This window comes from Equus przewalskii, chromosome 27 (assembly GCF_037783145.1).
Source record: "Equus przewalskii isolate Varuska chromosome 27, EquPr2, whole genome shotgun sequence".
In the NCBI taxonomy this organism is placed as follows: Eukaryota; Metazoa; Chordata; class Mammalia; order Perissodactyla; family Equidae; genus Equus; species Equus przewalskii.
The window spans coordinates 26,295,085-26,439,263 of record NC_091857.1 but is presented as its reverse complement, the minus strand read 5'-3'; the positions used below and the strand labels follow the sequence as shown (position 1 = coordinate 26,439,263).

At 40.2% G+C, this 144,179-nt stretch overlaps 2 protein-coding genes and 1 long non-coding RNA gene across 6 annotated transcripts; 2 read left to right on the top strand and 1 right to left on the bottom strand.

The window, feature by feature from the left end:
- Positions 1–70,162: 70,162 nt before the first annotated feature.
- BACH1 (BTB domain and CNC homolog 1) lies at positions 70,163–117,357 on the bottom strand. 3 transcript variants are annotated; one of them, XM_070597263.1, is made up of 6 exons: positions 117,224–117,347; positions 91,676–91,776; positions 90,372–90,665; positions 86,131–87,474; positions 84,301–84,507; positions 70,163–73,980 (listed from the first exon to the last, which is right to left on the bottom strand). In XM_070597263.1, the coding sequence occupies exons 3-6, from the start codon at positions 90,603–90,605 to the stop codon at positions 73,525–73,527; spliced, it is 2,241 nt and encodes a 746-aa protein (XP_070453364.1). In that variant the 5' UTR covers positions 90,606–90,665; positions 91,676–91,776; positions 117,224–117,347; the 3' UTR covers positions 70,163–73,524. The 3 variants fall into 3 exon arrangements, with proteins under 3 accessions (XP_070453364.1, XP_008520791.1, XP_070453363.1); XM_008522569.2 differs by lacking the exon at positions 117,224–117,347 and adding an exon at positions 93,445–100,022; XM_070597262.1 differs by lacking the exon at positions 91,676–91,776 and having other exon boundaries at positions 117,224–117,357.
- On the top strand, positions 94,065–117,462 carry LOC139079807 (proline-rich protein HaeIII subfamily 1-like). Its single transcript, XM_070597231.1, has 2 exons — positions 94,065–94,206; positions 116,831–117,462. Exons 1-2 carry the CDS (start codon positions 94,065–94,067, stop codon positions 117,460–117,462), a joined length of 774 nt encoding a protein of 257 aa, XP_070453332.1.
- Positions 117,463–117,517: 55 nt separating this feature from the next.
- Positions 117,518–137,779, top strand: LOC139079823 (uncharacterized). 2 transcript variants are annotated; one of them, XR_011533760.1, is made up of 6 exons: positions 117,518–117,940; positions 118,205–118,424; positions 119,568–119,718; positions 123,004–123,122; positions 135,943–136,013; positions 137,273–137,779. It is a non-coding gene; the product is annotated as an uncharacterized lncRNA (long non-coding RNA). The 2 variants fall into 2 exon arrangements; XR_011533761.1 differs by lacking the exons at positions 117,518–117,940; positions 118,205–118,424; positions 137,273–137,779 and adding an exon at positions 136,640–137,202 and having other exon boundaries at positions 119,580–119,718.
- The last annotated feature ends 6,400 nt before the right edge of the window (positions 137,780–144,179 follow it).

Sequence of the window (144,179 nt, the reverse complement as noted above, 5' to 3'; positions counted from 1 at the left end):
GTTAGCGGAGTGCTGGAGCCAGCTGGTTTGAGCAGTTATGTGCATCTCTTCCCAACTCTGAGCTCACTGGCATCACACTGGTGGTTTGAAATCAGCCACAGCCATAGGAGGAGTATTTACATCATGGAAATTGGCAAATGCTACAAGTCAGGTTTTTCTTCTCCTGCTAAGAGCTGTTGTTAAACATTTACCAGCACACCACCGGAAAGAACCTCGCATTTGGAGTTCAGATGGGCTGTAGAGAAGTTTTGACCTGAACCATGGGGTGGAACCAGGGATTGGCATGAAAGAACTTGGCATCCTCAAGAATCAAAGCTAAGAGAGGAAATAATAATCTAAAAACAAATCCAAGTATGACAATATTATAAAGACCACCTCACCTTTGGACACACCATTTGGACTAAAAGTCAGTAGAACACATGTATCTATAGCTTAAATATTAGTAAAGGAAAGCCACGAAGAAATACCAGAGGGCAGGAGCAGCACAATCTAGGCACCAACAGCGCCAGACCTGGACCTGAGCTGACTTCTGAGCATCCTGGGTGAGTACCTAGTGAAGACAGGGCTGGTAAAGAAGAATGCTAGCATTAGAAGTAGGAAATATCATGGAAGGAGTCTGGAAAGGAGGCTACCAGAATGTATATGCAGCCCTGTTTACACTTTGTGTATTCTAGAGACAATCACCTTCATATATTTTGAGATTCTTTCTCTGAGATTTGTTACTTTTGTCAATCCTTATGTTTTCCCACAGCCCTGAGCAATATAAATAAGTAACAATAAAAGAGAGTTGTTAAGCTTGCCTCAAATACAGCAGGGCAGGGGAAAGTTGAGGGAAATATACATCGGAGGATCCTGGGGAGAACGCTGGACAGAGGAATGTAAACAATCGCAACTGGGAAAGAAAGAAGCAGGACCAAATATCTTAGGAATGGAGCAGCTAGTCCTCTCGTGGATTTGCTGCCAGGAAGGCTGCAAGACATCATTTCTCTAAAGTCTGGGATCAACATCATTCACAGGAATGGCTTTTCTCAGAAAATACGCACTCCCACATCAGGCATCTCATTAACTTGTAGAATTGCTGAAGATTCCTTTCTCTGCTCTTATGGTAATTTTTGAGCCTCAGAACTTTATCTTATTGTTAGTCATGATTTGATGTGGAATTATGAGCCCCCGTGAAATTATTTAAGTCCCTTAGAAAATACCAAAAGCTGCAGTTTTCTCTGTGATGACATCACCTGAAGATACAATTGTAATTGTCCAGAGTGACTAAACAATCATTTGCTTATGCATAAATAAATCATGACATAATTGATTTTTCAGGGATCAATTCATTGCTAATCATGCTGTCAGAACCACTTTGGTTTTACATTTCCCCAGCAAAGACAAACCATCCAACTTAGATCTTATTTCTCACAGATGTTATATCTTGAACCATGATAACTAGAAGATCCTCATAGAACCACAGTGTTGAAAGATGATCTAATTTAACCAGTCCATTTTATAAGTAACCCAATACTCAGAGAAATTAAGTGACTTATCCAAGATCATACAGCTTAGTAGAATTCCACTGACCTATGCATCAATTAAACATTTAGCACTTGGTTAATGCAGAAGGTGATAAAACTGAGAGGCATTGCATGCTGTAGCAAATGCACCCTATTTTTGTATTCCAGAATTGTCTAATGCTTCTTTGTAATGGCCAACAAAGCCACCCTACTGAGGCACAGATAGTAGATGGTTGCATCTTTATGTGATTTGAGATATAACAGAAAGGGCCCCCAGCTGTTACTATCACCACTCATGTGCCCCACTGCCCAGAAGCCCACAAGGAGCTATTCATTACTGAGGGTTCAATTGTCAGACTGCTAAGTTTTGTTTTAAAAGCCTCAAGATTATGTGATCCTGGGAAACTCACAAAGCTTTTATGAGCCTTGGTTTTATTATCATTTTTTAAAATATTGGAAAATAGACCTTTAAGCTATCTCCCAATTATAAATGTAATGGGAATGAAACACAGGTATGCAAAAAACAAATACTATTCGCCCATTTAGGACACACATTTTTTAACTTATATCTTAATATCTCTGAAATTGGGATGCTTCCTACAATCTGAGGTGTCTTACCATCACTGTCACCACGTGGCAGTTAAGGTGGAGTTGTCACATCCGACCAAGAGAAGTGGCAAGAAGCGTGGAAGAAAGTCCTAAAGACAATAGTGGAACCCGCTTTTAATAAATGCTGCAGACCAGTGCTCTGGCAGCACAGAGAAAGATACTAAAAAGAAAAACATGAACATTGGTAACTCTGAATCAAAAAGGAAATTCTGAAGAGCAAGACTCTAAATGGGAAAAAGCTATTAGAAATATGTTAATGTTGATTTTGCTTATATTTTCCTTTTTACTTATGCACAACAGTAGTCAATTCTATGCCCAGAGAAATCTAGAAAAAATATTTTCATAAGTATAAAATAAAAACGCAAAGGGATATGAAAGCACTACATGACAATTTATTAGCAAATTTTTTTTCTTCCTTGGTGGAACACAAAACGATGCAACATCTTAGAGTCAATGGTGTCTTGGAGTTCATGAAATATAATGTTGCATTCCTCAGTTTTCAGAGAATCAAGTGCATTTCAACTCTGAGCCCCTTGTCTGAGAGCATTATGGCAAACTCAACCTCAGTCATTTTACCATCTCTGGAACACATCTTGGTGTGTGCTAATCTTTGGCAAGGCTGGTAAATCGGGTGCCTGGGGGTCTGCTTCCCTAAACACACACAAACAGCCATTCTGTCTCAGTTCTTATTGTCTTCCAGGAGTGCTGCCAGGAGCTGGGCACAGAGCAACTCTACTTCAGCAACCACAGATCTCTCCTCTCCCCAATCCGGGGGAAACTCGCCAACTTCATTCTTTCTCATGGGAAGATTAGTTCCTCCCCCACAGGAAGGGAGTACAGTAGTTAACACTCTTGGCTATTTTCCTCCCTCTAACCTACTCTGTCCCTAGGGATTGAGAGAGAAACATTCACCTGATTAAAGAACATGATATAAGGAACTGACTTGTGCTTCCGAGTCCCCTCTTCATCCATTCTTCTTGGAGATGGCTGCCCAGAGGGAGCAGACATCTTCCTGTGCTATTCCATGCTGAAGCTCTTACAGAGGTAGCCCTCCTCTGGGAGGATGCCCTGGTCCAACCTAGCCTGAGACTAGGAGGCTAAGCCTGTTTCTTGGATTCAGGATCAGGATACCACTTGCCTACAAATACGCCACATTCTCCAAAGTCAGCTGTATTAGTAATAAAGATGATATTTGGTCTCACTACTTCCTTACCTTCATCCTCAACTTATTTTGAACTTAGGTGGGGAAGAGAAGTACACATTCCCAGGTACACATTCTCTCTGCTCAAACACACTCCTTCCTCTCGTTCTTTTTCAATGGAATTTGGTGGCTCATCAAACTCCATCACAAGCAGCCAAAAAATTAGTTCTCTTTCCCAGGAAATGGAGGAAAATATATGTATTCCATCCTTCCTCTGCAGGAAAGAAGAGGAGAAAAAGAAGTTAAATTTCCATATCAAACCAGGAGGAGCTTGGTATTATAGGCTATGGTCTACCACCAATGAGTGAATTCCACAGTCAGCACAAACATTGTTAGCAGAACAGCTCCCAGAAGTCAGAGAATTGGAAATAGAGTTCTGCAAGTATTATTCACATTATGTTTTAAGAGAAGGAAGTTAGGAAGGAAAAGATCAATGGCAGACCAAAAACCTGAGAGGGAAGACTTGAGAAAGAACTTTGGGTACCCAGAGGTTACCAAAATGGTGCGAGAAGGCTATAATGTAAGGGACCAAGAAGGAGATGATAAAGCAGTGCTGTTTTCCATGACTCTAACCCTGCTGGAGTATTTTCCTTCGTGTGTGCTATAATTCAGAGTTTTCATGTGGACTCTACCTTCCTCAGGTAGCTTTCATCTGAGAGGTGTACTTTATGTAAATAGTGTTGTCTGCTGTCCTTCGATAACAGCATTTATTTACTAACCGGTCAACTCGTGGTGGGCTCTCCTGGTAGATCCTTATTGGACATACCCTTATCCACTCTGGCTGCCATGTATGCCGCAGTAATCTCTGACTCTCTGAGATGGAAATTAAATTGTGCTCCCAATTCTGAAGAGTTGATCTGACATTGCTAAGTGATTGATTCCCTGACAATCATGGATTTTTAAATTAAAGGTGGATCTTTAATTAATAGCCCAGAGAACCTCCCTCAGATGTATGGAAGAGGACTAGAGTCATTTTTAGGACATACTAAAATAAACCATGATCCACCAACTTCGCATCAAACACTCAGACACCAAAGGGCAGACTATCCTTTCCGGGCTCCCCTTCTCGCCTGCTGGTCCAAGGCTGCATTACCAACTCACTGAGATACGAAAGCTTTTGTCTTCAGTATCTCCCCTGCTAGGTTGGTGATAAATTTTGCCATCCAGTGAAAATTGCCATTCACGACAATACTGCAATTCCACTTTGCTAGAGGCAGCTGATTTTCTTTTTAAAGGTGAGCCAGCTCCTATTTCCTGAAAACAACTTTTTCTCCTCACATTCAGCTTTCACACATTTGCAGAAATCATTATTAAGGGTTGTTGTTTTTTTTCTCTCTCTTTCCAAGTCTATTAGGAGACAATTCCTGAATACAGAGCATACCTCAAAACTGAGAAGTGGGGAAGATTTGTATTCTTGGCCCCCCAAACCACCATTTAACCCTTCCTGGCTCTCTCCCTCTCAAGTCAGTCCACACACTCTGTCATGGATCTTTTGGTGTATCAACTTGGCTGAGTGATAGTTCCCAGTTTTTCAATGAAACGCTAATCCAGGTATTTCTGTGAAAAGATTTTGCAGTTTAATTAAAGTCCCTACTCAGTTAACTTTAATTAAGGAGATTGTTTGGGGTAATCTGGTGGGCCTGGTTTAATCAGTTGGAAGGCCTTAGAAAGCAGGACTGAGGCTTCACAGAGAGAAAAAGACATTCCAACTGTGGACAACAGTTTTGGGCTGTGCCAGGAAGCTCCATCCTGTCCATGATCCTCTCTTCCTGCTGGTCCCAATTCTCTGATAGAATTCTAACAGATACACCCTTACACCCTGCCATACCCGTACTCACCTGGCAATATCTTTTGGTGACCCCTGCTATGGACCTCCTTTTATATCTTCCTTTACTCAGATTTTATTTGTATGCCACAGTAATGGTGTCCCTTGGACAAAAAAGCTGGGACTCATGGACAATGTTTTTTATTGTTCTGTGAATGTGCTTAAGTGAAATATCTATAAGAGTATAAATATTGAATTCTGCTTAATTACACATGTAAAGGCCCACATTTATTGAAAGGAATAAAAATTAGTTGAAATTGGTATATCTGTGATAACCAGGACATATGATCACCACACCTATACCCAAACCAGCTCTCTTTTAATTGGAAATGAATATTATCCCATCTATGCTAAGGTGTTAGATATTTGGACATTGGATGTTTATGGCATATAAGCATGAACACTTAAGTGTAATGCATCTTGTGATGTATTTTTATTTTTACAGAATTCTTCCAAAATTGTTACTTCATAAATCAGTGCTTCTGAAAGTGTGGTTCTCTGATCAGCAGCAATAAGCATCGTATGGGAACTTGTTAGAAGTAGAAATAGAAATTCTCATGCCCCCATCCTAGACCTGCTGAGTCAGAACCTCTGCAGGGGAAGAGGGGTCCCAGCTATCTGTATGTTTTGTTTTGTTTTTTTTCTGAGGAAGATTAGCCCTGAGCTAACATCTGCCACCAATCCTCCTCTTTTTGCTGAGGAAGACTGGCCCTGAGCTAACATCTGTGCCCATCTTCCTCTATTTTATATGTGGGATGCCTGCCACAACATGGCTTGATAAGCAGTGCATAGGTCCACGACCGGGATCTGAACCGGCCAACCCAAGGCTGCCAAAGTGAAGGCGCGAACTTAACTGCTGCACCACCTGGTGGGCCCCTATCTGTGTTTTAATAAACCCTCCCAGGGGACTCTGATATGATCTAAGATTTGAGAGCTACTTCCTTGATCCAAGAGAAAGAAGCACAGTACTGGTAGTATGTGGGATATTCTTGAACGGCAAAGTTTGGGGAGTTAATTAGTTAAGGTATAAAAGAAAACAGCCGCAAATTGTTTGTAAAATAACCATCAAGAATGAATTGATCAGGAGAGTACTGGCATATACCACTAACTCCATGAGTTTAGCAGCCAATGCCTGGGATGTAGGGCCAGGCTCTCCAACAGCTTTCACCCCAGTGTTTGTGAAACTTCCTTCTAGAGAACAGCCTGTAGCAACTCAGTTCACATCTTCTTTCAGTTATCATGTCTTAGTTCAAACTACGAAATTCCAGGTGTTCAGGACCAGAAAAGTGCAGCCTGAGGCAGGGGTTCAACCCATACCCAGACTGGGTCAAAGAGAAAGAACACTACCAGGAAAATCTTTCATCCGTGGCTCGAAACCTTCTTAGAGAAAGGAGAAGTTTGTGAACTGATCAGCCACCCTGAGCAACACCCACTTTGATCCATCCCTAAGTCACCTTGATTCTCATACTCCGCATGGACTACAGGCATGGTTACCCTTCCTCAGCATGACACCATATTATGCTACTTGTAGTCATCCTCCATTGCTCATTTCAAATTTTGTCTCCAAGAAACCCTTTATGACCCTTTAAATCAGAATTAGCTGCCATTTCTCGTCCTCTCATAATTCTGGTCCTGAGTCCACCTCAGCTCTTTGCCCTTCACCCTCTGCCTCCAATCTTTTGCCAGACCATTGCACTGGACTCTGCTTTGGAGTTTCTAACAGAGAGAAACACATTTACAATATGGGACTGAAGTTCAGGAAAAGGAGATTATTTCAGTATGTTCAAACTAAAAGCCTTGAGCACATCAGTAAACTCAATAGACAATGGAGTTGTATAAGCTTCCACTGCCCATTTCAATAAAATATTTGGAAAATAGTGTGAAGTTGAGCTCTAAATACATTGACCGTTTTATTCAGAAATTAAGAACACTGTATATATGCTGGGATATATAGTGAAGTATTAACTCATATTCTCCCTACACCTATCTGGTCACACCCCTCCTCATTCAGGCTTCTGGACAAGAGGATTCCAGGGACCATGTTCCGTGCGTGTGTCATCAAAACTTACCCAGAGAACTATGAGGTCACATTTGAAGTTTTAATTTTTTAACAGTTCCTTCTCCCCATCACCAATTGAAGTTTTAATTTTAAAAAATGTTCCTTTTCCCCATCATCATCCCCCACACCCCACCATTTCTCATCCCCAAGAGTAGATGAAAACCTCTCTATCTGGAGGGGAGGGAGAAAAGATGAAAAACCGTTTAAAACATCAATCAACAAAAGAATGAGTTTTAATCATAAGAGACAATTTGAGAGGGATGTGGAGAGTTTTATCCCACAGTTACAAGACAAAGAGAGGAGAGAGAGAAAGAGGAAGGGAGGGAGGAAAGAAGAGGGAGAACAGAAGTAAAGGAGTGAGGAGGACAGACCTTAACCCCCGTGAGGTCCTTGTTTGGGGTCACACACAGCCTCCCGGGAGAGCCCGCCCGTAGACTGCTAACAAACCCAGCAAGAGCAGATGAGCTTTGCAGCAACTCTCCCAGTAAAATGAAAGCTGCTCTTCTTTCCAAACACCCTAGAACACCATGGAAAAGCAACACTGAAAACTGGAGAGACAAGGACCAAATTGGGAAAATTTGTGAGCATGTGTTGACCTCAGAATCGTGACCTCATACTTGAGATTTCTCAGAAGATGACAACAGGAATTTGATTTCCCTCCTTGAGTGGAGGTTATTTCTAGACACCTTTGGGCTGTCTGAAATTTCCAAGTTGTCCATCACTCATTTGTCTGACCCCATCGACTTGGCAAGTTCTCTTTAAAGTGGTGGATCAAATACCATCAGAGTTCTTTAGATCTTTCTCCTTTCCGCCCCACTGCTCCTTTCTCATCTTGTTCCTATTCCTTTCTTCTCTCCCCACATCAACTGTTCTTATCTTCCCTTTTAGTCATAGTTCCTTATTTCAGCCATATCTGGCATATTGACTGTCTGGACCCACCTCTTATTTGGGTAAGAAACAGCTTCACCTGTCATTCTCTCTGCTTTGTACCAATGTTTTAGAACCTGCTATTGGCCAATTTCATTGCTCATTTTTCTGTGCCTTTAGGAAGAATGGAAGCATAGGACCTTTAGAATAAGAATTAAAAGACCTACCTTCCAGCCCCACACTTCTGTTCTCTAATTATCTGGGAAAATAACTTAATTCTTAGCCATTAGTCTTCTCATTGGTATAATGAATGATTTAGGCTAAATTTCCATTAAGATTCCTTCCAATTGTAAAATGCATAATTTTCAGAGAAGAAAGATCTATATCTAAACTCAGGCTATTCAGGGAAAAGGAATTAATTTTGTTCCAGGTACCAGGAAAGATTCTTTCTTTTGAGAAGAATATAATATTATAAAATATAAGAATATAAAATGCTTATACCAAGTTTCGTTCAGAATCGTACAACTGAAAATAGTCTTCCTTATTTTCTTCTGTCTCACTTTCTCACTCTTCTGTAATGTATTAATCCCTCCACTGATGGTTTTTTTTTTTTTTTCACACTTTCTTTCCCCTTCCTGCCTTGCAAAACGGGAAACTGGTCGAGCTTACGTTCAGAACTTGTCCCCTCCACTATACTGCTAGAGTGTCCTGTTCTGCTTCTCTTAAATATCACCTAATGCCACTCACTGTCTTCACCCTCTACTCTCACTCCCTCCTATCCTCATGGCAGAACCACTGTTCAATCATTTGTCTCTGCACTGGTTTCCATGTGAACTTCATATGAGCAAAGCAGTTTCTTATTTGTATTTGTGTCTCTGGTCCCAGCTGGTACCAGACACAGGTATGCCTCTAATAACTAGTGGTCAAATTAATTGATGATAAAAATTGAACTATTAAACTACAAAAAGACATGAGGGAATCTTATATGTGTTTTTGCTGAATAAAAGAACCAGTCTGCAAAGGCTTTATGCTATACGATTTCAACCATATGATATTCTGGAAAAGGCAAACTATGAAGATAGTGAAAAGTTCAGTGGTTACCAGGGGTTGGGAGCAGGGAGGAAAGGAGGAGTAGGAGGAGCACAGGGAAGCTTTAGGGCAATGAAACTGAGTCTGTATGGTACATAGTTGTCACTATTCATTTGACAAAACCCACAGAACCATACAACACAGAGTGAACTCTAAGGTAAGTTATGGGGTTTTAGTTAATAATAATGTATCAATATTGGTTCATCAATTGTAACAAATGAACCACACTGTTAGAAGATGTTAATAATAGGAGAAACTGAAATGTGGAAAGTGGAGGTAGATGGGCTTAATTTTTTTAAAACCGAGAACTGCTCTAAAAAATAAAGACTATTAATTTTTTTAAAAGAGAATAAACCGACTTCCAGCTCCCAGTCCAGCTTATAAGGAGCATGGAAGTTGTCACTCTGTCCTAACAAGCAATAAGCTGAACAAACTGAAAAATCAACAACTCTTCCTGGATCCGTGTGAGAAGTGAGGTCACAGAGCAACCAGTTGCCCCCAAAATGATAGGAGGACAGGCAAATACAGAAAATCACAACTTAACTAGAGCAGAAACCCATGAGCAGACACCTTTGCAGGACCCAGTGCCAGGACAGGAGAACATTAACTGCAACTGAAGAATTGCTGGGGGCTCAGTATGGACAAGTCTGAGAGTCGAAAACTCCAAGAGGACCCAGTCATGGGGGCCCTACACTTTAATGAGGTTTAACTCCAAGAGCTCTGTGAGAACCTCATGGTTCACAGAGAATATAGGAGAAAAATAGTGAATATAGAAGAAAAATCCACTCCTGCTTCCACTGGGGGAGGAGAAAAGTAACCATTTTGAAATACACCAGAGCACTCTGCTCTTCTTCACAAGACCTTGCCCTTAAGAGAAACTATTTTACCAGATTCTAAACTACTGGGATTTTTTGAGACCCTGATCAAACTGGGGAAAGAGAAATACCCAACTCCAGCCTGCTCTAGCCTCTCATGGAGCAAGGGAAATACCCAACTGCAGCCTTTCTGCTCCACCTAAAGGCAGAGACTGAGAAGCACTTGTGAAGTTCACAGTCCAGAGGCACAAACTCACAAAAAGACTGAAACCGAATCATAGCACAATAGAACTCTTCTCCACCTCCACACCTACCACCACGTTACTAAAGCCCTATTTACCCAGATCATTATGTCTGGCTAGCAAAAAAATAATTACAAGGCATACTAAAAGGCAAAACACACAGTTAAGAGAGAAAGAGCAAGCATCAGAACCAGACTCAAATATGGCAGGTTTATTGGAATTATCAGACCAGAAGATTAAAACAACTGTGATTAATATGCTAAGGGCTCTAATGGATAAAGTAGACAGCGTATAAAAACAGATGGGCAATATAAGCAGAGAGATGGAAATTCTAAGAAAGAATCAAAAATAAATACTAGAGATCGAAAACATTGTAATAGTAATGAAGAGTAACTTTGATGAGCTTATTACGAGACTGGATACAGCAGAGGAAAGAATCTCTGAGTTTGAGGATATATCAGTGAAAACTTCCAAAATAAAAAAGCAAAGAGAAAAAAATACAGGAAGAAATGAAATAGAACATTCAAGAACTGTGGGACAACTACAAAAGGTATCACATACGCTTAAGAAATCATGTATCAATGTGGATTCATCAGTTGTGAAAAATGTACCACTCCGATTTGGGAGTTTGACAGCAGGGGGCGTTGTGCATAAGTGGGGCTGGGAGTATATGGGAAATGTCTATGCCTTTCACTCAATTTTGTGATGAGCCTAAAAATACTTAAAAAAATAAAATCTATTTTTAAAAAAGTGAATGAATCCTCATCTGACTCTCCAGGTCACTTGGTTTTGTCCACGTGACATTAAACATGCAGAAGTTAAGACAGCTCGATAGGTTGGCACTGTTCATGCTGGCATCAAAACTAGATTCTAGGCTTCCTACTTTCAGATCTAAGGAGATTTTCCAAAGCTGACTTGCTTTTTCATTCAGGTCTCATTTGCCCTTTCATTGGTTCCTTTATCCGCTAGCTTTTACCTTTTTTTCATAACTTTTCCTGCAACCTGGGCATTGTCTATATCATTTTCTTGTCTGTGTCACTAATTAGCAATTGATTTCTGTAAATTCACCTCATCATCAATAAATGCTGCTACTAAGTAGCCAATTAGAAAGACTGTCTCCTGGGGATTTATGAGGTTATTAAGTCTCAAATCCAGCCTTGGTGAACTCATACATTAAGACCTCATATCCCAGGAGGATTATCTGTGGTGACAGCAGCAAGAGGTGAACCTGCTCGGCCCAGCTGGGGAGTTCAGCATCAGGCTGGTGAATCCGTCTTCCCAGCACCAAATGCTGTCACAGCTGGCAGACTTATGGTCTAATTATGCGCCCCTCTTTTGCAACCTCTACAGTTTAATGGGCATCACATTTTCTACAAGTCTAATGTCCATTTTTAAATTGACCGTCATGCCATTAGCTTTGGGGGACTTGTTTCTTCCTAGGAGGGGAGTTTGGCAAATATATCTATCGACCTGCTATTGCCTCATGCATTAAGGAGAGCTCTTCTTCAACCTTGTCTTCCCATGAATGCAGTAGCACTTTGTTCCCTTAGAGAAACTCTTTTGCTGTAGCTGCATGAATCACCCACATCAACCCACCTCCTTGTGCATCCCTGACCTCATGCTCCTCCCCTCTGAGACCCTCCCCAGTTGGCAATGAAGGGAAATGCAGACAATGTGCTGTGGCCTCTTGAAAGGCAAAGGCGACTCCTCAGCCACGCTCTGATGGATGATTACGAGAATTCACTGTGCAAGGCAGTGAAGAACGTTTATGTTGATACGATAACTGGGATTTAAAATGCCTCCGGATGATATACATCAGGCAAAAATCAACACAATCAACTCACAGCCTGGGTCTGAGCACCAACATCAGATGTATCCATTTTAAATCAGGACATGCTCCAATCTCTCTCTGTCTCTCTGTTTCTCTCTCCCCACCCCAAGTCTGTTAGAGCGTGGGTAAGACAAAGGCAAAATACGAATGATTTATTTTACGTAAAGAAAGAGAACAACCTGTCGGCTCTTTTCCCTGGCCAGTTAATAGCTCAATAAGTGAGTACAGTGAAAATAGAATTGCTGAGAAAAGATCTTTCAACTGATAATAATGGTTATTGGTTATGGCGGTATAGAAAAAAGTTCACCTATGACGGTCTCAAATAAATGCTAGTGGAAGATAACTCCAGCTATTAAAAATCATATTTTACAAGAATATTTATATGACTGTGGTGAGATATCACCACACCCCCATCAGAACAATTAAAATAAAAAATAGTGACAATACCAAATGCCAATTAGGATGTGGAAAAACCGCATCTCCCACACCTTGCTAGTGGGAACGCAAAATGGTACAGCCACTCTTAATACCGTATGACTTGGCAATGTCTTAAACTGATCAGTTTCTTAAAAATAATTTGGTAGTTTCTTTAAAAACAAAATTCAACTAAATGTGTATTTACCACATGACCCAACAATCACACTCCTGGGATTTTTTTTTACCATATTTACCATATGACTCAACAATCACACAAAGAAATGATGACTTAGGATCACAGAAAAACCTGTACACAATTGTTCACGGCAGCATTATTTGTAATAGCAAACAACCAGAAACTACTCAGATGTCCTTCAATAGGTAAATGGTTAAACAAACTGACACATCCATACGTCCATACCACAGAATACTACTCAGCATTAAAAAGGGTGATACAGGGGCTGGGCTGGTGGCTCAGCAGTTAAGTTTGCACGTTCCGCTTTGGAAGCCCAGGTTTCACCAGTTCAGATCCCGGGTGTGGACCTACGCACCACTTGTCAAACCACACTGTGGCAGGCATCCCACATATAAGTAAAGGAAGATGGGCACAGATGTTAGCTCAGGGCCAGCCTTCCTCAGCAAAAAGAGGAGGATTGGTGACAGATGTTAGCTCAGGGCTAATCTTCCTCAAAAAAAGGGATTGATACATGCAACAACTTGGATGAATCTCAAAGGCATTCTGCAGAGTGGGAATAACAGTCAATCCCAAAAGGTCACATGCTGAATGACTACATTTATGTAACCTTCTCAAAATGACAATAATATAGAGATGGAGAACAAATTGGTGATTAGCAGGCATGAGGGATGGAGGGGACAGAGAGACAGGTGTGACTATAAAGAGGTAGCATGAATGAGATCTTTATGGTGATGGAATAGTCTTGCATCTTGATTGTGATGATGGTTACCCGAATCTATACGCGTGATAAAATGACATATACACACTGTCCTGACGTCGATATTCTGGTTTTGACATTGCACTATTGTTATGTAAGATGTAACCATTGGCAGAAACTGCACGAAGGGCGTGTAGGACTTCTCTTTCCCTCTGTGAATAAACAATTATTTCAAAATAAAAATTTTAAAAAGCATATTTAATAACGTAAGAAATTGCTCGTTATAAGCAGGATACCTAACACAGATATGTAGAAAAATCATACATATTTATATACCACCCAAAAAAGTGGCAGAAAAGAAAACACCTCTGTTGGTGCCTGGGTAGCAGAATTTAAATCTATGCTTCTTTTCTGTACTATGCATAGTTTCTACATTAAACACATTCATTTTATAATCAATCCCCAAAATTGTATTTCCTTGCTCTCCACCAGAAAGACAGTCCTTTACGAATGGTTAAGTTATATATGCTCTGCTAAAATTAATGTGCTAGAACTTGTTTCTGGAAGGAAATTCCAGAAATAAGTCTTCCCTCAAGAGGATCAACTAGCTTTCCCAACTGAAAATCAAGCAGAATCCCATAAGGACTCTGTTTGCGTGAGATATTATTTTTAAGTTACTACAGACCCCAAATTAATAAGATAACCAAATACCATGTCTATAACATTGAAACCAGATACACTAATTTTTTTTATTGAGGTAACATTGGTTTGTGACATCATATAAATTTCAGCTGTACATCATTATATTTCGACTTCTGTATGGACTACATCATGTTCACCACCAAAAGTCTAGTTTCCATTCATCACCATACAAACGTGCCCCTTTATTCCTCTTACCCTCCCTCCATCCCCCCTCCCTCAGTAACCACCAATCTGTTCTCTGTGTCCATGTGTTTGTTTGTTGTTGTTGTTTTACTAGAGATACTTTCACACCTATTAAAGCAATGGTGTTGATTTCATTGTGGCATATTTACCTTAACAAGGTAACAGTCAGAAAGCATGTGCTACTCATTATACTTAATATAAGTCATCCATTATGGCCACTAGAAGAAGAGTGACCATGTGGTACCTGGTAAATTAGCCTGGGATAAACATAAATGTTCAGATCTTGATTGAAGTGTCTTATATTCGGTAATTACTATGATGCTGCGTTCCATTTCATAATTCCTTTGTGAGCTTCTTTGGTCCTCTTACAGAATAAATAAATTATTCATAGTCTCTATATTTAAAACTTAATATTTTCTCTTTGAATAATCTACATTTATGAGCTTATTCTTTTGGTGAGTATTTCCAAACTCATCTCCAGGATGAGTTTAATGACAGGAGATAACTGGGGTTTATGATGTTCCCCAGCTATTTATGAAAACAAAGAACAACCTATTTATTATTCAGATGTAAAACGTCTATTCATCAAAAAGGCATTGATTTCACATTTTCAGCTAAAAGAATCGTGAATTATTTTAAGTCATGAAACAAATGCCATCCAAATTGGAATTTCAAGATAGTCTCACTATCTAAAGGGATACAGCATGGAGTTGAAATTCAAATGAATGCTTAGTTTCATCTTATTTTTTTTAACTTGAATAACAGGAATGTGAAAGAGAAAAATACATACATACATACAAATAAAGAAAAATTTCCTTAAACCAACTGACATTCAAAAGAAAATTCTGCCTGCTGTTGTATTGGAAATAGAAACAGACACAATTGTGAGTATCTTAGTTGAAAGAATGAAACAAATATACACATAGATATAGGCAGCGTGGTGAAGAGAAAAAGGACAGACGAACACAGACTGGAGTCCTGCTCCCAGGATGCTCATAGTTAAACAATGATCAAGCTCGGGGCCAGACCAGGAAACCTCTGGATTTCAGGTTACGGTCCCTGTTTACAGCCAACCTCCTCCGATCAGCCTCACCATGCCCTAGTGCAGAGATGCCGTAGCTCTTGGTGCCAATCAGGCCAGTGCTACACTCTTGCCTTCGGAGCTCAACTGAACGTTGCGGAGTTTTCAGAACTCCTGACTCATATCCTTGCCTTCCCCAGATGCCTCCCTCCATCCCTGGAGTGAAGTGATAGACCCTGGGGATGGTGGTCATCTTAAAGGTCTTCTCTTCCCACTCCTTTCTTGAATCCCTTCTAATGTCCTGGCAAAGAGACGTAAGCGATCATCTAGCCTCTGCTGGGGCTCACCACACAGGAAATATTCCATCCTCAGGCAGGTCTACTCACCCCAAATACCACTCCTGCCTTTACCTTCTGGGACCACACAGAAAAAGCTAAATTTCTTTGCATCATCATCATCCTCACTGTTAGTACTATTTCTTGGGCCTTTATTCACATACTGGACACTCTACTAAGAACTTTAAATGTATTCCCTCATTTGATCCATCTAACAACTTTAATCAACAGATATTAATATTTTTTTCCATTTTATAGAGGAGGAAATTGAAAGTCAGAGCAGTTAAGTAACCAGCCTATGACCATAAAGCTAGTGAGTGGCAGGGTCAGAATTTGAACTATTCCCTCTTAATTGTATTTCACCTCCACATAATAGGCAACAGTTTCGTACCATCCCTCAGATGGCTCTTACGCAGATGAAACATTCTTGTTTTCAAAGCAAAGAAATCATAACATTCTATCCAATGTAGTAACCAGTAGGACATTGCCTCAGAGATCCTAGATGGAATGCAAATAGTTTATTAGAATAGCTGGTCAAATTCAGAATATGGTGAAAACAGCATAGAGAGTGGAACAGAAAGGAGTTACATATTTGCAGCATCAGAACTGAAGTGGAAATGGCTACTGTCTAATTACATACAATCTCACTGCCCAAAACACCCCGTGGTGTGCTCATCATTCTTCCTAACATTTCAAGAGTTATGGACGAATCTCAAAGAAGCTTGCAGTGATATATATGACAATAAACCTCTATGGATTATAAACTTCTCAGTTTGTGAACTCTGAGCACAGGGGCAGCATCTTACTTAGCTTTGTATCACATACACATACGTTTTTTGATGAAAGGAAGGGAAAAATCAATAAGCAACAATCTACACAGAATTAAGAAAAACTCAGAAGTGACACTACTACAACCTCACAGCAAAAGTTACGGCAGCCAAAGCACCACTTGTCTTAATTTAGGCTCTCCAAGAAACACGTTCTGAAACAAGGATGATGCACACAGTTTGTTCAGGAGTTAATTCCCGAAAACAGAAGTAAGGGAATAGGAAAAGTAAAACAAGAAGGAAAAAAAGTCAATAAATGATGCATTAGTAAACTGGATAACAAGCGGGCAGCTCGGGCTCAACCTCTCTGGGGACACTCTGGGCAACTGTGTAGAACGCTCTTCAGAGTTGTCACACCAGGATATAGCAAGCTGAGATATTACCCACCTTAGTTGAAGATTGCCTCCTCAAGTGCTAATGCCCCTGAAATTCTAGATCACACCTGGCCAAGGCTACGCAGCCTTCTTCAGCTTTGGGAGAAAGCAATTCAGAAAGAACCCCTGGCACAAGCTTGGTGAAGGACCTGGGCAGCAGTGCATGAGGCAGCTATTGTGAAATCAGGGGCACTGAGGGCATATGGCACAGTACATCACAGTGTCTGCTCTACCATCTTCATCCAGGCCTTCTAAAAGAAACTATGGGATAGAATGTCTCCTGGGGTCTCAGATCTTCAAGTGAAGCTCTGAAGTTTAGGTCAAGAGGCATCCTAAAAAGACAACCAAGAAACTGCCTGACACTTCCCAACTAGTGGAAGTGGGGTGCCTATACAAAATGGAAATGCATACTTATATCAGTTTGCTAGGGCTGCCATAACAAATACCACAGACTGGGTGGTTCAAACAACGGAAATTCACTTTCTCACAGTTGTGGAGTTCTCACAATCAAGATGTCAGCAGCAATGGTTCTTTCTGAGGCCTCTCTCCTTGGCGATCTTCTCCATGTGTCTTCACACGGTCTTCCCTCTATGTGTGTCTGTGTCCTAATCTCTTTTTATGAGGACATCAGTCATATTGGATGAGAGCCCACCCCAATGACCTCATTTTACCTTAACTACCTCATTAAAGACTCTATCAAATATAGACCATTCTGAGGTACTGGGGGTTAAGACTTCAACATTTGAATTTTAGGGGGACAAAATTTAGCCCATAACAAGTTCTCACTCCCCAGCTGAAAGCTTGCTAAGCTGCAGAAATTCTAAGTTCCCTGGAGAAGAATATGGTGGAATTGTTCTCTGGAGAGCCTGACATGGATGAACTAGAGTTTAGGGGCATGTGGGAACATAGAGTCTGATGCAGGTTTCCCGCTGAAGATCATAGAAGTGGGGATGCTGATGGGAGGGAGAAAAGGAACAGCAGAAGCAGCCTGAGTTTGGAATGGCAAGGAGCCATGCATTTCCCATAGGTTCAGTGAGCACTGGAAGGAAGCCAGGCTCGAGCCATCTTGATGGAATGCGAGAGGCTAGGCAGTATAATGCAGAGAAGGAGACGACAGAGGGACAGTGGAAGAAGCCAAATGTTGAGTGCCTCTCCTGCCACGCCATACCGAAACCATGTGGAGCATACAACAAACCCCACAGCACCCCCAAATGAGCCGGAACGTGGAGGCCTACCACACAAACCACCAACAGTCAGAAGAAGCCTATAAATAATATGAGCTAGGTAAGAATGTCTTTCCCTCTTTCACTCTAAGCCCTTCTTTCCTATGCCCCAACCCTGGAGGAGCCCACAGCAGGAGGTATGTGGAGGAACAAAAGAGAAAGGAATAGCAAAAGGAAAGACCACACCCCATTCCTAGATGATAGATCAGACCTGAGCTGAGAGGAGGAGGGAAGCTTGGAATTGGATACGAGACTAAAGTTTTCGTTTAGGCTGGACCGGACTGTTTAATTCCTGACGGTAAAACAGGACTTGTCCAATGAGCAGAAAGGATAAGAAAGCTATGAGATCTTCCCCAGATTTCACACAGGGATAAGGAAAGGGGATTGACAGAGCTTGTTTAAAAACAGTAGATGAAGAAAAATAAAATTGTTTCCCTATTTCTGTCCCTGTTGAGTGCAGCTAAGTCAATAGACCAATAGTATTTCATGTTCTCAGACACAGATTATTGAAAGAAGTATTCTGCACTGGCCTCCTTCCCCGAAATCCTTGAAGTTATTTTTTACCCAAATTCATCTTTAAACACCACTTCTATCCCATTATTCCTCTGTTCAGAAGTCTCCATTGACTCTGTGGTCTAAAGGGGAAAGCCCAGGGTTTTCTACTTGACCCTAAAGGCCTTCCCCACCAATCCTCACCTCCAGACGTCTGAGGATTCCCCTTTCCTGTAAAAAACTACATTCTAGAGGTTGAAAGGGCTACCTCCTTGCTTTCCTGGAGACCCTCCCATTGTGCCCCGGAGACATTCTGAAATGAACATTGTATCTCAATGACGGGTCAGGGACCCCATAAACAGCCAGTGCTGGCTGCCACATTTCAGGACTCTATGGCTCTCACTTGTCCCAGGTCCCTTAAAGAGTCTGAGTTACTACTAAATGGAGTTCCACTATCTTCATATCCGACACTTCGCATTTTGTGGGATTGTACATCAGGGCCAACTCATGAATTCTCTTTCATATATTTGGCCCTTATGCAGGAATCTTAAGCCTAACTTTTTACATTTCTCTTAGTCTTCTTTGGTACTGAGGCAACAAAAGAAGATAATACAGGCCTTCTTAAGGGACCCTGAATTTCTCGAACATATGGTTCCCTCCCACAGTGGGGAAAGGAAAACCTAAATGATTAAACTTGATTATCTCACCCCTGTAGAGATGGGACCACATCAAATATGGATCTCCAAGAATTCAATATGCTTAGGAAACTACTGGGCATGTTTTGAGCCTGAAGTAGAAAAGTCAGTGTAGAGTTTCCTTGAACTTTTACATCTTCTTGCAACAAATGACACATTTAAAGGGCAATGGATGTTATTATTGATCAAGAAAATGCATCTGCAGAATCTAGAATCATATCTAGAGTTAAGATTCGCATTTCTCTTTCTGGTCCTTTTATTTATTTATTTAAACTTGTTTTATTACCACGCAAGCTTGCGCCTGAAATACAGCCTTTAATAAAGCAATGACAGTTTTATTTCTCAGATGCCTCATGACCATATTAACCTCTCCTCAGTCGAGTTATTAATTGCCGGTTCTGCCCACACTCCTTTGGTGTGGCTTCCGTGGAGAGAGAGTCAGAAGGCTTCTTGCGAAGGAAAGAACATGTTTATAGCCAGCCCCGTGGGAGTGTTTGCATAATTACTGGAATGATTAAGGAGGTGTTTTCTAAAATAGACAAGTGTACTAAGTTTTAATATATTTCGTGACAATGCATAAGACGAGTGCGTGTTGCATCTGATATAGGACCCTGCAGGTCGCCAAAATAAATAAGTGTGTGTAGAGGCACTGGAATGAATTCAGTCATGGGTATAAACAGAAGCTTCAAGAGGAGATGAGCTTTGATTCTTGACAGGAGAATTGTTTGTGATCTTAATGAGGACGGCTGTACAGAAACGGTAACAGAGAGCCCGGGGATATGACATCTTAGATGGTTTGCTCTAATCCCATGTTGTAGAGACGGCTTAATGGGAGAAGCGGGTGGAAGGGGGAGCTTTGATGAATTCTCAGATTGGAGTTAAACCTTTTTTAATTTAACTGCGCAATATTTAATCTTGTAACTGTGCATCCTTAATCAAAACTCAGAGGGAATCTTTAATCTTGTGTGTATAAAACAGAAGATGATTAGAAGCCTTTGACCTACCTGTGCTTTCCAGCTGCTTCCTTTTTTTCTATTTCCCAGGCACTTCCTACTGCTCTTTATATCTCCCAGTAGCCCAAGTTATAGAAAAATGGCACTCTGAAATTTTAAGAGAATGAATATGAAGAACATAACAATTAATGTCTCATGTTCAACCTGTCATCCATTCATTCATTCATTCTTTCTCTGCTTCAATGGTTAAGGAGTATCTATTACACAGCAGGCTTTGTTTTACGTATTAATATAGAGCATGAACAAGACTGACACATCTGTTTTAACAGACTGCCTCTAAAAAGGACTTTTTCAACTTTTCTTTGCTAAGTAAGAGAATGCAAGTGATTCAAGAAAATAAATATGCTTTTAAGGATTAAATAATACTAAAAGAAAATTCTTCCCTTTCAAACGACTGCAAGGTACAGATTGTTTACTGAAGAAATTCACTAATATGTCTGGTAAAATGTTCAGATGCTGTTAGAAGATTGATAACCAGGTGATAAAATTCATCATTCCAGCATTGCCAGATTTTAAAGACAAAGACTTTAAATGGTGCCTGAGGCATTTTGTAAGCCCAATTAATAGAACTCCAGAGGCAAGTCTCCCCACCCATGCCCCACCCTAATCACAACTTTTATAGAGGAATGTCCCTGCCGACAATAAGGACAGTATTCATACTGCTCCTGTCCCTTGACCCAAATCCTACTATATTCAGGTCACACCTCCCTCCTATTACCACTTTAGAAAGCCATGTATTTTAAGAATGTTATTAAAACCTTTCAATTCTTCAGCTTCCAAATTGTATTTCAGTAGTGGAACCAAATTTAAATGACCAACAATTGACAAAACCAAACAAAAAATCCCCACAACAATGAAAAATACTAAATTCTCAGGAAGATATTTTCCTGCCACTGTGACCAAAATAATGATTGTTATAAAATGCAGATTTTTAGGGGCAAGAAAGCTTGCTTTCAGTTTTTGAAAGAGTTTTCTAGGTTAAATCCTTCTAAATTCACATAAACAAAGGAGCTGCTTTGCCTTTCTCCTCCTTGGTCCTTTGTGAAGGATGTTGCTAAGAGGACAGCATTATCGAAATAACACAAAAAGAGTAATATCCCACTCTGAGATTTGTTCTATCCACTGTACTAAAATACTTGGGCAAAACTCGCTGCAGGAAAGTATTAAGTGACAACATCCACAACCAAAATGATATTTTCTGTTGACATCGGCGTATGGAAGAACATGAGCAAAAGCAAGATTGTTTATTAACTTGGGTTGGAAACACCCTCCTCTTTTCAATTGTTCTTTTTGGTTGAGACCAAATAGATTCCTAGAGATATGCTATAAGCCACTCCAGAGGCACCACACACTAAGCTCTTTGATTCTTATTTATTGCTTGTCTAGAAGACCCTTTGGTTGTATGAAGAGGGAATATTAGCTGTATGTCAGTCACACTTTATTTGTGAAAGAATTTGCTCACTACAAGCATCGTAATAAAAGGCACATTAGAAAATGTTAAATCAAAAATAGCTTGTAAACACAAAAGACTAGAAACCACAGTGACTGAGCAAAAAGAACACTCACGCTGAAAAGAAACTTCCCCAAACAGTGCCCTATCCAAACGAGGAGGAAGCGAATCCCAGGACAAGAACTTGAACATCCCAGATCTCAGAAAGAGGAAGAAAAATGATGCTTGCACCACTTCTTTTCCACCATTGTTGTGAAGAGGAGAAGGTGAGTGAAAGGAAGCCAGAGGAATCAAAGATTTAAGCCACGTCCTGCCTCTTCTGATCTGTAGCCCCAACAACACTTGACATTCAGAGGGCTTCCTTGCTTCTTAGAGCTCTAAATAGCTGCCATTCTCTTTCTTTCTAAAAAAAGTTTATTTTTGCAATATTTAAGACATAGAAAAAGAAATAAAGAATAATACAAGCACCCATGCACTCACCACCTAGATTAAGAAATACGGAAGTCTTGCACCGCATAATGACATTTCGATCGATGATGGACTACACATATGACAGTGGTGCCATAAGATTGACACCATATTGCCTAGATGTGTAGTAGGCTATACTGTCTAGGTTTCTGTCAGTACACTCTGGGATGTTCACACAACAATGAAATCACCTAATGACGCATTTCACAGAATGTGTCCCCATTGTTAAGAAGTACATGACTGTAGCACTGATCCATTATATTTGATGCCCTCTGTTTACCCATTCCAAATTATATCCTCTCTTCCACTCTCAAAGGTAATCATTGTCCTGAATTTAGGCTTTGCCTGTTCCAATAATCTCTTTATACTTTTATTCTGCCTATATGTAGCCCTTAACAATTTTTGTATTGTGTTATGTTTTTAACCTTTATATATTCTTCTTTTATATTTAAACCTTTATATAGGCTTGTTTATATGTTTTCTAACTTTTATATATTCTTCTGCAACTTGCTTTTCTCAAGGAACATTATGTTTATAAGTTTCTTTTATTAATATATTTGGCTCTAGTTTATTAATTTTCACTGCTGCATAGTATTCCATTATATGACTACACCACCATGAGTTAATACACTTTTCTGTAGATGGGCATTGAGGTTGTTTCTAAGAGTTTGCTATTACAAACTATTTTGCTCTGAACACGTCTCTGTCTCCTTGGCTACATGGGCAAGTTGCCCCAGGGTATATTCCTATGGATTGCTGACTTACAGGGCAAATCTTCAACTTTACTAAATATTATAAAATTCACCTCCAAAGTGGCTACACCAATTTGCATTCTCCCTGCCGTGTATAGGAATTGCTATTGCTTTAAAACCTTGTCATCATTTAGTGTTGTTAAATTTTTGTGAATATGATGGGTGTGAAATTGTAGTCATCTTTTTGAGTGATTATTAGTGATTTATGTTTCCTCATCTGTGAGGTTCCATTTTTTAGAGGGTGGGAGGGTCACTTTTTTACTGTGTTGTTTGTCCTTTTCTTATTGATGTGCAGAATTTCTTATATACATTGCATATTAATCCTCTGTTGATTATAGATGCTGCAAATATCTTTTTCACTCTTATTCTGATGTCTTTTAATGAACAAAGTTTTTTAAAATTCTTTTATTGAGGTCATATTGGCTTATAATATTGTGTGAATTTCAGGTGTACATTATTATATTTTTGTTTCTGTGTAGGCTGCATTGTGTTTACCACCAATAGGCTAATTTTTACCCATCACCATACATATGTGCCCCTTTACCCCTTTTGTTTTCCTCCCACCTTCTTCCCCTCTGGTAACCACTAATCTGTTCTTCTTATCTATGTGTTTATTTGTTTATCTTCCACATATGAGTGAAAGCATATGGAATTTGTGTTTCTCTGTCTGACTTATTTCAATTAGCATAATACCCTCAAGGTCCATCCATGTTGTTGTAAATGGCATAATTTTGGTTTTTTTGTGGCTGGATAGTATTCCATTGTATATATATCGTATCTTCTTTATCCATTCATCAGTCTATGGGCACATGGGTTGTTTCCACATCTTAGGTATAACAATAGCTGTGAATAATGCTGTGATGAACATAGAGGTGCATAAATCTTTCTTAATTATTGATTTCGTGTTCTTTGGATAAATACCCAGCAGTGGAATAGCTGGATCATATGGTAGTTCTATTCTTAATTTTTTGAGAAATCTCCATACTTTTTCCAAAGTAGCTGTACCGGTTTGCACGTCCACCAGCCATGTATGAGGGTTCTCTTCTCTCCACATCCTCTCCAACACTTGTTATTTCTTGTCTTGTTAGTTACAGCCATTCTGATGGATGTGAGGTGATATTTCATTGTGGTTTTGATTTGCATTTCCCTAATAATTAGTGATGTTGAACATCTATTCAAAATGTAGCATATGCCATCAATGTTTTTTTTATAGTATGTGTTTTTCCTGTTTTATTTATTCTCTGCCCTGAAGTCTTGAAGATATTCTCCTTTGTTTTTTCCCAGATTTTTTACTTTTTTATTTTCATGGTCAAGTTTTTAATGTCCCTTCAATTAATTTCTTTATGAAATGTGAAGTAGTCTGGCTTAGCAATAAAGAGAGTGGAGTCTGGAGCCAGACTGTCTGGGTTCACATCTCAGCTCCATCACTTTTAGCGAGTCACTTAACCTCTATGTGTCCCAGTTTCTTAATCTGTAAAATGAGTATAAAAATAATATTGCCTACTGACAGATCAGTGTGAAGTTGCAACTAGGATATGCAAAGACCTCCTAAATAGCACCTACTAAATGCAATGGAAGTGATTACTACTATTATTATTATTACTACTACTATATGAAGTAGGGGTCTAATTTTATTTTGTATATGGATAGCCAAATTTCCTACTCCTATATATTAACTAGTCTACCTCTTTCTCACTTTCTAACAATGCCATTTCTGTCATACATGAGCTTTCATGGAGGTATGAACATTTGTCTAGGTAACTTTTTCTTCCTTTGGTCTATTTATCCATCCTCCAGGGAAATTTCAAGCCTATATTTAAAATTCCCATGGTCCTGGAAGTCCCTTAAATTATCACTCTTGCCTCTTCTTCTTTTATCTATATTCCCACCTCGACAACATCATTTTAATTGCTTGATAAACAACAACAGGAGAAGAGCTCTATCAGTTCCTGGGGCTGCCATAGCAAAGTACCACAAACTGGGCAACTTAAACAAGCAGAAATGTATTGTCTCTCAGTTGTAGAAGCTGGAAGTGCAAAATCAAGGTGTGGGCAGGGCTGTGCTCCCTCTGAAACCTGAGACAAATCTTTTCTTGCCTTTCCCTAGCTTCTGGTGGTTTGTCGGCAATCTGTGGTGCTCCTTGGCTTGTAGATGCATCATTCTCATCCTTCATCTTCACATGGCTTCTCCTCTGTCTCTGTCTTCACATGGAGTTCTTATAAGGACATCAATCATGTTGGATTAGGGACCGACCCTACTCCAGTATGACCTCATCTTAAACTAATGACATCTGCAACAACTCTATTTTCAAACCAGGTCACCTCCTGAGGTCCTGGATGTTGAGACTTTGTTTTGGGTGGGGATGCAAGTCAAGCCCTGGGCTTCAATCAAAGCTTCTAACCCTCACCTGGACATCTCATCAGTCTATTGAGGATTCTTGCCATAGTGCCTTCAGTTACAGTGATTCAATCCTCCTACATCCAGTTGTCCTAACTCAGACAGATTTTTAAACAAATAATTGCAAACTTCAAATAACTAGCCACCTCAGGAATTTGTAAAAAATGAAGATTTCAGAATTCAACCCCTGGAGATTCTGATTCAGTGGTTCAAGTTGATCAATGCTAATGCTGATGGTCAAAGACCACACTTGGGGAAAGACTGATCTAGACAGTAATGTTAAAAGACACATCCCTAAGGAAGGGGCAATCAGTGGAATAGGCAGCCTCATCTGCTCAACACTCAGGCAGCTGCTTATCAGCCCAAAGTTCTTAGAAGAGGCTGTCTGCAGAGAATTGGAGTTTTCTTGATAAGTTCCCTGGAAAGTTAGATTAATACTACTTCACAGTTTAAATCCCATTCTTAGGGGATCATAGAATTGAACTGGTTCCAATTTTTAATTAGCAATTCAATTGTGTCTTCAATATTGACAGGCTGCAGATTCTCTCAAGGCCCAAAGTAGCACACTGCAGGAATCAGTCCCACATTAATGAAGCTTGGACTAGGGGCTGCTTTTTTATTTGGAAAAATAAAATAAAAAGACAACAGCTGGTATTTGTTGAAATCATACGATTTGCCAGCATTCTTCTGGGCACTAGTGATACAGCGTTGAACAAAACAGACTAAATCTCTGCGATCACAGAGATTTTATTCTAGCGGATGGGAGATGACTGAAAAGCAAGATAAATTAGTAAACTACGTCTAAACTCCCTAATGATGGATATTTTTGCCTGTTTCATTTAATGCTGCCTTCCAAGTGCCTAGAACAGTCATTGGCACATAGTTGAGGTTCAACAATATATATTGATTACCAAATGGTGATAATGGCAAAAAATAAGGTAGGGAATTGGAATAAGGAGTGAGAGGTGGTGCACTTTTAAATGGGAGAGTCAAGGAAAGAGGAAGAGAGGAAGCGTCCTTGGAGCAAAGATCTGAAAGAAGTGAGGAAGTGAGTCATGTAGGTATCTGAGAAAGAAGGGGGCCAGAGAATGGCCTGTGCAAAGGCTCTAAGATGGGAGCGAACTTGGTGTGTTCCAGGAATAGCATGGAGAGAAGGAAAAAGCAGTGGAAGGTGGAAAAGTAAGGAGTTGGAGGATGGCCAGGTCAGGGAGGGTCAGATGGGCCACTGCAATGACCTTTGGCATTTGATCTGAGGAGAGAAGCCACTGAGGGTTTTGAACAGTGGAGCAATAGAAATGGTAGTATTTAACAAGTTTGTTTCAACTGCTGTGTTTTGGATACACTGAAGGGGAACAAGGGCATAAGCAAGAAGCTATTGCAAAAACCCAATGAGAGATGAGAATGCCTTGGACCAGAATAGTGGCTGGAGTAGGATGAGAAGGAATAGGATTCTAGGTATAGCTTAAAGGTTTGGGCAACAGGATTTGCTGAGGGATGGGATTTCGAACGTGAGAAAAAGAGATCAATTGAAGATATAGCCAGGCAAGGATGTGGAGGAACTGGAACTGTAATGCACTGCTGGTAGGACTGTAAAATGGCACAACTACCTTGGAAAACTGTTTAAGATTCTTTAAAAGTTACACAATACACCCATGACACCACCTGGACATTCTACTCCTAAGTGATTCACTCAAGAAAACTGAAATCAAGCATCTGCACAAAGACCTCCGCTGAATGTTCATAGCAGCTTTATTCATAAAAGCCAAAAACTGGACACACCTGGTGAAGGGATAAACAAATTGTGGTATATCCATATAATGGAATATTAACCACAACACAAAGAAGTGAACCATCATCACACACAACATGAATGAATCTCAAAATATTTATTCTAAGTTAAAGATGATGGCACAAAAAAGTATGTCCTATTTAATTCCACTTATGTAAAATTCTAGAAAATGTAAATTAATCCTGTAGTAACAAAAAGCAGATCAGTGGTCTCCAGGGGACAGAGGTGAAGAGAGGAATGAGTGACAAAGGGAGATAGAAATGTTCTGTGTATTAATTGTGGCCATGGGTATATAAATCAGTCAAAACTCTTTGAATTATACACTTTAAATGGATAGAGTTTACTGGACATAAATTATCTCTCAAAAACTTGATTAATTTTTTTTTTTAAAAAAAAAGAGGATGAAGCCAGAGTTTTTAGCCTGAGTGGCTGGAAGGATGGAGTTTCACTTTACATAAATGAGAAAGACTCTGAGAGAAGTCAATTTTGATAATGGCGAAATATCAGGAGCTCAGTTAAGGACATGCTAAGTTTGAGATGCCTCTTAGAAATCAAAGTAGAGATGTGAAGTGGACAGTCAGAAGTCAGGAAATGGGCCAGTCTGGAGATATATATCTGGAAGTCATAACACATAGATAAAGCCATGAGACTGCGTAAGATCATTACGAGAGTGAAAATTGATAGAAAATACAAGAAATCCAAGGACTGATCCCTTGACTCTCCAATACTAAGAGGTAGGAAAGAATCTGAGAAGGGGCAGCAGTGATTAAAGAGGAAAGCAGTAGAGCCTGGTACCCAAGAAGGCCATTGAAGAAAGGATTTCAGGAAAAAAGGAATAGTCCTGTGCCAAACACTGCTGATAAATCAGACAAGACGAGGACTGAGAGCTGCTCATTAGAGTAAGCCACCTGGAGGTCGTTACTGACCTTGATGGAGTGATGGTTAAGAAAAACTGAGAGAAATTGGAGTTAGCCTATATAGTTAACTCATTCACAGAGTTTTGCTGCAAGAGAAGGGGAGGAGGTGGTACAAGGAAGAGAAAGTAGGGTCAAGGGAGAGTTTTTTTTAAGATGGGACACATCCAGGGCTGGCCTCGTGGCCGAGTGGTTAAGTTCGCACGCTCCACTGCAGGCGGCCCAGTGTTTGTTGGTTCGAATCCTGGGCGTGGACATGGCACTGCTCATCAAACCACGCTGAGGCAGCGTCCCGCATACCACAACTAGAAGAACCCACAACGAAGAATATACAACTATGTACCAGGGGGCTTTGGGGAGAAAAAGGACAAAATAAAATCTTTAAAAAAAAAAAAAGATGGGACACATCACAGCATGTTTGCACAGTGATGGGAATGATCCAGTGGAGGAAGAAATGTTAACGCTTTAAAAGAGATAGGGAAGAATTATTAGAGCAATGTTCCTGAGTAAGTGGGAGGCGATGGGATGCAGTGCACAAGTAGAGGAGCTGTTTGCGTCGGAAGCCAGAGAGCTCCTTAGCTGTAAACAGAGACAAGGAAGAGAACATGGGCACTAGGAAGGGAAGTGCGGCAGAGGGAGCTAGTGCAAGGTCTTTTTTGATTGCTTCTATTTTCTCAATGGAAGAAAAAGCAATGTTATCATTGACAGAGAGCATGAGCAAGAAGCTGATGGAGACTTGAGAAGAGAGAAGAAACTGCCTAACAGTCAGCTAGTGCAAGGGCTGCCAAACTCCACCCGCTGGACCACTTGTTTTTGTATGGTCTGCAATCTAAGAATGGTTTTTACATCTTTAAAAGTAGAATGTAAAAATGACTATAGTCTTTCAGTGAGAACAGATGCTTGAAGAGCTGAAGATATTCCCTCTTGGCTCACAAAGCCTGCAATATTTACTATTGGCCTTTTAGGAGAAAGTTGGCCAACTTTTATTGTAGGAGGAGAGACTGGACTGAAGAGGCTATACAGCATGAGAGGCCAGGCAATAGGAAAGCCTTTGGTGGGACCTTGACAGAATGTCAATCCACTAATCCTAACACAAGTACTGCAAGTTAAATATTAATAACCCAATTTTAGAGATGAACTAATTGGTTTTCAGGGAGATTCAGTAACTTTCTCAAAGTCACACAAATAGTCAAGGTAGAATAAAGACTTACTTAGCAAATATACAAATAACCTCAAATTCCTGTTTCCTTTCTACTCTGCCATGCTGCATATGAAAGACTGTGGCCTTTTTGTCTTTACCCTGAGTCCTTAGTCTGCAACTGCAAGGTGATGCAAGAGGAAGCAGCATGGGCAGCAAATGAACCACCATCAGAGCCAGACAGACAGATAGACGTAAGTGTAGCCCTCAGTCTGCTCTTGCTGGCTTTATGGCCTTGAACAAGGTAGTAACATGTCCAAGTCTATTTTTCTCATCCATAAAATCAGATCCATAATAATTAAATCATTTGAAATTGCTCATATTCAACCATTTTTTGATCTGTAAAAATGACAGCTACATATGGTTCAAACTAATACCTACCATCCAAGGACATTGGGGGGATTAAAGTTAATATACATAGAGCACAAGTACTTTGCAGACATTTAAATGGTAGCTATTCTATGGACAGTAATAATCGGAGCAACCTTACACCTAAAGAAGTCTTTACTTAGAGAGAAGGGGCTATGAAAGGGTCTCAACTATGCACACTTAGCCTAGAGTCACAGGGAAAAATGTGGAGAGGAAGTCTGCAGGAATCCTGGCTGTAGCCAGTCAGCATCAGTCACACCAACTGTAAGTCTAAAGTCATCTTGATAACATTTAGCCTGGAGGAGCTCTGGGAGTCATTTGATGGCCGTCTTCCACTACCTGGAAGATTCCACTATCTGGGAGGACAGATTCATCTCCCTCTGTTTGGCTGCAGAGAATAGAAACAGTAACAGTGGGTGGAAATTACATGGAGACAGATTTATATAGCATTAGGCTAAAACGTTCTGATAATTAGAATTATTAACCATGGAATGAACTGTAGTGAGAGGCAGGGAGTTCAAGGGGACACTGGGAAGACATCAGATAACATTTTGCTGGAGGAATCACATAATGGATGAGTTTATCACACAACTAACCAAACGACCTTTGAGATTCTTCCCAACTCTAAAATGTTATGAGTTAGTAGCCCCTGGCTCTGGCCTAGCAGTCCTCTAAAATCAGACCAACTAGTTAAGTATTGAGAACAGTGCCAAGCACAGAGCAGGCATTTAAGGAATGCTTGCCTCTTTCCTTCAAGGTTCCTCTGCCCCAAAATGCAAGAAGTCCTATTAAGTTGTCCTATTGTTCAGTAACTATACTATACCTCCCCTTTATCTCATTCATTTTGTTTCATCGTCTGTCTACCAAGAAAGAAAGGAGGAAAGAGCTGATTCAGAAAGTATCAAGTCAAAATTCAAATTTGAATCCAAGTGTATTCTCACAAAACTATCAGATCAAAGTCAGTATTTTAATGTTTATATTGGCTTTTACAAGAATAGATTACTGCAATTTATATCACTAATAGGGGAAGAAACTGTTTTCAGAGAATACAAGATTAAAAATAAGCAAGTGGGGGGCCAGCCCAGTAGTGTAGGGGTTAAGTTCACACACTCCGCTTTGGTGGCCCAGCGTTCATAGGTTTGGATCCAGTGCAGACCTATACATCTCTCATCAAGCCATGCTGTGGCAGCATCCCACATACAAAAACAGAGGAAGATTGGCATAGATGTTAGCCCAGGGACAATCTTCCTCACAAAAATAAATAAATAAGCAATTGACCTTTGAGAGAGATTCAGATCACTTTACCCCAGGTGGATGGAATAGAAATGCTACCTACTTTAATTAGACTGGTCAGAAAAGGCATCAACATGCCAGACAATATTTAAGCTGATTTCCAACAGATAAGAAGTCACACGTGGCAATAGTGCTCTGAGAGAAAAGAGTAGAGGGAACAGCATGTATGAGTATCTTAGGATGGGAAAGATTTAGGTGTGTTTGAAAAAGAGTGACTTTGGTGTAGTGAGGAAGTAGCACACCCTGAGGTTGGGGAGATCATCGGAGATAGTTCATGTAGATCTGTAGAGGCATCCACTCCTTGTAAGGAGTTTGGATTTATTACAAGTATAACCAAAAGTCACTCAAGGTTTTTAAGAAAGGTTGAATTTATCATCTTCTAGAAGATCACCTTCTGGAAGATGATCACTCGTGTTTATAACGTGGAAAATGGATTGTAGAGGGGTAAGTCTAGAATCAGAGGGACCATCAAAGAGTTGTCCAGGGTGTTAGCCATGGAGATGGAGACAAGCTGACAGAGTCAAGATATTTTGAGCTACAATCAAATGGAGATAATAATGCTTTGGATATAGAATGTATGGGAAAGGAAAATCAGGACTGACTCAGGTTTCTGGATTGAGTAAATGGAAGATGACAGTGCCATTCATTGGGATAGAATAGACAGGGAGGGATTCATTTGTGGAGGGGAAATGAGAAGTTCTATCTTGGACACGTATAATCTGAGATGCCTGGAAAGAATCCAGTTTGAGCTGTCAGGTAAGCAGAGTTGGATATGATGCTCAGAAAAACTGTCTGGGTTGGAAATATAAACTGGAGTCTTGAGTCATCATGATTTTAAGAGGCTGGAAATTAATGGGATCACCCATGGAGAAAGAGTAAAAGGAGAAGAGAAGTGGATCCAGGACTTAAACGAGAGGAATGCCAACACTTACAAGGAAGAATAGGAGCCAGCTGGAAAAGGAGACTGATAGGAGAAGCTGGGAAACAATAGTATGATGATAGTCAAGAAAAGACAGGGTTTAAAGAATTGAATGGCCAACTCCACCAAACACTCAAAGGGAAGGTAAGTAAAGGACAGAGAAGTGTACAATGCCTATGGCTGTGAGCGGATTGCCAGTGATCCTGAGACAAGAAATATCAGTGTAGTGGTGGGGCAGGGTAGAAGCCATATTGGAATGGATCAAAAGAAGAGAAGAGTTAAAGAAGTGGAAACAATATGGTTAACCACTCTCAAGAAGTTTGGTTATGCAGGAAATGGAGAAATGGGTTAGGAGAAATCTCCGGGGAGCTATGGAACCAAAGAAGTGATTGTCTGTTGTTCGTATTGTTTTTAAATGGAATAAATTAGAATCTGGTTACAGAAATGATCTGGTAAAGAATGGGAAAAGTTGATAAAGGATAGAGGATAAAGTGAAGCGTTTTTAAAGGTCAAAGAGCAGTGGATCCAGAGGACAAGGGAAAGGACTGGAATTGGCTAGGATAAAGAAACTACCCTCCATCATGACAGAAGGGAAAAGGTAAAGATAGCTGCAGAAAAGGGTCATCTTGGTTAAGTTTGTATTAAGAACTTTAGAGTTATCATCTGAAGGCTTTTATTTCACTTAGGTATGAGGCAAGGTCAGTGGCTGAGTGAGGGAAAAAGAGGGAGGGGTCGTGGGTGGTTTAAGGACAACTTATGAAATCATTTTGGGAAACATAAGTGGGTTTCTGGGACATAGTGGGTGCAAGTTGAGGCTGTAGATCATCAAATTGAGGAAACATCAGCTAGATATTCTCTGGTAACACTCAGCTGCTCGACGCAGGTACAGAGAAGATGGAGGGTTGAGGTTTTGCTGGACACATGTGATGAGGTGAGGGGAGGAGGAGTTGAGAGTAATTGCGGGGGTGATTGTAATGATGGGCCAGGGAATATTCAATGATGCACATAAGAGCAAAAGAATAGAAGGAAATTCAACAAAATGTTTAAGGGGACATTTCTGAGTGGGGAAAATATAGGTAATTTTCATTTTCATCTTTAGGTGAGTCTTTATTCTCTAAATTTTCTACAATAAGCATATTTTAGTTCTAAGTATAGTTATAAAAATAGCCAAAATGATATGAAAGAAGTTATATACCGAGTTTAAGAGGAATCTTCTTAAAATTGAGATGGAAACAAGTTGAGCATCCATTGCAATTCATTGCAAAGGATTGAAATATATAAAATATATTACACATTTTAAATATATAAAATATAAGTATATAAAGCTTTAATTCACATTAATTTATAAAATATATACATACATAAAATCCTTAAGTTCATCATAACATTTTGAAAGATGAAAAGCTCATTTGTCAAATTTGGAAGTTGCTGGCCGCCTCATTGTGCTGAAATTGGACAAAGTCATGGAATCAAGCATTTATCTTATCTCCTTAGTTAACTGTTTCATGTTAACCAAATAGAAGTCCAACTAATTCAGAAAGAATGATTGAATGCAAAAAATGTCATTTTGCAGGCTGGCCAGGTCGTATAGTGGGTAAGTTCTTGCACTCCACTTTGGCAGCCCAGGATTCACAGGTTTGGATCCTGGGCACAGACCTAGCGCGGCTGGTCAAGCCATGCTGTGGCAACATCCTACATAAAATAGAGGAAGATTGGCACAGGTGTTAGCTCAGCAACAATCTTCTCAAGTAAAAAGAGGAAGATTGGCAACAGATGTGAGCTCAAGGGCCAATCTTCCTCACACACAAAAAAAGTCATTTTGCAACCCCCAGTGAAATAGTGTATCTACACAATAATCATCAGTGGCTGCTGAGACCATTAGGCAAAAGGTTGACAACACCTAAAACCCACTGATCAATCTTAACGTCACCAAAAGTGAGACAAACAGACATTACATTCCTCTTGATGTGATGGAATAGTAAGTACCAAACACTGCCTATGAAATATTCTCGCCCCCCCAAAATAATTAAAACTAAATTTAACCATATTTTTAGACTTAGCTATCAGTTAACAAGAAATATGAGGACTACAGAAACAAGTTAAACAGTTCCACAAAGATACAACCCAACGAGTCCAGGATTGGGGAAATTCAGCAGGAAAAATGACTCAACTCTTCGACAAATAAATGGCTTGGAAAAAAGAGGGGGGGGGCAAATTGTTAAATGATAAAAGAGGCATAAGAGAGATATCTACCAAATTCTATATAGGATCCTTTTTGGGTCCTGAATAAAACAACGGGGCTGTTGAAAATTTTTTGAGACAATCAAAGAAATTTGAACATGGACTGGAACAATATTTCAAATAATAATGTTGTTAGGTGTGATAATACTATTGTGGTTATCTTGTTTTAAAGTCCTTATCTGTTAGAAATTTCTAGTGAAGTATTTACAAAGAAAATTAGTGTGGCCCGGGAGTGGGGACTGATTAAACACAATTGGCAAAATAATTGATAATTATTGGGGCTCATGATAGTATCATCAAGCTTCATTATACTATCCTAATTCTGGATATGTTTGAAATTTTCCATAATAAAATATTTAAAGCAAAGTTTGAAATGAAAAAGACAATGGGCCATTAAAATCTAAGAGTCTTGAGACCTGAGGCTTATAAAGCCCCTTCAGGACATGAAATCACCTGCAATTTTATATTATGCAAGAATGATCCAAATGTCAGTGTGTGTTATTATTCTGTTGAACCAACATTGGCCTGTTTGCAGTGTTTTTATAAGAATTTATAATAAGTGGAGCCTCCAGCAACCTGTGAAGAGCTTCTTGTCTTTACCATTTGGCAGAAAAAGAAACAGGTTACCACATTCTGTAAAGTACCTTCCTACCCCAATCTTTAAGCAGGTGAGTGACTATGATAGGATTAAAATTCACAGCCATTACCTCATAGCCAGCAATTCAACTGACTGACTCACAGATTCCTAGAGAAAGAACAGAAGAAGGAAACATAAGTAGTAGCTGTGTGCAGTCAAATATACAAATATTTATCTAGCTTGCTCCACTGCTGCACAGAGTTTTAATATGTAGTCTGAGAGCATAAAACACAGATACCAATGTTACACGTGAGTCTGAGATAGGGGCAATTTAGCAGTCCCTCTAGGGTGCTTAAACCATCTAGGAGTTTCATTTCAGTGAAATCCAAATGGGAGAAGCATCCAGCTGTCGGGAACGCTCAGAGTTTCTTTCTCCCTTTCCCTCTCACTCACACGTTTGGGACCTAGGCTCACTCAGAACTTCTGCAGCTCTCCCTCAGTGATCTGCCCCTGCGAGCTCTTCTACGTCTAAGTCCTGCCCTGGTCAAACCCCACCCCTACTACCGCCACACCACCATTGCCACCACCGCCAACACACACGCACACTGTGGAATTCCTATGTCTTGCATGTGGTACATTAGTTGTGGATCTCAATGGATGGTCCTGAAACCAGCAGCGTCAGCATCACCTGGAAACTTATAGACGCAAAGTCTTGGGCCCCACTCCAGACCTACAGAATCAGGAATTCAGGAGGTGGGGCCTAGAACTCCGAGTTTTAACAAGTCCTCCAGGTGATTCTGATGCATGCTCAAGTTTGGGAAAAGTAGAGAAGAGTCATGCCTACAAAGGAAGGGTGGCTTCAGGGGAACACTGCAGCTCCTTCTAATCCCTAAAAACCTAGGCTGGGTGAGTATAAGACGTTCTCATTTTACACAAGAGGAAAAGAGAATGTAGGCATGGGCCAAATAACGATATTTCAGTCAACGAGGGACCACATACACCACAGTGGCCCTATATGATTAGTACCATATAGCCTAGGTGTGTGGTAGGCTATACCATCTAGGTTTGTGTAAGTGCACTCTGTAATGTTTCCACCATGACAAAATCACCTAATGACACATTTCTCAGGAATGGATCCCTAGTGTTGAGCAATGCATGACTGTAACTACAAAATCAAAAGTGCGTAGTCGATGTGGATTAATTATAGGAAACATAGGAGGATAGGCCAGATAATACAAAACAAGCGTGAACAAAACAGGTGTTAAATGACTGTCATCGTTTCAGCACATCTTCCAAATTGAGGTTAATTCACAACTGGTTTGCCTTGAATCGATTTGCCAAGTGTTAATGGAACACCTTTGATGTCCATTTCTTCAAAATACATCAACCAATGGAGATACCCAGAAAGAGAGTATTTGGGGAATTCTTTGAAGGATTTAAGATTTTAAAATCATAATTTGAGCAATGTGTCTATGTATAAGTAGTGCTATAGTAAACTCTAACGTGATTCCTGGAAAGCTAGAAAACACAACAAAGTTTCAAGGGTATTCTCTCCTCTGCCTCTCTCTGTCTCGAGTACAGAAGAAAAATCTATATTTCTAGAGGAACAAATATAAGGGAAACAAAGTCCAAAGACAATGAATGTCTACTCTGAATCTCAGTTCAAATGTGAATTGTTGCCAAATTTGGATTCAAAACCACGTATGCCTCTTATTGACCTTTATATTTGCTAGGTTCTGTCGAGAAGCATGCCTATGGCATCCACTTCTTTGGAAAATCTCCAGGGAAAGAATTTCTAGAATGAGGATTCTGAAGTACGAATCTGTGGGTAATGTTTCTAATTTCCCAGAATACATATGATTTCTCATAATTAAAATACCCAGGGTTTTTCTTTTACTTTGATTATTAGATTCTAAAGCTGGTAGGATAATTATTCATGTTAAAAAGAATTATTTTCTCATTTTAAGCTATCGTCATATTTCAAACTCTTTTCATTTTATCTTAATTATGGTGAGACTATATTTATAAACGTAGACTAAAGTCACCCAGGTGATAATATTTCAAATATTCCCTGCGTTCTTTTTAACTAATAAACCCAGAAGCCGCCTTTGGAGAAATAACTGCCTTCAGTTCAAAAGTTCTCAGTTTGAAGGTAACAAAGTTCAACAACTTAAAGTGCGCTATCTTTTTTTTAGTTTCTGTGGTGACAGGAAGAATCAGAAAAGTGACCCAGGAGAAGATTCGAAACATCCTAAAGGGAACACCCCCGCCCCCAAAAAACAACTTTTGCAGAATACCAAAGATTCTTATTTTTCCTCTCTACTATATTTTGCCATTTTACTGAAGGCCTTGATGATTATTTTGATTATCTAAATAGTTGGAATTGAACTTATTTCTGTGGAAATAAAGACCAACCAAATGAGAACAAGCAAAGGCTAGTTATTCAGAGCTTACTGTAAGAAGTGAGTCAGTCATGGTCACGTGCATTTTGGCAGAGACTCAAAGGCAGGCTGAGAAGTGGGAAAGCTTTATAGTGTGAAAAAGGAAAGCTTTGGGTGTGCCCTGATGGGACCCTGCAGAAGCTGTAGGTGGGCTAACTAGCAGCAAAGCATCTTATATGATTGGTTAGGGATGTATATTTGGCTTTCTATGACTGGTCCCAAGTTGGAAGTGGGGACAAAAATTAGGGAAGCAGTTATTAAGTCAGTCCTGGCCATTTTGGGTCAATTGTTTCAAAAGCCATTGTTTTAGCTTCCTACATTATTATTAGAGATAGTAGCCTGCCTTCCTGCAAGTCTGACTTATAGTAAGGTGGCTTCCTGGGTTGTTTATTGTAGATAAGAAGGTTGGTGAACTGGGCGGGTTACTGTAGACTGGGGGTCAGAGTTCTATTTTTATGCCTGATCTGGCCATTGTCTGTTTGTATATTCGGTCTCTCATTTCCAAATCAATTACAATTTAGTGTGCAGCTGAAATATTAGTATAATTCAAATCTAGAATGGGGGCACCTACCTCTGTGGAAGTTTAGGCTCAGCGACCAGAGGAGGCTTTGTATAGCTCCACTGGAAGGAGGGCCTATCCAAGTGGAGACAGCTCAGGAGGACATATTAGGAAATAAATTGGAGCTAATAGCCCCTGGACAGAGACCAGACCACAGAGCGAGTTTTGAGAACAGTCTGGCACAAGCAGATGCTTTTCAGGAACTCAGGGTAACGTAAATTAGCAAAGCCAGCAAGTTCTTAAACAAGAGACAGAAAAAGAGACTGGGAATGGGAGAGTGGGTGCCGAGCCTGAAGATTCAGGCTCGATTCAGATTTCAGAATCACTCTGCATACTGAACAAAACTAATCTACTGGCACCATGGCCCAGAGGCCTGCCTGTTTGGGACCCCTGCCCAATCTGATATTCAGCCAGAATGCACTGGTTTGGCCATACCGATTGGTCAGTTCCTGATTCCATCATGGTACCCAAGATGACTGGTTATTAAATATGCATTTTGAATATTACCCAACTCCTGAATGAGAGAGTCAGAGATGTGCCCCCAACTAGCGGTTGCCAAGAATAAATGATTTGGGATGTAGTTGTATAGGTACATTGTTTCCTTCCAGTCTCTGCGCTGGGTAACTGGGTCAAGCTTTATCTGAGTTGGGAAGACATGAGAACCTGAAAGAAAGAGTCAAAAAAAGTACCACTGGTGAGAGAGAGTACTCTTCCCTTGATAAGTGAATGCCACAAGGAAGCTGTGAATCTTGATATCACACAGCCATGTCACCTGGGCACATTGGAAGAAGAATCACTGGGGCCTTTAGCCATGGAAGGGATTGTGTGAAAGCAGCGATTGAAGCCACTCCAGGAGCTTCAGGAATGGGAGCCCAGGACAGAGCAGAGGATGGAGAGGATAAAGGAGGGCATCAATTCTGGTAGCTTCAGCAAGAGAACTGTCATCCCCACTGATAATGTGAGCGTTACCCCATGACTCGACCAAGAGGTCACAGTGATGGTGGTTCCATGGGTATTTCTGGGTGGGTGCTAAGAGCAGACACCGTCTTTGACACTTTATGTGGTAACTCACCACTGTGCCCTTCCAGGACAACATCTAATTCAGGTTAAAAAAAAAAGGAGCATTTAGTTTACCTTTTTTACCATTTGCATTTTTCACAATAGCTAAGCCTATTTCTGTGATGGTAAATTAACAGATGCTACTTGAAAAAAAATCAAAAATTTGCACTTGCCACATCACAAGTATGGCAAATTATTTACTAAAATGGCCAAATAATATAGAGGCAATTTTAAAACACCTTTTTTTTTCTGGTCAATGTTAGAAATCCTATATATTCTGGAGTTTCTAAAAATAAAACTCGAATGAGAGTGATTGTGACATGAATTTTTTTTAGTTAATTCTTTTTAATGGAAAAGCATTTTAAAGCAAGATATCTTTGTTCATTCTGGAAAAAGAGAATTCCTCGCCTCTCTCTGTGCATTTTTAGTTTCCCCTTTTAACTCTGAGAAATGTCCACTGGGGGCCAGTGTTGCAGCTGCAATATGGACCAGGTCCTCCCTCAAGTCCACAGGCCTTTGTCCAGTCAGACCGGCTTTTCCTGAGACACTCTCTGGGCCATATGCTCAGGCACGTTTATGGGCATTTCAAAACTTCAATTTCAGAGCCTTACAACTTTACTCTTCAAGTATGGACAGGGTAGATGATATGGATCTCTTGTCTCATGTACAGTGCTTCTGTTGTCTCAAAATCAGTGACCAAGTCTTGGAGCAGAGGTCAAAGCCACATCAAGAACCTCACATTCTTAAGAGAAGTGCCAACAGCTGGAGGTCATGTGCCCCTCCTGGATGATTTAATGGGCTGGACTAACCAGCTCTCTGCTCCCACCATCCCCAGGCCCCTCTCAATCTCTCGACCCCAAACAAACAGAAGATTAGGAAGAGGAGAGGGAGGAGAGAGTGCTTGTCGTGAGTCATCAGTGGAGAGTAGAGAGCTTCAGTGTTTTCCACGGAGGAAGAAGGAACAGGAGCACTCGCAGATACAGGGGGTGTCAGAAACAAGAGGAGCCAGGCGTCTTGACCCACAGGAGGAAATCAGCTTAGGTAGCAGACATGTTGATCTTCCCAATCGCTGAGCTTCTCAGAGCAGCAAAAAGGAAAACTGAGAGGACAGACAGAGCGGCCAGCAGTGCGAACCAGACCTCGCCATTTGGTGTTTCAAGGAAACCTGAGTGTCTTGTGGCTCAGGTGGACCTCATAGAGACAGCTGTGCTTGAGCCGTCTTGTTCTACGCCAAACAAGGGCCACCTGCAGGATGGGGGTGGTGCCCGGCAATGGGAAACAGCAGGGTGTATTACTGGCGGTGAAATCTGGGGGCAGACTCAAGGAGGTTGAGCTGGAGCTGATCTCCATGTTGTGGAGTTGGACAGAAACCCAGAGAGGAGCCCTTCCCTGATCCCGAAGGGCCCATGAAGAATGCACACGTGAACCCTATGAAGGAAGCAGCCTTGGATGCCCGCTCTCAATGGATGTCTGCACTTGGTTTGTCTCAATTTAAGAAGCAACAGCCAAGACATGGCCCTTGTGTACCAGGAATGACAGATTCATCCCTTTCTATCTCCACTCCCCCAGTCAGGGAGAAAGGTGCCCCAGGAAAGGCAGGTAAGGAGTGAAGCCACGCCTTCACCCCACTCTAAGTCCCCACGGAGAAGCAAGGCCACTGCTAGGAGGAGGGGGGGAGGTAGATGGGATTATAGTGGATCTGAAATGGAAATTTTAAACTTGACTGGCCTCTTTTAAATATTCAGAAGTAAATAAAAAGTTATGGAACTCTGTGAGTACAAGATAGAATTTTCCCCAAAAACCGAATAAATATTTGCAGGCTTAGAATCATAAGAAGAACCCTCCTGCAGCGAGGGATGTGGCCTGAGGTCAGGGAATCAGGATGATAAACCAGGACCATCTGGAAGTTGACCCCTGCACAGCATTTAAATTCCAGAACAGTCTTTCCTTGCACTTCAGGAAAAGTAAAATTAAGCAGCAAAGTTTAAATTATTTCTCTCATAGTTTCCCCAACGCTTTCATAAAACTTGGTGCAGGTTTATATCAAGTTTGAAATAAGTGAGGGACTGGGACATAAAAATAAAAAGAAGGGGGAGAAGATGCCCTCCACACTCATCATCACCTCTAGGACTTTGCAGAGGTGGCAATGTTGATGAAAATAATCCACGACCAATCTATAAATGACAATTTGGGTGAGTTTATTCTGAGCTAAAATGTGAAGACCATGGCCCGGGGCCTTTTTTCCTGAAGGAAGAAAGGGCACGGAAGAAGTGGGGTGTGCAGCGTGGTCATATACCCCCAAAGAGGATGTTTCACACAGGATTGAAATGTCCCTTTTACAATAGTCATAAGACTGCTCTGTCGGCACAGCGATTGATGGACACAGCAGGGAGGTCTGCTCTCTCGGCAGACGCAGCATGGTGGCAGGTCTGTTGTCTCGAGCTGGGTGGTCACAGGTGAGCTGGGTGGTCAAAGGTGAGTGCAGCAATCAGTTCCTAGCCTAGGGAAAGATGCTTATCTTTAAGGAAATGCCAATGCGGAGGGAAGTTGCACCTTTATCTTAAGGCCGTTTGTTCTTGCCATAGTAAATGTTTAAAGCAGATATACAATGCATGCTCAACGGCCATGTCAGGCCCTTTTAGAAAAAACAAAGTCAGGCCGAATTAGGTTTATACCAAATGGCTTCCTCATATTCTCCAATATATCCTATTGCTTGCCACTTCTATTTGTCAGCAACATTGCATCAGAGGGTGGCCAGAGCCCCAGGGCCCCACTAGAAGGGCAGCGACCAGGTACCTGCTTTGGTTCAGAAAAACCTGGGGTGGAAAAAGCAGCCTGGAGAACAAGCAGGCAAGAGGACTCCCCACCCTGCTCCCTGCCCCAGTGAATAGACCAGAGCAGTGACTTCAAACTCTTGTACCAAGACCCACAGTACAAAAGACATTTACATCATGACCTATACACATGTACATGCGTAACCGATTAAAGTTTTATAAAACAGTATTTACTATGTGCAGCCCACACTGCTATTTTGTCTTCTGATCTGTTTTGCTTTTCTAATGCTGGTCACAGCCCATATAAATTGATTTCCTGACCCTACTAGTGTATAACCAGCAGTATAAACAACTTTCATTAGATGGAGATGACCCTTAGGAGAGAGGGAACGTTTGGGTTGCAAGGCATGGACAACATTGTTTCTTCTCTCTGAAATATGACTCCCACATCCACAGCCCTTTCTTTACCATCAGACTAGAATCATATATTCCTGATAACCTACTCTCCAAGTGAGTTCTCTCCTCTGGAGTTTATATCTTTCTACTGGTTCTCTCATCTAACTACCCTCAATGCCTCTTTAGCTTTACCCATTGTTAATGTCTCCACTAACTAAATACCTTCCAAGCCCTTCCAGTATCCAACGTGTACAAATCATCCCCGGGGCCTTCTTAACAAGCATGTGTGAACAATAAAAATAACAGGTAACATTTATATAATGCAAGGATGTGTCAGTCACTGCTCTCAGCTTTCTCTGTCTGTATCACTCTATCTGTAATCCCTATAACCATCCCATAAACCAGGAAACAAAGGCCCAGAAAGGTTAAGTAAAGCCATATAGTTGTTAGGTGGTGGACCAATGCTTTGAATACAGGTGTTCTTGGAAGACGTGCAGGTCAGAGAGAAGCATGGACACATGGGTAAGTGTGACCTTCCAATGGGGGAGGAGGGTGATGAGACATGGAGTTTGGTGTCTTATGCAAAACTTCTTTGGGGTTTTATGCCCCTGATAGAATAATAATTTATGCTCCTGGTAGAATGATAGTCTTCTAGACCAAATGGTTCAAACCAAGAGACTGACTTCTTGCTCTCTCACAAAGACACATATTTGTCACTGACGCTTTCCCATTGAGCCACTGGGCTTCCCATGGACCTTGAGGAATGAGAGACCTTTGGGAGGCTCTTGTTTCTAGATATGAGAGCGGAGGCAAGACTGGGAAATATCTGGCACTCCTGGCTGTCTCATTCTCGAGACAAGAGGGAACACTAGTAAGTGCCTAGATACCTGTCCAAAGCTTACAGTCACGATTTCTACTGTGTAAATCAAATCTTGAAATAATTTCATCCCAAAATAGAGAGGGAAGACACACATCACAATAGCACTTGGATTTCTTTACCACCTTCTCCTCCCTACTTGTTTCAAGAATTGAAGGTCTTGGGTCAGTTGGAGTGTTTTCTAGGAAAATCTGTCTCAAGGGCTGGACTCTCAGAGATAGCCGTCTCATAGGTCCCAGGGACTGGTCCTCAGTATTGCTAGTTTAGTGTGGGAGGAGGAGTCTCCAGGGGCACAGGAATCATGTACACATAGTGCTAGATCATTCATTTAGAATGGGTGGCAGTCTGTTCCACTCCTCCAGGGGGCGCCATTTACATAGAATTCAATATGAATGGCATCCACAGAGATTACACGAAGTGGTGATCCTTGAAAAACTAGTCACGTTTGAGACCATCCTTCAGACACCTGAGGAAACAAAATAAATCAATCAAATTCATGTTCATATGGTGCTTAGTGTCCAGGGAATCAGAGAAAGGGAGAAACTGACCCTTTCGTCACTTCTCCTTCCAGATGGATACATTTTTTGCCCCATTATTCAGTGTTTCTATTCTGATCATCCACCTATGATAGACGTATTCTCTGTAGATGTGTTAGTTTCAATATTAGTTGGGACTTGTTCTCAACCATTCAATCTAAGGCGACTTTCAGATGTCTGATTTCATCCCCGTTAATGCTGATTTTTATGCCAAACTCAGCTCTCCGAGTTCACCTGAATGCAGTGGTGGTCCTCACAGTGCAGTCTCCATGTCTCAGCATCAGCATCACTAGGGAACTACTTAGAAATGCAAACTCCTGGGCCCCAACTCAGACCTCAGTCAGGCTCTCTAGGTGTAGTACCAGACTTCTGTGTATTAACAAGAATTACAATGGTTCTAATACACGCTAAATTTTGAGAACCACCACCTAAACTAAACAGTTTCCAACCCACTTAGCACTAGAAACAACCATGGAGCTTTTTAAAAATATAGGTGCCCTGGATTCTCCCAGAGCCACTGGGGGAGTGGAAAGAACTTTGGAATCAAAAGGATCTGGGTTCAAATTCGAGTTTTGTCACTCATCAGCTATGTGCCTGACTGAGACTCCATTTTCTCATCTCTAAAGTGAGGGCAGTAGGACCCGCCTTCTAGGAAGGTGCTGGAGGCAGGATGCAGCAAATGCCTCATACAGACACTGACATAGAGGAAGTCTTCTTCCTTGATCTCCATCACCGCTGGAATCCCATTTGCCCAACCTGGGAGGGTACAGTTCTCATCTTACCTCAGAATCACAAAATAAGTAAGAGTTGCTAGAAGCTGCTCTCCAAAGTTTCACAAATAGTCTAACATTTTCACAGCGGTTACTGGGGGTTTGCCATGAATCAGTGAGAACAACACAGCCCTGAGAGCTCACAGAGCTATTTCAAACTCTAGATTGATGAGCAGGGGAGTTCCCATGAAGCAATATTTACCAACTGAGAGCGTTATGATTGTTAAAACAGCTCTTGTGAGCCAGATCACATTCCTGCTGACAACAGGGAGGCAAAGAAGCTCCCCGAGTTACCTGCCACACACAGGTTTGTTTTCCCTTCCTTATCTGGGTAATTGCTTTGCTTCCTCTACCTGCCTTTACCAAGAGACACCTGGGTAGGAGAGCAAGCAATTAAAGTATTGATGGGGCCACCTTTGAGGAAAGCTTCAGGCTGCCCTTCCCAGTGTAGTCACTCCTCCGCTGTCAGTGGGACATTCCTATCCACTGTCCCTCTGCTGGAACTAACGAGGCCTCTCTAATTGATCTGGGTCCCTGCTCTTGGGAACTACATGGGTGATTTGTAATGCATTTGAACTTAGCCTAAAATCAAATCATTTCATTTAAAAGCATAATAATAGATTGACTTCCTAAATAAAATTCGGAGAAAAGTTGACAGAAACTCTCAGGTTTTGTCAAGGGTATAATTGTTTTCTCAAATATAATTTTAACAATTCTGTATGAATCACACCAAAGTTCATCAAACACTCTCTCTGAATTAGTTTAAGTACAGTGCTCACTTGATAGCTATCACTGGTGTCCTTGCACATTATATAATGGGGAAAAAATTAGAGGCAGAAGCTGAGATTGGGGCTGGGGAGAGAGTTAACAAATATGGCATTTATGTGGAGGAGAAGACATTTCAGAGGAATGTAAACATACTCCTTGGCCTGAACATGAAAGTCCAAGTCTAAGTGAGAGAGTAACCCAGAAGGCCCATAGGTCTTCCATATGCAGACACAGAATACTACAGATCAACTCCCTCTGCTGGACGGCCACAGGAGGTTCAGTCTCCCATATTCTACTTCCTTTGTGTTTGTGAAACTTCCCATTCTATGAGTCAGCATAGGGCAGGTTGTGCTGTATAACAAATAGCCCCAAAGTCTCAGTAGCTTATAGCTACAAACATTGACTTTTTTCCCCACTATATTAGTCAGGTTTCTCCAGAGAAACAGAATGAATTGTGGACAGAGAGAGAGAGAGAAATGAGGAATTGGCTCTCGTGATTATGGAGTCTGCGAAGTCCCATGATCTGCAAGCTGGAGACCCAGGGAAATTGGTGATGGGGTTCAGTCTGAGTGTGAAGGCCTATGGACGAGGGGAGCTGATGATATAAATCCCAGTCCAAGGATAGGAGAAGATGAGGTGAGATGTCCCATCTCAAGGGCAATGAGACAGAGAAAAGGGGAGAATTCTTCCTTCCTTCTTCTTCTGTCCTATTCAGGCCCACAATGGGTTGGATGATACCCACCGACACTGGGGAGGGCAATCTACTTTACTGAATCCCCCAGTGCAAATGCTAATCTCATCTGGAAATACTCTCACAGACACACCCAGAAGTAATGTTTAGCCAAATATCTGGGCATGCTCTGATCCACTCAAATTGATACGTAAAATTTGCCATCATACCCACACAACAAGTCAAATCAAAGTTGGCTGTGGCTTTGACCACCCTCACTTTCACTCCAGGACTCAGGGTGATGGAGCAGCACAAGCTGGAATGGTATCAGACCCAGGGCTGAGGGAAGGGAGCCATGGAGAAATATGCACTGATTCTTAATGCTTCTGCCCAGAAAAGATACGCATCTCTCCTGCTCGCATTGCATTGGCCCCAGCAAGTTAAAGGGCGTCTCCTGAGTTCAGCAGAGTAGGAAAGTAAAATCCTTTCACAGCAAAAGATAGAGGAAAAATAAAATAGTTGGCAAACAGAAACACAGTCTACCATACCAATGGAATTCTTATGTGGTAGACCAATTAACTCTCATTCTAAACCCTGCTCCAGGGACTTCCCTCAGATCACCACTGCCCTGCTTATCACTTTGTCATGCAAGCCAGGCTCTTGCTGTATCTGAGAGTTGTTAGCCCCTCCCTTAAATCCCTAGAGTACAGAAAACATCTGGATGAGCATCTAAGACAATTTACTGAAGTCTTGAGAATAACAAGGAAATTATAATGGAGAAAAAGAAAACAATAGCACTGGGTAGGAACTATCGCTGCCTCTTGAGTTGAGTCCATCAGCCATAGCCCTACACTGGCTTTCTTTCCTCTTGGCCTCTCCCAGCCCACCTATTACCATGAGCCCCCAGTTCCCAGAATACACTTCCCAACCCTCCTTTTCCCCACTGAAAGAAGGACATAATCCGCCACATCCTCACCCACAGGCAACACCATCATAATCCCACAGAGATTCAATTCTGCTCACAATGAATTCAGCCTCCGATAATTTTATTCAGAGTTGTTTAGTATGTATAATTCAAGCTTCTTGATTCTAGGATAGGATTTTGACTTTGTATAAACAAAGAGCTCATTGAAGAGTAAGTTTACTCAAAGATGATAAGGGTCTCCTGCATAAGCAAGAGAAAATTACCGGTAGATTCAAACTTCAATTTGTTTCCATTGCACACACACACAAAATTAGTATGTGTGTGTTGTGTTGTATTTTTAGTGTGTATATATGTATAAAGTGAGTATGTCTGGGGGTGATGATACATATGTAGTTTGAATATTCAAAATAATATTTCATATTCTGCTTTTTCACTTATGTCAAAAATATTTCGATATTTTATATAATTGTCTTAACATAGTTAAAGACTATATAATATTCCATCCTGTTAAACTGACATAATTTGTTAAAGCATTCTTTTAATTTAAATAATTCCCTTTATTTAGTATTATGAACAAGGTTGTCATAAACTGCTTCATGCATATGAATCTTTACTTCTGGTAGATTATTTTATTGAGGTAAATTTCTAGGGGTAAAATTCCTGGGTCAAAAGTATGCACATTTTTACCTTGTACTAACTTTTTTTAAAATGTCTTTCTCAATTTACACTGACCATATATCATTTTTACTGCAATATTAGGTAACATTTGTATTTGAAACTTAAATGATCCAGTTTACTTTGATAAGCTAATAACCTCCTGTGAAATACAGATAATAAAGTTTACTTCTAATATGAGAAGGTTATATCCCCCTAAAAAGAAACCTAAAAGACTTTGCATTCGGATGGAGAAAGCTTTTTTTATATAAAGGCCCTCTGATATAGGAAAATAGTATATAGGGGTCATAACCCTTTGGTTCCAAGTAATAGAAACCAAACTCAAACTAATTTATGCAAGAAAGGGGAGTTTGGAGAACTGTGGGGTAGCCCATCTCATTAAAAAAAAGCTGATCAACCAAACCCCAGAAGAGTAGCAATCTGAGCATCACCAGAGACCTTGTTAAGGATGAGTATATTACCAGAACTGTCTTCCATCCTATCCCATCTGCTTCTGTCTAGACTTTGGCTTCTGCTGGAGATTGATGTCTGTGCATGAAGCTCATGCCCAAAGAGAAAAGGGGCTGCGACATGTTGGAGAACTGGTCCCAATTCTTCACCCTTCTATGTATCCACACGCTAGCCATGGCCTCCTTGTGGATGGTGTATACTTCTGCCCTGGCCTGGGACTTGTCCATGTGATTTGCTTCAGCCAATGGCATATGAGTGGAAGTGGCAATATGCCAATTCTGAGCCTAGATCTACGAGACTTTGCCTGTTTTGGCTTGCTCTGTTATGGAACATTCCCCAGCTAGTCTGCTGGAAGGGAAAGGGCAACAGAAGTGCGAACCCACAGTGTGGACTAGAGACATTCTAGCTGCCGCAGCCTGAATCAACCAGCCCACACACGACCAAGCCCAGCTGAGATCAGCAGAGCCTGCCCAGGCGTCCTGCAGTTGTATGAGATAAATAATACGCACTGTTTTAAGCCACTTTGATTCTCTGGTTCTTTGTTATGCAGCAATAGCTAATCAAGACAAGCAGTTTCTCTCTCCCAGCTCTAGTTTGAAAAGTTCCAGGGAAGAGTGATCTGACCTCACTTGTTTCAAAGGCCCAAATCTGTCACCAGCCACTCAGATATCTTAAGAACAGGGTAATGGTGCTGGTTGTCACACAAAAGTGAGAACTTTCTACTCAGTAATACACCTGTATTTTTTTGTGTGTCGAATTTAAAATATTCCAGTCATCAATCATTTAAAACTAACATAAAAATTGAGATTAGTTAATACAGTAAATAATAAAACTATGTGTAATTAAAACTTCATTTATGGCCAGAGAGCATAGAAAAAGAAGAAGGAAAAGAAGAAGATGCAAAACACAATATTTGCCCAAAATCCAAGAAGGAGCAATATTTCCTTAGATAAAAACAATTAAAAAGTATATTTGATAATAAACATATTTTAAAATCTAAGTAAGAAAGAAATAAAATTTTTGAAAATATCATTTTACCCCAACTGAGAAAAATAGAAACTGTTTTTCCCAGGGAAGTAAAGAATATTGTCTCTCAATTCACAGGTAAAAAGGCTGCATTTAATATCTTCTCTTTGCCATCTGGCTACAAGCATCAGCTCCTAGCAAGGGATTAGCATAATCTGCTCTGGTGCCAAACGCAGAGGCCTAAGGTGGGAGGAAGATATAGAAGGAATCTAGCTAGAAAAGTGAGGGAAAAGAGAAAGAAATAGTAGGCTGGGAGCAGAGATCAAAATTCACAGCCAGAGAGAGTACAAGGGGAGAGTTTCACGTGCATTCTGGTTCCCAGGGTCTCGGGACAACCACAGGGGTAATCTTCAGTGAGCAAGGCAGAACACAACAGTGCAGAGAACCCTGGAACATCAACAGCTGCTTCTGAAGGAATCCACCCAAAATCGAAGCACAAAGAATAAAAACAGAATCCATGAGAACAAAGTGTGCAGGAGGAAGGGAGATGCCACCTCCTGTCTAGGAAAATGACACGATAGCGTTTGAAAGCTAAGCATCTAAAAGAGCCAGGCAGAAGGAGGCTGGGGAGGTAGCCTGGCCTCCCCAGGAAGGGCATTCTGAGGATCAATGGTTTTCAGTTATGAAGCAGCCAAAAACTATTTCCAAATTTCATTATTTCCAAGGACAGTTCTATTGATATACTGCCCCAGTGGTCTCACCTTGGACCCGGGATGAGTTGAAAACAGCCTGCAGATAATTGAGTACTTAGTAGAAACAGCTGGGATGAGACCCGAGCAAAGCAAAGGCTGAAATTTGGGGGCCCTTTAGGATTCTGCTGCTAAAGACTTTAAAGATTACGTTACATCTTTGTGACTGTGGGCATATGTTGATCCAACTTTTGATATTTGCGGTAGGAAATTGGATTAAGTGTTAGAGGTCTCCTCCCTTGCCTTACATCTTTTTAAGCATGTATGACAACTATAAAGTAGTGTTTCCCCTGGCCATGAATTAGTAAGAAGCATGGGTGTATTAGTCAGAGTTCTCCAGCGAAACAGACCAACAGAATGTGTGTGTGCGTCTGTACATACACACACACACACACTGGGGACCGTTTCTAGAGATAGGGTGGGATCCACATCACCCATAACACACGGTTTGTGAATGTGGGAGGGGATGCCTCTGCGCTGGCTGGAGAAAGTACATTACATGGAGAGGTGACCAATGGAAGCCCACTGCTGCCAGATGGCAAGAAATTGTCACAGCCTTATCCCCTTTCATTCATTCCCTTCTGTGAAGTGGGGATCCCAGATAATTACAGGCAGAGGAAATCAAAGTAATCTGGGGAACACTTCAGCCCATCTTTGAGTGCTTACTGTGTGCGAGTAAGGTACACAAAATACTCGTTCTCATCTATGCGGTTACTTATGGTTCTCAAAGCACTTTCTCAGTCCGCACTTGCCCCAAACAACAGCAGCTCTAGGTGCACAGCTAAGTGGGCAATGTTACGTGAAGCAAGTCAGCCTTCTCACCACTCAGGATGAGCCCATCTCCAGCTTGCTGCAGTGGAAACTCCCTGCCTAGGCGTGTGGTGGGAGATTCCATGAGAGGGTGCTGGGACGCTGAGTGCCAGAGAGCAGAGGACAAAGTGCTGGAAGAGGAGGAGAAAAGATTCAAGGCAAGAAAAGGAGAGCTCCAAGTTATGGAACAAAGTGACAACTACCAACAAAAGGAACTGTATTTGTTTCCTTGGGCTGTTGCAACGAAGTTCCACAAAGTAGGTGGCTTAACCCACAGACATATATTGTCTTGTAGCTCTGGAGGCTGGAAGTCCAAGATCAAGGTATCAGCAGGGTTGGTTCCTTCTGAAGCTGTGAAGGAGAATCTGTTCCACGCCTCTCCCTGAGCTTCTGGTGGTTTTCTGGCAATCTTTGGTGTTCCGTGGCTTGTAGACCCATCACCCCTATCTCTGCATTCATTGTCACGTGGTGTCCCCCTGTGTGTTAAGTCTGTATCTAAATTTCCCTATTTTATAAGGACATCTGTCATACGGGATTAGGATGCACCCTAATGACCTCATTTTAACTTGATTACCTCCAAAAGACTCTATCTCAAAATAGGGTCTGAGGTACTGAGGGGTTAGGACTCTGGCATATGAATTCACGGGAAACACATTTCAACCCATAACACATACGAAGTCTTTGGAGCTCAGCTGGACGTTACAGTGACCACTGGCCACACATGGATATTGAGCACTTGAAATGGGGCTAGTCTGAACTGAGATGAGCTGTGAATATAAAATATACACCAGATTTCGAATACTTAGTGTGGAAAAAAGAATGTACAACCCCTCAATAATGTTTATATTGATTACCTACTAAAAATAATTTTTGATATAGCATGTTAAATAAAATGTAATACAGAATTAAGATTAATCTCATCTGTTACTTTTTACTTTCTTCAATGTGGCCTCTAGAAAATTTAAAATTTCACATGCAACTCACATTTGTGGCTTATTTTATATTTCTATTGGAGGGCACTGATCCAGAACCAGAAATTCACTGGGTCTCTGACACCTGATCTCTTTGCAAGAAGAGTTTCTGAACTTTTCACATAGTCCTCTGAAAATGACAGCAAAATTAAGCATTCAATGCACTTAAAATGTGACATACGGTAGACGGTAAACGTCAAACCTGTGCAACCTACTCTAAATGTTAAATAAGTTTTCCTCTAACCTAAGTGGCAGACAAATTTGATTGATAAGGATCACACTGCATTTTTATTACTAAGAACTCAATTTGGAGCAGGTCACCCAATATCATCGTGAAAAAGTGGCTTCTGTTTAAGGTAATCACTTTTTCATTTACCCTGTGTGAGAAAAATGAGGCTACATAGCAAGGGTGACTTTTATTAATGATTACATCAGAATGGTACCAGTCCTTACTAAAGATGGTTTCCAAGTGAGATTTTGCCTATTCTTCAAGCAGATAAATCATGGGTTCCATAGTGAAGTTACATCAATGTAAACGGATTTTGCTTCATGAAATGCACTGGGTTATAAATACTCTGACCTTGTTTATAAAGGAAGCCAGTTAGTTCATTTAATGAAGACATTAATTTGCCATTCAGCTTGGACTGATTACTCATTAGCTGCTCCCTCCTAACCAACAGCTCTGACTTGCAAACTTAGCCTGTTTATCTGATCGTAGGTAGTGGTGTGCTGCCATCTATGGCTGGAAAGAAAAAAAGATAATGTTCAGCAAGTTCTGACAAAGCCACAACCACTGAAAAGAGTTATTGTGAGAGGGGGAAAAAAGGCTAGAACAAAATATATTCCAAAGTATGCTACTTTGGACCTTTCCCAGTGTTAAAATCATTGTAAGACATTGACTTATTTGAAAGCAAAATAAACCTTAGATAAAGCAAGCCATGGAATATCACAGCTGCAAAGCCTTAACCCAATCACTCATGGTGGGGCTTCAGATCGGCAATACTGATAAGTGAAATGGGATAAGATCTACAATAATCACTTTCCAAGTAAGCCTCTGACTGCATTGTCCACAACTCACCTTGGGATTTTTTTCCACTCTTCAGTCCTTTTCTCTACTCTAGGATGCCACCATCAGCAACACCCAACATACATCTTCAGAGGCCCTCCTATGTTCCAGGCATTGTCCTGGGTACTTGAGATGCAGCATGGACCACACAAGGCTCCTGCTCTTGAGATGCTTACATTCTAGTGGAGTGAGACAAACAGTAAACACTAGGCAAAAGAAATAAGCCAGTTCTCTAATATGTTGGAAGGTGGCAGGTGTTATGGAAAGAGAAAATGAGCAAGATATGAAGGTTGGAGGTAGGATGGTAGGATGGAGGTAGGATGTAGTCTTAACTAGGGGAGCCTCATTGAGAAGGTGACATTAAGCAAATGTCACTAGGAGGAAGTTAGGACTATCTGAAGAAGAGCATTCCAGGGGGACCACTTGGGCCAGGGCCCTGTGGAATAAGAGTGCCCGGCATGCTAAGAAAGAAGAGCCCTGTGGAGCTGGGGACCCAAAAGAGGACAAGGTCTAGGGAGTGAAGCCAGATAGAAGGGGAAAGAGCCCATCATGGTGGGCCTTGGGGGCCACTGTCAAGATTTTGGCTTTTAATCCCACAACTAGAAGGACCTGCAACTAAGATATACAACTATATACCCAGGGGGCGGGGGTGGGGGGGGGGGTGTTGGGAAATAAAGCAGAAAAAGAAAAAAAAAGATTTTGGCTTTTAGCTGAGTGAAATATAACTCTTACTTTTGGATTTCTGGCTGACTCACGCTTAAATTTTTCTCTTTCAGGTTTTTGTTTTCTAAAATCATGTTGGATAGTTTTGTTTTTCTGGTGGTGGTGATTATCTCAAGAGTCACATGTGCTGATGAAAGCAAATTTAAATATATAAAGAACAAGTGTTCACCTTTGACAGACTTCTTTTCAATATTTTTTTATTCACAAAGAAATTTTAACATGCTTCATTCTAATAATATTGGATACATAAGTGTCTTGCTTTTATATTTAGCATTTGTCAAGAGCATTTTTCATGTTTTCCCATGTTTATCACAGTTTATTAGCTGAATAAATCTCCTAGAGGAGGATGAGAATAGTATCTCCCTTTTGAGGTTATTATGAGGATTAACTGAAAAAATTCATGAAAAGACCTGAGCATAGTGTCTGGCACAGGTTAAACCCTCAATAAATCTTAGCTTTGAGTTGATGTATAAAGATTTACTTTTTTATATTTCTAAAGGTTTACCGTCAAATATTTATTATGCTAAATAATGCTTTGATGAACATCTTGGTACATAAAGGAATTATTAGGATTATTTCTTGGGATGGATTCCTAGGAGTACCATTACTGGGTCACAAGTTATGGATAGTTTAAGGTGTTTTAAGTCATAAACTGCTTTTCCAAAGCATGAAACCTATTTTAAATCCTACCCTCCCTGTGTGAGAGTCCCAATTTTACTACTCCTCATGTTTCTATATTTTCTAATTTAACAAAAAATTTCTACCCTTTGTTTTTCCACTCAGCATTTTTTATATTACAAATAAGATCATCATCAGCTATCACTTAAATACTGTAGTGGACAGTAGGCCCTCCGTATCTGCAGGTTCTGCCACCACGGGGTCAACCAACCTCAGATCAAAAGGCCTTACAATGGTTGTCTGTACTGAACACGTACAGAAATTTTTTCTTGTCGTTATTCCCTAAGCAATACAGTATAACAACTATTTCCATAGCATTTACATTGTATTAGGTATTATGAGTAGTTTAGAGATGATTTAAAGTATACAGGAGGATTGTGTAGGTTATATGCAAATACTACACCATTTTATATGAGGGACTTGAGCATCCTCAGATTTTGGTATCCGCAGGGGTCCTGGAACCAATCCCCAGTGGATACTGAGGGACAACTGTATGTGCCAGGGACAGTCTAAGAGCTTTACATTTATAAAATCATTTGGTACTTGAAACAACCGTGTGAGGTAGGTACTGTCATTATTAATAGTGCTGTTATTATCATACCCATCTTACAGATGAGGAAATTGACATACAGAGAGATTAACTAACTTCCCAAAGATACCCAGGTAACAAGCGGAGGACGTAGAATTTTAATCCAGGCAGCCTGGCTCCAAAGTCCTTGAATTTATGCTCGCTGAGTATTCCTGTTTCCTCTTTTGTATGCTGCCTGTTGATGTCTATTGCTTGCTCATCCTTGAAGTCTGGTGTTCTTTTTACTGAGTTTGGTCAATTGTTAATCTAGTAAAGATACTAGCCCTTTAGCTGTTGAGTGACTATTTGAAGTCTTGGTGCCAAATTAGTTTTCACTTTTACCATTAATTGCAATCATCCTGAAATGCCCTTCCGCCCCCATCCATGAGGAACAGGGCAGAAGTGACATGATCACAGTGGGGAGAATCCTCCCTCTCTCCTGGGCCCAGGATGGAGCTTCACCCATCTCCCTGGACCAGTCACTCCGGCAGAAAAGTGAAGAGAAGAGCAGGAGTGAGGGGACGAAGTTCAAAGGGGCTGTGGAGGCTGTGAAAGTGAGAGGATGGGAAGGAGAAGGATTATACTGACTCCAAGGGATCTAACAGGAGGGAACAGACTTGGTCTCTGGAAAGTGGTCTCACACCCACCGCAGGTCCTGATATCTCTAGCCTGACATTCTGCAATGTAGGTAAGACATGGTGGTCCTCAGAACGGTTTTTCAGGAGGAAATAATATATGTGACTAGACTGTTTCAAGAGCAAATTCCTCACTCACACACTCACACAGACATACCTGACACCACTATACACATACACACACGTACTCTTGGATCCATATACATTTTACATAATGCAGGGAGAAAGAGAGGAAGTAATTTCATGGCATCAGGCCCATGGAAAGGGAAACTGGAATATAAATCAAGATGTTTCCTCACATGCCACCAAGACATCTTTGATTTCTCTTTTTTAAATATACAGAAAGTTTGACTTTTATCTACTAAAATCTATTTTCCATATAATTTTACTCCATTACTGCCAAGTTTACAAAGGCTAGCATCTTCTAAGGTTTAATAAAGATTCACTTATATTTTATCTTTCCATGATTTGATATATTATTTAACTATAATATATCTGGAGTGTTTTTATTATGATGTGAAGTAAGAAATCTTTCCCTGATTGCTATTTCTTCTAGCATCATCTATCATACACAAAAAATAAATGTAAACTTCCTCTTTTCTGAAGATTTATGTATATATTTTATCCTATGTTAACAGTGAAATATATATTTTATATATTATATATAAACAAATATATTATATATAATATGAAATTTATTTATGTTTATATATAAATTTAAGTATATATTATGTATTTAATATATAATATATAAATATTATAAATATATAATATAATAATATAATTAATATATTACATACATAAAATAGTAGTATAATTTATACACAAACATATTTAAATATGTATCTATTTACAGTGAATATTCTGGGATAGCTATTCTGTTCTACTGAGATATCTGACCTCAGCACCTTTCTACAGTTTTAATTCATCAAACTTTACGTTTTTCAAAACATGGTGTGAATAATCTTCCCAACCTCACCTTATCCCCATTAGTCTTTTTTATTTAGAATATCCTTCACTATGTTGGAGTATTTATCCTTTCAGATGAAAAGAAGAGTCATTTTTTCCAAGTTTTATAAGACACCATCACCTATCCACAAAAAAATCATACTAGTGTTTCTTGGGGTTTTTTTTTTGCTTGAGGAAGATTAGCTGTGAGCTAACATCTGTGCCAGTCCTCCTCTCCTTTGTATGTGGGACGCCTCCACAGCATGGCCAATGAGTGGAGTAGGTCCATACCCAGGATCTTACCTGTGAACCCAGGGCTGCTGAAGTGGAGTGCACAGAAGTTTAATCACTCAGCCACAGGGCCGACCCCTAAAAAAGTCCTATTAGTATTTTAATTGGAAATTCATTAATTTGGCCAGACCAACATCTTCCTGGTATCCTTTTGCTGTGGACTGAATTGCATCCCCTCAAAATTCATATGTGGAAACTCTAACCCCCAATGGGACTGTATTTGGAGATAGGGCCTTGAGGAAGAGAATTAAAGTTAAAGGAGGTCATAAGAGTGGGGCCCTAATCCCATAGGGCTGGTATCAGAGTCGTTATAAGAGGAAGAGACACCAGAAATCTCTCTCTCTCTGCAAGCATCCAGAGGAAAGGGCATGTGAGGACACAGCTAGAAGGTGGCCACCTACAAGCCAAGGAGAGAGGCCTTCCCAGAAACCAACCCTGCTGGCACCTTGATCTTCCACCCTTCAGAACTTTGAAAAAATTAATTTCTGTTGGTTAAGCCACCTGGTCTGCAGTCTTTTGTTACAGAAGCCCACACAGACCAATATACCCTTTTTCCCATTCAAGAGTGTGGTAGAGTACTCTATTTATTTAAATTTTCTTTATATCTCTCAAAAATAATTTTTCAATTTATTTCCAATAAGTTCCAGCCATTTCTCACCAGAATTATTTCCAGAAATGGCTATTTTGTTTCTATCATTATACATGGGAAACCATTTTTGTCAAGATATTGCCTAGTTAATTATTGCTGATAAATAGAAAAGCTGCTCATTTTATATAGCTTGTATCTAGCCACTTTACTAAACATTGCAAGTGACAAATTCATGGAAAAGCTAAAGACCTATTGGGAAATAAATAATTTATTTAATAGAAATTATGTTAAAAACACATTGTTCTATAAGTTTCCATGTAGTTGGAAGTGGGGCTCAAACTTTCTGTATTTCAAGCAACACAAAAGCAAAAGAGGAAACATAATCAAAGTTACCATAGTTAGTTGTTATTAGCTCTTCCTGCTTCTCACGTCTTCCCTACCACTGAAAAGCCATTTCTCTCATAGAGCCTCATAAAGAAGACACACCTTCCTCATAAAAGAAACTTCTTTTTTTTAAATAGGTCATGCCTTAAACGTGTTAACCCTTTCAAAGGAAAGAACTGCAGCATTTATTTTCAAAATTTCTAGTTATCTTGAGTTCCATGCAAAAAGTTAGATTCAGAATCTTAATTCAAAAGGAAATCAGGGTATACACACACACCACCTAGTTTTTCTGCAATAACAGGTTTTTCTACAACAGGCTCACAAATATTCAACTTACTCAGCTCCTGCATAAGGAAGCTTCTAGAAATTTTAGCTAATTATTGTTCCAGACTAACTACTCCATATGTCAGTTGCTTTCTCCTGTGACGATGCAGTTGGTGGACACTCCATCAACTCCCCAAAAACACACCCACCCTCCTTCATTCCCCCAGAATGGAAAGTCCAATCCTATATACATCGTGGTCATTGCCTGGAATCATTCAGCAGTCATCTTCCTTCCAATGTCATGATTTCATGATGGGGAGGTATTTCCATGGAGATGGGGAAACACGTCAGTGCAGCAGTCTTCCTACAAAGACTTGTCTAGATTTGCACCAATTGTGCCTAAAAGTGGAACAGATTCATCTCCTGAAAGAATGCAGGAGTTAGTGGATACATAGCAATACAGAAGGCAAGGAGAAACACGCGTAACTACTTTTCTCCTTTTTTTAACTCAATAACTCACCTCATTTATTCGTTAAATTTACTGATCCCACATTCCCAGCTCCTAAAAACCAAATTAATTCAGCTTTGTATTTATAATTGCCTATTAAAGACATTCTGATATTTTTATTTGTTCTCTATGCTTGTCACAGTCAATACAATCTCCTCTGGTTTTTAAAGTAATTAACACTAGAACCACCATTATTTAAAAACCTCATTGAAACAGAGGACTGGATAAACAAAATGTGGTATATACATACAATGGAACACTATTCAGCCTGAAAAAGGAATGAAGTTCTGAGGCATGCTACAACGTGGATGGACCCTGAAAACATTACACTAAGTGAAATAAGCCAGACACAAAAGGACGATTATACGATTCCACTTACATGAGGTACCTAGAGTAGTGAAATTCTCAGAGACAGAAAGTAGAATAGTGGTTACCAGGGCCCGGGAGGAGGGGAGAATGGGGAGTTAGTGTTTAATGCTAGAGAGTTTCCATTTGGATGATGAAAGTGTTCTGGAAATGGATAGAGATAATTGTTGCACAACATTGTAAATGTACTTAATGTCACTAAATTGTACACCTGAAAATGGTTAAAATGGTAAATGTTGTTATGTATATTTTACCACAATAAAAATATTAATTAACAAAAAAAAATCTTGGCAGGAGGACCAGCCTGGTGGCATAGTGGTTAAGTTTGTGCACTTCACTTTGGTGGCCCAGGGTTCGTGGGTTCGGATCCCAGGCAGGGACATATACACTGCTTATCAGTCTATGCTGTGGAGGCGTCTCACATACAAAATAAAGGAAGATTGACACAGATGATAGCTCACGGCCAATCTTCCTCACCAAAAGAAAAAGAAAGAAAGAAAGAAATCTGGGAATCGCCCATGCTTCTTCCATCTTTTTTTTACCAGTCCTCTCCCCACCTCAAATCAGGAATCAGTCACCTCTTTCCTACATGTTTCATAAGTCTGGACACTGTTTTCCTTTCCCACTAGCACTTCCCTAGTCCAGCCCACCATGATCTCTTGTCTGACTGCAGCCATAGTCTCTTACTGATCTCCCCAATTTCATTCTTTCACTCTGCAATCCACTCTCCTCGCTACAGCCAAAGCAAGCTTCCTAAAACACAAGGCTGATCATGTCACATCTTTCAAAAGTTTCCCATTGGCTTTAAGATAAATTCCAAACTCCACAATATACATAAGAAGGTCTGGATCTTCTCACCCTTCTCCTGTCTCATCACATGCCACTCTGCCAACCTGGAGCCACCATTACCCTGACCACACACACAAACACACACACACACACACACACACACACACACAGAGCATTCAAACATGCTAAACACCTATCAGCTCTGCAAATAAATCAGACCCTCTCTTCCCCCTCAGCTTTTGCATGTGCAGTTGCCTAGGCTCAGAGCACTCTTCCCCAACTCTCTTGAGCTTCCTGCTCATCTTTCAGATCTCCATAGCTTGGCTACCTGCAATCCTTCCTCAGCTTCTATACCTGAGGGTAAATCTCAGCTTCTTGAAAAGCTGCCTCACCTGCGGGCAGAAGCCCTCTTGTTTGTATAAGATCCCTTTGGAAATGACTCAGACAAAGAGCCCTCCCTTGGGTTCCACATCTAGTGGCTGGAATACTACAACTCTCACCCACAATGATGCAAATTCCACTTCTTCCCAAATGCAGCTCTCTATTCTGCTGCCACAGGTGTCCCATCTATCTTCCGCCTAAGGGTTGTGTTTGGGTTTTCTTTTCATGAGTCAGATACCAGTCCTTTGTGTTCCCCAAACTCTGGATGACTCACATCAAGGCTTACCTAGTGGGCCTCTCATAGCCCTTCTCCCTAAGCTTAAGGAGGTTAGAGTCCCAGCGCTATAACAACTTGTTCTAAAGAAACTCTCTATCTTCTCCAACAAACTCCCCCAGTCTTCTCAACCACCTTTGTAGGCTGGTGGTCAACTAAGGATTTCAAAACCGGTTCTTGGCCAGCTCCTTTTCAAGTGCTGCACATAAGAGGGAGGAAGACGTTGCAAGTTGAAGGAACAGAGAGAGGACTTCTAACTGAAAGACAATAACAAAAGAGGGAGTGATAGGAAATGTAATCAGAGGGATAGAAATGATGGAAGGCCGTGGTAAGGAGTTTATATTTTATTTTAAAAGAAAAGAGAAACTACTGTAGTGTTTTGAGCAGAGGAGAGATATGCCCTGCTCACGTCATAAGAGCCACTCCCTTTTCTTTGTGTAGAATGGAATGTAAAGGGACAAGAGGGAAACCAGGAGACCAGTTAGAAGGCATCTTGGTGGCTCAGTGGAAAGATGGGAATGGCTCAGAGGAGAGTGTTGGCATCGGGTAAGGAGACCACTCGATTGGACTAAAGCTATGTTTTGTGGTAGAAGCAACAGGCATTGCTGGTGGATTGGACATGAGAAATGAAGTAAAGGGAAAAATGAGGGATGGGGGATTCCAAAGATTTTCCCTCAAGCAATGGGGTAATTTACTGAGATGGAAATGACTGGAAGGGGAGCAGGATTCAGCCCAAGAAGGAGTATTCAAAAGTCTGTTTGGGTCATATTAAGCTTGAGGTGATTATTAGGCAACCAAATGGAGAGATCAAGAAGGCAGTTGAAGTCCAGAGTCCCGATGCTCTAGTGTTCCAGTTTTCTATTACTATGTAACTAACCACTCCCAAAACTTAGTGGCATAACTATGATTTTTCTTTATGCTCATGGATTCTGTGAGTCAGGAACAAGGATGGCTTTTCTCTGTTCCATGATATCTGAGACGTCAGCTCAGGAGACTCAAACAGCTGGGCGTGGCTTGAATGACTGGGGGTTAGAATCATCTGGAAGCTTCTTTACTCACATATCTGGCACAGAGCCTGGAATGACTTGAAGGCTGGCCTCAGCTGGTACTGTCAATGGGAGTGCCTATGCATCCCTTTCCCGGTGACTTGGGCTTTCTCATTGCCTGATGGTCTCAGAGCAGTTGAGCTTGTTCATGGTGACCCAGAGTTCCAAGAACAAGTATTCTGGGGAAAAAAGTGGAAGCTGCACTGGCCTTTTGTGACCTAGGCTCCGAAGTCACATAGAATCACTTCTAGAGTATTGTATCCTGTTGGTCAAAGCAGTCATAAGTCCACCCAGATTCAAGGAGAGGGGACACAGGTCCCACCTTTCAATGGGAGGAGAGTCAAAGAATCTGTAGCCATATCTAGGATATCCTCAGATTCCCTGCTCAGTGGTGGAGACTGGAAGGGCAGGTCATTGTAAAGTGAATTTTAGAAACCATTTTCATGAGAAAGAGATGGAGAGAAAAGTCAGATTATAAGATCATAAATGGGAAATAGAGAAGAAAATGTACATATTTTACTAGCAAATGCCTCAGTGCAACAGTATATGCTGGAGCTTGAAATAAAGACTAAACCTTTTAGTTGTATACACACCTGAAGATCCAATCCAGAGATGGTTTGTGTTTTTTTCAGCCATTTCTAATACTCTGTCGATGTCTCTTCCCCACCCTCTGGTGGTAGCTTGAGCAAATCTCAAAGCTTTACCATTCTTTTGACTATAAGAATAGTTTTATTTTCAGGTATTCAAAACCCAGAAGAGAATCTGTTTGAACTATATACTATTTTTGAAAATTGGATAGTTTCACACAAAAAAATCCATGAGTCTGGCTTCTTTTGAAAACTCAAAGATCTGGTAACACTAGACCTGCCCTGCAACAAATGGCAGGAGCCAAGGAGCCCCTGCCCCTTTAGGACAAGGGAGTGCCTCTGGCCCAAAGCCCTGATTGTCCTGCTTTGTGCATTGCATTAACTCCACCTGCTTGGTCTCTTGGCTCTGGAACTAGCGCCAGGGAATGGATATGTGGTCTTTTCATTCACTCCCTGGCTCCTCCTTCTCACGGACCCCTGTTTATAGTTCTCTCTCTGCTGCTGATCCCTTTTGTCAAGGCAGGCAACCAAATGTCAGCTCTCCCTTGGGAGGCCTATTTCTGAGCTCCTCAGAGTTGCTCCACAGGAACATGGATGAGGCATCTTCCAACTGCCATCTGACAACTACTGCTCCACCCAGACACTTGCCCTTAGCCGTACAAACATAGACTTTGCCCCTTGTCATGAAGGCAGGTCCTTATATATGCATGGCTTTGGCCTACCTACCTGCTATGGCATGCACTTGCCACCACTGTGGGCCCCTCTGTGGAGGCCACAAGGAACAGGGAAGGCTGTTTTCCTGCTGTTCTCTCTCTCTCCTCAGCCTGTTCTCACAGGGAGCTCCCCACCATTACACTTCTCTCTTAAGGAGCAGACACCTCTCCCTTCACACAGACCCCTTCTCAGATTCTTAAGAACACACATCAGGTTCACCGAAGAACATTTTCTTACTTTCCTCTGAGAGCAGCAGAGGGAGAACATACAAGTTTCTTCAGCTCAGATGCGTCCAGCCAGGAGTGAGATGTCAGTCTCCCCTTCTTTTTTTTTTTTTTTTTTCCGAGGAAGATTAGCCCTGAGCTAACTGCTGCCAATCCTCCTCTTTTTGCTGAGGAAGACTGGCCCTGAGCTAACATCCGTGCCCATCTTCCTCCACTTTATATGTGGGATGCCTACCACAGCATGGCCTTCTGAGCAGTGCCATGTCCGCACCTGGGATCCGAACTGGCGAACCCCGGGCCACCAAAGTGGAATGTGCACACTTAACTGCTGTGTCACCGGGCCGGCCCTGTCAGCCTCCCCTTCTACCAGACAACCCCATCTCTACGTGAGGTTCTGCTGGCAGCCCCTTGCCTTGACTTTAGGAACAGAAGCTCCCCCTCCACTCTCCACAGCACTCTCTACTCATGAATTCACTTGAAAGAATTTAGTCTCTCAATGAACCCTGAGCCTTCTCTTATCTAGGCTGAAGACCAGAGATAGTCTGGTCAAAAGACTGATTCGGCATGGTGGTGTCAATGCTGACATCTCTCTTTAATATGTGGGAGCACCTGTCTCCCATTGTCCTCAGCTTTGAAGCTTGAGCTGAAATTCCAAGACAACCAAGTCCCACTATGCTCCTCTTATATATAAAACTATATTTTCCTTGATTTACCAATGTTAGATATTCTATTTAGCACTATCCAATAGAACTTTCTACAATGATGGAAATGTTCTATGTCCGCATGTACAAAACGGCAGTCACTAACCACATGTGGCTATTGAGCATTTGAAATGTGGCTTGTGAGAATGAGAAGTTGAATTCTTAATATTTAATGTTAATTAATGTAAGTTAAAATAGCCTCTCATGGCTCAGAGGCACTGTATTGGATGGCACCGTTCTGTATAATAAGAAGACTGAAGCTTATTGCATGCTAGCTATGTACTAACTGGGCCTTCTCATAGGAATTTTTCTATAGATTGTTTCATTTATTCCTTACTACGACCACACACGATTGGTATTTTCTACATTTTTACTTAAAACTTAAGTCAAAAATAATGTGCAATTTGTAACCAACTAAAACTCGCTTCGCCTCTTCAGTTTTTTATTCAAATGTCATCTCAGATGAATTTCCCTTGCCACCCTATTTAAAACTGCCACCCCATCCTTCTTCCATGCTTATTTTTGTTATGCTCCTTTTCACCATGTAATATAATTCTGTTTATTGTCCATTTACTCTGACTAGAACACGAACTTAGTGAGGGCAGAGGTTTTTGTCTCTCTCTTTCTCTAATGGATCCCTGGAACCCAGAACAGCGTGTGGTTCCTCCTGGGGCTGACTAGATCTTTGTTGAATGAATGAATGAGCTGCCTTCTAGACAGGCCAGATTCTGCTCCACGAATGCCCTCTGTTCTGCTGAGCCCTTTTCGTGGGTTTGTAGGTGAAGATGGTTTAAAGTCATCCTCAGAGGCTAAGACTGAGGCGAGCTGAACTGCTCCACGTACTCCAGAGAGAAGAATGCTGGGCCCCTAGGGCAGTCAGGGAGTAGAAGGGAGAGAGAGGAGCCAAGGGGATGGCGTGAGGCTGAGACGTGACATGAGGATGGGCAGCCTGTGAAAATTCTCCAATGTGGGGGAAGCTCTTAAGACAGAGCTAATAGTGCTCTCTTTGAAGCTGTCTGTATTGCTGTGATATAAATACAATTGCCAAATTTTCAATAAAGTCAACTCTACTCATAAAAGTCTAGAGCCGGAGGTGTAGTAATTATTTACTTACTTATTCATGTTGGTGGAACTAAAGGAAGTGGTTGGGTTTAATGGCTCCATCAACAATTGTGTAAAACACAGCCCAAGACAATGGATAAGCCAAACAAATTTGATGAAAACCAATGCCTAAGACGGGTGACCATGAGACTCTAAGCCCATCCTACCACTGACACCCACACTCACACTCCAGAAATCCAGCCCCTCCCCAGTTTAAGGAGGGCATACAATAAATATGTGTTGCATTGTTGATTTGAATTGTCACAGAGTGTGAATGGAAGTTTGAGTCAATCTTACTTTGACCTCAAGGGCCAGAAGACCCAAAATGGAAGACCTCTAGATAAGGAAACTATGTCTGGGAGAAAACAAGTAATTTCCTAGGTTATATAGTTATTAAGCATCAAAATCAGGCTTCAAAACTAGGTCTGTCTGAACTGCCGGTCCATGCTTTTTCTATTCATCCCCACAGTCCTCTTTCTGAAAGGGCCTGGATTTGTGCCTGAGTCATTGCCTGAATTTGTGCAATTCCTTTAGTCCATAATTGCATACTTCGTCGTTACCCTATTTAAAGTATGTTTCCAGCTATCTGCTCACCCAGACCCTAGTGAACACAAGGCCAGTCTATTAAGTGCTTGTACCAGCCAATTCTCCTACCTTATCTTAGCAGCTTGAGCTCCTTAATTTATATACGCTCCACTCCTCATTCTCGTAGGTTTCAAGCCCCATCCTGGATTCCACATTAAGATTCCCTCGCAATCGCTCCTCATTTAGCTGTTTAACCAAAACAGCTGTCTTTGCACATATCCAAAGTTCCAGGAACGGTATGGAAGACTTCTTGGTAGACTCAATTTTCCACAATTCGCTGCAGCAGACCCCTCAAATGTCAGATGCTGGGAATCGTGGTTGATGTCTCCCAAAAACCAGATAGAAAGCTCAGACAAGGCCAATATGGCATTTAAAAAAGCAAAGTCTTTCTTCAGGAAAATTTATTTTAGAAGTCTAGCAGTGGTCCTGTTCATTAAAGGTTATCATTTAAATCAAAGCAAGCAAAACATATGTATAGCTATTTCGTGAAGGAAAAATTTTTGAGATTAATAGTCCAAAGCAAAAAGACTCTAAGTTTCTGAGGTGGACCAAAAAGGTATTACTTTACAAAGATTAAATTACAGTGGAGATTTCCATATTTAATAGTGCTCAGGGTATTATTAACAGGATCTCCTTGCAAGAGATTAATATCACATCAGAAACCTGCATATCAAGATGATATTTAGAAGATTATTTAGGTCTGGTCTCCTGACAGAAGGGAATTAACTGTTTAGGAAACAGCTGGCTTTCTGGACAGTGATTAAATGTAAACTAAGAGAGGAGACGAAAAGCAGTGTCTGTAGAAAAGACGGCTATGTTTAAATGAAAAAGGAACGTGCTGTACTCAGTTTTTAGAATCTTTTCCATTATCTTTTCATTTATACTTTAGGAACAGTGTAGGTAATAGAGGTGGGGGAGAGGAAAAGACGTGTTTGGGGTTAAGCACAAGCTAACTCTTTGATTTTAAACCTGAACCTATGTTCCCACGGGGCGGAGTGGGAGGGAGGGAAGCTGGGCGGTGAGTTCCTGATTTTCATGGGGCCTGCTTCTCTTTTGGATATCTTGCTCTTTGTCTACTTGCAAACTTTTCAAAGCCCACAGACTCACCGGCTCCATGACTCTTCTTTACACTCTTCTCTTCACCTTCTGTGCTCCAGCTTCTGGAAGATCTTCCCTTGACCTCTTTACTCACTCCATCCCTGGAGAGGCGGAGTGACCTAGCTGATCAATAAAGCTGGAAAGAATAGCTGGTTGTTCTCTGTTCAGCACAGCCATTCTTCCTCTTGGGATATGTCTATCTCCAGATAGCACCAGTTGCGCTCTGCCCTCCCCACCCGATGCTGAGGAAAGGACAGGCAGTATAGGGGGTGAGGTGCTGCTTAGAGGACGATCTCTCTTCGTGGAAACCAGGAGCAAGGGAGTTACTTCCCTCTAAGAAACTCGTGAGGTAAACTTGCTTCATTCTGGAGTTCACACCAGGCTCTTGCTCTAAGCTACTACTTCAACTACTCTTTCTCAGCAAGTGAGGTTTTATCTTGGTTTTCCACGCCCCCACTCCTTCATTTTATTTCTCTAAATGTTCCTAACTCAAGAAGGGGATATGAAGCGCTCCTCTGGAAACCCAACCTTTGTGGCGGACAGTGTTGGAGAGACCCTGAGAAATCAAAGTCAGAATAGAATTTGTGTACTAAAATATGCATGTGATCTGGAATCTTTTGGAGCCATCGTGTGTAGTGGGGGCCAAAGAATTTCACTTTGGTGGTGCACGGAGGCTTGTATTAGGCCCAGTGGGTTCTCATGGTGGTGCAGTTGGCCCAGTGAGAGGGTTTAGAGCAGCCTGTGAGGCTTGTGAATCTGGAGGGTCTTTGCAGTTTGTGGTATTTTACTCACAGAATGTGACTTTCTGTGGAGTCCCAACTGCGTTCATAGGGCCTTTGGAAAGATTGAGTATGCATCTTTAAGCAAAAGGCACTAGGACCTCAGCAGAGGTGTGGGTCAGCTCCACAGGAACAGTGGCTGTCATTCCTTCAGGGACTTGGAAGTTGAGTTGGCTCAATGCCAAGAGTCTAAAGGGACTCAGAGTGAATAATGAGACACACAAGACTATCACAGCATTTGTGCCACCCGTTTTGAAAAGAAGCCATTAGAGTTACGCCAGGAAAAGTTGTATTCCCAAAACATACGACCTAGTGTGCCAAAAGGCTGTGGTACACAGTGGTATCAAGGCAAGGAAAGTAGATGGAGAGAATCCTTTTATCGGTTTCTCCCTGATGCCTGTCAGTCAATGCCCACTTTCTAAACTCAGTTGGCAGAAATATCCCCAAAAGACCCTCCTTGTGGACTGCAAGAGGCCCTGAAGGTGGGTGCAATGTGGCATAAATTGCATCTCAGGCGGCAGGCCTGTGGGTGTCCTCTCCAACACCAGCAGCAGGGCCTCAGCCTGGGCCTCAAGGCACCGCTGCTGCAGCCTCCAGGGGAAGAGGAGACTTCACAGGCCTTTTAGGCAGAACTGGGAAGAATAATATGTGCTGCTTTCCAACCGTCTGCAAGGCAGCTGGGTTCCGATGCACTACAGAGTGCTAGTAAGGTTCTAGCTTTTAACCGATAGTGCCAGGCCGGTGTCGCCAACACTACACCCACAGCCCCCAATTCCATTCTGTGTTCAGGTCCAAGGAGGGAACGGTGGAGGGACTAACCTTGGATCCACGTGGCTTGTCTGAAGTTGGCTCTGGCTTGCTTAAGTCCATGTAAGTAAGTCCATGCCATCCCTAGGAGGCAGCTTTCTTAGGCCTAAACGTTGCATTGCAAGGGGCGGCCTAAACACCACTGGCTCAGGCCTGAAAATGTCTGTACACAAGAGTGTGGCCTCGAAGCCCCTGGAGGGAGGCCTCACTTCTTCAGTCCAGGGTGCCAGAAATACTGGAAAGGAAGGTGTTATGCAATGGTGAAGCCTCTCCCCTAGAAACAATCTATGCATAAGGCCACAATTAAGCCCTTTCTGCAAGTCCTTCCAATTGAGATTAAGATCACAGGCTGTGAGTTCTAGAACACTGGCATCTTGGGGAAGCTGAAACCAAGACATTCTCCATCTTATTTTCAGATATCACTAAGTTTCTACCACAGTCCTTGGCAGCACTAGGTAGCGAGTTCTGGGAACATAGTCTGGTCTAGTGCTTTAGTGCCTGCTAATTGGCTTATTTCAAAACAAGCGTGGGTGTGAGGCCCAGGCTGTGATAACTTTGTGAAAACTCTTTAGGTTCTAAAAAGTGACCACGCCACAGACTCTGCCATGAACCTAGGTCCTTCTGGGGCCCTGCAGGAACTATCACCCCATGACAGACAATTCTTACAGCTTCTGTAAGAACCACAACTCCACCCAGGAACCAAGAACTCCTCTGCCGAAGACTGATCTGAATGAAAAACTTGGGAGGATGGTTTTGGATTTAGTTTTCTGAACATTTTTATATTCCGAACTCTTGAGGGCAAGATAATTTGATTTAGTTAAATCCTTTAGACTTTAATTTCCAAAGGGATTTAATCTTTGAACTGTCTTTCCCATAAAAGTTTACTAATGGGAGAGGATTTATATTCAAATTTGGGCTAATATGTTGCTAGTGTTTTATGATTGGACTACCTTCCATGCACTTTCTTATGGGAATCTTTTTTACTTGGAATTTAATCTCACTGCAGAAACTCTGATATGCTATATTGGACAACGAGGAAGAAGGGAATTAAGGATAGGAAACAGGATAGGAAGTTAATTTTCAGTCTTTGGTACCAAGTAGGCTCTGAGTCGATTTACTTCTTAGTAAACTGTTAGATCCATTTCAGAGCCTTCTGGAGGACCAAGAGCTATCATCCACTGACAGTCCCAGGAAGTTACCCCAAAAAGCATAGGTTGGTATTGGGGAGGTGGCTTCATAAAGGTGAGTGGCCTCATAACGATGACAACAGGTCTGCTCTCCTCCTCCAAGAGATGAGCCACAGTCCTGGTTGAGCAGTGGTGCAATGGTTAAGCCCAATGTTTCAAGAGAACTTAAAGCTGAGGAATATAAAAGAAGAACATCTTCCCCTAATCCTGGTTTCCAGGGGAAGGATTTTCCCTAAACACCCTCCTGGCCTCTGCATCACTTTTCTCTCACTGGCCCTGGGGAGGTGTTGATTCTGATCAGTAAATTGTAAAAGAGTAACCTAAGCCCACTTGGCTCAGCCACCCCCTTGTGATTTGGGATTTGCCCACCTGTAGAGAGCATTTTCCAGCTCTTCCAAGGACTCTGCCCCTTTGGGGGTGGGCTGGGATGACTGGGTGGGACAGGTTGGGTAAGCCTGCCTAATTTCAGAGTTCACTTTTAGCAAATGCACTCAGCTAAACAGATATAAAGCCATGTCCTCAGACCTGGCCTCCATCAGCAAGGTGGATGTCACCCACCACCTTTTTGCTTCTCAAATGCCCCAAAGCTGAGGCTGGGAAGAGGGTGCCATTTATTGACCCTCTCAGAAACCTCTACGTTTACTGTTTACACTTCTGTTGTTCTTAAAGCTCATAAAGTCTGATCTCAGGCCTTCAATGGTAGGGTCAAAACATTGCAGGGCACTATGTAAAATGCTGGGGACACCGCATCCCCCTTTATGGAACTTACAGACTAAGTTGGGCCCCCACCCCCACTGTGACACCTTCTCCCTTTATTCTATTGACGTACCAGCCTTACTGGTGCCATGTTGCCTTCTCTTCCCAGAGACTAACTTTATACTGACTTAGATTGAAATCTTTCAAAGCCTGGTGAAATTACATATTTCTTACTTTCTCTCCTTTGAATTCCTGTAGCTTTGAACTCTTGAACTGCCTCACATGACTGAGCACTTTCTTACATGTCATCTTGACTCCACTGTTGGCCTAGTCAAGGTTTCTCAACCTCAGCACAGTTGACATCTTGGGTGGATAATCTGTTGTGAGGGCTGCCCTGTGCATTGCAGGATGTTTGGTAGCATCCCTGGCCTCTGCCCACTAGATACTATATCCTTTATCCTGCCCCCACTATTTGTGTCTCTGGGAACTGCCAAATACCTAGGATGCAATATCACCCCTAGCTGAGAATCGCTGTTACTAGACCAGAAGACCATGCTTTGGATCACCAATAGCTCTGAGCAGCTGCTCAAAGCTTGATGACAAGGGTCTGGTTAGAAGTTGAATGTAACATGGTAGAATTGACTCAGCAGACAAGTCTTTAAAAATTAAGGACTGTGAGGCCAGCCCCCTGGCCTAGTGGTTAAGTTTGGCATAGTCTGCTTCACTGGCCCAGGTCTGGTTCCCAGGTGCGGACCTATACCACTCATTGGCCGCCATGCTGTGGCAGCGACCCACATACAAAATAGAAGAAGCCTGGCACAGATGTTAGCTCAGGGCGAATCTTCCTCAAGCAAAAAGAGGAAGGTCGGCAATGAATTTTAGCTCAGAGTAAATCTTCCTCAGCGGAAAAAAAAAAAAATTAAGTACTTAAGTACTGATAGAGATAGTATCCCCTTCAAAAGCCCTATATCTCTATCCAAAGACTGAAATTAAGTAAACCAGAAGCAATGCTAAAATCTGTGCTTCCTTAAACACCTGAGTGCCAGAAATTTTTTTAGGCACAATAACCAAATAATGAAAGATTCCCTCTTACAAATGCTAGAGTCATACTGATTACTCAATCAAAAGACTAAAATTAGTAAATTCACATAAGAGGTGAGAAAACGGAAATGAAATGTACAACTCAAATCAATTAGAAGTAATTTTAGAGAATTTTATTCAACTGTCAATTTATCACCAACATCTAACATTTATAGCTTGCTACAGTTGGATAAGCACATAAGGAAGAAAATGTAAATTAAATATTACAAAAGTTTACTTTTAATGAAACATGATCTTAATAGGATATGGATAAAAAATTTAGTGGTTTTATTGCATTGTTAGAAAATTATATTATGAAAGATACAAAAAAAATCAATAGATGTTATTATTTCTGTTTATTTACAATCAGTATGCCATCTTTTATTATTATGGCTTTAAATTTTCATTTTTCCCAACAGGTTTCAAAGAATAGTTTATTACATGCCTTAATAAAACACTTAAAATATTTACAAATTCAAAATAGATGTTTTATAACTGAAAAAAGTTCACCTGAGAATTCATTATAAAATTGCCATTTGTTTGATTTTTTTTCCAAGTTGTTGATGTGGCTCAGTGTCCACATGCAACCTGTATCGTCTTCTGCATCAAATATATTTAATTCCTTATTTAAAACTGGTTAAACATTAAGCTATAGTAAATTATGTTATAAAATTTACAGATGAAGAACCAACATTTATATCCATATTTATTTTGAATATAACAATTTAACAAGTTATTTGCTATAGCTGTGGAATTCAAATAATTAAAAGAATTTTAAGGTAATATTATTTACTGAGATAGACACAACAGCTTTTTAAAAATCATCAAGCATTGAGAAGGCCAATTCACAAAATAAGGAACAATGATCATGTAAATACGCAATATACAAACTGAAAACAACCTTTCCAAAATTCTGCATGAAGGAAAAGATATACACTGTATACACATAATCCTGTCATTTGTCTTCGGCAGTCTCAAAAAAAAAAAAATCAACTGAAAAGAAATTTTCTTAGAAAAAACTTCTTTAGAAGTTAATGTTAAAATAAATGTACAATGCTATGCAGTATATAGAAAATTTCCCCACCTTATGGCCAAAAAACAAAGATAAAATTTTTTTATCTCTGTCGCTCTGTATTACAACTTGAAAATCATGTAGGTATGAGGTAGTGTAGTTACTTGTATTACATGCTGGCTATTAAAAGTAATGCTATAGTTCAGGAAATATTACACTTGGCAAATAACCAGAATATCATTAAAATAAACCCTTAATGCTCTAACTATTTATATGTAGAGAGAAATTTAGACCAAGTGCCATAAAAATCATATTTAAACTCTGGAAACAACTAGGTTTTATCATAAAATAGTACACAACCTTTCAAAGCAGTTATTTACAGTAGCAATTAAAGTAAAAGATTATTTGACATTTGCACATACACAAACTGATATGATGAACAGCTGAGTGTACAGTGAGGTAGGAAATCAAGGATTCCATTGGCTTGTGTAAGATTTTACATATTGTAAACCAGAAAAGTTTTTATATTATTTTATATTTTGATGTTAACATTTAAAATTACAAGTATCAAAGAAACAGCTACATGGGGATATATATTATATATACATACACACACACACACACAATTCTTTTGTATTGGGATGCATTATCACAGAATCATCATTCTCCCTGACAAATTCTTATAAAAAGCTTCTAGGAAATAAACAAGTCCAATTATTTTCTCTTACAACAACTAAGTCAATAAGAGAAACAACATACAAACCACTGAAAATATACTAGCAATATCTACCCCACCCATCAAAAAGGGTAACATTTGACAAATTACTCTGTGACATTAAGTCTGGTCCCCATATACTCTTACAGCAAAGGTCTACTTGCATCAGATTCACTCCTACACGGTGGATGGTTGTCTCCTACGTTAGTCACCCAGAGCCTTCACTGGACTCAGGCTGCAATCTATATAAGTCTCTCTCTCAGGTATCTGATCTTAGTGAAAGGAAGCACTTTCTAATCCTAACACTATAAATTACTCCTTTGTACCCTTTAAAACTAGGTTCTGCAGATGTTTCTGTGAATGTGAATATATGGAGTTTTTCACCTGTCGTGAAGACCCACAGTCTACAGCCTTCATCTGACTCCCAAATAAGCCTGTAACACCAGAACGGCTGCAAAATGTTCTGGGGTAGGTGCTCAGACTATAAAAACTATTACTTTAAAACAGGACTGAATAAACACGAAGACTGATTTTAAAATAGCCAAATCAAAATGATTTGTGTACCCTTATACACCAGACCAGGAGAAGAAAGTAAGATTAAGTCTGGTTTCCAAATTCAAACCCACAATGGAACAAGATCAAGTTTCACCCTATTTCACAAACCTGCACAGTTGCTGTAGATACATTTTTATCTACAATAATGCTTTTTACAATTAAACCAAGGGACTTCAAAAATAGGATGAAAAATGAACTGCACTCCTGATAACTGTGGGGCATTTTCTTTGCCTGTGACATCTGTTTTTCTGGCATGGGTGAGCTATGGTGGGAAGGCAAACAGCCCTGTGTCTTGATAAGCTTGCCAGGATTCTGGGTGGCTAAGCCTATGCTGCCAATGCGTTCACTCATGCCACTGTATCCTGAGTCCTATTTCTTCTTCCAAAGGGACAAGAATGTCAAGAGACAGAAAGATCAGGATGGACCCAGATGTGTTAGAGACTGAAGAGAAAAAAGAAGAGAGGGAAAATGACACTTACCTACTGTTCATGCAGCCAGAATTGCTCAAGGAGGAGGAGCAGAAGCTCCGCCTTAGGCCAGCTGCCTGCCCTTGTTTCCTAACTACTCCCAGCGCTGCTCAGGAGGCACAGTGCAGCCAGTCCATCCTTGGTTTCAGCAGGAGCTGAAGAGCAAAGCTCCAGGATTCGGGCAAGACCGTTCCACTATTTCTCACACCGCAGTTCTACACAAAGACGCCCAAGTAGCTGACACCCTGCTTCTGAGTAGATTGAACTCTATCAGCATTACTTGGGGAGAAATGTTCTTTTAAACCAGTCTATTACAAAAAGGTCAGATTCCTAAACCCCTGCAGGCTACTTCTTTAGTAGGAACTGTCTGCAGACGTTTAACAAGATGTTAAACTGTTGTTTGATATGCTGCAGTTTTCATTTTCATATTTATTTTGAATACTGGGAAGAGTTATTACTAATAGTTATTATTCTCTAAAACACAAGCTTTTAAAGCCCTACTACATTTTCACATGTGATTTTTCAGTATCCAGGAAGCAAATCATTTCTGCATCTCCTGTGGAAATGAAGGAAAAGTCAGGGCTGTCTTTAGAGGAACTGCCTTAACAGCAAACTACGAGGGGGAAAAACAATATTGTTAAAAGACAGATGGCTGTATTAGGCTTGCAAGACAACGTCAGATCTTCAGTAGAAGATCAGATGGTTCGAAGGAAGTGAATGCAAGTTTACTCATCAGTAGTACACTTATCAGTCATCTGCTGACAGAAATCCGAGATGCCGCCGCTCTGCCGACACCGTTCCAGGAGCCCAGCTTGCTCAGAGGCGGCGCTGGAAGTCGGCCGGGACTCCTGGCCCCGCGCACGGCCCGCCTCGCTGCTCTTCGTGCTGGGATAGCAAGGGCTTTGCTCTCCCGCAGGCGGCCCAGCTGCAGGCCCCTCAGGTAGACTCAAAATGGATGGTAACGGAGGTTCACCATCAGGAGTACTTTTTCCTTTTTCAGAAATTAAAAATGACAGTGGGCAATCTGAGGCTGAGTACTTGGCGAGTATCTGTATTTGTTCTTGACTGAGAGCTGCTTCTTTACAGACTTGCTGGCAGAGTCCAGTTAGGTTCTGCTTTGTCTCACCCAGAGTTGACAAAATGTGATCTCTTTCCTTCAACAAGCTCTCCTTTTCATTTTGCTGTGAAGGCGGGAAAGAGAATACAACGACTTGTGTTTATTAGTTCAACCCACAGTTCTAAGGTGATCAAATGCATATCTACAGTGTCTTCTCATTAAATAAGATCGCATGGAATTTTTCCTTTCAATTCAATTCAAAATCCACCATCACTGAGCAACGGCTTTCAATTCAAAACCCATCCTCCCTCTTAATCCCTTATCTAAAACTCTTAGGCCAAGATGTATCTTGAGATTCAGAATTTTTCAGATTTTAGAAAGATAATATGGATGCACACATATTTCCTCTAGCAGGGTCTGGGGCAGCCCCCCACTATGAAACATCTTTACGTTTCTAAATAAAACACATGAAAATATCAAATAAATGCACAAAGTAGGATAAAGACTCTACACAGCCTGATATCAGTTTGTGTCAGTTTTCTGGCCAAAACAGTTGTGATGCACTTTTCAGAATTTTTTGATTTTGCGAAATGCAGCTAAGTGTGGACTTGACATTTTGGATGGAATAAACCAAAAAAGGTACAAGTACAGTGATCATAACTGCTGCAACTCCAATCACTGCAAGACTCTAATGATGACTAACATTTGTGGAGCATTTACTCTGTGCCAGACTTTGTGCTAAATCTCAGCTACGTATCCACACAATGACTGCTGATTTAGGTACTGTGAAACCCATTTTATAGATGGGACTTGGAGTTTAATATGTCGAGTCAGAAAGCTAGTGGGTGAGTTACTAAAGCGTGAAGAATTTGGGGTGGGGGGGGAATTTTGTGTTTGTTAATATTTATTTTTGTTGCTGTTATTATTATTATTAAATTTTTATCCCTCCAGGAAAGTCAACCACAGAATTCTTTCCAAAGCTTTCCTGGTTCCTGCCTTTCTGTCCACCATCACTCGTTGCTGCTGACAGAATCTCTCTCTCCATCACTGTCCCATGCCATCCATCTTATTCTACCACTGCACTGCTGCTAATCTATTGCAAGCAAGGACACTATTAATCAAGTTATTTATTAAGGTAAGAGTAAATAAATGTTGATAGAAGGTCAAAGATTTCTCTTGTGAAATTTATGACAACTCTTGGCTTTCTGCTTGTTGGCAGGTTCTGGGGGGCTGCAGTTGCCAGTTAACATTTACATGGATTATTTCATAGTGATAATCTATAATGGCCATCCTTTATAGATTCTTTTCTGGAACAAAAATAGTAAAAATAAATTTGCTTTATAAAAAAGTACTGTTACTGTTTCATATAAAAAGTTTTCTACAAAACTGCACGTGAATACAATTACTGATAGTTTTAAATATTTCAAGGTCATCTAATATTTTGAGAAAATGTATAATGAATATAAAATACTGAATTTTTATGTTGCAAAGTACTCTCCAATTTGTTTGGATTTTTATACAATTGTTCTGTTTTGAAAAAATAGGTAGAGGTCAAGAATATATGAATATATTTACTATTATATAAATGAATCAAATCAAGACCAATGTTCAGCAAGTACACTTTTTCTTACGGAAAGTGTACCAGTTGTAGTCTTCTGATACAACGAGTCTGCAGGGGCCTAGAGGGCAATAACAGTGCCTACTCCCACCTGCCCCGACAAGGAACACTTTTAACGCACTCAGCAACCACTTCTTTTTACGGTCTCTCAGAAGCCAATCCAAATGAGGATGGAAACAAAACTTCCAGAAAAAAATTAGAAAGATTTTTCCTCAGTCACAACAATAGTCAGCCATGGACTCAACAAAGTTGGGGTGAATCTCTGTTCTAAACAGCAAGAGACAAAATGTCAAGTGCTAATTGATCTTTTAAATTAAATATGGTTAAGCAAAATAATGAATATTTGAGCTTCCTTCCAGAAATTAGAACTACTATTCAACTTACAGATACTATGAAGATTACAAATATTTTATAACTTCTATATCTTTAGATAAAGATCAGTATGATCTTACATATTCTCACTACTCCTACCCCACTAAATAAAGGAAGCCATCACTACACTCTAAGAGAGACCCCTGCAAGATGGCTTGCTTCTTTACATCAACTAAAACCAACAGGGACAACCTTGGAACTCCACCACGGGTATTTCTACACATTAAACGCTCCCGTCTGTTCCTCTGTACTTTGAGCTAACTCCTGCGCGGCTAAGTGTCCAGGTAGTTAGCTGTTTTTTCCATTCCGCTCTAATTCTAAAACACAAATTTACTTCGCTAGCATTCAAGTTAACAACAAATAATTAAGCAAATAAAAGTAACTCAACTTAATCACTTCATGATTATTATTAAAGACATCAGCCAAACATACTCACTACTAGTGGCCTGCTTCCTATTCCTACAATCTATTTTAATTTTCTTATAATGCAACTGTGTAAGTCCTAAGTTGGAAGTGCTGAGGCTTTAATCATAGATCTGAAAAAAAAATCGAATGAAATTTGTGTTCTGATACTATTCTGCATTTTATGACAAAAAAATTTATATCCATGTCCACATTTTCAACAGTTACAGTACAATCTTCATTCAAGCATAACAAGTTTAAAAGAAAGATTCTAAATATGACTAACCCAATAAAGATAAGGCACGGGAGAATTTGGCACCAAAAGCACCAGATCCAACGACAATTTATTTGAGGTTAACAAGTCCTCACTGCTGGAAGGTGGTGACGGATAGTTCCTTATGATGCAAAACCCATGAATAGACAGCTCATAGAAATATACAAACAGCCCTTGAAAGTATGAATGAAAATGCTCAATTTCACTCATAAGAGAGAGAAAAATAAACGCTACCATGAGATACAAACGCTCACTATCAGACAGGAAAAAATCCAAACGCTGACAACAAACTCTTTGCTGAGGTTGTGGGCAGATAGTCACAAAAATCCTACTTCTGGGACTCTATCCTAAAGATACATTTCTTTAACATTAGAAAAACAATGTACAGAGTTATCCACTGCAGCATCCCAAATGTCCACCAATAAGAAAACCGTTTAGAGAAACTGTGCTACAGCCATGATAGAGATTTTACAGTCACTACAGAGCTGTAAAAAGAACGGCAACCTCTGTGAACAAGGAAAAATAGTTCCTGGAAATCACTTCTTAAGTGAAAAGAGTAAAATATAGAAGAGTATATACAGAATACTTCTGTGTAGTGAAGATAATAAGAATACACATTTAAAAAACCCTGTTTTTAGGGAAAAAATAAGGGAAAAAAAATGAATGGTTTTGAAAACGGTTACCTATAGGAAACAGCCATGAAGAGGGTATAATGAATAGGGTATAGGGAGAGGATGGCATCAAGACTTTTGGAGTATAGCTTTCTTAAAACACAGTTTTAACTTTTGAACCATATAAATGTTTTACATATTCAAAACAAACTTATATAAAAAATATGAAGAGTAAATTCTAGTAATAAATATAAACAAATTAATTTAATGTATATCAAATTGCTAACAGACAAAACATTACTTCAAATAACTTTTAAATTTTAAACTTCAGTACTACGGTATATATTTAGAGACAAAGGCAAAGAAATTTCACTCAATCTGTTTATTGTTAATAGTAACATTGATATTGTAATTTTGTGATGTATATCTCAAATAGTAAATATATTAATGTAATAGGGAGCCAAGATTTTCTCTATAATGACAAGAGACAAAATATAAATATACAAAAGAAGCAGAGACAAAAGCTCCACACTGCCAAATTTTGATTGGAAATATCTACATGAACTCATGATTTCTAATATACTTTTTACTTTTATTTATTGAAGCATGACATGCATACTGAATGCACTCATGATTTTACATACATACACACACACACACACACACACTTCCCAGCTCTGTCCACTGAAAGGGCCCAGAAGGAGCAATACTTCAGATGCAAGCATGCTCTCTAAAATCTAATACCTGCAAAAGGAAACCAGGGATTTTTAGAGAAGGGGGTGATTCTAAATCTTGGGACAAGAGAAGTACAAGGTGAGCCTCCAACATGTTGCTCTAGATGGCACAGAAGCCCTAATGGGTCATGTCAAAAGAACACAGCAGCTGGCTTGATGGGGCTCCCCTAGCCAAGCCTGAAAAAGTGTCAACATCAAAAAGATAATGTCTATTACAGATTCTAAGAAATTAAGTTAGGAAAAAATTAATCCATGAGTCCATAGTGATACTAAAGGAGTGTGGTGCGAAAGAGGGAAAAGAGGAGGGAAGGAAAGTTCTTTTTAAAGAGTAATGTCAATAAGTGTTGGCATTGCAAAATCCCTATTTTGCAATCCCCATTGTAAAGGCCATCAAGATATGCTAAAAACCAAAGGAGGCAGTCATGGGGAACAGGACATTCACAAAGTGCCTAAGTAACACTCCACAGATTACTGAACAACTACAAAGGCAAAAAAAAATTGAAAATGATCTGGCAGTTCTCTTCTACTCAAGTGGGACATTCTGACACTTTGTGCCTCCCCAAGTGATGCAATAGGAAGGACACACCACCAATGAATACTTAATCTCAATCTAGACAACTCGAACTTTTGCAGTTTACATGAAATACAAGGAATGGATCAATGAGTTAAATAAAACCAAGGGGAAAAAGACAAATACTAAAAGTGGGACATTTTATGAGAAATCTGACCTGGACTCTTCAAAAAGTTGTCACTGAAAAAATAAAAGAGGGAGGACTTGTTCTAGATTGAAAGATTAGAAAGTCATAACCAAATGCATTATGTGATGATTGGATCTGAGTCTGAAAACAAGAAAGCATACATGTGAAATATATTTTGGGAACAATTAGGGTAATTTGAAGAGAGACTATATATAATATGAAAGATTTATTAATTTTCTCAGGTATGATAAACATATTGGTAAAGATATGTGATAAAGATATCTAAGAATGTTTTTAGGAGACGCATGTTTAAGCATTTAGGGGTAAAATGTCATAATGTGGCAGCTTTCAAATGATTTAGAATATAAAAGGAGAGCAACAGAAACAGAGAAAAGACAGAGAGACCAAGATCAATCAAATGGTTAGAAAGAGACCAAGACTGACCGACAGGGACAGAGAGAGACAAGACTGACAGACCAACCTTCCAGAGCAGGCCAGACAGAGACAGACACAAAGACGGACAGAACGAGAGACAAAGCAAATGTGGCAAAATGCCCAGAACTGTTGAACCTACATGGGGAGTAAATGTACTACATGGGTAGTTTACTGTATTATTCATTTAACTTTCCTGAAAGCTTGTAATTTTTAGAAAGGGAGGAGGAAGATGAATTGCAAGAAAAAATGAAAACACATAAACCTGGCTCCCCATGAGACCATAAGCATTTTATTGGCAAGGACTATGTCTCTTTCATCCTTGATTTCCTGGTACCCAGTAGAAATTTACTACGTAGTGACTAGCAGATGCTTACTGAAGGAACAGAGAACCACTTTTATTTCAAACAGAACCACTAATACTCATTGAGCATGAACATGTGCTGAGCAGTACAAAGAACTTTCCCTCCCTGATGGCATCTGATGCTTGCACCAATCCTGAAGGGATACTGTTCTTCTCTCCCCATATTATCCACGAGAGAATGTGGGCATTGGAGGTGAAATAATTCCCCCAGGCCACAAAGCTAACAAGGGGCCAGGCAGGACTTCCAGGCATTTGACTCCAAAGCCTCCATCCGACCTCCATGTTCTACTGAAGCAGGTTCTCAAGTTCAATGCGTAGAATCAAGAATTTACCCTGGAAACTTTTATAAAATGCATGTTCCTGGGCCCCTCCCACAGGTCTGGGATGGGACTAAGGAATATTCATTTTGAAGGGGCACTCCCAGATAACTCAGATGCCAATGGCCCACAGACCACACTTCAAGATGTGCTGTTCAAGGGCATCACAGAGTGGCAGAGGGAAGATTCCATAAGGGCCCATCAAGGTGTGTTTGGAGAAGGTAGTGTGCACGTGGGTACAGCACCCAGTAGAATGTGACTAGAACAGATTTATCGTTAATAAAATAATACACCTTTCACCAGGAAATGCAAAACACTAAGGACAGATGAGGTAGTTTTACTCCTATACCATCACAATAGATTAGAGCAATGAAACAAAATGATGTCTGGACACCTTGACCTTGAGGTTCAAGTGCTTTGTGAATATTCTGATTTCTAATCAGGTACAAGTTGATATCAATTAATATCTGATACCTTCTAAGAAAAATACATTTTGGTAATTTAATTTTTTTTTTTTAAAAGCAAAGTTCCCTTCATTTCAGGGTTACCTTGGTTTGAGGCCAAAATGGTATTAGAGACATATATATTTTCTAACTTCTGAATTAATCTTCCAGAAAAGAATAAACACAGACCTTGTAAAGAATCCTATAAAGACAAGAGCTTTTGTAAGCCAAACACATAACAGAAGCTCAACGATTCTTGAACTTTGTTCAAGACTGTAGATTTATTGGTAAAAAAGTCCTGTTATTCGTTTATAGATTACGCATATTCAATCCTTACAGTAACAGCAATGCTGAATTAGTGCCTACCCTCTGACATACTACCAAATTCGAAATAAATGTTAAAAGTCATTACCATCAATTTATCCACCAAATAAATACATACCATTCCTTTTCTTCAAAGGTTCTATTTAGACTTTAACAGAACATCTTGTTGAGAAGTACAATTCATTAATTTTTTTAATTCAAACTAACATCTTCCTTTGGCTTTCCCAGCACAGTACAACTATAAAAGTGCCCTTTACACACAATAATTATCCTACCCACCCACCTGGAAGACATTTTAGAGTAATTATTCTTATAATCAAAACACTTTTTTTCATGTGCTGATCCATCCACAGTCTCTTATGCTATCATTCTTAGGACCAATTACAAAAGTTTACAGCCAATAGCCAAAGACCAAAGCTTACTAAAATATGGGGTCCACTGCCTGAATATTACCAGACCAGGACAATATATATTGTGAATTTATTTACATGTTAATCCAATCAGTCATTGGCTATATAAAAATGGGTGTTAAATTATGAAACAAATAATTTCCCCTAAATAGGTTTGCTAAAATCCCAGACTATAAAGACTGGGAAACACCGCTTGTCTACCGGCCATGCTTCCAAAAGCGACATCTCAATTAAAAAAAAGAACATCTGGCACACTCTTTTGTATTCTCAACTCTCCATACCACTAAATACAAACCTGGGATAGAAGTGGCTGTAATTACTGTCGGTTTTTCTCTCTTGACAAAGACAAGATCCAAAACATCACCCAATAACCAGGGTCTAAGTTCTAAGTAAACTTCTTAATGTAATAAATATCTTAAGCATCAAATTCTTTTACTTCTAGGAAAAGGACCAGCTTTCTTATTCTTATAAGCTAACAAGTAGCACACTTTCTGCTTTTTTTCATGAGACAGAGACATCTGTGGTAGAGCTGAAATTTATAATGTGCCCCTTGTACTCTGCAACTAGAGTTTGTCTGTATAAATCACTACAACTGAGAGTAGTGTGAAGAACTGAGGAGAGAGTTCAAGGAAGCTGAAACACAAGGTGAGTGGCTCTGATACAAAAACACTAACATGTCTTCTCTGGGGATATTTTGGAAGAGGAAAGAGACTGTGCTGAGCTCACTGGCGCAATCTGGGTGAGCAGACCCGTTGGGCTGTCTGCTCTGCCTGCTCAGAGAGGTGGGCTCTTGGCAGCCATGTTTCTGCTGTTTGTCCCTACTCTCTAGTCACAGAAGAGGAAACCTGATCGAAGTAGGCCAATTAGATGCTCTCCTCCTTGGGAAGTTAGAACTGACTAAAACTGTAGTCTCTGTCTGACCAGTCCCTGGAGGAGAGTGCTACTCTTCAGGAGCTGTGCCGCAGCCACTCTTCCCAGACGCACTTAGCACACAAAGCCATCCTGCAGTATGGAGGGGGCACAGATGCACAGAGATGAGCTGAGAGAGAAGATTCTCTGAGTTCTTGGCAGTTTTCCACTTCTTTGTTCCATGCTATTTATGAGGTCTGGCTCCATTCTTTGGCTTCTAAATGAGACATGCCTATATCCTCACAATAAATTCACTCATTCATGCTTCAGATGGTTTCTGTTTCTTGCACCCAAGCATCCAACTTAATACAATAGGTAAACAGGGTAGTGACCACTCTCATTTTTTATTTCATAAAAACTGCTGGGCAACCAAATATTCCTTTGTATTGGAAATTAACCAATAGTAATCCACTGACCATATGAAAAGAACCTTAATATAAGGAGAGAGGCAATAGAAGGGTGAGGTCCAAACCCAGAGTTTACAGTTTAGGCAGAGACATTAGGAAGGAAGCAATTAAGGGAGAGAAAACTGAAAATCGACAAGTAATAGTATAGCAATAATCATAAGAAGAAAAAGGTAATATTTATTGAGTGCTTACTATGCAACAGGCACTTTCCTAAGTTCTTTAGATTTATTAACTCTTTTAAACTTCATAAATGAGTACCTACACTATAAAGTAAACACTAGTAACATCCCATTTTACAGACGAGAAACCTGAGGGACAAAGAAATTATGCAAAGTGCCACAGATGGGAGTCTGATTCAGAATTCCGTACTTTTACCAGTGTGCTTCCCACCTCTCTCTGCTGAAGCAAAGGCAGAGGTGGCAGAAAGCGCAAAGAATGTAGCAGCCCTCTTCATCCTAGGCATCTGAAATCTAGTGAAAACATCAATTGTTCAGCAATCTAATGTCTGATTTCAACCAAAAAATATAAATAAGACCATGAGCCAGGAAACAGAATAGTTCTAAAGAGTAATAGACAGTTTCCAAAACATTTGCTTAGAATTCACGTACAAAATAAAGTTACCGATGAAACAAACTTCATCAATCTAAAAGGTTTGTTTTGTTTTGTTTTCACTTTTGTTTGTTTTTGGGAGAGGAAAAAAGTAGACAAATTCTATTGACAGTTATAAATTATCACTAGCTGAGGGGGAAGACAGAACAATGAGAAGCAGATCTAAGAACTCTCATAGTATAAGTTTATGTAGATTTCAAATAGCTCTATACAACCCAACAGTCCACAAAGCATCTCTGTATTACAGTAGAGAATAATAACTAAAGTTAAAACGCTATATACCCTGTCTAAAGGCAGCTGTGTTCAATTCAAAGTTGGACAATAGGAAAGAATACTAGTGCTTATAAGTATGGATTAATACATATCCCAAAAGCACTGCGTAAATATTACTGAATTTGTCATTTTTCTTCTTTCGTCTTGACAACTTTAATCATTCAGCAGTATCACATAGGTTTTTAATATCTCTCATGCCTCCATTTATAAAACATCTGATTTCTCTTTCATCTTTTCAGAGTTATACTTTATCTTTTTTGCATAATTAAGGTATATGCACAATATACAATGAATTTTTATTTTTCTACTTTTTTGAAGGCATATAAAGGTACAGTTTTTTCTTCTAAATTACTGCTGTTTAATTGGCATTCAAAGCTAGAACGGTTATGCCTGAAGACTTGCTACAATCACAATATTAAACTTTGGCCAATAATTAACAAAGACACAAACCGAACATTCAAGGAATGCTTTTACTGCTTCTAGGCACTGTTTCTCTGCTGTCTCTAACTATATTTTTAGCTGTAGCTGGCCTGCACTATCCCAGCTGTCTTTTTTCATACAATGTTTCCTTCCACCAACCACTAGGGGAACAGAGACACAGGGGTGCAAATTAATCCATTTTTCAGTCAATTTGTGTTTTGATGCTGGAATAGAAAATAAGATTCAGTAAAGTAAGCATTATTCTAGCTTAGGGTCTCATTAGACCTTAAAATTCCTGTTCATATCATCATATGAATTTTTTTCTTAGATGAAAGATCCAAGTTGGTGTGTTTTGGTATCAACCAAAACAAGTTATTCAGGTCTACAGTTAAATTAAACTAACAACTGGAACACTGGCGTTTATAGACACCAAACACAGCACAAACAGATTAGGTGCTTTATAACTTCTTTAATCTTTACTCAACCACTAAGAATTAGGTAGATAGTAAAATTACCTTTAATTTGTAAATCATTAAAAAAAAAAGGACTCAGAAATAGTTCTCAACTTACATATTATTGCATATCATACTAATATGTAGAATATTTATATAAGTAAAATAGTCTATATAAAAACCCTAATTTTTTTATCGCTTAAGCTTTCTGAAAATGTCATATAATTTATTCTTAAAATGATAATTGGTAAATTTTAAAATTAACGTTTAACTGAGCATTAATGTCTGACTTAGGAATTGAAATAGCTATTTCCTCTACAAAAAAGAATGAATAAAGATGGTGGAATCTAAATAACAAGAAACTTGTGTCCTCACCAGCTTCTCAATTTCTGACTCAAGATTCTGTATGCAGTCCAGTTTCCTCTTGCGACAGCGCTGTGCAGCAATTCTGTTTTTACTTCTTCTTCGAATATCGTGGATACAATCCAGTTGTTCTGGAGTCAGCTTGTGCATTTTCAACAAGGATTGAAAATCGTTTCGAGAGAGTGAAATTATTCGTTGTGCATTAAATGGCAGCTTTACCTAGAATGTGAAATAAACATTACAAATTGTTGCCGTATTTTGTAGTTATACTTAAATCTAGGAAAAGGATGATATACATCTATGTTTTCCAGAGAACTTCATTTAGACTTAAAAAAAGACCTCCATTCCCAATTTCTATATAATCCCTTATAATAAAGACTGATAATTTAATTGCTATTCCTAGTCTATTTCACAGAGGGTTCAGAAGACAAATAAATTGAAAAGCAGATTTTTCTCAGCAAATCAAACATATTAACTCAAATATTAATGTATTTTAAATGAAAAAAGAATTTGTGATTTTACTAGGGTATGTTAATACCCCACAGATATCCTTAAGCCTCTTTCCAAAGTATTTTTAATGTGATTTTACCAAACCAAAAAAAAAAAAAATCTATTTTATTCTTTGATTTATAATATTGTGTAGCACTGATTCAATACTGGTATAATTACACTAGTAATTTCTAAAGCATTTCAGAAAATTTATTTTTCTATGAGGAAAAAGGTAGTTTTGTGTAACTCATTTTAAAAGCTACAAATTTCACTTGCCAGTGTAGAAATGGTTAGAAAAATCTTATGAATATTTTAAAGTCATTTTTGACATACTAAATTTAGAAAAAGAAGATAACTTTTTTAAAAATAAAATTGTGAGACAGTTTAATTATATAAACTTTCAAAAATGTAAATGAAACACTGGTCAGTTTCTCTGGCAATCTACCTAGTTTGTTTTTCAAGCTTACAGAAATTAGTTATACAAAATGTTTTAAAACTTCTTAAATGTTTTATTTTTAACATTCTTTTCATAGTTCCAAACACTGGATTTATAATGTCATACAAAAATCTATATATATATAACTCATGCATATATATTACTTCTTAAATTAGATCACCAAGCACCTCCTTCCAAAGCCAAAGGGAAAAAAAGCCCTCTTTCACTCTTTCAAACCTATGTTATCCAAGAGCTATAGAACCAAAGAACATGATAAAGAACTAATAAGCCCTGGAATTATAGTAATATTTTTTTAAAAGCAGCTATAAATGTCTGTACACAGATTAAGCTTTGTATAATTAATACTATACCAGCTACATGTAACTCATACTAAATTAAGACATTCATTAAATTAATAGCTACTGGAAAATAATGAGAAAATTAATGGCTATGAACAACTAACGTAAAGAAAACTGCATCAGAAGCCACATTCCTCCAACTAGTCACTGCTAAGTCATCGCTAAGTGATCAGTCCCAGATCTAGAAATCCTTGTGGCAATGACTAAGAGTGAATGTATGTTGTGTTTTTCCAGGAGTTCCCATGTAATAATCACAGAATCATTATTCTTTTTCCTTTTGGGACACAGCATTTGACTTAAACAGTTAAAGAGCAATGTGTGACTGCACTCCAGAGTTAACATAAATACACCTGGCTTGAAATATATGAACACAGAAGCCCTTCAAAATTCATCACACTCTTGGTATTGGTCATGTCTTATAACTAACTGTGTATGGGTTTCCTTCTCCCTCCCTGAGTCTGCTCATATCCCTAGCGGGGCAACAGGAGCTGACACAGAGTAAATCCCAATTAACGGGGGTAAAACGGTAACTTCACCACACATCCATTTTCCCCTCACCTCACATTCTTGTTCTCTGGCTGAACAGGGTTCACTGTCTCCTTCAGTATCTGTCTCAGAGTCGTCTCCCAAGCTAATCACACAAGCATACGGACAAGGTTCCTGCGGGGGTTCTGAAACATAATCATCGTTTCCAATTTCCAAATTGCTTGAACAGCCTTCGGTACTCAGAGTACTTATGAAAGGGCAGTTGACAGAACTTAACGTTGTGAAAGTCCTCTGACCCGGTTCCGGGCTCTCGCTAATCCTGATACCCAACCAGGGACACTCAGACCTCTTCTGCGAGTAGATCTGTTCTGAACCATCTTTGGCCATGGCAGGGGATAACTGCATTTGGCAAGGAGAGTCCGTGCTGCAAACGTCACTCCAGAAGCCTTTGGCTAGGTGTTCTGCCACTTCCCGTTCCACACTACTCCGATCGCTAGAGGCAAGGCTACTATCTTCCCTGGGGCCAGAGTCAGATTTCAATTGTAAATCTTGACTTTCCCCAAACGTTTTCTCTTCTTGAACATCTGTACCTGACAAGGGCTTTTCTGTTAACACTGTTGTGTTTTGCACACCAGCAAAATTCAAGTCACCATATTGGTCATATGTTTGTAAAAGAGACAGAGAATAGAGCCCAGGAGGGTCTGTCGAAGCAGTGTGGGGGAAAGGAGTCACCTCTGTTTTGTCTGATGGACACTGAGAAGCCGGATCTTTCTTCTTGGGTTCTTCATGTTCCACTGCTAATTTACTTTCTTCACATTTTAAAATGACCTGCAAATCTGCACAGTCCTGGATTCCCCCTAAACATTCATTTTCAGACGTCTCATTTGGCTGCACAGAAGAAGTGTGAACGTCTTTGATGCTGGTTTCCACAGTACGGACTCTGTCAGTTCCAAATGCTTTTTGGAACTTCCTGTATTTGGGGCATAACGATGGCAAGGCCAGAGCAGCATCTTTTTCTAAGCACATGGATTCCCATGTTTGACTGGCACTGTCTTGTAGAGGAGGTGATACTTTTGCATTTCCTTGATACCTACAGAGTTTAAATTGAGGAGTGTGAACATTTTTATTTTCCAATTCCTCCACTTCATCAATTTCTAAATCCCTCTGGTCCAAAAGTGAAAATTTAAGGTCTGTTTTCTGACAGTGTGACGGGAAGCATTTTTTTCTTGGGCATTCTTGCTGGTCTGCAGTGGAGTCCGAAAACTTAAATTTGAGAAACTGAAAGCAGGATTCCTCAATATCATGGACACCTAAAAATTCCACACACTTGCACACTTCATCCACATTGTCCTTACTTAGAATCAGTTTAGCAGTGTAGGCAAACTGAATTAAAGGTTCAAATCCTTTAACTGTCACCTGTTAATATACAAAATAAAAAACAAAATAAAAACAAACGCATTTCTTAAAAGCTGCCTAGTAGACAAATACAAGAAAGTAGAAGGGGAATAGAGAGATGAATTTGTGATAATTATAAAATAGGTATTTTAATTTGGTAAGAAACACTATTCTTCTAGGAAACGTGAAGCTAAGGGAGTCTGGAAAAGCATGCTTATTTATCATACCCCATTTATTGGGACCACACCTTCTACTTTATAGATTCCGCTCTTAACGACACATGAATTATGGTTTACTCACATGAGGTAAAGACACAAGCATTACCCCAATTTTTCTACATTAGCTGAAATAAATCATCTACAAAATAAAGCAGGATGGACACAACTGGGAACACATATATAGTCAAGTGCCAGGTGTCTATTGCCAGCCCAGCTCCATGCAGTCATTATATTCCAAACGACTGCAACTGCTATAAACTACAAAGCAAAATTTTTAAGGATAAAAAACAATATATCTAAAGCACTTAAGGTAGTCCTGATCCATGCTAAATGCACAGTAAATGGTAACTTATCTTTAGCTCATGCCAAAAATTTCTAACAAAATTTTACAGATTCAGATTTAAAAAGTGATCTAAGCGAAGTTCTAAAAATCATGCCTAGAACCGTTTCAGCAAAGACCCACCGACTCTGGGTAATAAAACCCTTAAGCAGAAACTTGTGCTTTTACATTGAACCTGCCTCTGCAAAGTGAGGGGCAAATGGAACCTACTAAGTGCAGAGAGGGCCCCATTCTGGATTAAAAGCACCAAATTAATTTTAAAACACTAAATTTCTAAAACAGTGATCAAGATACCATAATTTTTAGTGATCTTCTTAAAAACCTGCTAACCTATGAGTAGTTAACTTTTGAATGGCTAAAATAAAAAACAGCACCACCACCAAATAATGGTGAGGATGCGGAGAAACTGAATCACTCATACACTGCTGGTGGGAATGAAAAATGAAACAGCTGGTAGTTTCTTATAAAACTAAACAGGCAGCTACCATATGTCCCAGCAACTGCACTCCTGTTCTTTTATCCCAGAGAAATGAAAACCTACATTCATACAAAAACCTATACACAAATGTTCACAGCAACTTTATTTGTAACAGCCAAAAACTGGAATTAGCCTGACTTCCTTCAGTAGGTGAATAGTTGAATAAAAACTGGTACATCCGTACTATGGAATACTACTCAGCAATAAAAAGGAACAAACTATCAATACACAGAACTTTGATGAACCTCAAGGGAATTATGGTAAGCGGAAAAAAGCCAGTCCCAAAAGGTCACATACTGTGTGATTCCATTTATATAACATTTTTGAAATGGTAAACTTTAGAAAATGAAGACACATTAGTGGTTGCCAGGCGTTAGGGATGGAAGGAGGGGGTAAGGGAGAGAGGAGAGAGGGTGGGAAGGAAGTGGGTGTAATTATAAAGGGGCAACACAAGGGATCCTTGGGTGTTGGAACTGCTCAGTATCTTGGCTGTGGTGGGGGATACATGGACCTACACAGGGGATGAAACTGCACAGTACTTCATACACACAAGTCACTACAAGTAAAACCAGGGAAATCTGAGTAAAATGAGTGGAGTGTATCAATGTCAACATCCTGGTTGTGATATTATCCTATACTTTTGCAAAACGTTACCACTGGAGGAAACTGGGCAAAGTGTACAACAGACTTCTCTGCACTACTTCTTACAAATCCATGTGAATTTACAATTATCTCAATAAAAATTCCCTTAAAGATTTTTTAAAATAACCACAAAAGGTTTTTAAGACAGTGACTTATATAAAAGATATTTTCAATCTATCACTATTATGAAACACTTCAAAATATTTGAAAACGTATGATTTACACTCAAATTAGCATGAATGAATGAATACACACATATGCACGCATGCATTCATACACCTTTCCTCCCACACCCATGAATCCAACTCCACTCTACTTGGAAAGTCTTACTAAGTAATTTGAAAATACGAACCTTACTAAGTATGTCTCCATTATGATAGGCATTGCTACTTTTTAAAAACAATGACTAGCATATAGTGGGCCTTTCTTGTCATTTTCTTGCTATTGCATTATTTGCTCTAGCCTCTGCCATAGAAATGACAACCTGTTGATTCTTCAAACTGTGGACACAATTTCATGGAAGAATGCATGGCCAGCAATAAGCTAAACTGTAGACTTTGTACCCATTACAGAGCAGCTCACACAGACCTATCAGACACAAAAAGTTCTACACACTTTCTCCAAATTCCTCTTAACTTCTAATTTGTGCCCCAATGCCACAAGGCTCAACGGCTCTTCTACCTGTAATTACTAACTGAATAAAGCAAGCTGTTCTAATAAGAGTCAGAGTAACCAGCACTCCCAGGCCCAGACAGAGGTCTCTTGGAGGCAGGATGTTAACAAGAACCCAAACATTAGGTGCTTGAGTTTCACAACAGGCTGGTAGGAAAAAGATGTGTAAAAACCAGCTCTATAAATGTGACAGAAAATCATCTTTTTCCTACCAATGCATAGACAAAATCTCAAGAGAGAAGAAAAGGGAGAGAAAGAACATTTATGGAACATGAGGGCATGTCTTAGGAAAATGGATGCTTTACAGAACCCTACACCCAGTCAGTTTCCCACCCCAGGAAAAGGTCTAAAGGGAGAGAATGGCACATAGTGTAGCCTCTCCCAGCATGACCTCTCCAAATGTCTATAATCCGCTGGCTATGCCCTGCTTTGGTCATTTTATGAAAAATAACATAACAGTGGGTCAAATTATTCAAGTGCTCAATAAACATTGTTAATTAAGTTATTTAATTAAGTTAAATTAGATTAAAATCAGGGTGGCTTCCAGACACATGGACCTCTCTCTCACCTCTTCTGGTAGAGTAATGTTAAGCTCTGCATCTGCCTGGCCCACGATTCTCGAGTGGAAGTAACTGCTGCATGCCGCCAGCACAGATCGGTGGGCTCGGAACCGCTGGCCCTCCACGAGGACAGTGACATCACACAGCACGTCCTTCTTCCGCTGATCGTTGAGGCTGAGCAAGACGTTGGTGCTGTGCACTGAAGATTCATAGGCAAAACCCGCGTTCTCACTCAGAGACATCCTGCATAACAGATGGTGTGGGGATGTTCAGTGAAAGCATGCTTCTAATCGTTGTCAAACCTGCAAGGACACAGGCAAGATCTTACTTACATAAAGTCTTGTTAAAAATGTTTGAAAAACGACAGTGTCAAATGTAAATTAAATACTCATCACTAACACAAAAATGAAAACAAAAGCTTCTAGAGAACCTAGAACATTTATTCAATTTACCTCATTTAAAACAGGTTCTTGATAGCAGTTTTTCTAACTAATTTTAGGAACAAGGTTCTCGAGGGGAAGGAGGGAAGAATTTTTTGAACCAAGGACTTCATGGCTCTCTGAAAGTGAGACATTTCATACTGAGAAAAATACACTTACAATGAGCAAATAGAGGGGGCCAGGAAATTTCTGGGTGGCATCCCAATCCTGTTGCTCTAAGACCTTAAAGGGCGTGCGTGTAGTGTGTGTGCGCATGCGCGTGTCTGTGTTTGTGTGTGTGTAGCTCACTAGAGGTCACACTTTGGGAGGGGAGTGAAGAGTAGAACAGGCATACGGCTTCCCACCATTCTCCATGCCCCATTCCCCAACATCTGAGACCTGGCAGGAGGGTTTGGTGCTTCCTAACAAGAGACACATTCTACAAATTGTAAAGTTCCTCCAACGTAAAGATGGAAATGACTTCTTTGAGACAAAGACTCGAATTTGTCAGGCCAGATCTTAGCAATGAGTCTTTTTATATAACAAGTCTTACTTTACACTACAAAATGTAGGCAACAAGTGCACCCATTTCATCATTAACAACATGGTTTACCACACATAGAAATTCTTGGTTTTCTCAAAAGGTTAAAACATAAGAGAAAGATTTAAAAACGCATATTTTTAAAAAGACATAGTAACGCAGAGTAGCCTCCAAACATTTTTTGATCACATACATCTGTGTTTGTCCATTTATCTCAGACAGGTACTACTATTCTCATATACTACATGTTATAAAACACACAGGCTGAAAGTAAAAGGTTAAAAGAGAAGCTCTAATATTTTCTCTGGAGCCCAGGAGCCCATGGCAAGCACCCCCAAGCTGAGTGGCATACCCAACTATAGCGTGGCCATCACGCTGACAGAGGCCGAGGTGCTCCCCGAGGTGTCATCCCTGTGTCTTTCACGTTTGTTCTTCTGACACCGTACTCACTGCCTGAAACACGAAGGTTCCAAATGTTCACTGACTGAATGAGTGTTATGTTTTCAGATTCACTATCCTTCAAACAAAAATGAAAGAATGAGGACTACTAAAGTTCAGACAGCCCAGGCCCAGCCCATGGGTGAATTCCACCTTAAAGAGAGACTGTTTCAGTCACAAACACCTGAAATGCACCTACAAACTCAATTCTACTTAGGTGTTTATTTTTAAAGTCCTCAATATAGCCGAAATGTTAAGTTCCTCCGGAGGAGTCAATGGAAAGGAAATCTCCCATTACGTGGTTCAACTCTACCCAAGGTTAAAGCTCCCGAGCTCTCATTTACTGACTCAGCCCACCACATGAAATCCCAGCAACTTCCAACTATGCACTGGAACCAACTCGACCTTTGGGTTGTGCCCATATGAGACAGGAGTAAATGCCCTTTAGCAAGAGGTCTTCATATTTCAGTTATCAACACAGGAAATTAGTATTAGGAATAGTAGGAAGGAACCATCATTCAAAGAAATTAAAGTCAGCCCTCCATTATCTGTGGTTCCACACCCACAAATTCAACCAATCTCGGAATGAAAATATTCAGGAAAAAAAAATTCCAGAAAGTTCCAAAAAGCAAAACTTGAATTTGCCACGTGTTGAGCACTACGCTGACCCCACGCGAATGAAGTGACGCGCAGGCACACCCTGCCGCAGCCTCCTGCCATTTCGCTGACCCTGTCTCTCTCCAACACTCACTATTTGAGCACTGTTCACCTCGTCTCGTTCATTCACTACATGTGTTGTGTACGCTCTTTGTTTCTGTGAAAAATTGGCTCCTAAAAAGCAATGAGGTGGTCAAAGCAATCCCTCAAAGGCTAAGAGGAGGCATAAAACGCTATCTCTTGACTAAGAAATAAAAATCTTAAACCTTTTGAAAAAAGGCATCTCGCTTGCCAAAGCGGGCCATAATGTCGGGAAGAACGAATCAAGCATTCACATAATAAAGCAGAAAGAGGCTGAAATTTGTGGAAGCTTAGTGCTGCTGCTACAATAGCGAAAATGGTCTCTCTGCTTTGTGACGGAGGGCTTGAAAAGACTGAGAAAGCATTCAGTGTGCGGCTAGAGGCCACGTCACAGAAGCATGCCCCTGCTGATGGCAAAATTATGAGTGAAAAGCACTTAGCCTCCATGAGCACTACTGTGAGGGGGCTGCACAGAGCAGGAGAAAGGAGTGTAAGGCTAGTCAGGGACGGCTGTCCAGCGGTGTAAGGCGCCACCGCCTCAAGAACTTAAAGACCACGGGAGAAGCAGCATCAGCGTTCCCAGAAGAGCTCGAGAAACTCATAGAAGAGAAAGGCCTCGTTTACTGAACAGTCTCCGGGCCCTCGGGAACAAAAATTGCCTGCCCGTGTTCCAGCAACACGACATGAGGGCTTGGGTAATGGCCATCCTGTTCTCGTAATGGTCCCACCAGTGTTTCATCCCTGAAGGGAAGGAATACATGAAGCGAACAGGCTGCCATTCAAGGTTCTCCTCTGAACTGACAACACTCTCGGCCATCCCCTATCTCTCTGCTCGTCCGAGGAGAACAAGGAAGTGATGTTCCTGCCTCCTAACACTACGTCACTGCTGCAGCCACTTGATCAAGGCACCATCAAGGGCATTAAGACGACTTACACTCGCCTCACCTTCAGGAGGATTCATGCTGCGCTTGATGCCAGCTCTGACTGCAGCATCATGGATTTATGGAAGAGCTCCACGGCTGCAGATGCAATTGTGCTTATTACACAGGCTGCAGATGCCCTAAAGCCTCAGACAGCCAATGCATGTCGGAAGCCGTTAAGGAGTGAGGTAGTCAATGACTTCAGGGGCTTCCCCACTATTGATGCAGAAGTTGAGAACATCTTGAATGTCGCAAGGGAAGCTGGTCGGGAAGGCCTCTCTGACATAATCAAGGATGACACTGAGGAACGCCAGAAGAGCACAGAGAAACTCTTACCAACAAGGAACTCAAAGATCTGCTGAAATCCTCTACAGATGATGACGACGATGCGGAAGATTTAGAGGAAGCAGAGCCATCAATATGGAGACTTGAAAAGTTTGGAGCAGTTTTTCAGTTGGCTCAAGTGTTAAAGGATACAATCCTCGAGCATGATCCTTTGACGGCATGAAGCCTCCCTGTCACCGAGGGATAACAACACACCTACAACCACTGCAAGATTTGTTTGATGATGCAAAGAAAAAGAAACAGCTTCCCATGACAATGTCTCTAACTAAAGCATCTGCAGTTGTGAAGCCTTGACCTTCAATGGTTGAAGACCCTCTGACCTCAACCTCCACAGATCCTGATGTTAGTATTATTGCGCCTCCTCCAAAGCGTCAATGTCTGCAATCAGAACCTGGCTCTTCCGACGTAGATGGTCTGTCTGACATCCTGACAGAAGGTTCAAGTTAGCCTGACATCTCACCACTTACCTACAGTGCCACATCTCGTTGCCCCATCACGTTTGCACTGTAAGAACCGGACAGCAATCATCATCACCATACGAGGGTTTTCAAGAGAAAGAACCAAGGTTTTGGTGAGTGTCAACACAGTGTGAGAGTGTGAGAGTGTGTGTGTGTGAGTGTGAGTGTGAGAGAGAGTGAGAGAGAGAGAGAATTTATACTATTTAGAATTATATTTTCTATATGTACTTTTATTTTAAACATTCTGTGTTTTATTCTCTGTATTTCTCTTTCAGGTCAATAAAGGAAAACAATCACTAACTGTTGTTGCTGACACATACTATGTAGTCAGGCCTACTACCGTACTGAACAACACAGACTTTTTTTGGTCATTGTTCTCTAAACAATACAGTGTAACAACTATTTACGCAGCATTTACATTGTACTAGGTATTATAAGTAATCTAGAAATGATTTAAAGCATACAATAGGATGTGCTAGGTTATATGCAAATACTACACCATTTTATATAGGGAACTTGAGCATCCGAGGATTTTGGTATCCACGGGGATCCTGGAACCAATCCCCCACACATACTGAGGGACAACAGTATGTACCTTGCACGTGTGGTACCACACAGACCACTGCCCTCCACTTTCTCTAACACTGTACACCCTCCCAAGTCACACTGGACTAAACAGCTGACCACCTGCCTTACTATGTCCCTGCACCCAAGACCCCAGCCTCCTTATTCTTTCCTGGCCCTCTGCCCTGTAAACCCTTAAAACGATACTCATCTTACTTTTACATCTCCTCATTCTGCTAAACACAGCACAGCGAGGACAAACTGTAAAAGCATGCAGACTGGCATGACTATAAATTAATGGTGTGCAGTCTCAGGGTCTCAGCACCATTTATCAATTATGTTGTATGGCCTTGTATCTCGTCCTCCACAACAGCCTTCCAAGTCACCACTTTTCTCCTCAGTCAGCGTCTCTCCCAGTAGACCACCATAACTGGGATCCAATCGCAGAAAGTATGCCCCTCCCACCACCTCCAAAGGTTCCCTCTCCTGTTGAAACCAATCCATTAATATCTGCTCCTGATCTTATCCCATCCTTGCATCTCTGCAATGTAGCACCTTCTCTTAACACCCTCTCACTTCTGTCCAATCGTTCTCTATATGCTGGCTTCTTCCCATAGGCTTTGCTCATAAATGTTTAAGTCTCTCCAGAAACTGTCCTAAAGATACTAACTATTAACAGCAAACCCTCACTAAGCTCTAACTCTGCCCCAGGCATTGAGCTGAGTACACACACAGCTCATCTCACTTACTCCTCACAGTGATCCTATGACATGAATGCTCTTAGATCATTCCAACTCTACAGATGAGGGAACTGAGGCACAGTAAGAAATACCTCAGCCAAGTTCAAAAGACCAATAAGACAGAGAAGGGGGATGCATACCAAGCATTTATCTACCCCTTATTCTGTCCCCAGTCTGTATTTGGTGAATGCACAGAATGGAGACTCACTGCAGTAACGTGGGACCAGGTATTACTAAAAGGTTACGCACAAGAATAAGGAAATGGGCCTCACAGAAGGCCAAGAACAAATGAACTGAACCTCAACATCAGAAAGAGGACTCTGGACTCTTCAACACTCGAAGCTAAAGGCTCTGCGGATCCCAAGGGGCCTACAGGAAAAACAATTCCCAGGGGCCGCTCCGTGGCCGAGTGGTTAAGTTCGCACGCTCTGCTTCGGCAGCCCGGGTTTCGCTGGTTCCAATCCTGGGCATGGACATGGCACCGCACATTGAGCCACGCTGAGGCAGCATCCCACGTGCCACAACTAGAAGGACCCACAACTAAAAATACACAAAATACACAACTATGTAGGGGGCTTCGGGAGAAAAAGAAAAAATAAAATCTTTAAAAAAACAAAAACAAAAAAACAATTCTGAAACCTTCACTCTAGAGCTGCCGTTAGCCCACATACTCGCCCATGTGGCCTGCTGCCACCAGCTGGCTCACTACTCACCTCAGATTCCAGAGAGAGGTTTGTTCTTGGCACAACCTCTCTGTTTAACTAGTTTTGAATGACAGATCACCTCATAGGTTCACAGTCAGCTTACAGATTTGCTATAAAATATAAGACACAGATTTGGGTGATATGTCAACCCCGAGTCCCATCAGCTACAACTGAGAGAAGCTAGAGAATCAGGAAGCAAATCAAACAGGCACCCGAGGACCCCTCTAGAAGGGTCAGTCTCCCTTATAGTGGACTGAGCACACACGCACCATGACTGATCTTGCTCCCACTAGAAACTTGGGACTCATCCTTGACATCTCCCACATTCAGCCCCTGTATCCAATCTCTTACCGAAACCTGGTACCTCTGCCTCTTAACACTGAGCCCACTTCTTGCCATCTGCACACAATTCTAGTCTGGGCCACCACTGGCTCTTGTCTAGACAAATGCTGTTCAGCCTTTTGCAATGGCTTACAAGCTCACACAAGTAGAAATATTTTCGTTGTTAGCGTTGAGTTGATTCTGACTCCCAGCAACCCTATGGACAGCAGAGCAGGACCCTGCCTTGTCTTTTTGCACCATCCTTTCACTTTCCAGCACTGTATCAGATAATGCTGCACTGCTACTCCTACGGTTTTCGTGGCCAATTTTTCAGCAGTGCGCGGCCAGGTCCTTCTTCCTAGTCTGTCTTAGCCTGGAAGCTCTGCTGAACCTGTCCACCATCGGTGACCCTGCTGGTATTTGAAATACCAGTGGCACAGCTTTCAGCATCACAGCAACGTGCAGCCACCACAGTATGACAACTGACAGACGGTGCTGTGGTTCCCTCACCAGGAAGCAAACCCAGGCTGTGGCAGTGAGAGCACCAAATCTGAACCACTAGACTACCATACAAATACAGTTATATAAAATAAAAATGCAACAAAGTTTCACATATCAACATTTTATCCTTATTAGTGCAAAGTACTCTAATTTCTGCTCTGTTCTATTAAAAAAAAATCCAGTTGTGATCCACTCAATTTCAAAAACCACTAATGGATCATTATGTTACACACGGAAAACACAAGCCCAGTGGCTAACAGTACAGAGTCTAGAACCATACACTGTCTGGGTTCAAACCCCAGCTCTGCCACTTATTAGCTACATGACCTTGGGCAAGCTGCCTAACTTCACTGGGTCTTGGTTTCCTCACCTGTAAAAGAGGGATAACAATAGCCCCTCACTGGGTTGTCCTGAGGTTTACATGAGACTCGGGTAAAGGGTTTAGCATAGTGTCTGGCCCACAGCAAACAAATAATAAATACTAGTTGCTATTAATGACTTTAATAACAAAAGCCTCATCCCTTTCCAGTCCCTTGATCTCCTCCAGTTTATTCTCCCACATCAGTGATGTCTTTCTCCCCTGCTGAAAACCCTACGATGTCTTCCAAATTTCTAATGATCACTTCTAAATCCTAAACACGTCATCCAGACCTGTGTGGTTGGGAGTTTTCTATCTATTAATTCAACCTATCTCAAGCCTTTGTCTCCCTCCCTTGCTATTCTCCAGCCTCACCATCCTTCTCTCCCGCCCCACAGGCACCAAGCTCCTTCTGACCTTAGGGTCCTTGCACAAGCTGTGCCCACTCCCTGGACTGCTCCTACGCTTTAGCTGACTAACTCCTCACCTTTTAGGTCTCAGCTTAAATGTCAAACCTTGTCTGACTTGTTTCCTGCCATAACTCAAGCATATAACAGAGTACCCAGCCCAATGAAGGCACTTGCTTCTGAATGAATGACTTGGCATTTTTAATAAAAACCAAATCCAAAACCCAGATTATCTACATCTTTTTCCAAACACAGCACGGTCAGCTATTCAACTATGTATATACGGGAACAATGCCACTGAGCCAAGCACTTACAAAAAAGTCCTTGGATAGCTTTTCCAGAGTCAGGAGGAACGAAAGGGAGCCCCAGCTCTGAGAACTAGAAACATATCTGCAAGACAACTGGCAACCATAAACACAGCCAACACAATGGACTTGTACGAATGAGGACACCTCAACCGTGGCCTCATTAGCATGGAGCAGTACAGAAGGTTATCCTGAAAATCAATTTTCCTAATTCTGAAAACCATCTAAACGGTCAGTAATCCATTTTTACCCAATAAGGTAACTAAGTAATAACTACCAGATTAAGAATAGCACACATCATTCTAATATGTCAGTCACCTTCTAACACTTCTCAAACCTAAAAAGTAAGATATAACACCCTCAAGGAACTTTTCAGACCTAAAATTCTGTTAATTTATTAACACCAAAGATAGATTCCTATGTTATACCTGAATTTCTCTATATTCTTGGAAATATATACTATTGTTATAATTCAAAATAAAGTCTGCTGACCTTAGCAAATTGCTGATTCATTCAGTAATGCTGATAAAGGATGAACAGGCATTTTTGAAGCTTCCTGCACCCACCTCAATTTGGAAATAACTTCTGCTCTCTGCTCAATATACACAATTTAAGATTTAATAAAGTTACCACTTGATGTTTTTTGCTTTCAACATGATAAAATAAAACAAGATGCTGTGGCTTTATGACATTTTAATAACTTTAAGGATAATTCACTTTTAAAAACCTAAGGTGAATATCTGATCATGGAGCCAGGGCTACAATGCTTCCTGACAGAAATTCAGAAGATAACTGTGTACGAGGATGAAGTTCCACGTGTGAAAAAGAGCTGGAATTTTATTTACCTCAAATCTCATAGGACTTTGTTGTTTTTTAATTCTCAATGTAGAAGGGCATACAAAATAATCTAACATCAACGATTCATATAAAAGAAAAAGACTATCATTCAAACATTCTTTTTCTTCATGGAGCAATGATGTATATTCTTTCTACAAGTGCTCAACTGTGCCATACAATAGACTAGGTGTCATGAAAACACAAAAGACAGTCCCTACATTCAAGAAGAACATAACCTAGATATGTTCAAAATGACAATGATGCCTTAGGGTCAAAGAGATGACAATGATCATTATAACCAATTTACACAAGACTGTGGACATTTCTAAAGCTATTTATTTGCAGTAAGTCTTCAAACAACTACTTTCTGGTCAATTCTCATCTAACCATAATATGCAATTAGTGAGAACATTTATTTCCAAAATAGTCCTGCTGGCCAAGGGTTTGTGTGTAGCTGGGCATAAGTGATTAGTGACCTTGGGCATCAGAAATGGTGCAAGAGGCAACTGTCTTGGCCTTTATATAAAAGCAGTGCCCTTGATGTGCAAGCCGGTCGAATTCCTTAGAACCTGCCTTCCCCTTCTTTCTAGTGGTCATTTGGAATTTTCACCTTTTCCTCCTTACTGCTTCTGCCTACCACCCCTCCATTGCCCTGCCAATTACTTTTGCCTCACTCAATTTCAGGGCAGGGTCTTCAACGGCTCAGAAGACAGGCAAATTCCTCTTACCACGCCATCCTTCATGGCTCCCCCCTCAGCTTAAAAAATGGGCAAAAGATCTGAACAGACATTTTTCCAAAGAAGATATACAGATGGCCAACAGGCACATGAAAAGCTGTTCAACTTCATTAATTATTAGGAAAATGCAAATCAAAACTGCAATGAGATATCACCTCAAGCCATTCAGAACGGCTATAATTAATAAGAAAAGAGGGGCCGGCCCCGTGGCCGAGTGGTTAAGTTCGCATACTCCGTTTCAGCGGCCCAGGGTTTCGCTGGTTTGGATCCTGGGGGCAGACATGGCACTGCTCGTCAGGCCACGCTGAGGTGGTGTCCCACATGCCACAACTAGAGGGACCCACAACTAAAATATACAACTATGTACTGGGAGGGTTTGGGGAGAAAATCAGAAAAAATAAAAGATTGGCAACAGTTGTTAGCTCAGGTGCCAATCTTAAAAGAAAAAAAACAAGAGAAGAAATAAGTGTTGAAGACAATGCGGAGAAAAGGGAACTCTCATACACTGCTGGTGGGAATGTAAACTGGTGCAGGCACTATGGAAAACAATATGGAGATTCCTCAAAAACTTAAGAATAGATCTACCATATGATCCAGCTATTCCACTGCTGGGTATTTGTCCAAAGAATATGAACACACAAATGTGTAAAGATACATGCACCCCTATGTTCACTGCAGTATTATTCACAATAGCCAAGACTTGGAAACAACCTAAGTGCCCATCAGCGAACAAATGGATAAAGAAGATATGGTATATATACACACTGGAAAACTACTCAGCTATAAAAAAAAAAAAGATGAAATCTTGCCATTTGTAACAACATGGATGGACCTTGAGGGCATCACGCTAAGCAATATGAGTCAGACAGAGAAAGTCAAATACCATATGATTTCACTCATAAGTAAAAGATAAAAATGTGACCACCAAACAAACACATAGAGACAGAGATTAGAAGGGTGGTTACCAGTTGGGGGTGGGGGGCCGGGCAAAAATGGTGACAGGTCACATGTATGGTGATGGATAGTAATTAGTCTTTGGGTGGTGAACATGATGTAGTCTACACAGAAATTGAAATATAATGATGTACACCTTAAATTTATATAATGTTATAAACCAATGCTATTTCAATTAAAAAAAAAAATAAAAATCCCCTAAGCCAGTTCCTATTACAATATACCCAAGATACCCAGAGTTTGAGTGTTGTAAATTTAGATGAACCTTATTTTCTATTTTTCAACTGTATGACAAAGACCCAACAGTATCACGTCTGTATACCTTTAGTTGTTTGTCTTTCTTTTAACAGCACACATAAAAACAAAAATTTTTTTTAATTTAAAATAGAGATGCCCATAGGAAAGAATCTTTTTAAAAACATGGCTTTTCTTATTACTATTCCCAATTTTGAAAGAACCTTAATGTCAAGTCTGTGGGAATTGAAATCAAAGATGACAATTTAAGTCAGCATTCTTCCCAATGTTCTAAGACCTGACTCACCTGCCAGGACAAACAGCTCAGTGACCAAGATTTGCTATTTTCTTTAACATTTTGCAAGTGCTAAACATGCTTGTTTAACATTGTATCTGATAATCACATTTTCTAAATCCATTTCTCTCAGTCTTACGTAAAAACCTTAAGTATGATTGGTTAAGGTACACGGATGAATATATCAAAAAAAAGGTGAATGAAAATGGAAAACAAAATAAAAGTTTGAATTAAAGTAAGGAGCAGAAGGGCTTACAGCACCACCCAAAATGATGACACTGTTTTTTAAGGACTTTTATAATGAAATATGGGAAAATGACCCGGCAATTTATGTTAAAACTACGTAACTAAAGATGCCATAGCTTTTTTAAAATGGGGAGGAGGGCAAGTGATCACTACAATTTTTGCAGCTCATGATTATTACAACATTATGCAAGGTTCCATACAAGGAAAGTTGGATTTTTTTCCATTTATTTCTCCTAATATTAAAAATTATATATTTAAATCATGGATCTTTTGTTATATTTACTTGGTCTAATCACATACCTGAAATTATGAAGCTAAAGTTACACTTAGGGGGAGAAGTCGGAATGGTGAGAGAAGTTTGAAGAATTTGTTTACAAGATTCACCTACTAAGAGATCAGAAACAAGAGGTCTTTCACTTCCCAAGTCAACAAATTCAACTTGACAATTCTGGGTAATAAGCTTAAAATAGCTTGGAAGGGAATAGAAGAAGAAAGAAGAGAAGGAACATAGGAAAACCAAGCTCCAGAACCAAAATAAGAATAACAGATTCAACTGTTACACCTTCTTACTACAAAGAATTTAAGACACAATGAAGTCTTTTATTTGCTTAACATATTTGGCAGCTACTTGATCCTTAATAGGATCGTTTTATCTCAATGGAATATCTGACTACATTATGAAAATATGAACCAGCAACTAGGATTGACCCATGCCAATAAAAATAATTTACTACATGCATTTTTGATCATGCACTTGTCGGTCACTATTTTATTTATCAACTGTGAGGTATGATTTACGTAGAACAAACTGCACTATGTCAAGTGCACAATTCAATGAGTTTTGACACTTGTAAATGAGCATGAACCCCCTACCACAATCAACATAAGGAAATTTCCATCACTGCTCAAAATTCCACATGCCCCTTTGAGGTCTCTCCTTCCTTCCCTGTTCCCCTGGCTCCAGGTAACCAAAGATTTGCTTTATGTTAACGTAGATTAGCGTGCATTTTCTTTAATTTTCATATAAGTGGAATGACACATTATGTACTCTATCTAGCTTCAGGTTTCTTTCACTCAGCTTAATGACAATCATAGTGCGTACATCAGATGTTTGGTTTTTTAGTTGCTGAATAATATTCCATTATATGGAATCACCATCTGTCTATCCATTTAATTGTTGATGGACTATTGTTAAGAAAGATGGGCAATGCATTGTTTCCAGTTTGGGATTATTGTAATAAAGTTTCAGTGAACATCTGTGTGGATATATACTTCATTTCTCTTGGGTAAACAAATACCTACGAGTGGAAGAGCTGAGTGATCCGATAGGTTTATGTGCAACTTCTTAGAAATTGCTACAGTTTTCCAAAGCAATTGTATCATTTTACACTGCTACCAGCAGGGTATGACAATTCCAGGTGCTCCACTCTCACCAACCCTTGGGATTACTGTCAGTCTTTTTAATCTGAGCTACCCTAATAAATGTACAGTGGGATCTCACTGTGGTTTTAATTTGCATTTCCTGATGGCTAATGATGTTGAACATCTTTATATGTGCTTATTGGCCACTTGTATATCTTCTTTTGTACATGTCTGTTCAATTCTTCTGCCCATTTTTAACTGGACTGCTTTCTTATTATTGACGTCTAAGAGCCAGTAGAATTTTGATTAGGATTACAATGAATATACCAATTTGGGGAGAATCAACATCTAACAAATTGAGTGTTCTGATGCATGAACATGGCATATCTCCCTGTTTACTTAGGTCTTCTTTAATTTCTCTCTGCATTATTCTCAAGTTTTTAGTAAAGAGGTCTTAAATATCTTTTTTTAAATTTATGTCTAAGTATTTTTTTGTAGTTGCTACAAATGGGCTTGTTAAACTTCATTTTCTGGTTTTCTGCTGCTACCCTGTAAACACAAAATTGATTTTGTTAATAGCTACCTTGAATTCTACAATCTTACTTAATTCACTTACTAGTTCTGATGGTTGCTTTTTAGATTCCTTAGGATTTTCTATGTACACAATCATGTCATCTGCAAATAGAGACAGTTTTACTCTTTCCCACCTTTATGCTTATTTCTTTCTTCCCTTATTGCAACAACTGAATAGTGAGAGTGGTGAGAGAGAGCATCCTTATCTTTTTCCCTTATAAGGAAAATGGTCAATATTTCACCTTTAAATATTATGTTAAGTGTAGGTTTTCTAAGATGAGCAACCGATGGGCAGAAAGGGAAGTGCAGTAGTTATTATCCCAGTTAACTTAGGGCTCCCATAAGAAACTCAGAGGGAAAAAAAAATGCAGAGTGAAAATTCCCTCAGAGTGAAATTCTCAAACTCACTCAGCCTTCTTCAAGGGTACTCTCATTCCTACACCACTTTCTAAGTATTCACCCCAGACATCCCTAAGATCCCACAGTCAGGGGTGGAGATGAGAAGGACAGAGAGAGTGGTGATCAGGGAGCACACCTACGACTAAAAGACTCTCAGAACCTCACAAACATAGCAGCTGGCTGCTCTAGAGAGCACTAGGGGTGGAGAGTACAGAATCGTGTTTTATAGCTTGATGACAACCCCGCCAGTTGAACAATTTTTTAACAATTTCCCCCCCTTTTTTTTTTGTAAAGTAGAGACAAAAGTAGTACTTTGTGTGGATCAAATGAAATAATATACATAATGTTCTTAGGACAGTGCCTGGTACCTAATAAGGACCAAAAATGGTTAGCCATTATTTGAATTTGATGCTAGACATGTTTTTTGAGGGGCACAGGGTGACACTGAAACTAGCAAAAGAGGTGCAATAGTACACACTTAGCTTTCCAGGCCCAATATTGACAGAGGTATAACATGAGCACTGTTAATTGGTTTTCAACTTTCAGAATAGACAAATAATAGGAGATTTAATTATGGTTTTAGAACAGAACGTAAATATTATTAACCTTGACAAAACAGAAGTAAAACTGCCAGGCTAGGAGATGAAATCAGAAGTGAAAGAAAAAGGATTTCCATATGACTTACAATGTGCAGAGTCTAAATATACTGCCTTAATGAGACCAAATGTTAAAAAAAAAAAAAATTTTGCAGTTTTAGAGGTGATCAAGAACAGAAATGGAAGAATATAATTATAAATATACGTGAGGGGATTGTAGAAGCAAACAAAATCAACATCCATGGTAACAGGAAGTCAACAGATAACATCCTAGGTTAAACTGAGGGATAAACATCTTAGAGACACAGAGGTAACCACCAATGAAATTAAATAGTAGAAATAGGTAAAGATAATATTCATTATCTATGAAGCAGAATTAGGGGGTGGGTGGGGCACAACAGATGAGGTTGCTCTATGATAAATCTCTGCTTTCTTTAAAACCAACATGTATTACTTCGACTAAAAATGTAAACTTAAAAGAAGTTTAAACAGATAGCAAACGAAAATATAGCAAAATTCAGTTAAGTCTAAATTGTTGATGACTTGGTTGTGAGTCTTAAGACAACTTTCTAAAGATTCTTCAAATAGAAAACGAACTTGATGAAGAGAAAGATCAACCATTAACTAAACTCTTCAATTATTCTGACAAAACTTGGACATGGGGATTTTGACAAAACTTGGAGATGAAGAGGGTAGAATAAGTATAGTAAAATTTCTACTGTTTCAGAACAACGCTCTATATACTGTTTAATATTTTATATTGACAGTGATACCAATTCAAACAGATTCTTTAAAAAGTTAGGGGTATCTTCTAGAGAAACGAACCGCTGAACCGTCAAACCACTAGAGTACTGGTTCTCTGACTTACAAAATCTGAGGAAATCTATTGTACTTTCACCAAGAAAACCACTCACCAAATAAAATTTTGCACTCACTTTTAGCAGAAGTGATGAACTAAACCACGAGCTAATTCTTTGAGAAGACCAGTAAAACTGATAAACTTCTGTAAAGTCTCTCCAAGAAAAATGAGAAAAAAATGAATATACAGTATTCCTTTTATCATACAAAACATATTATAATGGCTCTTCTCTTAAAATTTCTTGATCCTCCTCATGCTCTTCTGTCTACAGTAAAATTCTCTGCTCCCTTTTACAGTATAACTCCCAAAAAGAGCCATTTAAATTGACACCACCTCCACTTTCCTCTCCTCTCAATTTCATTTTGAGCCCTCTAAAATCAGGCCTTTTCCCCTCCACTCCATGGAAATCACTTCTTGAGGATCAATGGCCTCCACATTGCCAAATGTCAAAATTTCAGTCTGTTTACACAGCATCTCAGCAACTTTCAACAGGCTGATCACTCGTTCCCTGAAACCCTTTCTTCACTTGGCTTCCAGGATACCACAATCCTCTGATTTTCCACCTTACTGGCAGCCACTTGCGAATTTTCTTCGGTGGATCCCCTCTTCCAAATATCTAAATGCTGGAGAGCCCGGGGCTTAGTCCTCAGATCTCTCTTCTTTGCACACATTCTGGAGGTGAACTCATCAAGACTCATAGTGAGAGCAGGATCACTCATGGACTTGCTGTACGCTCATCGTTGTATTTGGTCTAATCTCAACTACTCTCCTGAACTTTATACTCATGTATCCAACTGCACACTCAAATTACTACTTGTATGTCTAACAGCCGCCTCACATTTAACATGTCCAGAAAGCTTGGTTCCCCTACCTCTAGTTAGGATATAAATCAAAATATTAACAATGGTTATATCTAGGTAATTTTTGTTTCTGCATTCAAAGTCTTAACCATAAACACGTATTACTTTATAATCAGAAAAATGTTAAAACAGACAACTATAAACAAAAAAGCGTGCCTTCATTAAAAAAGCAGTTCATGTTTATTTTGATTGTCTTGAAGCCTTGCAAGGAATGTCAATTACTCCCCCCCCTCCATAAGGAATACTTCCTCCAGTCATCAGCAGGTATTGGTTTGTCACTATGTGGAAAATTCATAGGCAACTCTAAAACATAGCCTCCACTGATATTTCACAGCAAAATGAAAGGATAAATTAAATCGAATAGAAACCTAAAATAAAATGATGATCTGATGTGGAAAAAGAAAACCTTGTTACAGGAAAACAAGGGGGAAAGACCCATCCAGGCAGGTCTAGCCAGTCAAACAAAGGCAAAAGTGCATCCATTAAGACTTAAGTAGGTCGTTCCTGCCCTACTGTTCTCACAAAGCTGTTTGAAAAGGATAAAGTGCTGAGCAAATACACAGAATTAAGAAATGCAAAAGGAATCAATTTTAGGTTATTTTTACACTACCATCAGAATAATACTGGAAAGAACAGGAGTACTAGAATATACTTAAGGCTTTGCTGATATTACCAACTATGTGATCTTCTATAAGATACGTGACTTCATGCTTCAGCTTCCCCATAAGGAACTTCCTCCAAGGATTGAATGGTTTGGTGCATTTAATAGCACAGGGCTTGGCACAAGATCATTAATGTTTTATCATTATTATTATTATATCTGCCATTATTATGCAAGTGACCAAAAGAAAACTGCATTCTAAAAGATTCTACAAACTCAAGAATTAAGCTACAAAATGCAGATACCCAAACCTTTAAGGATAAAAATTCAATAAGCCTAATAAAGACCTCAACAAGGTAAAAAGAAAATATTAAAACTTTACAAGTCTGTTCAAGGTAATTGCTAACTTCACAGAACTAAAGCATTTCTAATTAAAAGAGCACATTCATCCAGTATGACCCATTTCCCCACTTCTGTTACAGATGAATAACTGAAGCCCGGAGAGCGTCAGTAACTTAAGGGTTGAAAAGGTCTTCTACTCCCAGCTCCAAATATTACATTTAAATTCATGTTACATGACCTAAGTGTAGCGTGTGTGTGTGTGTGTGTGTGTGTGTGTGAGAAGACGGATGGAAGAACCAAGAATAGAGGGAAATGTCTTAGGATTCTGTGTGTGTGATGAGAATAATGTTAGACAAACAGATTTACAGGGCACTTAAGGAACAACACATTTTTCCTTATTACTCAATATTTGGTTAACTAATTTCTGATTAACACTTCTTGGATTGAGTACCAATCTCATATTAAAAGGAATGTGACACTAAACTATGATGAACTTAAATTAAAGTCTATAGCTATATCCAACTACATATGGAAAACTCAAGGACAGAATGCTGGAGATATTTCACTAAAAGTTACTTTCAATACAGAGTATTAAGTGTCCACAACGTACATTCATAATGAAATAAAGAGTCCCCAAATGTCATTTTGTTTTCAAACTGTAAAGATTATAACCGTAATCCAAATTATTTATTTCAGATTGCCTAGAGAAAGGAGAAACCCTAAAACTAGACCAAGGTCAGAATGACTTTTTGTAGGTCTAAGAGTTGACACATAGTACCCAAAGTAATTGAAAAAACAAGACAGAACATGAACAAAAGTACTCTTCAAATTCCCAAGCATTCCTTAAACACCATTTCACTCCAATTCATAATAAATGAGTCAAAAAAAAAGATTAAGAGTAAAAAAAAAGTTAAGTAACAATTTTAATTAAATAAGGCAGGAGTTGCAGTGGAGAAACTGTATGAATCAGATTTGAAACTTTTTAATTTAAGTAGAGGTAGTACATTGAAATGCTTTATTTCAAAATAAACTAATCCACTAATCCCTGACAGCCACCACAGTGCCGTGGTATCTCAATATACACAGCGAAAACTAGATGTTTAAATCCATTTCTTGTTATTTATGTTATCTTGGGAGTCAAAATTACTCTCTCTAAAATGGGGATTTCCAACCTGTAGATGTTTCACCTGAGCCCTCAATAGATACTTTCTCTAACACATTCTAATCACGAGATTTAGTCAAATAAGTAATCATTTCAGGCCTGTAAAAAAACCAAAATATTTCTCAGTTCAAATATTATTTGAAGAATACCTGAGTAGGTAAATACTATTGCTTTTCATCTGGGACAAAAATTATTTTGGCAGTATTATAAGTCTTTCTAAATTCTACCCAAAAAAGTAGTATCATTTCAGAAGCCTACCCTAACCATTTATCACAGCCTACTAGTTATCCTCAAATAGAAAAAACTATTAGCAATTAATTTCCGTTTTGTGAATTTACAACACTCAGTGTTTATGTATTTACATTATTTGTTTGCCTTTCACATAATATACAAAGTACCAAAACCTGGGATTGAAAAGGAACAAGAATAAAATATAAAAGTCCTTTGACCACATCAAAGTGCTCTAAAAAGTTTGAGTGCTACAAGAATGCTGTACAAACTTAAAGTCTGAACAGAATGGCAAATAAGCTAACCACAAGACAGCTTTCCCTCCTAGGAGGGGAATGAGTGGAGACAGAGGGAGCAACATTCCTGTTTGTATCCCTGATTGAAGAGTTTGGTTCCAAAGAATCCTGGCCCACCCAGTCAATGAATCAACCATTCTTACTCAAGCCAGGGTGGGCTCACCACTCAGTGAGAGCCCCAGATATCACAGGTGTGCAGATTAAGAGGGAGAGGTCCTCCTGGTACAGATACGATCAAAAGCCACAAGATATAACTATATATTCTTCTTTCCCTGCAAGTATTAATAGAATGACAGAGAACTTTAGAACTTTTGAGTACTAAAAGAAATATATTCCTTTGACATGTAATTTTTTGGTAGAATGGGCATTTTCAATTTTTAAATAATTTTTAAACAAAACATTTATTTGATCTGTTTGTAAAAGTAATACTTGATCATAGTAGGAACTAAGATGAAACAAAAGGAAAACATGTCACCTAAAATTCCAAATCCAGAGACGACTACATTTTCTTTTTCTACTCACAAGTATGTGTTTTTGCGTAGCGGTGGTAAAAGTAGTAGGCAAGAATGACACTGCTGACTCCCCAGTATCATTCATCCCCTCATTTTCTAATCAAACCCAGACTGTGCTCACAAATCTATTCTCTGTGTAAGGCCACGTGTCTCTGGGGAAGCACACCCCAGTCCCAACCCAAGATGAATTACAGTCCACTTAAGCCAATCACAGGGGTCCAGTTCCCTTGACATTGACTGATTTAGGCATGGGCTTGTGTTCAATGTTGGCCCATGAAAAGAAAGGAGAGGGACGGCGTGGCATCTACTGAGTCTTTTGGGAAAGGTTTTTCTCACTGATAAAGAGACATCCCAGGAAAAAATAAGTCTCTCTTCTTCCAAGAAACACAGTCATATCTACTTGTGACACTTGAACTTGTGGCAGCCATCTTGCAACCATAATAGGAACTAACCAAGGATAAAATAAAGACGAGCCTGCATCTTCAACCTTTTCCCACTGACCTTATTCTTAAATACACACATACAAATATACAACCTTCCTAACCCTACCTACCCCTACTGAAATCTCTCTACTCTTTACTGCTAAGCTTCTCAAGAAGTTATCAAAACAAGCTGTTTCCTCCACTAAACTATGCATTCATCATTGATATTCCTAAGACTTTCCTGATTTCCCAAAACTTAGCTTTCTCATAGTCTATGGTTCTAAGGCACACTTTACATGTTGCTATTCTAGCAATTAACACATGCTACTGTAATGGTTGGCTTGCCTTACAGACTGTAACTTCTAAAAAGTTCCTTGCATATAAAGGCATACATATTTGTTTCCTAAGTCAAATGCAAAACCAGTAGCTAACACATAAGCATACCACGAATGTTGAAATTAATGTAGCAACCCTACTATCTACACTTACCAAAAGCTGAATGTGTGTGTTCATAAGTTTAGGGAGAGGGCTGGAATTCACAGGAAGGTAAGAGACCAAACTGCCTTTAAATGTAAAAACACAATTATTCTTTACTCTCCAGGGATTAGAGAGCTGCTCAAAGTTAACTGGATAGAAGAGGGGAGGGCACTTCCACACTGGGGTCTGAGAAACAAGGGCAGGAAGGCATGCCGGTATCTGAGCTCCTCTGCCCCAGACAGGAAAAGGTGTCCCTCCTGGGGTCAGGAACACACAATAAACCAGGCCAATGACAAGAGGCATTCCCTCAAAGGCAAAACACTTTTCTTTTTTTCTGAGGAAGATTAGCCCTGAGCTAACTACTGCCAATCCTCCTCTTTTTTGCTGAGGAAGACTGGCCCTGAGCTAACATCTATGCCCATCTTCCTCTACTTTATACGTGGGACGCCTACCACAGCATGGCTTTTGCCAAGCAGTGCCATGTCTGCACCTGGGATGTGAACTAGCGAACTCCAGGCTGATGAGAAGCGGAACATGTGAACTTAACTGCTGTGCCACCGGGCCAGCCCCCAAAACACATTTTTTAAAAACACAAAGAAATACATCTAGAGCTTGAATAGTACTTGTGACAGTCCTTTACCAGAAAGAGACAATTAAGCAGGCAAAGTTGACAGCAGACAGACTCATCCCTAACTGCCATTGCCTTTGATTTCTCTGGATAACAGCTGGGAATAAAAGCATGTAAGCAAAGAACCCTGTTCAGCTGGGCAAAATGCTTTTCTACTTCAAAAGTCTTTTACTAACGTGGAAAAAAGGATTAAAAGGGACAGTGGCTTTTTTTCTTACTTCTCCATCTAATTTAAGTGATAAATCCTACCTAGAGGAGAACCCTGAGTCATGCTGGGAATAGTCCTCAGGAAAAAGGAGCAAATAAAGACACGTTATGTACTTTGAAAATGAAAAGTGTTTTCGGCCAACATTTGATAACCACTTTTTTAAAATAATATTTAAGTGCAAAACACACATTACTGAAATTACTGACCTTACCAAAAATCGCTTACTCCAAAATGACAACCTAATAATTACAACCTAATACATTTACTAAAAGACTAATAAATGTTTTATAGTCACATATTTTACAGCAAACTCTCTGATGAATAACTCTCTTCACTGATGGAGCTCACTTCCAAAAGATGCTGGCACACTTTAGAGGAGGAATAAGGCATGAAGGACATGAAGATACCAGGAAACAGGATGCTGAGTGCATGGGGCTCCCCACTTCTTCAACAGAGGCCTAGGGAATCATCTCCCCCGGGAATCCTAAAGGCAGACAAGTCAGTAAAAAGAAGAGATCAATGCAGAAAAGGCAGGGAAGGGAGACAAGACAGTTCCCTTCCTATACTATTTAACCTATAACCTTGGAGGTGGGATATTGCCACTGTCCAGGTTAAGAAGGAGTTAAACACAACCCTGCTATATAAAACACTTTTTAGTCTAACTTTAATGGGAGATGGGGAAGTGGAGTGCAACTGTCCACTATGACTGATCCAATCTAAGAAAAGACAAATAAAAAGTGAAAATAACTTCACCAGATAGAAGCTGGGAGTAATTATTTTACTACAAAAATATTCTTTTGAATAATGAGTTTCCTAAGGTATTAAGAAAGTGATTTAAACTTTTTTTTTTTGAGGAAGATTAGTCCTGAGCTAAAATGTGCTGCCAATCATCCTCTTTTTTTTTGCTGAGGAAGACTGGCCCTGAGCTAACATCCGTGCCCATCTTCCTCTACTTTATACGTGGGCCGCCTGCCACAACATGGCTTTCCAAGTGGTACCATGTCCACACCCGGGATCTGAACCGCAGAACAGGCACACTTAACCGGGCAGGCCCTAAACTTATTTTTCAAACAACGATTTGCACACAGCTTCAGCTGCATTAAGGTAACCTTTTCTAAACTGTGCCAGTACTGAGAAAGGAACCAGCTACCCACCAAATTCACCACGTGCCCACTGTGTTCCTACAACAGTCATTAACAACCAAGATCCTGGCAAGCACTATTTCTTTGTTCCTTACGTTTGCTTTGGGGCAATTTTTATTATCCTATTAATATTCTCTAAACTATCCCTGATCCTAAACAAAACAAAGGATCTGTTCTAACGGAATGATGATATTAAAGGATAAGTATTAGCTGTATAAGAGGTTTAACATCTAGACAACCCAAATTATGTTTTGCTCAATTCAATTCTAAGTCAATTACAGGTAAAAAGAAGTCACAAGACAAATTTTCTTTCTAGCTCCAAAAGAGATGAACTAAAAGAACGATTTAAATCCAGCTGCTTCCTCAATACTCAGACCAATGATGAAAACAGAAAGCAGAATTCTAAAAGATCAAGAGTTTCAACTCAGGACACATTTAACATAACTTAAGAGGGTACTTAAGAACACACAGTGTTCTTTGGTTCACTCTCTTAAAAATTCCCAAGTTTCAAAACCACAGAACTAAAATGAATCCATATTATACCACCAGTGCTTCAACCGAAAGTTTACTGAACAAACATAGCCAAGGCACACTCAATGTTACACGGGAGATAAAACAGAAGACAATTATCATGATGAAGAAACTTACACTCTAGTGGAAAGGATGGTCAAAATGTTTGACACCACCTTTCTGAATTACTAACAGGCGCAAGAACACACATGATAAACATCTACTGTTTACCACGGATCTTTCTTCTATATTAGCATATGCATGTCATTTAAAGAAAACACAATACTTAAAAGTAATTGGCAGGTAAATTTACATTCCAAATATTCCCAACAAACTGTCCAGGAATGAGAATGGAAAAATGAGCGCTGTTATGATGTTACTAAGCAGGGAGGGAGCGGACAAGTTACTAAATCTGCTGGACCACAAGTCCTCAACTGTAATACGGAAAATAGACTAGATGCAGAATAGCAAGTGTTTTATTTCTTCAAAAGCCAATTCCAATCAACTGCTAATGACTGCCTCCAGAGCACTTTGCTAAGACTGCTAGATTCCTTTAGTAAAAAGCTGTGTCCTGTGCTCCTTGCCCTCAGAAGTTGTGTGTGTGTCTGAGATGCTGCTACTGATTTATCATCAGAACGTTCACTTGAGCTGTTTTTCCAGTAGCAGCGACCAACTGCACACCCACAGGCTCTCTCCTCAATCGCCCTTGTGATCAATGGCTGCAATTCAGCTCAAGGAGGCTGCAAAATGAGGCTGTGTAACCAAGCGCTTCCCAGATTTTCAACAGACAAAAACACCTAACGTGGATTGATGTTTAATACAGAACCGGCACTGTTCTAACCGCTTAAGACATATTAATGCATTTAATTGCAAACAATCTCTAGGATACAGATTCTATTATCATCATTTTACAGATGAAAAAAGGAGGCACAACTAAGTGAAGTAACCTGCCCAAGGCTTCAAAGCAGGTAAATAACAGAGTCAGAACTTGACCTGCAGCAGTCTGGCTCCAGATCTCCCACTCTGAACCACTTTGCTTACTGCTTCTTGGTCAACTGTACAGTGATCAAACCCACAACTTCAGTTCTGTTAATGCTGTGCGCTGAGTCAGCCAGAAGCCCAGGTTTCATTGTGGTGTAAGTCCATATTTTATCTGTGCTCCTGAAATCTTTACTCTCTCTGAGGGGCCTGGATTCTGGCAAATAGCTCTCAAATTACCCATACCTTGGGCTTCCTTAGATCACTTTATTTGGCATCTTTTTTCAAATCAAAATAGTTTCATAAATCAACCATTCCACCACACAAAATACAGCTTCCATTTCGTAGAACCGTCAGGAAATGTGAGTTTTAGGATGAAAGCAATTCTCTTACTAACAGAACATTAGTCAGAAAATTGGAAGGAGGTAATGACTCCTAAAACGTAAGTCTTGGACAGATCAGCATTGTGAAGAGAATCTCTGACAATTGGTCATTTTAAAGGGCTTTGCAATCCTTATTCTGAGCATCATTTCTCACAGTACAGGAGTGTAAAAGGCATATGGCCTAAGAGATTTAATTGAAGGGTAAACACTAACCATTCCCCAGCATGCCCAGAAAGTTTCTGAATAAATCACATTTTCCTAAGGAGGGAAATGCCACTTCCTAAGTGATTTGCTGAATATGCAGTCTTACTAATCTTGCTAAAGGGGGTGTAAACTTGGTCCCCAAAAATGCAGACTTCAAGGAGTAACAGTACAGAGCAATTTTTAAAAGAATGTGTTATATACAAATCATACTCCAACATGTAGATTATCTTCAGGTGCTCTCATTGCATCCTTCTACATATTACTACACTTCAGAGCATATACATTAAACAAACCAACCTCCTGGATTGTCACCTAATTAAAAATACATGGTACCATGTAATGGGGAAACTCCACATTTTTTCTATTTCCATTCCTGACATCAACAATGTAATAAGAAATTTACACTCAAGGCTCTACTCTTTAAAGCACAGTGGAAAAAGAATAGCACTAGATACGAAATAAAAATTAAATGAATATTAAGAACATTTTGAAAAAAATGTTAGCTCTGAAGAGGAAATCAGAAGTTTAAAAAAAAAGTACTCCAGTTGTTGAAAGAATGTTACTGGCAGGGATTAACAAACCCTTTATGTCCCCCAACAGCAAAAGAGGGTCATCCACATTATATAATATGCATATACTATTGTTAATCTGTACTTTGCTGCTTAATGTTTCTTATTTTATGTAAAAGTGAAGTTTTAATATTTTCTTCCAAATGAATCATCTTGCACCCCACGTTAGAAACCCTAATCCCTAAAAAATTAATGATTTCTAACCTCCTCTAGTCCCAAACTTAAAGCAACAAAATTAACTACTTTTTTCCATTACAAATGTTTTAAATGAACTACCAACAATAAGAGTTAGTCCTTTTGACCACAGGTAAGGGCAGATTCGCCCACTCCACATTTCCCATTCCCAAACTTCGCTGGCATTAGGTACTAATCTGCTTGGGTTGTGCGCTCATCTTTAAAGCAAGAAGTAATGATCCAAGATGTAAAGACACCAGCACCATAATTAGGAGAATGAGACAGATACACATCATTTGGCTTTCACTAGACAGCTCTTTCTAGACCTGACCCAATGAGACCTGTTAACTCCACCCATATTCTCCTTACCCTCGCCTCTGCCACCAGAAACTACTAGTGTACGCATGAAAAGCCATGGGCCATGAAAACCCAGAGGAAGTCTCCTTCTGTCTTCTCATAAAGAAATCTTATGAAGAAGAAATTCAGTTCACTTTTTCAAATGTGTAAACTACACAACAAAACCACAAAAAGCAAACAAAACACTAGGTACTGTCAGAGCGGTAAATATTGTTCCGGTACTGTTATTAGGCTACTTCTGGCTGCAAATTTCTTCCCCAGTTTTAGCTCTCTCCAGCACAAATTTATTCTCAGGCAGGAGGTCACGTGGCTGCTCTGTGTTTAAATACTACCTCAGCTCCACTTGGCCACTTCCTAAGAACGCTCTTCCACTTCACCCACTGATTACCTGTCTCAAAACAGACAACCCCAGCTGTGCCCCCTTCAGCCTTCTGAAGCAACCCCTCTTGAGCGCTCCTTGGCCTTTTATAGTGGAGGCATGTGATGGGAGTATCTGCACCAGCTGTTCCTAATTACCTCTCAGGCTGGGGTGAATGACTCAGCAACCCAACTCTTTTAAGGAGTCATCCTACCTTGTTATCCAACCAAGGCAGCACTGAATGAACAACGGTAAACCACTTGACACAGTTATCGGTTAAACAACAATAACAGACGATACGATGCAATTATTAAACCAAGGCCATCCTACCCCAAGCTGACTCACCAAGAGTCTTCCTTTCCCGAGGCTCCTCTAATCCAAAGGCAGAAGTGGCAAGTGCCTTCAAGCCCAGTCCAGCCCTTGCACCACTACCCAAGACCAGGAAGACGCAAGCCAACCTCTTCCCATTTCTCTGCGTGACCATGTGAAGCGCTCAAATGCTGTCACTAACTAGTCCAGTGTTTCCACCCATTATCCTTCTGAACCGCCTTAAACACAAACCCTCCGGGACGTAATAAGGAGTATTAAAAGATACAAGCAAAGACCTAGGAGCGGCATTCCCCATGGGAACAGTCCCAACCCTGATACAATTCTCCAAAAAGATAAGCATCCCTACAAAACAGTCTTTGTTCCGTCAAGCACAGTATGGCTCGTTTTCCCCACACACGTTCTTTCACGATTACTACTACACTAGACCTTGAATGGGCCCAAGTTTAACGCAGAAGGCTCACAGCAGCATTCCAAGCACAATGCTACTCAACGTGAAACTGCCGTGCAAGAAGAAAGCAATGGCACTCGTGTGACACCAGACGAACACAAAGCTGGAGTGTCTCTAGTCAACACCCACTCGCACCGGACTGTGGGAGTCTGCATTACAACGCGTGGACAAAACTCCAACAAAGGAAGCCCTGGGATCTCCGGGTCCCTAGACCGATCTTCGCTGAACCCAGCCCCGCAAGGTGGCATTTACTGATCCAGCCACACACTCGGCCTTTCCTACGTGATTACACGCGCGACGCACACCCAGGCTAGGAAGACGGGCGGCACACACCCGCTGGCCGCGTCGGCTGCGGAGGCCGGTGGGAGGGGCGGGAGGACAATACGGAGCCAGGCCCCGGCGCGCGGGCGGTGCTGATGTGTCACAGCCCGGGCAGGGATCGCCTGGGAGGGCCGGGCTCGGACCCGGGAGGCGGAGAGACGGGGATGGGAGCGGGCGCCTGGCCCCGCGGCCCCCGCCCTCCGCCCTGCCAGCCGCCCGGGGGTAAAGTACAGCGTGGGCCCGTCAGCAACGGCGCTGGCCGCGCACAGGGCCACCCGGCGCCCTTCCGGCGGACGCGGCCACTTCCAGGAACGGGGGCCGCAGCCGCCCCCCGCGGGGCCCACGAAGCGCCCCCCGCCCGGGAAGCGGCCGCCCGGGCCCCCTAGCTGCCCTCCCCGGACCTGCCCGCGGGCCGCCCCTCACAGGCCCGCGGCCCCGACCGCGCGCAGCCACGCCGACCCTCCCAGGGAAGGGCGGGCGGGACTGCCAAGCCACTCACCAGAGCCGAGGCGCGGCGCGGCCCGACTGACGGCAGCGAGCGAGCCTGGCGGGCGGCGCGGGCAGCGGTCAGGTGACTCACGCTCTGCCCGCGGCCGGCCGCCCCCTCCCCTCCCCTCCCCTCCGCCCCCTCCCTCCCCTCTGCAGCGGCCGCAGCCACAGCCTCCCGACGCCGAAACCCCGCCCCACCTGCTGGAAGCCCCGCCCCATAGGCCCGCCTCTCGAGGCCCCGCCCAGTAGGCCCGCCCCTCGCACTTAAACCCCGCCCTCACTAGAAGCCCCGCCCCGCCTCGCCGCCCGCGAGGCCTCAGTCCCCGAGCGGTAGCCGCGCTGGATCCCGGTGGCGGTCTTCGCGCGGCCGGAAGCCCACGCGGGCGGTGGTGGGGAGGGGCCGCGCGGGCCTGGGGAGGGGCAGCCCTCGGGGAGGTGGAAGCAGGGTCGGTGCACGGCGCTCCTTTGGGAACCCAGCCTGCTGCCTGACCGGAAAAGACCCCCGAGGACCACCTCCTCCTTCCCTCTGAGAGCAGAAAGGAAAAGGCTGCAGGCCTCCTCACCCCAGGTGTTAGCAGGACACCGGAATCGAGCAGAGACGGGAGGGAGGGCGAGCGCTGACCCACGTCCCTCCCCAGCCCCCCTCAGGGGTCGCTTCTGGAAGCCCCCTCGGCAGAGCTCTTCGTCTGCCTTCCTTTGTAGGTGGCCGGGCGCCCAGGATCGCAAGGTATTTGAGCTAGCTGGTAGGAAAGTATGAAGTGCATCCAGGATTTTGTAGAAAGCATCTGGCAGCCCTACTTCTGTCTGACAAAGAAAACAGCAGCGCCGGCTGACAGGTGTTCCCTTTACGCTGTGGCTGCCAGGAAACTTGGAGTGAGGTTCAGCGCCCAGTGGTGTCAGCCGGCTGATCTCAAGCCCTGGTCGGGCTTCAGTCCTCTGGTGTTTATTCTGGTGTTTATCCAATTGTCAGTTTTCAAATTATGTTTCCAAGCCATTTAGCACCTCTGGAGGTCAAAGCACTGTCTGCGAAGAGAAATACACACGTGGCAAAGCCTCTGCCTATCAATCTGGAGGGAAACGCAAACACGCTGGGACCTGCCAGCCAGCCTGATGGGAGCAGCAGCACCTGGGTGTGTGGACGCTTTCGTGAACACAGGAGGACATCCCGGGAGGTATCAGGGCAAAAAAGGCTACCAAAATAATAGAGTCAGGTATGATCACTAACTTGACTGCATTTGTACTCACAGGGACACTTAGGGACATTTGAGTTACGTCCAAAAAAAGTGAGAAAATGACCTAAGTGAAATTGGATGGGAGTGCAAGGGGTGAAGTGATCCACTATGACCTAGAATCAGGGCAGGAGTTAGTATTTGCACTGGGTCTTAACTGGAAGAGTGGGGCCCAGCAGTCCAGGGAGGGACAAGCGTATGCAAAAATACAGAGGTAAGAGGCAGATGACATTCCAGGCTTTTTGAGCTCGTGGTGGGGTACAAATATTCAGTGAGAGAGGAGGAAAGGGCAGTTGGGCATAGACCATGAAAGGACTGGGGTTCTTATACACATGTGAGACTTTGGGAGGCTTCACTCCCTTGTCACCCTAAGCCACTGAGGTTATATTCTTCCTTCCTCCCACACCTTTGCTGTTTCTTCTAGAGGAAGAACAGACCCTCCTCTTTGGGAGGAACTCTTCCTTCTTTAGATAACGGTGGTGATATTTTCTAGCCTGAAAATTACAGCATATACTCTAAGATGTTTCATCATTTGAAAAGTCTTACAAAGGTATATCGAGGTATTGAGAATGTCAAGGCAGTTCAGAGTAACTCTCGAACTTTAGCCTGCCGAGGACTCTCAGGGACATTGGTTCAAATGCCGATTCCCGGGCCCTGCTCTCCAAAGACTCTGATTTTATAGGTCTGAGTGGGACCCGGGGATCTGCATTTTTAACAGTGATTCAGGTGGTCGTCAAACCACACTTGAGAAGTCCTGAGTTAGAGCTTACGGTGTGCAGTATGGGCAGAGCGAAAAGTGAAAATAGGGAATGAAATCAGGACAAGTCAGTCTGCAAAGGACCTCCTGCACTGCCCCTGGAGTTTGGACTTTACCCTGTGGGCTGAAGGGAGTGGGTAGAGATTGTTATGTCATGTGGTTGTTTTTAGATGCTAATTCTAGAGAACTTCATTCACTCCAATTCCCTTGCCTTAGCTGCTTTTGTCTTTAAATATTCATTCACTAATTCAATCAACAAAATTTGGGGGTCAAAAAAATAGGCTTTAAACTGTGGGGGATTACCAAGATAAAGTAAGCATAGGTTCTCACCAACTTGAAAAACTGCCCATTGACCCTTCTTCCCTCAGAAGTGACTATGGGTTGAAACCGTAGCACCCTTACTCCAAGGTTGGAAGATTTTTGTGGAAAATGAACATATTTTATTAGAAGACATGGAGGACTTCCTGGAGCAGGATGGGCAAACACACCCTAGTGTTTACCTGATATTGGAAAGGAAAGGTAAGGTGAAGGGAGTGTAGCCTCTGGCTTGGTGAAAAAGGTGCTGCTCAGAGACCAGATTTAACAACAACCAAAGTGGCTCAATGTAGGGTCCAAATAGGGAAAAATTCTTGGGCCTCCAGAAACCAATTGCAGGCTGTAGTGGACTAAAAATGACCACAAAATTTTTGTTACTCTCCCCTCGAGAAGGGGAGTTTATTTTCCATCCCCTTGAATCTGGACTGGCCCTGTAACTGCATAGCCAAGAGAACACCACAGAAGTGACGCTGTGTCAGTTATGGGTCTAGTCTTTAAGAAGATTAGCATCTTCTACTTCCTCTTTCTTGAAACATATCTCTTGGGACACTCCCTTTCGGAAACATGACACCATGCTGTGGGAAGCCCAGCATGGGACATGAGTAGCCTCTCCAGTCAACAGCCCCACAGAGCAACCTGCCAATAGTCAACATCAAGTGTGTCGTGTGAGTGAACCATCTTAGGTGTTCTGATCTAGTCAAGTTTATACATGTCTCCAGCCCCAACCAAAAGAACCTCCCAGGGGCCAGCCCGGTGGCATAGTGTTTAAGTCTGAATGTTCTGCTTCAGCAGCCTGGGCTTTGCAGGTTCAGATCCCAGGGGTGGACCTAGCACCACTCATCAAGCCATGCTGTGGCAGCATCCCACGTAAAATAGAGGAAGACTGGCACAGATGTTAGCTCAGGACCAATCTTCCTAAAAAAAAGAACCTCCCAGCTGAGCCCAGTTAACTCGTAGAATTAGAACACAATGATTGTTGTTTTAAGCCCTTCAGTTTTGGAATGGTTTGTAAAAGAAAATATCCAATGATGGAATAGAGCATGAAAATGTAGTTAAATTTGTAAGCAGAACCACAGCCCCAGTGATCAGGGCTTAGAGGAAAGTTCAGATAAATAAAACAGAAAATATGTAGAAGAGACTGTTTAATTTTAAAGCTGTGTCAAGCTCCTTGATCTGAGATGACACTTGAGATTTTCCTCAATTGCAGATTATTGGTACCCCAAATTTCCCTCACTCTGCTGTATATATTTATATAACGAAGTAGTTATATACGAAATGGTTATCCTCTCAGAAGCTAATGCTGGATATTGAACTTAAAATATATGTATCCATAAATATATAATATATATGTATATACATATGTGTGTGTGTATATATATATATGTGTGAGTGTGTATAGACGTATATACACATATACATACGTATAAGTGCTTGCGGCTAGAAAGTGAGACCCTCAGAATACTGAGTGTGGCCTGACTGCTCTGCACCCACTTGTGGAGGTGAGAGAGGAGAAGAGAGTAGAGTTGGAGCCAGAAAGATGACAGAAGACTGCCCAAAGCTTGGTGTAACCCATCCCTCACGCCCGTGGTGAGTTACTGATGCTTGGTGCACGTGCCTACCTGTGGAACCAGTGATGTTTGTGCTTGGTGCTGGTCACAAGCAGCACGTACAGAGCCTTCCACCAGTCACATGCCTGCAAAGACAGAGAAAAATCCAGCCTGATAGCTTTGTTACACGTATTTGTTGACGTTTACACCAAGGATTATAGCCTGCAGCACCTGATCTCTTATCTTTAAAATTCATGCAGCTATTAAATTCTGCTCCATAATATATTTGTTTTAATGAAAGTCTTCTCAAAATAATTTTTGTTTTGTAGTAAAACTGACAGAACCAGTAGTGGTGCCATATTTTAACTCTCAGTTTTCCTTCACCTCTGGCATATAACACTTCATTCACCTGAACAGTGGTTCTCAACAGAGGCGAATTTGGCCCCCAGGAGATATTCATATTGATATGAATCAATACGGGGTGGGGGAGCTACTGATGACTAGTGGGTAGAGGCCAGAGATGTTGCTAAACATCCTACAATGCACAGGGCAGTCCCCATGGATAAAATACTTTGTGAAAAAAGACACCTTATTCCCCATTCACAACAAAGAATTCTCCGGCCCAAAGTGTCAATCATGCCAAGCTTGAGAAGTCTTGACCTAGATATACTCATGCTCCAATATGAGAAATGTGTATATAAATTAAAAGAAGGAATAAAGGAAATAAGTGGAAAGAAAATACAATGGACTCAAGGAAAAAAGTTAAAAATACATATCACAAAACATATATCCTTGACAAAGATAGCTACAGAGTTATCTGTAGCTTCCTAGCAGCCAGGTAAAAAAGGGAAACCTGGTAAGTCAATGATGAGCTAACTGGAGGTTGAGCTGGAGCAACCACAGCAAGAGGAAGAAGTACTAACCTCTTAGAGAAGAGAAAATGGACACAGGCTGTCACTCCCATCACAACAGCCCATTCCCTGGACTAGGGTGCCTTATGTAGGAAGTGCTTTGGAAATGGAGTAGAATGATTGAGCTCTGAGATTTAAAAGTTGTAAAATAAGACCTACTGGGTCAGAGGAGAGAGACTCATTACCATAAAGAGATAGAGCCATCACTTGGGGGTGCTGGATTTTCACCATTGGCCACTCCAGATTCCCTCTCCTGCCTTCTCCACCCTACTGTGCTGCAGGAGGCAGGCCTCTAGGCACAACATCCATGGGTCCCCCTGCCCCCTCACTTCTGATTGTATTTGATAATGGGAGGCATCAGCATCAACATAGCTGTCTCTCTGCCAGGCCAAGGGTTGGCTGTGACTATATTCATCTATCAAAGGCCCCAGCACCTGCCATGCAACATTCACCTAGAGCTACAGACAAACCAGTGTCATTCTAGGGGAGCTGATACTTCCCCATCTTGGTTAGCCACAGGGTGCGTCACTGTCTCTTGGTGGGTTAACTGCCTTCACCCTTGTAAGTGGTCCCATATGATTTTACCAGTTCCCTGACTGATTCATCAGGTCAAGACTTGAGGATAACCAGAATGACTATATTGAAATATATAAGAAAGAATATGATTGTCCGAAAGACGAGTTCATCAAAATCTAAAGCCAAGGAAAGAAGAGCCAGAGGTGCAAATGCAGGCAACACATCCTTTGCACAGCCTAGGGGTGAGGGTGCATTGGCCAAGGACACAGTGTTTTATTCCTGGGTACTGTTACCTGCAGGACGTGGGGAGGATGGAAGCCACAGGCTGCTATGGCTTATTTCCATTAGATTAGCGATCACAGTCACCCCCTTCACATCCCTCTTTGATTTCTTTCTAATGCTTTGGCTTCGCATGTACATTTGCCTGCAGGGAGAGATTATTTGGTTAGCAGCATCAACATTGGGTATATTTGCTGGCAATATTCTCATTGTAAGCTAATAAATTGTCTTTCCAGTTTTCCTCCTGCCTCTGCAGCCTTGGGTGAATGTGTATGTGAAACACAGATCACCGCTAATGTGTCCCCAGTTCAGATTTCTGCATCTGCAAGTTCAGAATTATGGTGATTTTGACAAGGTAAGGCCTGAGGACCGCCTTGGTCCAGGAGGTACCTACTTCACACAAACACTCCTTGTATTCATCATTAGTAGCCTTAGGACTGACCTTTAAATCAGGGACACTTTATTCCTCATTCACTTCTCTTAAATCCCTTGTTGGCAGACACTGCAGCTGCCTACCCAATATCCATTCCTCCTTCTGCCTCTCTAACATAATCCCGATTGAATGTGCTTAAAGACACTTCCCCACCTCCCTTAGCCATGTGACCTAGTTCTGGTCAACCAGATATAAGCAAATATGCACTTGATGGAACTTCCAGGAAAGCTCTTACTTTCCCGATAACAAAAGACCAAGTCAGCGGGTATGCACCCTTGCCCTCTGCCCTCCCTGCCTGGAGTGACTGGAGGTAGAGCTCTTTTCTTTCAACCATAAGGATGAAAACCACACTCCAAGGATAGCAGAGCAGGAAGCTGGAAAGAACCTCAGATCCTGGATGGCTTCCTTGAGCAGCTGACCAGCGCTGGTTGCAGGGGTCCCTCTTCTTATCATACAATAGAGAAAGAAAATGCTATTCAGTTCAATTTCTAGAGTTGAGTTTTTATTACATGAAGCCAGATACAGTCTTGACTGATACCTCTTCTTAATCTCAAGGCTTTGAGGATGCGCGTGCTGAGAACCCTGAAGTCATGCATCCTAGATTACGTGGAAGTAAATGGGTTGTATAAACATACGCAACCTACACATATGACCCTGGAAGCTGGCAAATGAATAGCAGTGAATAGCAGTATAATGGTGTTGAGTGGTAAAAGGGCAATAAATAGATCTTAGTAGGAAATTATGAAGAATATTATTATTGACTTGAGGATTGCCATCTCCTCCTAGATATAACTAGATCACAAATAAGAAAACAGAGAGGCAGATAAGCTAGTAAAATTACTATGGTAAAATTCCAGGAAATGGCTCTTTTGAAATGTGGAACAGCTGCCAAAGGGGGGGGAGAAAGGAAACTGAAGTCTTTCAAAACAATTTCATGGATTCAAGCTCTGCAAAAACAGAGAGAGCTAAGAAATGGTATAGAATTATTCTGATAATTTAAACTTTTCCTCTTTTACTATGCATTTTATAACTGGATAACTATTCAAAAGTCTGCATCATAATTAATAGAGGACGTGAATTGAAAGAGGCAGGTCCACTTAAGGCAGCCAAAATAAAGAAATCCACATCTATGCGATAAAGCTATAGGAATGAGGAGATGTTGCATTCCATTTAGTAAAAGGAAATATCCTTTTATACTAATAATTTGAGAATTTTACCTAAGTAAAAGGAGGCTTTAGAATTAATATTAAGCTTAGAGTTCTAAAAACATAAAATTAAATTGATTAGGACACTGGAAAATTGCTTCCTGGCCAAATAAGATTTCCAGAAGAAATACTATTGGGAAGATTTTTTATATCCCTTGGGATAAACAAGGAAAGGAAACCAAGGGCATTTCTCTAGTTAACTACATGTGCCCTTGGGTTTCCAAAAACAAGCTCTAACGTAATTTGGCTCTTTATCCTTAGCAGTAAGAAGTCAAGCATAAAATCATTTGCAAGCACCGGATGATGTGCCATAGGAAAGAAGAAAAAATACTCATAGACATTTCTATCATTTTTTAATAGACAAAAATCCATATTTCTGTTATCAGATTCAGATCAGGCTTTGCCTTTCTTACATCTCTACTTGGTGCCTGAAGTCCCTTGAAGATTTATTTTTGAGGATGAAAGTTTTGCATGTTCAGAAGATCTCTGGTTTAAAATTGTTTCAAAGGGCAAATACATTAAGCCACATTCAAGGACAATCACAATCACTCTAGTGAGAATAAGCTTATAAAAATACTCATGGCGAATGGGGATCAAATGCATTTTGATAGGAAAACAGAAGGAAGTCTCTAGAATAGGAAGCTATACCTGCAAGCCATGCCACTTAGAGAATTATGATGTGGCTAGGAAGGGTAGTAGAAGGGCATTGAATGAATCCTAAATAGTAAGATACTGACAGAGACAAATTCAGAATTATTGCCAAGAGCTGGCACAGCTTTTGGAAACAAGTGTTATCTATTCAGTAATATTTTTATTAAAAATCCATCTCTAAGTATGATATTGAAAATAAGATCCTAAGAAATTATAAACTCATCTGGAGTAGTAGAAAAATAAAGGACAGCAAATGTCATAAAAGTGTAAGAAGCAGAAAAGATTCAGATACATTTATCCATCAGTCAATATATTAAATGTGCATGCGTATTTAATATTTGATAATTTACAAGCCATTTTCATAGATTTGTTTCATTTGATACACTACTCTCTTAAGCTAGATAAAACAGAGGTTTTAAAAATGAGGAAGCTGAGTTTTCAGGACAGAAGCCAAGAAAGGCTCTTGCCCAAGAGCCCTTTCCTCTCCTGAAACCATTTCCCTGGGGATCCCATAAAAGTAAACCTGAATCCATAGATTTCAATATTGTTCTCTTACATTGAATTATACGTGTGTTGCAAAGCTTTATATTGTACAATATGCGCTTATATCCTTTATTTTCTATTAAGTATAATTTGTGATACTTAATCACAAGTTTCTATTAAAATTGTCTATCAACTCGCTATTACAATATGATTTGGGGGGGATTCTTTTTTTAAATCAGTTTTACCTATAATGGTCAAAAATGGCAAAATCTTGGCCTCTGTGGAGTCCTGCTGGGAAGGAGTATGGAGCAAGCCAGGGATGGCCTAGGATAGAAACGGGGAGAGTGCTCAGTTGGGCTTTCTGCTGTCTGAATCACCAAGTTCAGGAACTAAGTATTTATTGGTCTTGAGTAATTATTAGTCCAATTCAAGTTGACAGGATGTCATTGATGAGAAAGTGGATGGAACTCAAATCAATGTAGGCTCCTTTGGGAGGGAATTTTGTCCTCACAGAGAGGCACTGGAGCATAGTGACAAGCATGGACTGACTCTAGAGCCAGATTGTTTGAATCCCAGTTTTATTACTTAACCATTTGTGCTCATTTCTTCAACCATCGATGGTGGTTCTGCTAGTTCTCATTGTTGACATAGTTGTTGTGAATATTACATGAGTTAATATACAGAGAACACTTAGCATAGCACATAGTACTAATTATGTAAGTATTAGCTTTATTCTTAGGGAAGCCAAGAATATTTTAGACATGTAGCCAAATTAAAAGCAGTGGAAAAAGCAGAAATCAGGTCTTGCCCAACCCCAATTTACTGATTCTGTGAAGGGAATAGATAATCTGAAGAAGTAAGGAGATAATGGCCCTGAGGATTTTGCAGTTTTGCAGTTAATGTAATGGGAATACTAATCATTTATCAGTGTGAAACTGTCCAAGAGCTCTTTACCTTAATTTAAATTTATATCTCAGTTATTAACTAGTTTGATGCTAGTTTTCAGAATAGAGAATGTATGTATGCTGTAAGATATGCGTCTTCTAAAGTGAAAACAGAACCATGGAAACTTCACAGGTTGTAGGTTGGGGTTATAGTGGACAATGTCAGTGATCTGCCCAGGCCCTTAGGACCCCTTTTACCATTTTCGTGCACCTCTCTGCTTCCACATACTTTTTATTTTATTTTATTTTATTTTTGAGGAAGATTACCCCTGAGCTAACTGCTGCCAATCTTCCTCTTTTTGCTGAGGAATCCTGGCCCTGAGCTAACAGCCGTGCCCATCTTCCTCTACTTTTTTATATGTGGGATGCCTACCACAGCATGGCTTGCCAAGCAGTGCCATGTCCGCACCCGGGATCTGAACCGGTGAACCCCAGGCCACCTAAGCGGAAGGTGCGCACTTAACCACTGCGCCACTGGGCCCGCCCCCAACATGCTTTTCTTCCCAGTGGCCAGCACCTGTGGCCCTTCTTTAGAAGACTTCCCTCAGTCTATGAAAGCTACTTCCCACATCTCCACCACATATGCCGATCCAGAAATGCCTGTCAATTTAGCTTCCCTGGGTGGTGGTTAGCTGCTGGGCACAGAAGTATGGAGGCCAAGCTCCCTTGCCTGAGGTCGGTACAACTCCACAGTCTAACTTATTCTCAGGTTGCCCTGTGGGATCAAGCTGAGCCCACCTTTTACAGGACTTTTGCCTGGTAGTGTACCTTATTTGGCTATCTCCCCTTCTCTATCCTTCTTCCTTCATGTCCCTCTGATTTCCCCTGAGAGGAAATAATAAAAATTTAAAAATCGTTTGCTTAGGAATCCTTGTCTCAAGGTCTGCTTCTGGGGAACCTGACCTAAGACAGAGGTGAAGATATGTTTTGCCTTATTTTATAATAAATGCTTGGTAAATAGGGCAAGCTCTGGGGCCAAAGATCAGAGTTCAAATCTTGTCTTGCCACTTAGCTGTGCCAGCTTCTATGTGCCTCCTTCCCATCTGTGAATGTTTTCAGTTTAAGGAGTATATCATTTCTTCTTAATACAACCAAGAATGATCTTAGATTTGATTTGCCTTGGTAGAGGAACAAACCAACATTTGATGAATGCTGGGCACAGGGCTTGATTCTGTTGACATGTCACTACATTTAATCTTCACAACAACCGAAAAGGGCCTGTATGCGTATCCCTGTTTCATGATGAGGAATTTGAAGCCAGAGAAGTTATTTGTCCAATATTACACTGAATGAGTATTTAAATTCAAGGAAGCTGATACAGAATCTAGAATTGTAAGAAGGAATCACAAAAAAGGGAAAACTCCATTATGCATAACTTACTTGTATAAAGGACATCCGCATCCAAATTTCAACAGCAGACTGCAGTCGAAAGCTGAGAAAGTGCAAAGATAGATGAAGCAGACCCCACTGAACATGCTGCTGAGGGATGGCAACTCAAGGTTTCCAACAGGAGAGAGAGAAAAGGGGGCAGATGAAGAATGGTACTAGATATAAGTGGTAGAAAGGAAAATTAGGGACGGGTGGAGAGACTCTCAATGTGAAAATATGGTGGGAAAATGAATGAAGTCAGAAGAAACCACTGGAGGAATGGAGAGAGACTTTTAAGGAGAACAGTTAGAGAATCATCATTTTCCTGAGATTGGGGCAGAAGAACTCTCTGCAAGTTATGATTAGCGTAATTACCAGGGTAAACCAAACAAAAACTCATGTGTATTAGTCCAGGTCCTCCAAAAAGCAGACACCAAGACAGGATTAAACATTTGATTAGGAGGAACGCCTATGTGAAAGGAAGTAGGGAAGGAGCCAGGAAAGACTGGCAGAACCATAAGACTACAATGCAAGTCTGACCTCAAGCAAAGAAGAGAGGGTGAGAAGCTTGCGTAGAAGTGTCCTAGAAATGGAGTGCAGTCTAATGAAGGTTCAGCAAAGCCATGAGGAAGTCCTTGAGACTAAGCCAATGCTGGTAGGAATCCTGTTGCTCCATGAACCAGTCTGCCTTAATATCCCCGACTACGCTCCATCACTGGCAGGGAGAAGCCCATGGGAGGCATGGCCTTGAACGAAGGTACTGTTGGGTCTCAAAGTGTAGCAGCTGTGGCCCTCTGTCAATTACAGTTATACCCTGTAATCAAAGGTCTGGGAGGTGCATCCTTATAGCCACTTTGTCAAGTTCCTCAAAACTCTCTGAATGTTATAAAGTAACATCCCTTTATATTCTCAGTATTTCCCAGAAAAATAATGCAACTAGTCACCTTTTATTGAGCACTTGGACAGCAATTACATGCTAAACACCTCATATATTTTTTCTCTTATAGTCCTCACAGCAGACCTGTGAAGGAGATAGTATTATTCCTACTTCACAGATGAAGAATCCAAGGCTTGGAGAGGCTAAAGAACTACTCCAATAATACAAAGTTAGTGAGAGAGAATGCCAGGATTCAACTCAGGCATTGCAACTCCTGACGCTGATCGCCATATTGTAACTTATAACAGTAATACCAACTTTGGTATTAGATAGGGTCATTGTGAGAATTAAGTGAACTAGTCCATGTAAAAGCCCTAAATGCAGTGCCTAGCTAGGGAGTAAGAGCTCAAGGAACATTCTTGTTATTTGGTCATTGAGCCAGGACTCAGATTCAGCTCTGATTGATGCCAATATCTGGACTCTTGGCCACGATGCTGAACAGCCATCCGTGTTAACTCAGTATTTCAATCAGATAGGATTGGGGGCAGCTGAAAAGACATTGAAAAAGAAAAAAGAGGGCTAGAACTAAACGTTCTTTCAAGAAATAGTGTCAGTCACACAGATAAAATTCAGTGATAGGAGATACTAGAAACGTAAGGTATGCTTCCTTTGGCTCCCCAGGGAAGACAGTCATACAGGTGTGGCCTGTTTACTGCTTATTCATAAATGGAAGTATGTAAGATTTATGATACTGCCAATTGGAAAAGGATGACATAAGTTACTCACTACACTCTTTTAAAAGAAAGCAGGAAAAAAAGTCTTGTGGAGGAAGACATCTGGACTTCCACTTATGACCATGGTGGAGTAACAGGGACAAGATTTATCCTCTCACCAGAAACAAACAAAAGAATCAGAAAACAATATGAAAGAATAGCTTTCAGACATTGGTTTCTGACAACATAGGACTGTGCTCCCTGAGGGAGGGGAAACACAAGATTAGTCCTATGAGTGCCCCAGACTACTGCCTGGAGAGGGGGAACCTAGGTGGAGCCTGGTGGCCAACCTGAGTTGAGAAGTTGGAGCTGGAGCTGGTAGTCTAGAGAAACCAAGGCAGCTGGAATTCATGGAGCAAAATGTTGGAGAAAGGGAGCCACACGGAGAGAGAACTCCAGCAATCTGCAGAGAGTCCCCCTCATTCTTAAGTTCTCAGTTCTCAGTTCAGTGCCTGGCTATGAGGAAAATGCTGGCAGGTGGGGAAAGTACCAACCATGAGGAGCAGAAGGAGCAAATACTGGAGCTCATGCAAGACTGAGAATAATTCAGGTTTCTCCAAGACAGAGTGGAAAACCTTTTTAATTCATGGAGCATTGGGTAGAATACTCATAAAGTTATTGCCTCAGTAGTAGGGCAAAATTAATCTTAAATGAAGCCTGCTCCAGTCTCACTTAACAAAGCTTAAAAGCAAGCCTTGAAAGAATCAGATTGTTTTCATAAGTGCATCCCAATAAAATTCAAGAATATTTATGAGAATACAAAAATATCTGGCACCCCAACATGGCAAAATTCACAATGAATGGCATCCAATCAAATATTACCAGGTATACAAAGAAGCAGGAAAATGTGACAATCCATAATAAAGAGAAAACCAATCAACAGAGACAAATCAAGAAATGATAGGTATACAAGTGATGGAATTAGTAGACAAGGACATTAAAACTGTTATTGTAACTATATTCCATATGTCTAAGAAGGTAGAGGAAAGATTAAATATTGGAAGTAGAGATATAGGATATATTATAAAGACCCAAATCCAACTTCTAGGGAAAAAAATACAATGTCTTAAAGGAAAATTCTATCAATTGGTTGGGATTAACATCAGATTGGACTCTGCAGAAGAAAGGATTAGTTAATTTGAAGACATAGCAATAGAAACTGTCCAAAATGAGATAGAATAAACAACTCGGGAAAAAAAATGAACAGAATGTCAGTTATCTGTGGGATAACCTCAGCAGCCTAACACACATGTAATTGGAGTTCCAGAAAGAAGCAAAGGGACAGAAAAAATATTTAAAGATATAATGGCTGAAAATTTTTCCAAATTTGATGAAAACCATAAACATATACTTCCAAGAAACTCAACAAATCTCAAGCACAGAAGAGGCATCTTACTACGCAATGCAAACAAATTTAGAATGGACTGATTGCCCAACCATAAAAGTTGCCAAGATAAGGAGAGAATACTTAAAACCGTATTGAGAGCAAGCAATGAAGAGCTTTTACACAGGAAGTTGGGTAAAGTAGGAAACCTCCATCCAATCGATTCAAAAACAGATAAGGTTATATATAAGGAAGGAGCAACTGGAAGAGTCAAAGAGATAAAGTTTACACATCATACCAAAGTGTAGAATAAAGTCAAGCTGAAATCCACTAAGAAGGATGACCTAAATACCTCATATGATGGTGATGGCAAAACTACCTCATATGATAATGATAACAATATCTCTATCCCTGGCCTGTTTCTTCTCAGTACTTCCATCTTATTATCTTACTACCCACATCACCCCATCTCCCTCCTCACCTCAAACTCCTTCATTGTTTGTTTTTCAGTCTCCATTAATGGTATCAACTGCCTTCTCCCAGGCTACCCTGTTCTCAGCTATGATTCCTTTGGCTTCCTCAAAACCAATTACCAAATCTTGTGGATTTTACCTCTGAAATATCCTTAATATCAAGTACTTTTCTCCCTTTTTCCCTATTCCCACCGCTTCAGGCCTTCATCATTTATTTTAATTTACTATAAACCTTTTATTGAAAGAAAGCATTCATACGGAAAAATGCACAAATTGTAAGTGTACGACTTAAAAATTTTAACAAAGTGAATATATCTGTTTAATCATCATTTAAATCAATATATAGAATGTTTCCATTACCCCAGATGACTCCCTGGTATCGCCTCCCAATAATTACTTGCTTCCCCAAAAGATACCCACTATTCTGAAACCTAACGCTATAAATTAGTTTTGCCTGTTTTTTGAACTTCATGTAGTGGAATTATCCAGTATACAGTCTTGTGTCTGGCTTCTTTAGCTCTACATTATTTTTGTAAAATTCATCCCTCTTTTTAGGAGTAGCAGTCATATGCACATTTCATTGCTGTATATGAATGTACCACAATGTATATATCCATTTTACTGTTAGTAGACATGTGGGTTATTTCCAGTTTGGGGCTACTATGAATGAGGTTACCATGAACATACTTGTAAATGTTTTCTGGTGAACTTATGTACACATTTGTATTGGATATAAAACTAGAAGTGAGATTGCTAGCTCAAAGGGTATGCAGATGCTCAGCATGAGTAGATACTGCCCAACAATTTTCAAAAATGGTTGTTGAGTTCTTTGGTTGTTAAGTGCTGTCAAGTTGACTCTGACTGCTGGCAATCCTATAAATGAGTGATGTCCACGATGTCCTGTCCTGAGCAGCCTTACTCAGCTTGTAGAGACTCATGCCTGTGGCTTCCTTTACGGATTCAATCCATCTCATGTTTGGTCTTTCTCTTTTCCTGCTGCCTTCTGCTTTCCCCAGCATTATTGTCTTTTCCAAAGAATCCTACTTTCTTGTGATGGCATGAGGTAGAGGTCAAGATTAACTTCTCCTCCATATAGATATCCAGATGTTTCACACCATTTGTTGAAATTGTTTTTTCCTCATTGATTTAGTTTGCTGTTTTCTCAAGAAATTGATTATCATGAAACTATGGAACAATTTCTGGGTTATTCTTTTCTTTGGACCTATTGTTCTATCCTTACACTGATATACTGTCTCAATTACAGTAGCTTTAAAGTATATCTTGAAATCAGGTGTGTAAATTTTCCAATATTTTTCTTCTTTTTCAGAATGTTTGGGCTATTCTGGGTCCTTTGCAGTTCATAAAAATTTTAGAATCTACAATTTTTTTAAAAAGCTTGTTGAGATTTTATTCTGAATAGTGTTAAGTCTATAAATCATTTGGGGGGAGAATTAGTATGCTAACAGTCTTGAATCTTCCAATGCATGAACATGATATATTTCATATTTATTTAGATGTATTTCACTTTTTCTCTGCAATGCTTTTATAGTTTACAATGTACTGGAAGTAATAACCAGTTCAATAAGCCAAGAAAAATAAATAAAAGGGATAAAAGATGGATAAAAGTAAAATTTTATATCAACAGTTGATCTGTTTTTTATGTAGAAAATTGTAAGAAAAAAATTTTAAACTTACTGGAATTAATAAATGAATTTAGTGAGGTCACAGAACACAAGGTTAATAGACAAAAATCAATTGTCTTGTACACATTTTGTTAAATTTATTCTTAGTATAATGTGATAATTGATGGTTTTATAAATGGTATTGTTTTTAAATTTTACTTTCCTATTGTCTCTTGCTAGTATAGAGAAATTACCTCCGTGCTTTTTCACCTGCTATTCTCTCACCCTCAGTGGCATCACACCCAAAGCCATCTTTTACCTCTTCTTTGCTGATTGCTTACTATCAAGACTCAGCTCAAAAATCATCTCCTGGTTGGAACTTTCCCCACCTTCCCGGGGAAAAAGGAATGGCTCTGTGCTACATGCTTCTGGGAATGTCCAACATGAAAAATAAAATTTTGAAAAAGTTGCGGGACAGTCAGTAGGGAAAACTTAATATATGCTTATAGTTGTCACATTTAAAATTTGTTATTTGTCAACACTTTAAACGCATTAAGGAAGAATTGAAGAGAATAGTGAAAATTTAACACGACCCAAAGGAAAGTGTTAAAGGAGTAAGAGATAGCTGGAAACTGTTTTTTAAATTTGAATTTTCATTCCTGATTTTTATTGAAGTTATGTTAACAATCTCAGGCTTTAGAAGTTACTTAAAAACTGTTACCAAATTATAACATTCAACATAGAGTTATATCTTTAAAAAATAGAAGCATTCAATTGAGAAAAATATAAATAGATAGGAGAGATAAAATAGTACTTTAAATTTTAGGAGGTAGATTCATCTTTTATGATTCTTTTATTTTCATAATGAAGTTTTTCACTCACTAGCCTAGCATTAATTACCAAACTCCAGATATACTATCTACTATGCTAAAAAAAAACAAAACTTAAGCTTTCACTGTATATTGAAACTTATTAACATTGTAAAGATAATTTTTTAAATTGTAATGACAAATTACTTATTAAAGTGAAATGTGTCTTAAATTTAATGGACTTACAGCTAAATAACAAAATGTTTTCAAGTGTAACAATTAAGAAAAATGAAATATAAAATTTTTAAAAGATATCTATGAAGCAGTATGAATGCTCTCAAAGAACCATCAAAAATAAGGAAAATATAAATAATGTCATTTTATATTTCTCCTTTTTTCAGTTCTAGTCTCTGGATAACACCTCTTACTGGTGATTGCCTTCGTTTTGTAGGTCTAGCTCTTCTAATTCTAATTGAATGAGAGAGTGTATATAAAGAGCTTAGAACAATCTTCACCCCTGGTATGTGCTCGAAAAATGGCAACTATTGTTCATTATACAAATAATTTATAGAAATCAAGGCTTCTGGTAAGGCAGAGCCATGGATAATTTAAAGGTTTTAGCTTAATCAATTTGAAAAAATGAGAATTAGAAAAATCTTTGGGAGTATTTACTAAAAATATAACTTCAATAATTTGCTGTAGTCATTCTAACTCAACAATGTTTAAATCTTTTGTATCTTTTTAATAAAAGTTTTAATATGCCTAAAGGAAAGCTACTTGTGTTACAGTTAGATATTTAACCTAAACACTTTCATTTCCATTATCTGGCATACTGAAACTGCAAACTCATTGTCATAGTGAGATGTTTCAACAATGTTTATATCGTGTAAACAGAGGACCATGACAGAGCAAGTTATTTTGAAACAACTTATTAATATGTGAACATCAAAGTGCTTAGTATGAAAAAAATAACCACTGGAAGCATGGCTTTGAAAGAACAATAACCGGTTGACTTTGTCTTAGGTATCTATTGCTGTACAACAAATTACTGTAATCATAGCAGGTCAAAGTAACGATAAACATGTATGACTTCCCAGTCTCCATAGGCCAGGAACTTGGGAGCAGTTAGCTGGGTGATTCTGTCTCAGGGTCTCTCATGAGGTTATAGTCCAGAGGTCGTCCAGGGCCACAGTCACCTAAAGGCTTGCATGGGGCTTAGGATCTTTTCCAAGATGACTCACTCACCTACTGCTATTTGTTGACAAAAGGCTTCACATGATCCCCTCTAGGCTTCTCCATGGGCTGCTTGAGTATTCTCATGGCGTAGTGGCATGCTTTCCCTAAAAGTCAGGCATCGAAGAGAGCAAGCAGGAAGCCACATTGTTTTTATGATTTAGCCTCAGAAGTCACACATGGTTGTTTCACAATATCCTGTGGGTTACACAACTCCATCCTAATAAAAGTTGGAGGGGACTACAAAAGAGCATGAACACGAGGAGTTGAGGATCATTAGGGTCCATCTTGGAGGCAGGCTACCATGAACCTTACTTGAAATCTAATGCTTATAAAGTACTACATAAGGAAATTGTCAGTTTAGAAAATCATGTTAAATTCAGCTCAACAAGCATTTTTTTTTATTTTTACCTGTATGTATTTCTAAAACATATACTTTTATTTGTTTGTTTTTATCTTTATAATAAAAAAAAAGGTAGCATGCTGTAGCTAATCTCTTGGCACTTGATACTTTTTGCTTGCTACTGTATTTGTAAGATTTATCCAGTTGTGAGTGTTGTCGTACTTTATTAGTTAAGAATGCTGTGTAATATTCCATTGTGTGATTGCACAACAGTTCTTTAATCCCCACTCCCACTGATAGACGTCCAGGTTCTTTCTAGGTGTTTGCTATTGTGAACAGTACTGCTGTGAACTTTTTACACTGGCATTCTTACATTGCCCATCATACATGGGAAGAGTTTCTCTTGGATGTATTCCTAAGAGTAGAACTGCCGGGTCACCCGGTAGATGAATATTCAGCTTTAAGAGATAATGCCAATCTGTTTTCCACAGTGATTGCACCTATTTACCCTCCCATTAGCAACACAAAAAACATTCAACAGATTTTCAAGACTTCTCCTTTTTTCTCTTTAAGTTGAAGACTATTTTAATTTTAGTACTACCCCAAAAAAGTGAATAAAAACTATAACCCTGTCTAGGAGGAGACTACAATGTAAATGAGAAGAACCATCATATCTGAAAGAAGTAGGCAGCAATTCCAAGATACTATGTAAGTATTATGATAGTTCCCAATAGCGTGAAAGTAAACATCAAACAAACTTTTCTGTGAATGTTCCTGTGATGCTACAGGAACATAAACACGTAGTCTGTCACCCTCATGCCTCCTTTTCACCCCTCCTCATCAAGGCTGGGGACATGGTACAAACTTCAAAATTCATTTGAAGTTTCACATCTCATTTTAAATTTTTTAAAAATTGCCCATTACTCCAAAATACAACCATTTTGTTTCAATGTAAAATAATATTTTTATCACTAATCTTTGAGTACAATTGATAACCCAAAGTTGTGTGACATATTTATGTGGTGTTAATCCCTTCTTCCTCGCATATTCACAAGTACATATACCTCAACTGAAGAAGCCCAGTTATAAGTGATGGGGATGTCTTGGATTTTCTTATACAATCTCAATATCCATTTTCGGAATAAAGTAATCTCACATTGGAAATATTTTCAAACAACTTTTTCAAAAGGTATTTTACATACCACAAGTTTCTTTTGAAAAACAAATACTTTCTTATTGTTGAAATGTCATATTTACTTTGAAGGGACAGATTAAGTGTGTTTATTTGTCAAAACTACATGCTACATAATTCTAACTGCCATTTGTCTTTACAGAAAAAGTCGGCAGATTTGTATCGTTTCTGTCATGCATGCCATTTTTTTACTCTGGTGGAAATTAAGGCAGGAATTTCTGTGTTACAAAATATTTTAATAGTTTAATAGTTCCACCTCTGTGATTGCTTGCAAAGTAGCCATAAATTCTGCCCATTCCTGCAATGTGATTTTACAGACCTTCTCATGAAGAAATGAAGTATTTTTCTCTAAGCTTTGAGTCTGGGCTTGGCCACGTGACTTGCTTTGGCCAGTGGGACATTAGCAAAGATGATGCAAGCAAAGACTTGGAGAAAGCTTGTGGCATTGAGCTTCCTTTCTCATTCTACTCTTTGCTCTTCACTAATCACCAAGTGTAGAAACCTAGACTTGCTGGTTAGAGGATGAGACACCCTGTGGAGCTGAGATGGGTTATCCCAGCTGAGCTCCTCCACCCCCCAGCCTGCCAGCTTATGAGTGGAGGCATCCTAGACCATCCAACCCCAAACGACTCAGCTCATATCAGAAGAACCACTCAGCCTACCCACCGAGTCATGAGAAAGAATAAAGGTCACTGTTTTAAGCCACTAAGCTGTTTGGGGTTTGTTTGCTTTTTTCTGTTTTCTTTCTTTCTTTTTTTTTTTTTTGGTGAGGAAGATTGTTCCTGAACTAACGTCTGTGCCAGTCTTCCTCCACTTTGCATTTGGGACACCACCACAGCATGGCCTGATGAGTGGTGCACAGGTCCATGCCTGGAATCCGAACCTGTGAACCCTGGGCTGCCGAAGCAGAGCTCGCGAACTCAACCACCACGCCACCAGGCCAACCTCAAGCCGCTAAGTTTTGAAGTGGTTTGTTACACAAGAAAAGCTGATTAATACACTCCATCTCAAGAGCAAAGTATTATACATTCTATATTCAAAGTTCTTATTTTATAAATTAGCATAAAGATGACTTCCTGTAGCATGTAACTGATATTGTGTCCCAAAATTCTCAAAAAATAAACCGATGGCTGAAGGAACCACTGTCAACCCCTCTTTCTTCTGGAGAGCATACATTCTCTGACTTACTGACCCATTGAAGACCTTAGTGTTAATCTGTGTATTACACATTAGTATGTATTTTTCAGTTTTAGGAAGATTAAATAAATAAAAATACATCTAATATTTTCTTCATTTACCTCCATTTTGGAGCTCAATGGAGTCCAGTTAATAATGAAGGTAAAGTCTATTTTTCTGCTTTTTTTCCTTCTCTTTCTCTCCAAAAAGCTATTCTCACAATATTGAGAAAGGGAAGAAGGGTATGGCAATTTCTATTTTTCTTTTCACCAAATACCTCATCTGTTCATTTGATACAATTGAAATAACATTTGATACTTTTTTATATTGTTAAATTTTAACTATCTTTGGGGGTTTTCACTGAAAGTAGCAAAATAAAGTGCAATACTGTGCTCACAATCCTGCAATAGTTATGTTGAAACTTATTTTTTTTTTTTAATTAATCTTGAGTGTCCCTGAGAGACCAGCCATTCCAGTTTTCCAGAGACTAAGAGGGTTCTTGGCATTTGGGACTTTCAGTGCTAAACCAGGGAAAGTCCTGGGCCAACGGGAGTGAGGTGTCGCACTTACCGATGACCGTTCAGCTGGCTTTCAAAGGACTGGAGTCCTTCGGTTCTTCTTTTTGCCAGTGGCTTCTGTTTGACCTTTTCTGAGCTCTGAGGAAACTGAAGAAGATGGACAGAGCAAAGTAGAGGAATGTTAGGTAGTTTTTACTTTTATAATTGATTTTAGTAAGAAACATGCCACAAACCTTTCCTGAAATAATACCTCAGTATTCTGAGTAGTAATTTCTTAAAACCCTAAGGTAATTGGGATGATTCTGAGTGTTTCTTGTTATAGGGAACTTTCCTCAGAGAAAAAGATTATATAAGCTTAAATAAAATTAAATGGTTTTTAAAAGTGATCTGGACAATCATGAATCTTCTCTTCAAAATACAAATATAAGCATTTAATTAAATGTTTGAATAATGCGTATAATTGGCATACTAATTCAGAGCAAATTTATGTTGAAGTCATATTTTTATACACTATATTTTTGTAGCAAATTGAAGTTCTTTGTATAATAAACTTCACAATATATTTTTACTCATTTTATTGGAGTTGAAGCATTAAATTTCATATTTTAAAAGAGGATATAGAAATTTTAGTTACAGCTTTTCTTTTATGATGTTTTTAGTCAGAGCTATGAATCATTTCGCGTTGAATCAGCAAGATAACCCACAATTATATCATTAGTCCTATGACAAAGTACTGTTTCCAAATGATGAAGTTTCTTAGAATACACTGCAAATAGAAGTAGGAATGTTCTTATATTATAATATGGTATTTCAAAATGCGAAGTCTTTATTTTCCACTTATATACATGTACTTAGCATGTGTGTGTGTGTGTGTATGTGTCTGTGTGTGTGTCTACGTGTGTGTGTGAGAATGGGAGGGGCAGAGAAAAAATGAATCCTGGCCACTAGCAACAGGAACTTGCTCTCTGTTGTTCAGTGCCCTTAAAATTTTATGTGCACATGAATCACCTGGGGAGCTTGTGAAAGTGCAGGTTCTGATTTTTGGGTAGGTGTGGAGTGGTCCCCGAGATTCTGCCTTTGTAACAAACTCTCAAGTGACACTGATGCTCCCAGGCTGCTGACCGCCTGTTGAGCAACGAGTTCTACTAAGTCTTATATGAAGAAGGCACCCTTCCCCATCACTCCGATGGCCCTACCCTGTAAACGTTCTTAATAGCATCATTTCCTGTCTGAATTGTCTTATTTCCTTATTTGTTTACAGATATGTTGTCTGTCTCTCTACCAGGGTCCATGAGGGCAGCCATCTTTTCTGTCTTATTCACTCCTGTACCTCCACCGTCTACAACATGATGAGTGATTATTTCTAAAGATCTATTGGTTAAATAGTGTATTTGCACAAAGACAGTACGTATGTGGTGTTGGTGACTGGATACACACCACGATATATTAGCAGGGTATGGGTGGTTAAGAGCATAGCTTGTTAGTACACTCTCTAGCTGTGTGACACCAGCACATGATGTAATGTCTCCCGCTTCTATGTCCTTATCCATGAAATGAGAGTAATAATATCCATACTTACAGGACTGTCCGGGGGACTAAATAAGTCACTACATGTGACATACTTAGAAAGGTGCCTGGTGCATAATAAACGTAATGCAGATACAAGCTCATGAGCTATAATGCTTTACCACTATTTATTTACCACTATTTAGGTATTTTTATTTAGAAAACCTAGAAGCTTCCTGAAAGCAGCAGGCATATCCTGTGTTCTACCTGGCAGGGATCAAGACTAGATGAGTGGTTTTCAAACTGTGCTTCTCAGAGGCGGGGGATCTATGTAAATCTGCAAGGGCTATCTCTGAGGGGAAGATGGACAGAACCCAGCAATCAGGATTCTGCCCCCCATCACCACCATCACTCAAGCAAAGTAGCTCCTTTTTCTTTTTTATCACATACTGACATTTCAGATAAGCTCCCCAAATCAAGGAATGTATTGCTTTTTTAAAAAAGCTAATTTGAGAACCACAGGACAAGATAATCTCCCCACCTTTATGCAGCTCTGTAATCTTATCAACTTTCAAAAAATAAGGCATTAAATAGCACTGCTTATGACCCACAGCAGTCTTCAGATAGGTCTTCAAGATATATTAATATTATTATATATTGTTATGTTATGATTAGATTACATTATATATAATGTGTTGATTATATGCTATATATTAATATACAATGAATTACTGGTTGAGGCTTAGTAAGGTCCTTTTCAAGGGGGTGGGGATTGGGACTGCTGACTTGACGTGGGTTGAGAAGTGAAGAACTGGAAAGATGGGCAGCCTCAACTCTTCAGAGATAAGTAGCTCTGAGGGAAGGAGAGAGCCTCTGAGGAGGGCTCAGGATCAACGGAAGATTCTTTCAGGGATGCTGGACAGATGCAGGCATGGATTTTTTTTTAGCCCTGTGGACTTAATTTGTTTCAGCAGGTATTTATTGTCCTCTTCAATTAGACTCTCTTGCCTTTCCTTTAGACCAGTGACTCCAGCCCTGACAGCCCATTAGAATCACCTGGGGAGCTTTCCAACAACACGAGTTCTCCGACCAGTTGAGACACAGTCTTTGGAGGGGAGTCCCAGGCCTGGGGTGGTGTTAGTTACTGTTGTTGTTGTCTCAAAGCTGCCCCAGGCAATTCTAACGTGCACTCAGGTTTGAAAACTGCTTTAGACCTTTAAGCTTTGTTTCAAATCAGAACGTCTAAGATTTACATTAAGGAGCTCTTAACACGTTAGTCAAAATTTGTTAAATTTCCCTCTTAAATAGTTGTTTGCAGTTTTGTTCTTTGAATGTGATGTTTGTTAAATCTCGTGGTCAGAATATCTAATGAATAGATTTCCAATTTTATAATGAAATTCCCAGAAATGTATAATTTGATAGATGGGAATTTGCTTTAATAATATATACTTGCCTTTAGTTGGGAAAAAGATATAAATAAATAAATACATAAATATATGCATTTATATAAATATATACGATGTGAATGCCAGCTTATTAATCAGCTTACTCAAATACAAAACCTGGAAACTGGAAGATGAACAGAGGGGTGTTTTTCTATGACCGCTTCATATTAAACTCGGCTTGGCCTCCTTTGGGAGTATGGAAATCAGCAGGAGAGTGGCCGTGGAGGTGTGGAGGAAAAGGCTCCACATTGGACTAACCTGGCTTAAATGCTGGCTCTGCCCTCTACTCTCTAGTAGAAATTCCTGAACTTTTCTCAGCTAATTTCTTCATCTAGATATGATGCCCCCTATTTCTCATGGCTCTTTTGAGGTGTAGATGTGATAATATTTATAAATAACCTAGCAAAGCATCCAATCTATTGCAAAAACAAATACCACAACCACTAATGACAACAGTAAGAGCAAATGATGTCCAGTCATCATTTTCTGTGTGCCAAGCTCTGGGCTATGTGCTCTTTGTACGTCTTAGTCCCTCTTGTAGGACTTAGTCCCTTAGGAGGAGAGGGGAAGAAGAACGGGATTATAAAGTGAAGTAAAGCTTATTTCAGGCTCCTTGACATGGCAAGGTCAGGGGTCCACCTTCCTGCCTGGTGTGAAACTCCACAACACTTATATTGTCTAAGTTTAACAATTTGTATTGTGTGATTGTGTAACATATCACACAATTTTAAATTAAGCCCCATGCCTACATAGCTACATGTGCTTTAAACTTCCATTAAATGTGAAGAGATGTGTCACAAATTATATGTATGAAATTGAGTATGTTTATGGGCTTAGCTTTATAAATATAGCATGAGGGAAGTTAGAAGTGTCCTTTAAATTATTGGCTTGCGGTAGGACACAGACCCAGGTCGTCTGACTCCAGTCTTAGCCACTCTACCACACTACCTTGAGGCAAGGGTATGATCTCTTATTTGTTCGTTCATGTAACTGCTGTGCCTTCCCATCCAAAATACTGTTTCCTATAGACGGAAGTAACTAAATCCCAGAGTATATATACTAGAGTAGGATTTTCATTTAGTTTTCCCCAAAATAACAAAAATATAAATTTTAAAGAAGATTACACTCAAATCCAATATTATCTATATTATTACCTAAGTATAGTTATCTCAGTTACTAACCTCTAACATTTTTAAATCACTGCTTGATCTAATCCTGGGTTTTCCTCTGGTTTAGGTAACTCAAATTTGTGTTGAATCTCTTAATTCGGAGATTTAGATTTCCAGAGCTTATCTGGCTTCTCAGCATCTTTGTGTCCAAAGACCCTGCAAGCACTTTCAACCAACCTTTGATCTCCTTAAAAAATGTGATTTATAGCTAGACTTTACAATGTGTGATGGAAAATATTCCATCCAAGTTTCTCTGTCTCTCTCCCTCTCTTTTTCTCTCTCCCTCCCTCTCTCTTTCTCCCTCTCTCTCTGATTCATCTCTAATTTCTGGACCCTGTAAAATGAGAAATCTTACTCACACCATCACTGTTGACTTGAGTGAAACATGATCTTTCTTCAATTTATGAGCTCCCTGCCAGCTTTCTTCTGTCTTCATGAGTGTTTTTTATTTAAAAATTTTCATACCTTCCTGTAGCCAATTTCTGATCAGTATCTCAAATATAGTTTTTAAAGAAAGACCTCTAACATAGATTCCTTTCTGTCATCAAGACTGTTACTGAAAATTCAGTCTACAATAGATCCTAACTCCTTAGAACATATTTAACCAGTACATGTTAAAACTTAAGCAAAGATATGAGATATTTTCTCCATAATTATAATATTAAATTATAATTTAGGATACCTATACCATATGTTACAGCCAAAATCATTTTCAGCGTTATTGTAGAAATCCAGCATTTTATAAGCCAATTCTTGTGAATTCACTTATAGAGCTGAGTAGACAATTCCTAATAGACCATGCCAGATGCTGTGCCTTCTACCTTGGCTACTAAGTTGTCAGATGAAAGTTTAAGCAATAGTAATAATAATAAAAGCAAACATGAAGTGAAACTGTGTCAAGTGTAGTTATCTAACTTTATACCTGTTAACCTTTAATTGTCACAATAACCTGACCAGATGTTTACTATTGCTATCTCCATTTTACCAATTAAGAAACTGAGGTGAAGTAACTTGCCAGAATTCACACACATCTAGTTAGGGGTAAAGCCAGGATCCAGACCCAGGCCATCTGACTCAAGATTCCTGACCCACTGGGCCACACTGCCTCAGGACAGTGCCTTCATTCATTCACTCATTCATTTCACGAATATTTACTGAATGCTTACCTCGTAAGGCAGGGCCCGTGCCCTGATGGAGCAGTCAAATAATTTGACGAGAGTTTGGTATCATGATAGGACAACAAATAGAAGCTATAAAAGAATACCTCACCCAGTCTGAAGGGTGTTAGAGAAGGCCCCCAGTGAGAAGTGATGTCTAAGTTGGAACCTAAACAACTAGTGGGGATTAAGTAGGCAAAAGAAGCTGTGCGGTGAGCATGAGCTTCCCAAGGCGAAGAGAATAACAGGTGCAGAGGGCAGGAGGAGAGGGGAAGAGAAAAAGGGACTTAAGTTGGCATTGTGACGGGAAGATAGAGTAGGCTAAGAGTTTATGAGAGGGGCTGGAGGGACAGGCAGGGGCCAGATCATGCTGCCCGACTCTGAGGATGCCCTTGAAAGACACTAAGCAGATAGGATCAGATTTTCTCTTCAGAAAAAGATTGCTGTGTCTTCAGTGTGTTAGAAGAGTGGAAAATGAGGGCCAAGGGGACTAGACAGGAAGCTGATCTGGTCATTGGAGCAAGAGATTTTAACAGTTTGACCCAAGCTGACAGTGGCAGAGGTAGCAAGAAGTGGCAGATTATCATCTTATGATATAAAGCTAGGATGCACAAAAATAATGAAGCACATATACAATGTGTGTGGTGAACAGTACATATAACACACACACATATAAAAATGCTGCAGATATTTTTTTAAAAATTATTCAAA

Coding starts and splice junctions, on each gene's coding strand:
- BACH1 (XM_070597262.1), bottom strand. CDS start 90,605: ATGTCTCTGAGTGAGAACGCGGGTTTTGCCTATGAATCTTCAGTGCAC. Junction 87,475..90,371: donor ACATTACTCTACCAGAAGAG/GTGAGAGAGAGG, acceptor GTATATTAACAG/GTGACAGTTAAAGGATTTGA. Junction 84,508..86,130: donor CCAGAGAACAAGAATGTGAG/GTGAGGGGAAAA, acceptor TTCACATTCTAG/GTAAAGCTGCCATTTAATGC.
- LOC139079807 (XM_070597231.1), top strand. CDS start 94,065: ATGGTTGAAGACCCTCTGACCTCAACCTCCACAGATCCTGATGTTAGT. Junction 94,207..116,830: donor CATCCTGACAGAAGGTTCAA/GTTAGCCTGACA, acceptor GATGTGTCACAG/CCCGGGCAGGGATCGCCTGG.